Raw genomic sequence first — 105976 nt, 5'->3', positions numbered from 1 at the left:
GCTTGCTTTGCTTTTCTATGTTGTCTCGTAAATACCTTTTACCCAGGATAAAAGCAAAGGGAAGGAGCTCATACAGCACTAAATGTGTTCCCTTCAGCTCTCAGGCAACACCAGGCTCTTGCCTACAGTCCCTTACACACCATGGGGTCTCTGCAGGAAAACCAAGCAGCTTTAACACTGGGAGGATGGCTTTGCAGTCAGGAGACAGCCCAACACTCATAAAAAAACCCAGTCACCACCACTACTCCTCAGAGGAGAAAGAGTCCTGGATAAAAAACAAAATATGTATAATAACAAGCTGGTTATGCATGGTATGCAGTGCCAATTACTTAAGCAAACGGGATCACAGGAGCTGGCACAGCCTGCGGCCAAGACACAGCAGCATCTGGAGGGAGCAAGAGCCACAGGGTAGGCATGCTTGCCAAACCACCACACTGACCTGTGCCCCAAAAGGCACCTCTTTGCAGCCTCAAACCCAAAATATAATAGGGCAACATGGAGAAGGGGATGAAGGAGGATCAAAGGTCTGGAGGAGCTTCCCTGCAAGCAAGGACTTGTGCACGCCAGGACTCCTCAGTCTGGAAAAGACATGACTGAAGAAGTTACGGTAGAGGACTACGAAATCGTTCATGGCCCAAAGAAGGCTGATAGAGATCAGCTTTGCTGTGTCTTCCCAGTGCAAAAACTGGGGCTGATTTCAAACCATGCAGGTTCTCGTGCCGTCGGGGACAGACCTGGGGAACTCCTTGCCCAAGGATGCTCATGGCTGTGAGCATTTACATGTGTTCAAGACAAGACTGGACAAGTCGGTGGGGGGAAAAAAGTAATCTGAATTAATATATACAGATACATGCTGTTTAGGAAGCATGTGGGGCTGTGCTCTTGACCTGTGTTGGTAGAGAATGGTGAGGGAACATACAGGACACACTGCCCAGATGGACCTCACTCTTGGAGAAGATGACAAGGAGGGGAATTGAGGGGGTGCTAAGCAATATGCCCTTGGGAGCTCCTACTGCTTCCTGAAGGCTCCCTAGGACACTCAGCGATTCAGACCCTTGGTCTGACCTAGTACAGGAGGTTCTCCTTACTCATGGCTAAGCAGCCATGTGGATCCCAGTCTTGTCCCATTAGGTCTCCCAGAATCAGAGCTGTCCTACAGCTTATCACCAGGAAAGCCTGCCAGTGAGTGATTTCTCCCTGTAGCACGTGTCCTCAGCCGCTAGCCTACATCAAAGAAACCAAGCCGCAGCTTCAACTGACTTATTGCTAAAGGGTGATTTGTTATACTCAGCAGAAACAGAGGTCCTTCTGCTGAAGAATCCCACCAAGTGTACAGGGGATCATCCATCTCTAACAGGGTTGAAGCTCCATCTCCAAGCTCACGCAACCCTATTCAGCCCGTGGCCGTGTTTCTCCACCACCGAAAGCACACTGCTTACGTTAGACAGCATAAAGCCACCCACCTCCCTCCTCCAACCCACTTGTCAGATGGGAACACACTCTCACCAGCACCGGCTCCCAGCTGGGAAGAGGAAACCTTTGCCAGCCCCCATGCCAGCCCCCGGGGCAGTGGGTCCCCCTGCCAACTTCATGTGTGCTGAACCACATGTAATATTTGCTAGCTCAGGCAACCGCAGAGCTTTAATGTTTAATGAAGTGAAGCCTGCACAGGCGTGGGGGCAGGAGACGGCAGGCTGAAGCTCAAGATGCCCATGTGCTCCTTGTTGTCCCTCCCGTATGATGTCTTCCTTGACTGTCCCTCTGACCTTCTGTTTCTCTGGATACACACAATGAGGGATGTGATGGCAAGCCAGACACTGCGGTCTGGCTTTTACGGCCTCATGGGATCACCAACCCCAACATGAGGTGCCAGGCACCAGCCAAACCCATGTTTGGCCTATATGTCTTGTGCTTATTGGGAACCATCTCATCTTGGCCAAAAGAAGGACCATGCAACCTCACAGAGAGGTCTTTTCAAGTTCTCATGAAGCTGAGAAATGCAAACGCCTCTGCCTGGCTTACATTTCACTAGCCAGTGATCACCTCAGGGACCCCAGCCCCAAAGCACGGCGCTGTAGAAGCCGTGATAAACCCCTATGCCACCACGACATCCCAGGAAGGCAACGGCAGAGGAAAGTGTTATTTAAACTGGGGCTGCTGCACTTGCAGTGCAGGATAAAAATCTCGCTTAAGCCAAATGTTAATGAGATGGCACAGGCTCTGGGCAGGCTTTGTACTTTTTTTTCCTCCTGGATTAAGCAGCGGCATGTGAGGAGCGGGGAGCTGAAGGGCTGACAGCTGAAGGTTAACATCAGGTCAACAAGCCCTTTTTCTCTGCCTTTCAGCCCTGAGACCCTGAGGCGGGGGGGTTACCTAGAGCAAACATTTTTATAAAGGCAGTTCTCCTTTCTTCCTGGCCTCTTTTCCTTTCTCGCAGAGGAGTTGCCTTGGGTTTGAAAGCCAGCTTGGACGCTGCTTTGCCCTGAGCCGGCAGGACGTGGGAGCAATGGCAAGCTATGGCTCTTCTCCCATCTAAAGTCCACTGGTCTCTTTCCCAGGATGAGCTCACTCCTACGCACCTGCAAGTGTCTGCAAGCACCTGAGCCCTGCGCAGAAAAGCAGGCTTCAGCTCCTGACTCTGCAGCTGATTTCTTGGGTGATGCCAGGCGGGTTGTTCACAGACTGACTCAGCCACCCTCAGCTTTCCTTGTATTGCAGAAGCGTAACTGAGGTCCGGGCTCTGGCTTCTCTCCTCCAAAGCAAAGGTCATCACCCCTCCCCTTGTCACCCTCGTGGTGTGTGCCGGGACAGTGACATCCCCGGTGGAGCAGTGGTTTCTGTTTGATCATCTGGGTGGTACCACAACTCAAACACAATAAGTGGATTGTTTCCCTGGGTCCTGCTGTGCAGAGGGCTGGGGACTGCCCTGGCCTGCACCCAAAACCACCCAGTCTCATCAACGGCATTAAGGACAGTAGAGCAAAACATAGTACCTTAAAGATCTTTTTTGCAATGCAGGTTTTGATGAATACAATTACTATGCACCTTTTGAAGCAGTGACCCAGCAGCTGTACCGGATGGGGGGCTCCGGGGGAGCTTCCCCTGCACAGAAAAGTGACTTGTGGGAGCTGTTTCCTGAAGGGATCCAGCTGGGCAGTGGGGGAACTTCAGAGGGAACGATGGCTGTCCAAGCTAAACCCAGTTGAGTGTGCTATGGGGACAAGAAGAGGTTCCCCAACCCTTCCCACTGTCTCTGCTATGGGTGCATCAATCCCAAGCAATCAGAGAGTATTGAGCGGGTTGGAGAGGAGGGAGAGGGCGGGGATGGGAGGAAAAAACAGATCATAAACCACTACAGATACTTCTGCCATCACCTTCTGGCCACTGCTTCAAGCCTTGTTAGCACTCAGAAGTTGCATTGATTTAAAGCTGTTGGAGTAATTAAAGTGGAACAACTTTCCGAGTAATTTTTTTGCACAAGTATATGTGCATATATATCCCCCTGTAAAATTAAAGCAGCATCCTTTACATTGGCATAGCTTATACTTGCCTGGGAAGGAGGTACTGATACAAGATGCTTAAAAGATGTGTTTATATCAAGTGTTGCACCCCTTAAAATACAAAAATATTTCACTTTCAAAACACCTGCCACATGTCTGACTAGTATGTATACCAATAAGATGTCATGTGCGCTCTTGGAAAATGAATCCAGAATAATTATAAATGCAAATTTAGATTAGCGGAACCGCATTAAGTCTTTTTGTATACACTCTCCTTTGAAATAAACACTCTTAATTCAGGTTAATATATAATTCATTGAAAATATCCTTAATTAAACTGAAGGGACCATTAGTCCATTATGTTCCAAATGAGACTGTCAATACAGCTCTTGGCTGATTTTATATTGCCTGTCATAATTACACCAGAACAGAAACACCTGGGAGATTCGCTGGGCAGCCAAGAAACCCTCAGGGTCCGTGAGGGGGGACTTGGGGACAGTGATAACACATCCAAGCCTTTCTTTCAGCCCCAGCACTGCGAACAGAAGCATGACTGCTTAAGCAGAGAAATGGCCCTTTTGGGCTCTTGACCCTCCACTTTCAACATCTTCCCACCTCCCTGGTGCCTGTTGTCCTCTGATGGGGTTTAGGAAGGGAATCACTCACTTCCTAAGGGTGCGCAGGGAGGGAGCCGACCCTGCATCCCCGCGGGGACGCGGAGCCACAGGGATCAGTCATCAAAGCTTGTTCAGAAATGCGTAGGTGCATATTAAGGTTTTGCATGTGCCCAGTGCTGTAGTTTATCCTGCACACAGCAGATATGGACCCCAAAATTGTACCTAGCCGAGTGCCAGCCAGTCGCCCATCATCACTCATATGGCAATAAGGCTTATTCCCTGAAGCCAGCATCAGTTTTGGGTATTTGGGCACTCCAGCCCAGCAAGAAACAGGAATGAGGCAATCGGCATCCATGTCCCACAGTGCCGGAGAGGAGGAAGCACGGCTCTGCTCCAGCCCATCGCCCCACAGCAGAGGTGAACACAAGAGCAGTGAGCACCAGCCCCAGCTCCTTGCGCGAGCCTTTGGGCAGGCTGAGGGCAGGGGACAGCCAGGAGAAGGGCTGAGCCCCGCCTGGGCCACACATGGGGCTGCAGGGACTTGTGAACCACCCCTCTGCCCATAAACCTGCATTAATAGCCTCCTTCTCTTCTATTATTTTTCTTCTGGTGCCAGACCAAAGTCCCAGCTGAGAGTCAGGGTCTTTCTGCCAGCCCTCCTCTGAAGGTATTTTAATGAGAGCTCGTTTAGGCTTCTCAGCCTAAATTGCTTTTCACTGGGCTTCCTTCTAAAACTGTTTTGTAAAGCAGGTCTGCTCCATGTAAGAAACTCTGAAGAGGCTGACAACTAGGGCTGAGCACCTGGAAACCATACCAAGATGAAATGTGCTGGCTTTTCCCCAAAGAGCCAGCCTCTGGGGCCGGAGGGGGAGACAAGGGTTATTGATAATCAACGGTGATGGCTGGCATCTGGCAAGAGGTCCCACATAGAGACTGGGGGACAAATCCAGAGGGACAGCCAGAGAGAGGATAGCCTTCATCTTAACTCTTCCCCTGGGATACACTTATTTTTGAGATCATGCACCAGTTTTGCCTGGCAGGGAGGTGCTTGTGTTGCAGCGAAGTGCACGGGAGACTGCAGGAAGATGCAATCTACAGCAGATCTCCTTATTACCATGCACCATTGACAAGGCCAGTCAGACTGAGCACAACACGCTGGGCGTCTCTCCAATGCAACCAAGACCATACAGTGAAACATTGGATGGAGAGCAGCCCCCATTGCTCACGTCTTCTGCCTGGTTCTTGCTTTTGCTGTGGCAAGTGGAGCAAGTGTAAACTATCTCCTGCCATCACTAACTGGGATTTGTCCAGGGTGAGCTGTGTCAAACTCATCCAGCCACCTCCTATGGTGGAGCCACCGGCTTTGCAGAGAGGGAAAAAGGAGGAGACAACATATTTTGATGTTACTAAGACTTCAGGCATTGTTATGGATAAAACATTCTCATAGGTAAGCCTGGGGAATGATTGCAGAGGTGAAAAACACTATACAAGGAGTGTGCAGAGCGTATTTACTGGTTGCTCAGGTCAAAACAGAGAAGGCCCAAAATTGTTAATCCATTCAGGTATTCAGTTTGGAGACAACAGCAAATGGGAAGAATTGCCAGCATACCTGAAAAAGGGATTACAATTCAAAATGGCCTTGAGCAATTGGAGAAAGAATCTGGAACATCCCCGCCGAACATAGTTCAACAGAAGTGAGGGTGAGGCGAGATGGACAGTTGGACAAATGGAGAATGGAGAGAGATGTTCTTGCTGGGATAATCAGTTGGACAAATATAGGATGGAGAGGAAGGATTCCTACAGAAAAGGTGCTTTTGATCATAACCCATGATATGGGTTAATCATGCCATGTTGGATAGTGTAGGTAAAGGAACTGGGATCATTTTGTCTAGGAAAGAGAAGGCTGAGGAGATGTTTCAAATACAGAAAGGGCTGTGATGGAGACCCAGGTTTGTGCAGGCAGAACGAAAAGCAATGGTCTGCAGTGGGGGCAAGGATGGTCTGGGCTAGATGGGGGGAAACACCTCTATTCCAGCTGTCAGGATAACAAAAACCAGTACCAGTGCTGCACTGGTGGGATCTGGCAAGGAAAAAGTGCCGGGAGAGCCAGGGCAGGGCTGGGCAGCAGGGTGTCATCTCCCCATGCCCCTTCCACTTGCCCCCTTCCTCCCAGCCCACTAAAAACTCATGTTTCCTTTGACTCAGGCAATGAAAAAACACTGGGGAAGAGCTGCCTGGTATTGCGACGTGGCAGGTGAGAGCAAGTACCAACGAGGTTGTAGGGAGCTTATCATGGACTTCTCTTCATGTCCAGAGCTCATTGACACCAGTCAGTTTGCAGGCATTGACCATGGCAATTTGTAGCATGCACCCTGCAAAAATGAGTGAACAAGTAACAGTGATGGTACCCAGGTCCGAGTATTTCCATTTATATCAGCGTCCCTCAGCCTTGCACGGTGTTGTTAGCTGTTAAAGTGATGGAGGCTTTTCCTAGAGCTACCAGCGCGGAGATGAGACTACAAAATTATTCCATTCCTGCATGCCAAAGGCACAGACGATTACAATTTCTCTTCTGACTCCTACTCATCCGCCTCGTAGAGATCAGATTAATCGTAGCACATGATCAAAGAGACTGAAGCAAAGAAACCAATAACCAAATGGCTGCAGTTACCCTGCTGCAAAACTTGGATGGAGATAAGGACTGTAATTTTGCTGCGAATTAGCCTGGGCTCGGAGAGGTGAGGGATATGGTGCTAACCCCATGTGGTTTTATCCTAACAAATACTCCAGCTGCTCTGTTTTGATGAGGACTCTGCTGTTATATTGCTAGCTTCAAGAAAAAAATTTCACCGCCTTTTGGGAGAGTAAAAGCAAAGTGCAAGACCCATGAAAATGAGCAGAGTCGCAAAGAGACTTTACTGTATGGCAAACACGCACGGCGGCTCAGAGCACTTGGGGGCTGAAGCTCCTGGACACGAAGCCCAGCTTGTCCCCAGGTCACTGTGTACGGGCCAGCTGCAGCCCCTATAGCACCTTCCCCTCCACCTGAGCACCAGCAACACACCGTAAACGGGCCCCTAAACCCACCATCCCTCTTATGGGACAGAGCAGTTGCTTTAATGAAGGGTTAGCACCCTCCAAGAGAAACTCGGCAGTGCAGGGCACGTGTATCCCACCTGCTCCTCCTCCTCCTCCTCGTCGCCTGCTCCCAGCATACCACCCACAGACCCCACTGGCCGCCCTCTGCAGCTCCTCAGAGAGCTCCACCAAAGCAAAGCCAGATGGAGCTGCCAGCTCGCCCGTACGAGATGGCACAGGCTTTTCAAGCCGCCTCTTCCCACTGCCTACTCCCGCGTGGGAGGTGTAAGCAAGGCACGTGTTGCTTCCCCCGGCAAGTGGTCCTCCAGCGTGTCCCAGTCCCACCAGCACCGGCACTGAAGCCTGTGCTTGGTGGTCCCACAGAGCTGCCAAGCATCAAAGCCACCTCAGATAAGCACCATGTGACCTCTTCCAAATGCCCTTTGGGTGAAGAGTAATTCAAGGCAGAGCATCGCGGCTGCTGACCCAGAAGTAGAGGGATGTGATTTTCATGGTCACCCTGCTGTGTGAAAAGCCTCTGCATGCACAAAAGACCTGGTCGCGGACCCTGACCTTGCCCACCGCTGCATTGAAGTGGTGCCAGCAGCAGCATTCCCACCCTGGGAAGTGAAATTCCTGGGAAGACCCTCTTCCTTGCACACTCCCACTTTTTATTCCCAGTTACAACTTTGGGACGGCCACGAGAAAGAGCATCCGTGCCTATCCCTTAGAGAGACCTGCCCCAGGCATCCCGTGGGATTTGCTGCCTGCAAGGACAGGCTGGCTAGTGGCAGGGGAAGGTGTCACCTGCTGTGGTATACATCTCCATGTGGAGACAAGGTATTTGTGCAGGGTGAGGAAAGCCCAGACCACTGTGGGTCTGGCAAATCCCATCCTTAAGTAAAATCCTGTCTTTAATCCCCAGCATTTTGCTATCTCAGTAAAGCCAAGCTTTACTTGGAGGAAGAGGAAGAACAGGCAGCCTGCCTGCACCCCAGCTTGCCAAAAATGAATTCAGGTGCTGCCCATGCCGCAGACACTTGCCTCAGGTTGCCACGGGGCTTCGTTGCCATCCCGAGCCCGCTGCAACCAGTGGTGCTGGGAATGCCGCCTTTGGAAGATGGGAAGCAGCTAGTACAGGACCGTACAGGAGCAGGCAGGCAGGCAGGCGTCAGATTTGCACTGCTTGGGAAGTGGAGCGCAGCCTTTCGTGGGCTGGATGAGCCGTTGCAAAGCAGAGACTCGCACGTCTCGCTACCATCACCACGGATCAGGCTGTCTTGACACATTTCTGAGAAGCTTCATCTGTGCTGGAGACGCACTTCTGGCCTCGGCAGCTTCGCTGACCGGGGAGAGACTGGGATGCTAGGAGACGCAGCGCTTCCCTTCAGGGGGGAGCAGGCAGAAACACCTCATCCTGCCATATTTTCATGCTGGGCTTTCAGCAATCAGATAAACTGTAGGTAAAAATCTCTTTTAAAGGGAGAAAAAAACCCTTTCACACCCAAAGCAGGAGGGCTGGGTGCTACTCTGGACTCCAAGGATGTTGAGCAGGGGGCTATCACCTCTTGGGAGCCTGCCAGGGTGGGATGTGTTGTGGTGCAGCGCCGAGGGTGGCACGGAGTGCCCCGAGGGGCTATGGACTGTGTGTGTGTGTGTCAACACAGCTGGAGCAGCATCTAATGCAGGACAGTGAAGAGGACCTCCAGGCCAAGGGCAGCCTCCTTGTTCTTCCCTTATCTCTTTAGCAAAGGCCTCTCCAGGGTCGGCCCAGGTCCGCACAAGATGCAACCTTTAATTACATGAGTCCAGTTTTGCAACTACCATTGCTCACCACTGAAAAGCTGTGTTTGGCCCTCTCAGCTCTGCTCTGCTCTCCATCTCTGCACCATTTTTAGCACAGTTGGTTGCAGCCTGCAGTGTTGGGCTGCTACAAAAGCAACTGAACCAAAGAAGTGTTTTTTAATGTAATTGCTTTTGCACTGACACTGTTGCACGGGAGGAGGGACAACACTGCATTCACCTGAGGGATATGGACTTGGTCCACCAGCTGTGATGGTGGCATCTGCCACACCGGGTCTAAGGCCACCGCCTCTTCCAGTGAGAGGGCTTAGGAGGTACTGTCCGTTGTGAGCAAGGGTGGTGGTTGTCACCTGCAGCAGACCCCACGAGTGACCCTGGATACATGACAATAAAACAAATATACAAGAAAAACCCTTTCACCCCCTCTCTGCTGGCCTTCACCCGGGATGGGGGGCGCGCCCCTTTGCTGGCTCAGCTTTCTCCATGGTAACAGATGGATGTCGCTGTCCCATCCCCCTTGGTGATGCTGGGGCGGGCGGGCAGGAGACAGATGGCGACGGAGGGGAAAAGGGTCCAGATCCTCCCGAGTGGCAGAAATTGCAGGAATCCCTGATTGCCGGAGCCAAGACGCTGACCCGGAGCCGTGGGAGGGAGGGAAGGCGGAGGCGCGTCGCTCTGCTGAGCCCGGAATAGCAGAGCAGCTGTTAAGTTATTGCTTGTAATTATTACAGCATATGGGAGGGAAAGAATAGCTCTCAAGGGGAGAAAAACAAATAAGGAAAAGGCGGGCTGCTGCAGGGCTGAGCCGTGGGGAAGAGCGGGACTCAGCACCGTGGCAGTTCCCCACCGGGTGGCAAGGGCATCAGGGGACACGACCGGGACAGCTCTTCCCCTCAGCAGCCCCAGCGGGAATTTGGGTGCAAGTATTTGCACCTGCAGCACCAGGTGCTCGCACATCTCACACGGTGCCCGCTGCTCGCTCAGGGACATGGGCACGCCAGGGAGAGAGGATGACACTGGCTGGGACGTTACAGAGGGACAGAGCCTGGTGTGCTCCCCCCGGTTGCTTCTCCCATGCATGATTCTGCTGCTCGTTCTGCAATTTGGCAGGAGCTGTCAGCTTCCGCACATGAGCGAGGCAGCGGGGCTGTGGGCAGCAGGTGGTAACGCTGGAGCACCAGGTGCCTGCACGCCACAGTTTGGCGGGAGAGCACTCAAATTTCTCACCTAGGGATGCTGGCAGCCTGTGTCCGGTGCTGCACGGGGAGACAGGACTGGCAGCACGAAGCATCACTGCTCACACTGGCCCCTGCAAGACAAGGCAGGAGACTGCCGAGCTGGAGCAAACACCTGCCCTCAGCTTCAGGATGCACCAATGAGCCCCAGCAAACCAAAGCAGAGCTGAAAGGGAAAGCCCCAGGGACGGGTCCTGCATGGGACAGCCTGCTCTGGGGAAGCCGCGGAGGAGGGGAGAGGTGATGCACGGCAGCACAGGCAAGAGCAGAGAAATTCAGACGTGATTAACAGTCTGTGAACGAGGAGCAATGACAGCCTCTCTTAATTTCTGTGCTGCTTGGAAAACAAACATTGTATCCCCTCATGGCTGTTATTATTCTGGGCTTTCGTTATTAAAAAAAAAAAAAAAAAAAAAAAAAAAAAAAGAGACAACAAGTCTTTGGAAATGTGGAGCCATTGGCAGTCGCACCAACTGCATCCCACCTTCAGGCTGCGGCGTGGGGACAAGGAGCAGCGAAGGGATACTCCCCCCAGAAGCCTGGGAGACTTAACGGAGAAAAATCTAACCATATCATCTGCTGTGTATTAAATGCAAAGATTTAAATTCACTGATTAAATTCACAGCCACTGAGCTACAGATTGCTGGAGGCTGGGAGAGCCTTTTGGGCCCATTTTGATGTTTGCTTGTCCTGTGCAAAAGGCATGTGGCTGCAGAGACGGGGCAAGACGAGCAGGAAACATATTACTTGTCCTGTTCCTATGCTCTGATGGCTTTTCCCTGGGCATCTGCTACTGGCTACAATTGGAGATGATGCAGGACCAGGGGTGAGGGGTTAGGATTTTCTCTGCAGAGATATTCTTATGCTCCCTTATATTCACCTCTCTCTTACTTCTGAGCTGTATGTATTTTCTGTGTGCTGCTGCCTCCTCCCCAGCAGCATCATGAATATCTTCAGAGCAGGTGATTCGGCACCTGCCTGCTCACCTAGATCAACACCAGCATGTCCCTGGGTCTCTCATCCCAAGCCAACCTGATCCCATCACAGAAAGCCAGTGGCTCTGGCAAAAAGCGCCAACTTCTGCCTGAGCAGGAGATGGGGAACCCTGGACCCTCTGGGTTGACGTGCCAGGACCAAAGCATGCAAGCTTTGAGCAATGCCTCCCGGAGATGGGCAGGACACGGATGTAGATGGGTGCTGAGCACCTGCTGGTCCCATGGGAGCCCTTCAGCTCTGGTACCCCACTTGGACATGCAGCACGGGCAGCTGCTGAACAGCAACGATGCTGCAAATAAAGCCACGGCAGAAGCACTGGAAATAGGAAAGACAGTTCAAGCTCCATGATACAGAACAGGAATAAATCACATGTGGCAGGCAACAGCCCCAGCACTCATTAAATAAACCAGTCAAACCCTGCCAGCATCCCAGGATCCTTGCCGAGACAGGCGTGGTGCTTGGAGAGTGAAGGACCAGCTCTGCAGCTAGCAAGTATAAGCTGGCCTGGGTTAAAATCAGGGAGGCAACACCAGTTTGCACCAGCTGGGAATCTGGCCCGATGCTTTGTAAACCACTGGCCCTGCCAGAAGGGCTGACCCCCAGCCCCATGCGCCCTGGGGTACTGCTCAAGGGTTTGTCTGGATAGCACACGTCCATGGGCAGGAGAAAAGGACTTCTGCTGCCTTTCTGCGAGGCTGAAACGCTGTTTGACTGCTGATGGTATGGGGGTGACCCGACAACACAACTGAACCTGGAGGTGCTCCCCACTGCACGGACACCTCAGAAGAGAGGGAAGCAGCGAGGCTGAGATTTGCAGAGCCACTCGGTCCTCGTCTCTTCCATCTGTGGTGACCCAGGGGCAGGGAAGGGCTGCAGCAGGGAAGATGGGGGCTGTGCCCTGGGGTAGGACACAGCTTGGTGTGTCTTGAATGAAAGGATGGAGATTCTCACAGCCTTTCTGCCCGAGCCTCCCTGGGGGACTATGCTGGCTCAAGCATCCAGCGGAAGACAGAAATCCTGCCAAGAGCTGCAAGTAGAGGAGAAGGAGCTCTTTGCTATTTCCACATTGGCCCTGGATTGGCAGTGGCTGAGTCAGAGCGATCAGGGTCTTGCTGGCTAAGCCCTCCTGCAGCCTGAACCCCCCCTGCAGCATGAGCCCCTCTGCAGGCTGAACCCCCCGCCCCGCCGCAGCCCTGGCTCAACCTCCCATGTCCTCCACTCTTGGTTCAGGGCAGGGTGGCAGTGATGCCAGAACTGTCCTCATCAGGGCTCAGCACCTGGCAGGGAGCAGACACACACAGGCACACACTCACGCACACACACACAAAGTCCCCATCTTGCATTTTTGGCCACCTTCCCAAATGCCAGCGTGACACTGCAGCTCCTTTCCACCCCTGCCCATCTGTGTCAGCAGCGCAGACCCCCTCCCAGTCGGGGCTGGCAGCATACCCATGCAGGTGTCCCACGCATCCCATGCTCCAGAGCCTGGACACGTGGACGCATCACCCTAGGAGGGGGCACTGCCCAGCACAGCCTGACACAGTGTGTAGTGCTCCTGGAGCATCGGTCACCAGCGCCTGAGAGCTGAGATGGGCAGGCTGGCTGCTGAGCTGGGGATTCAACAGAGACCTGCTCCTGCTGCAGCCACAGGAGCACCCAGGTGTTGTGTGGATAACTCCCTTCCCCTCCCCAAACCACCTCAATGCAATTGAGCATGGCAAGAGACAGGATGGGGATACAGCCAGTTCTGTTATGCAATGAGACCTTTGGTCTGCTGAAGAGGGAAGCACTGAGAGCTACCCACTGCCAGAAATGTGACCTTGCAAACACACCTTGAACCCAAGTGGGTTGCCTGGGAAGGTTGTGGAATCTTCATCCTTAGAGGTATTCAAAAGCCATCTGGACATGGTCGTGGACAACTCACTCTAGGTGGCCCTGCTTGAGCAGGAGTATTGGACCAGATGACCTCCAGAGGTTCCCTCCAACCTCAACCAGCCCGTGATTCCATGAAGGCGTCGTGCTGCTTGCAGGAGAGCTTCAAGGTAGGAGCAGAAGCATCAGAGACCTGAGAGAAAAGGGGCAGGACTACAAGGGGAGCAAGTAGCTGAGGGCAGAGGAGAGGGCAGGGTATCCAGGGCCCAAGATGAGGTATTCAGCCTCCACATCACGCTCTGGCAGGTGGGCCAGCACGCCACATTGGGGAAAATTGCCAAGGAGATCTATTGGTCTCAGCTCAAATATCACCCGTCTCTGCTACGAACCTATCTCCTAGCCCCTTGCATGCCACCAGGCAGAAGAGGTGAAGACGACACCAAGGGAAAGGCTGGGGCAGGGTCCTGTTGGGCACTTAACAGTGATCCCGACTCTTACGACCTCCCTGCTCCCCTGCCTGGGCTTGTATCCTGCAGACAGGGTGCTGTTTCTCCCTAGCACCATCACCAATGCCCAAGCCTTTTGCTGGGGACAGACAGGGGAGAAGGCCTTGACCCAAAACCTCAGCCACCCTCGAGACACTGGGGATTTCTGGAAGCTGGCCCCAGACTGGAGGCCAGCAGCTTGGCTCTCTGCCAGTGCAGGCAGGGTGCAGGCAGGCCTTCATCCAGCTGAATTACACCTTTGGGGTCTTCATCTACGCGGCTGCGTGCTTGAGGTGCGGTGCACAGCAATGGCGATGCCTTCTGAAGAGGTGGTTATAAAATCCAATGTGAATTAGCTGCAGCTGATCCCAAAGCTGATCCCTCCTTCTGCTCACCTTCCCCTGTAAATCACTCACAAAGTTGCTTGATCTTAAGGTAAAGTTACCACTTTTTCTGCAGCAGCAAGGACCTCTCCTTTGTTTTTCCATGCCACTAGTCTAATCCAAAGGTTTGTGTTTGGATTCCTGCTTACCCTGGACTGTTCATAATCCAAAAAATCGGGATTGGGCAATAGCAGTTGAAAGGGGAAGGTAACACCTCTCTTTTTCTTCTTCAAAACTACCAGAACTGACACTAGATAAAATAAAAGGGATAGGACAAATCAGGGAAAAGAGAGTTTTTTATCTTAGATTCTTTTCTTCCCCATTTAAAAATTAATTTGTTAGTGATCATCCAGGGGAAAAAGATATTTGTTGCTTTGACCCCACAAGACCTATGAATATTTTTAATTCCTGGCGATCCCTGTGAAGCCCCACTTGGGGAGGCAGCAGGAGATATCCCCTGGAGGGTCCCAGCAGCTCTTGGGACTGAGCTTCTGAATTGGGGGAGATTTGGTGACTAATCCAGGAAATCCTCTTCTCCTGGAGAAGACGACCCTGTCCTGATCCTGCCTGTTGTTTCTGGTGTGCAGCATTTTTCTCATAAGGGCTGACAGGTCTGTACCCCGACCCTGGAAGATGCTTATCTCGGCAAGACTGCGCAACATTAGCAGAGTCATTCAGGTGGTCTGGAAACACCACACTCTGTTCTAACCCCTCAGCTCTTGAGGGGGCTGTTGCTTCGGAGGAGGATCTGTCACCCCTGCCTTGTTACTAGCTTCACGTCTGATCTAGCAGCATGTGCTGCTTCTCCTGCAGCAGGATGGTGTGGTGCTCCCAACCTGCTGCTGCTGGCATGTCCATCTCCCCCAGTGCTGCCCACTGCAGCGTGCTTCTTCCTCTTCTCACTGAGCGCTTTCCTCATGGGGTAGATCTCCTAAAGTTTTCCATCTCTTGCTCCCACGGCAGTTTTGCCTTTGCTTTCTCTCTCCCTGAACCTGCCAGCGATGTAGCTCCTTTACATGGCAGATGGTGCAGCCACGATTGCTTGTACCCTAGGTTAGTGCATGCCCCGGCACAGCCCTGGTCCATGTGGGCTTGATCAGTCCAGGGCATGACCAGGAGACAGCACATGCTCAGCACCGTCCCACAGGCAGCATGGCTGGGGCCGATGTGTTTTGGCTGGTGGGGAGAGAGCAGGTACTGTGGTACTCACCTTCAGGCCCCTGTCATGGCTCTAGATGTCCCCTGGGGGGGTGGATCATAGAATCATAGAATCATTTAGGTTGGAAAAGACCTTTAAGATCATCAAGTCCAACCATTAACCCAGCACTGCCAAGTCCACCACTAAACCATGGCCCTAAGCACCACATCTATCCGGCTTTGATGCTGGTGACAGGAGCCTGCAGCAGCAAGGTGGCCCAGGGATGAAGAATGGACTGGGTTGGTGCTCACTGTTGGGAAGAAGGGTCTGATCCTGCCCGCAGAGCAGCAGCAAGAATTTGGGCGTTGATTTTGCCAGGCTCCATGCAGGGAAAGGACTGGGACAGAAGTGACATAGGCCGGGTGGTGGCAGATGTTGAGCCCTTGGGACCAGCCCTCGTGGCCACCGCTGTGAAGCCCCTCACAACTCACCCAGCACCGTCCTGCCATCAGGATGAGGGCCGAGATCCCTGCGGGGGGAAAGCCATATAAGAGAGAAGAGCAGCAACAAATGCAAACCCTGCTCAGCTTGCACTGCTCTTCCAGAGAGGTCCTGCCTGGAAGGTATCAGGATGCCAGCAACTGCTCGCAGGTGGTGGGCTGAGTTGGGTGAAAACCAGGAGCAGGGGAAGAAGGATGGAAGAGATGAGGATGGGGATAAAGGAGGGAGAAGTGGCAGAGTAGCTTTAACACAGCTGGGCTGGGAGAGGACTGGTTTCAGACTGGTAGACCTGGCAGCAGGGATTTGCCCAGCGGCACTGGGGGGCACAGCCCCCAGGAAGCTCTGCCTGCTCTGCTGGGCTCCAGAGAGGAGAACTCCCTGGTCAACAAAGGAGGAGAAGATGGAACTCCAGTCATGCATGGTCTAGAGCCTGTTTGCAGCTTGCAGCTATGGCCTGTGACAAAGATCATTTCTTTAAGACATGCTGGGGTTGCACATAGCATCATCAGATGCCCTAGAGCACCACTGACGCCCTACAGCACCGCGGCTTTCCACTGCCAAGGCAGGTGTTGGGGATGTTCTCCGTTACATTTTGTGGGCATTGCAGGTTTCCTAAGGAAATATTTCCAAATAAATCGAAGTCGTATGTGACAGAGCAAGCCCTTACCAGCATAGTGCATTTAGGGGCATCACACGAGGCCAGCATACTGGGTGCTGGAGAACGTAAAAATGTTGAGCCCACTGTGTGCTGAATGCCTCCCAAACGCTCTGGAGCTGCTTGGGTTTGGTTTCTGAGTCTTTTTACTTTTAAAAGTTACACTTGTGAGACTCTCTTCTTCCCTCTAGCGTCCGTTTCAAGATGTTCCTCTTGCTCTTCAAATTCAGCTAAAGCGTCAGCTTGCCTGCTTGCATGTGCAGTCACTCTCTTCCTCAGGCGCAGGTTTTACATTTATAAATGATACTGCAAGTCTCCATCCAGGCATATGACACTTTATTTTGCTGGTCGTTGCAAGGCCGTCATCCCCTGGAATGCTTAAAAAATTATCTCAATTACTCTCTTAATTTTAGCACGATCATGCTGAGCTCCAGCTGGGGATGCACAGGCACAGCAAGGTTTTTGATGGCAATGAGGAGAGGACATGCCCGTGACGGATGCCTTGTTTGAGGGATGGGTCAGAACAAGGCCCTGCTCTTGTTGCCTGTGTAAACCACACTACACGTCCTCTAAGATCGCATGATTTCTCCTTGGGCTGTAGGAAAGTAGTGCAGAGCTGAAAAATTACTCCACTGCCCGTAAGCCTTGATCAAGGCTGTAACCACAAGGTTGTCTTTCTTCTAGTGACAGCAAGAGACCTCCCAGGCAGGATCTCCACTACCTGGGTCACCTCCCAGCTAGCTGGACTGGTTTCTAAAAGTCCAGCCAGCATTTCCCCTCTTTTGGGGACTGGGCAGCACACCTGCCCTCCCAGATGCATCTGCAGTGGGCCAGCTCTCCACCCGCAGCACCAGCTCACAGTCTGCGATGGCACCTTGAATTCAGTCCAGGACAAGCCCTCCTTGCTGCCCTGCAGCCGCCCTGCCCTGCCTGCCCCCCTGCCCACGCCTCCCTGGAAGGTCCAAAAGCTTCACAGACCTGCTCAAGGAGCCACGTACACTGACACGAGGCGCACTGTCCCCAGCGGTCACATGCTCCCATGCCATCTCCACTCTTCAAGGCTGGTCCTTTGCCTCAGCCAGGAGAGGAAAGACGTTTAACTTCACATTTCCAGTATTCCCCAGGGGAACTTCAGAGAAGCAAGATGCTGCCAACAACAAAAACATGGCCAGGATACGCTGGCATACCGAGAAAGCTATCGCAGGGCAGGATTAACCTCACCTGGCACTGGATGGTACCAAGTAGACGTCTAAGCCATCTCAAATCCTGTTTTATCAACGGAGAGACTGGCACTACTGGAGCATGAACCATCTCACTAATCATACCCCAGAAGTGTCCGTGTCCTACCACAGGTGCAGACACTGCCCATGGCAATGAGCCCAAGCACATCGGGCTCTGAACACAGTGGCAAGCCAAGAAACCATGTAGGAAATGATCCTGAGCTGACCTGTTGTTTGTATGTATTTGAAGAGCAGGTGTGTGTGAGACTTTCCCTCCTGAACGTCTCCTGGACTTTGTCCTCCTTGGCAGCCAAAGAAAGTATCTCCTTTTCATCTAGCAATGAAGATGAATTTGTTCCAAGTGCAAAGCAACCCCAAGCCTTCAACATGAGTAAGTAACGGCCTCGGTAGCAAGCACGACAGCCATGAGCTCTGTGCAGGAGGTGGGCTGCGCAGGCAGCTGCGATGGGCCTGTCCCCAAATGGGATGCTAAGGTCCCTGCAACACGCCGGGCTCTGCAGAGCTGGGAGGTGCAGAACGCAATCCAAGTCTGAGCAGGAGCCGCCTTCACTTGTCAGGGCCCATTTGTTTGGGTGGGATGCTGTCCTGGACATGTTCCCTTCAGGAGAAAGAAGGATTTCTAGACACTGAAATAACTGGATGGCAGGCATGCAGCTCCCCACTTCTTTCTCCGATTATTTTTTAAAGCTCCGGCTGAGCAGAGCCTTTCAGTATGCAGGGCAGCACCAGCCACTCCAGCAGAGCTGCTTGCAGGACACCAGCTAAGTGATGCTGAGAGGCCTCCTGGATGGACCGTGCTTCTGCTAACGCTGAGGGCCAGATCCCTTTGCTCCAAGCCCTACTCCCTGCAGGGCAGCTGCCCCCAGCTAACCACTCCCTCCCTTAGCAGCATGCACTGATGAGACTTAGCTACTGGCAGAAAACTCTTCCCCGCGGCGCTGATTTATTAATAGGTGAGGGGGGAGCAGTTCTCGCCCCTCTCTCCTGCTTACACGCTAGAAATCAATTTGGCAGCTGGCAGCAAATCCCATTAAGGCAGCAAGATACTTGAAGGCATCGGCAGCTCCTGGCCCATTACAAGAACAAGGGGACGGACCCTGGTAATGTACATCTGAAACCAGTTGCATCCAACTGGAAGCAAGGATCCTACCAAGATAAATATTAATAGAGCCTGCAAAGGCAGGGATGGGAATAAGCTCATTCATTAAAGGACTTTGTCCATACTCAAGGGACCAATGCAGGATTTTAACAGAGGAAACAGTGACAAGAAAGCCCACAGTGAAACTCCCCATATATTTCCCTTTTCGGCCAAAAGAATCGAATTCATGGGTAGCCCATCATGCCTGACATTTTCTAATTAGCCTATTAAAGCCCTGGCTGGCTTTTACATTTTCTAGATGAAAAAAATGGGAAGTGGATGAGCAGAGGCTAAAACCAGAGCAATAATTTCCTCTGCAGATCTGTTAGAGCTGTGCAGATCTGATCTGCAACAGCCCTGTTTATTTTGCTTGTCCTGGAAACTGTGACAGAGAATAGCATGGCAGCTCTGGGAAACCTTGAGGTGCATCCGCTACTGGCAGAGAGGAGACTACTAGCCCTTCTTCCTTGTTTGGTTGGACTGTGATCACAAGCCTTCTCTCTTAACAAGCCTCCCTGCTACTCCATGCATGACAGCCTGTCACTGGGTCTCATTACACATTTAGCTTCAGAGCACATACTCTTGCACATACCACTAGGCGGGTCAGATTGCCCAGAAAGGACGCAACGAAGGTGGCATGCAAAAAACTCATGCCTCTGACAGAGCTGTCCACCAATGCTTAGCTCTGCTACCTGCTAAGTTTTCATGTGTTGAGAACTAATTAGTCTTCCTCCACCCTCTCTGCCAAAACCATATTAACAAGATGCGTGCATGATGGAGGGAAGTCAGATTCCTACTGGTGCCACTCCTCTGCTGCCAAGTAGCTTCACCTTCCTCTCTGTGTGCCTGAAACCAGTCTCTGACCTGCTGGGTGACACAGCTGGAGGTCCACCTTGGGAAAGCAACGGCCAAGAGCTAAGCGTTGTTGCTTTGCTGAGCATGGGAGCATCCTCCTCTGGCCTCCTGCCCTGTGCTCGGGGCATGCGGTCAGCAGTGCAGCTCAAGACCGAGCACGCCTCCCAGGTAAGCATGGGGCATCCTGCCCGCAAGGTCCGAGAGCAGAGCTTTTGTTTTCCTGCACATAACTCAGAGGTTCAAATGAGGAGAGAGGCATCAAGATGCTGCCCTGCAAGTGCCCCAGGGTCCTCAGCTCCCAGCATTGCCACTTTCTGCTGCAGGACAGTGCCACTAAAGCCACAGTGCTCACGCCAACTGCTTCACTCCTCAGGCCTTCAAGTCAGCTCTGGACACTAAATCCTCATGGTGACACTGCCAGGACACAAGAGCACATGGTTTCAAGCCCGTCTTACATACCCATCCCTACTGATATGCACCTGAGAAGGTGCTGGGTCACCAGCCGATGCAGTGATCAATAGGTTGAGTGGACACCTTCCCCTGTCTCTGTACACACATGCCATGCCACTACACGGCATGCGACTGCCTTGGTTAGGCCATCAGGGGGGCAGAGTTGGTTAGTACGGGGTGGGGTGGCTGTTCTGAAGGTCACACACTGCCTGTACCCCTGAGAGTTATCACTGGGATACCTGAAGGGAAGTCAAAAGAGGAGACCCTGAGTTAAATGGTTTTGATTAAGCCCTCAGTGACTCTTACTTCTCACACATGAGGGCAGAGCTTTTTTTCATTTCTCCAAGCCCCCTCTACCACCACAGAGAAGCTCCTGGCCCCATGCACGTATAGATCCAAGTTGTGCTTGCCGTGAGATGAGCTCACAGGTACTTTTGAGAGTACTTTCCAGATCCATACCCAGTCTTGCATCTGCAGATACACACATGCAGACCCGTCTAGCTCCCCAGTTTCTACACACAAAAACTCACTTATGCTTTTTTTTACCCTTTGTCCCTTTGAAATCAAAGATGCAAATTGAGAAGGAGGCTCTGAATATTTGGAGAAGACAGTCCTACCCATCACCCACTGATATGACCCTGGCTATAGAGAAGGGCCTGATGATTGTCAACAGTGCTGACTGCCAGCAAGGGCTGCAGACTTCGAGCAGGTGGGGAGGGTGCAGAGCATTTCTGAAAACTATGCTGCCACTTTCTTCTTTCTATTACAAGGTAGGATTTTTTTTTGGTGATGGTCATGGTCAGCGACACTGGCAAAAAGTCAATTTTAGGAGCCTGTTTAAGGACACAGGCACTGTTGTTGGGCGACTTCTGATGGGAAATCCTGCCTGCATCCATAGTATTGCACAGAACCACAGGCCACATAGTTTTTAATGATTTTTGATGGATGATTTCCTCTAGGACTCACCAAAACTAGACAACTAGCTTCAAGCTCCAGACTATTTTGTAGGAGAAAGTGGTGTAAGCATCACCATGATGAGCCGAAGTTTTGGGGCTTTCTCTATTAATCTGCTCCTCTACGTTATGCTGACCCAGTAGAAAGAAGACATAAACCAATTCATTAACTCATAATGTAATTACTGCTTTATCAATTTATTTAAAAATATCTATCTATCTAACGTAGTAACTTAAACTGGAACACAATGTCATGATGCTTGGTTTCAGACTGCAACATCAATAAAGTTGTAAGGCACAGTCATTTGGATCAGCATCTCACAGTCTGCAGTCACTAAAAGAGATGTTTTGAATCTCACCTGAATATAAATCAAATGCCCTGTTGAAAAAACAAGAAATTATTCCCTTACTTCCCTGTCTTGTCTTTGCTGCAGCATTACTTAAAATTATTCAGTCATATGAAATTGGAAAGTCTATTTGATCTAAAAAAACTAGAGGTGGGATGCCTGACCCTAAAGGCACACACAGGGGATGCTCTGACACCTGCTTACAGAGGTCAGCTCTGCTAATAAAATTCCAGTATGCAATGTCTATCCATAGGAAGTGAGAGAAATCCTTCCAGGTAGCTATGGAGCAAACAAACATGTTAATATTGGGATGAGCCACTTGGTCAGCATTCACTCCTATAGTGATGCAGGCAACAAGAACCTCAGATGCCTGTGAATGGGGTGAACTCCTGTGGGGCCATCAGCTGTGAAACCACCCAGCCTTCCTGGGCTCTTCCTCGGGCAACACACGCCTCCCTTACAACCCACTCTGGTCAACACTTTTTCTCAAGGCCTTGGCTTTGTCTCTTGCATGTTAAAGATCCAGGATTGCAACAGATAGATAGATACACTGTGGGGCTGCTGCTAGGTCAGGTGGCTGAGCATGAGAGGGAATGCCCTGTGTCCCTCACCTCCTCCAGCCCGCTCTGCACACTGCAGGCTCCATGCTCTGCTTGGTTCAGTGTCCCTGCCTGACTCACAGAGCAGGGCATGGTGCAGATGAGAGGAAATATGTTAGGACTTGTTCTGTTTTAGTGCATGAAGCCTGCAAAAATAACCACACTTTTCTGTAATAAGAGGTTGATTAGCTCTTCTGTTGATCAGCGGGTGCTCTTTAAAGAAAGCATTTCTGGACCAGCTGTAGCCTTAATTGAGGCAAATCATGTCATTTGTTTGAACTGCTCTACTTGCACAGTTCTGTGTTTAGCTTGCAGAAGAAGCTGAAAGATGATAGCATCAGTCCTTCAAGACTGTGCCGTGTACATGGCTCCGACATACGCTGCCACCTGGGTGTCTTCTAGGACTGGGGACTTTTGTTCTGAGATGTTGTTGAGGCAGCGGGTCTGTCTGGCAATGACTGCAGCATGGCCCTGGCAGTCAGGGGCCAAGCGGCGCTCATCAGCCCAAACCTCTCCAAGGCTTTTGTGGATGAACAGACAGCTGGCTGGTGATGGTTGATCTCTCCAGGAGGGCTCTCATCCATGATGGGCCTGAGGAAAAGAGAGAAACACTGGTGAAACTGCACTCTGGATCTGAGTATCTGCATTCTCCCCACCAGCTCTGCCATCTCCTGCTCTGAAAACTGAACCAAAAGCTGCCAGGTCTGGAGCAGCACAAGGCGCATCAGCTTCCCACACAAGGCATGCGTTCTCTGCCTATACTGCTCTATAATGACCACATTAACTTCAAAATCAAGGTGTCATGTCACAGCTCCTCAGTTTCATTTCTTCAAAGCAGCAACATGATGCTAATCTTACAGTAAGCAGGTTCAGAAATAACCATGTTTTGGTGCATGTGACACTTATTTAATGCCTACTTTATTTTCCAAAGCTCTTTCTAAAATGAATTAATGTAAGTTTCAAGGGAAAAAAAATGAAGTGGGATGTCAGGAACTTGTCCTCGGGTTTACCCAGGGAGAGTCTTGAACAAGCACCACTACAAGAACTCTGCAACAGACATGGGCATTGGCCCTGCATGGGGAACATGGGAATGGAGCAGTAAGAACACAGGAAAATTCTGGGCTATTATTCAAGAAAATACAAAATTTCCAACGCTCGAGCTATAAGGAACATGAGAAAATGTTTCATTTAGTGTCAGACATCAAAAGTAAATGTCAGCACAACTAAAAGGAGGTTTTTTTACTCCTTTTAGGAGTAAAAGGCAGGAGACTCCAGAGACAACAGTTTGCTTTTTCCTGCTGTGAAGTCCCTCCTGTTTTCCCCAGACACACTGCAGGTGTGCTGCTGGCAGCACACATACCTGATGCTTGTTGATCCAACAGCTGCTGGTCCTGAAATAGGCCTTTGCTGGCCGGTGGTCCCAGCAGGCTGGCGCTGCCCTCGGGATCCGGAGGCAGCCGGCACACTGTGCTGGCTCAGGAGAGCAAGTTCCTTGCCTAGAGGCTGGGCTGAAGTTTCTTGATGAGACCCTGACTGGCATCGCTGTGTCCACTGCCTGTCTTCCTCTTGTCTGGGTATTTTTAGGCGTCTTACCCTATGGTTGCTTGTTTTCCAGGGTCTTGCTGCAACACCCGTTACAGATGCAGGTGAAGGGCTTTTTGGAGGGGACGGAATTAGACAATGTTTCTGGTTGGAGAACACTGCACCTTCCTGAGCCTGTGACGAACCTGAAACAGGGGGGGAATTGCAGTGATTTACCAGTTCATCTTACTCCTAAATGCCCAACCCAGTAAGCAAAAGGTTTTGGAGAATGCTGTGTGATGCAGATGGGTGGGCAGATGTGTCCCAGCGCACACAGTGATGCTGGCCTTGCTGAATTGCTTCCTCTGATAGTCGGGGGTTTGGGTTGCTCAGCAGCCTCCCTGCCAGTACTGCTGGTGATGTGCCAAGCACTGGAAATGCTCATGAGCCATGCACAGCTCAAGAGGGACAGACCAGCTCACCCATCCTCCTGTTCTCAGGCAGGATCATACCTGCATCATTCCTGACCAGTGTTTGCACTGACTTGTTTTAAATACCTGAGGAACCCATCCAGCAACCTGAAATTCAAGGCACAGGGATAATCACAGATGAGTGGATCGACTTTTTTTTAATCAGAGGCAGAGGTGTAAGAATAAGATCTTGAGATTAGCCTTCAAATTACGGAAAGTGCCTGACTGCTAGGGAAAATATTGCACTACATGCAGGACTACTATCTGGCTGTTCATATTTTAGCCCATGTAATCCTCAGGTAGAACATACAGAGAAGAAGAATCTTGTTGCTGACTTATGGGTATAATGTGGATGCATATATGCTTAAAACCATTCCATATATAGCAGGGATCCAATTGCGCTTGTCTATTAAAAGAAGCAACTGTATCTAAGCACCTGATGTGCAAGGTCCAGGGCAGGAACACAATCTAAAGAATGTGCTACCAAAACCCAGGCCCAGGAACTTCAGCTTTATAGCTCCTAATTGATGGGGATGTATTTTACTGTTGACGTAACCACATAAAGCTGATATAAAATTGTCACTGAACAGTTTCCATCATACTATATGTTTAAAAAATGTCTAAATTTCATAGGGTTTTTATATGTTTTTAAGTAAAGACACTCTGAAAGACTGGTATGCCTGACTCAAGAGCCCGAAATAACACTCAACAACTTCCAAAGAGTGCAGATTATATGGATCTGATGCTGCAAACACTTTTACATAAGAGTGGTTTTGCTCAGATGACTTGTCCTTTCCTGGTCAGAAAGATTGCTTCCACCAACAAGTTCTTCTGTGAGAAAATCACATTGGGTAGGACACACTTCTGAAATTATGTGTTGAGGCATTTAAATGCCTCTCCAATCTTGACACAGTCTCAAGTCACAGAGGTCAAGTGTATTTTTAACTGCCTTGCTGAATAAAATCTATCAGTTGCTAAAGTTTTATCAGGTATTTGCTCTGCGAAACACATATGTCTATTAATGACAGTGGGCAAAGGCCACTTTAGGACAGTGGGCAAAGGCAGAGTGTTTGTGATTATTTGAATCTTGGCTATTATGGACAGCTGCTTGTGAATTGGGATCTGGGTCATCTGCCCCCCACCTTAGGTAACGCTAGATTTCAAACCACTCCATTGATTTTGTAACCAAATCCTAGCAGATTTGGTTACAAGATGGGCAGATCTATGCCCAGCCACTCACTTTTATAGTCCTATAGGGCATGACACTGGTACACCATGAGATGTTTGGGGCATTGTCTACTCAATCTAAAAAGATGATGAGATCATAATAAATCATAGTCAGTCTAAAGAAATCATATTAAATCTAAAGAAGACCAGATTAAATCTAAAGAGACCATGAGATCATAATTTAAGACTTCTGTGGTCACTGGACAATAGGCCATTCCTTTAGATTTTTCCAAACAGCTTCTGTTCCTGTTAAGGAGATATTGTTTATATTACTGTTAATACGCAGAGGCTTTGAACAGTTTAATGATACTTCTGTTTTTTCCAAAATATATTATATTTTTCCAAATTTTAATAGATCCATTTTTGCCCTTGAAAGAAATGTAAAATGAAAACTCACATGCTAATATTGAGGCAAAAAAAAAGTGATTATTAACAATAGAAACAGATTAAAGTTGTACTTTTGTAAGCTCCTCTACTTGATATGTATTTGGAATAACAATTATTAATATTTTTAATATTCTCAAATACGGTAGTCAACAAGTAGTGAAGAGTGGGAATTCTGCTTTCATTCATGTAAATGTAATCCCAGAGAGGTCTTTGGCTTTGTTCCTGAGTAGAAGAGCATGTTTCATTTTTAAACTCTTTACTGAATGCATCCCTTTGATTGCATATCTTTCCAGAATTCCCAGTTGCCCAGTTAAACCTTCATCATTAGCTCAGCCATTATTTCCATCAGTGCCAACTGGGGTAAAATATAGCTCAGTTGGAACAACAGTATTTTAGACTCACCTGGCCCTGCCATAAATTAATGACACAAGGTAAGAGACAAGAGGCACACCCTTCCTCTAGACCTGATGCTAAGTTGGTGTAAGATCAGCTTTGTTCCTCTTAACTCTACAGATCCATGCTGAAATATATCAACTGATGGTCAACACAGGCCACCATGTCCTGCTTTCTTTCCAAATTGCTGCTCTAGAGCACAGAAGCCAGATCTCATAAAACACTGCAGTTACTAATACACCTATCTACAAACTGTTAGTAACACGTTTCACTACCCAATGCTAACCCTTCCCCAGAGGTTTAGGTCCAGTACCTGAGGAAGACTGGGAGAGACAGGAGTGGCAAGAAGAGCCAAGAGAAATCCTTTCAATGAGGTCCTCATCACAGATCTCCCTCAACTCATCTTCACAGCTGTCAGTCAGGCTGCAGTCTTCACCCTCTTCCCCATCGCTAAGAGTTACCTTCAGTACTTGGGCGGCTTTTTCTTGCTGATCTGTTTGCAGGCACCTGGACAACATCAAGTATCACACTTTCAGTTGGCCTTTGAGCTGTGAATATGCAGCCAGCCAAGTGCAGCTTGCCATGGCCACACAGGGAAACACCCAGACAATGGATTTAGTCACCCACTGTGATTTCCCACTTCCCTGGAGATAAGGAAAATAATTCTAAATGGATCAGCCATCTAAGCTGCCTGTGTCTGATTATCTGAAAGTGTCCTAAAGTTGATCAAGTGAAATGGGGCACATTTAAAATACTACACAGTGAAGTAAGCTTGGAGAAATAAAGCCAGTTTTACTTCCAAAACAAACATTATCTGTCTATGGGGGAATCTCAGCATGGCGTTATGTTCCTTTCAGCCTTTCATATGGTTAGGCCAATGTGATGCTTGCAGAAAACCTCATCCACTTTCACTTCTTTCACTGTCTGAAGGTAGACACTGTCAGGGCCAAGAATGTTTTACCAGTTAGTTATGAAAAGTCATTTCCTTGCTCTCGCTAAGCAAGCAAGCCCACCCTGCCCATGCTGGTCTTCAGCCTGCTCTAGAGAGAGGTCAGAGCTTCCCCCAGATTTCTTCTCCCTTGCCCACCACACAGATGCCCCAGCAGGGAGGACTGATAGAAGGATTGCCACCTCAGGGACAGGAAGGCAGGAGGCCAAAACTATGTCCTGAAACCACCACCAGGTGGCCAAAGAGTTTATTTTATTATTACAACAGAAAACGAATGCCTGTTTTACTGCATGACAAGATTTCTCCCGCGGTCTCACCGCTTGTGCTGCTCTCTCCATACTCTCAGTTCAGAGGACACATCTTCCTGGTGCAGATCTCCTCCTACTCCAGAGCCATAAAGGTTTTCCGTCCTCATACCACAGAGTTTCAAAGGGCTCACTGCAGGTGGCTGCAAAAATGACAGAAGTTATCTCGATAACCTCAGGAGCTCTCCCCAGCTCGGTTTCTAGATTGAGGATTTTAGAAGGCATCAAGTCCTCTGTTACTCCTGAGTTTTCAGATCACCCCTCACCATTTTCTTGCTCTTCAGTTTTAAGAAGCCCCACGCCCCAGTCACGTGCACTGTTACAGCTTAAGGAACCCAGAGTGGCAGTAACAAAAATGTTGATTTATATCTTGCTGGTGTATAAGCCTGTAGCATCTATGCCAATAAGCATATTAAGACCAGTACCACAGAAACTGCATCGTTCAGCATATGACTGTAGACCCCTTCCACATCCTAGTTTATAACACACAGTAATTCACTCAAATGTTCAAAATTGGTTTCAGAAAAGCTTCCAGTGCTTGGGCAGTGGCAGCAGAGAGACAAGTGAGGGACACATTTTTTCCAGTGGCTCTTTAACATCTGGTGTCAGCATTAAGTGAGGCTGCCGCCAGTGCAGCGATGCAGGTGTCCTGTGCATGCTGTTCCCCTGATTTAGCACAACCTGTTTAAATGTATGCACGTGCATCCATGCCGTGTTGAACCTCAGGGCCCACGAAAGCTAACCATGATGAGCCAGACTGCATCCCCTTATGCACACGGGTATCCTCTCACTAAGTTACTGCCAAAATGAGCAGGCTGACCCACAGGGCTGGGGTACCACCCCACTGCCAAGAGGAACAAACTTTGGCTTTGTGTTTGTTTAGTCAACAGGAATGACCCTGCAGCATTAGTGATCTGACTATTTACACCAACATCAAAGAAACACTGCTGAAAAAAACCTTTTGCTTAATAGGTGTTGTAGAAATACCAACAAATTTTGCAATCCTGCCTTGTGCTTTGCTCAGCCAGGTCGATAGGAAATGCGCTGCCAGCAGCCGATACGTGATTTTCATGTGTTCCTTTACAGCTGATGGTTAATTCCTGCTAGCACATGGGCACCTTTGTAACATCAGGGCAAGAAACTCTCCATCCTCCTCAAGGCCAATTGCATGTTGGGGGGCTTTTGGGCTACAGAAGACAGTGAACCACCACAAGCCACAGTGGGAGTTCAGTTTATCCCAGGATTTATGGGGGTCACTAGGCAGGAATATGAAGTATACAAGAAAAACATACACCTAGCTTTTGCCTCCTTGCACGAAGGGCCTTGGTGGGGTTCCCACATATAACTTGACTGAGTCCTAAGAAAAAAGGAAAAAAGAAAACATTTTACTCCAGTGTTTAACAAATGGTGCTGTCTTTGAAATCAGTCAACATCATTTCCCATAGACAGGAGGATATAATATTTCATGGTGTAGGTTCACAGTGTCAGCTGGCATGGCCTGACACTGCTGCTTAAGAGGCAGTTTCTCTGTTTCTACCAGAATCTGTCTCCTTCTGCTCCTGCCCTGCCTCCTCCACTGTGCTGGTGCAAACATTTGTGTGGCCACATGGTGAATCAGATCAGGGAACAGATCCAGATTAAAACTAAATATGCTTTTTCAGGTTTTGTTTGTTTGTTTGTTTTGCTGTGTTATTTTTCAGCTGGATCTTGATCAGAATCAGGTTACCCATGTGGCTATGCAGATACTTTTGCCACAACAAGAGACAAAGCAGCAAAGGGGCAGGAAGAAGCAGTGAACATTGGGTGAAACTGTCTCTATCAGGAGTGCTAGCTACCTAAAGTGCATGTGAAATTATGGTCTCATTCCCTGGCAATATTTGGTATCCACATACTTTTCTGAATGCACACTCAGCTGTTGACACTGCATTGCTTCATCTAGTTCATCATCCTGAGTCCTACCTACAGCAAGGAACCGATGCAGGACTGGCATCTGAGAGAAGCAGCCCACAACGCTGGAAAAGCAAACATCATCTTCCTATCTAATCTGCACTCTACAGGCAGGTGGAGTTGCACCGTCAAGGTCTTTCCAGGAGCCTGGGAAGGATGTCTTGGGAAGTGCCAAATATTGTACCAGAAGTGAACTCCCTTTCCATCCAGCTGTCCCCAGGAGTTGCTAACTTGGCAGTACTTCCAGGTGTCCAGGGCGCGAAGGGCAGTGGTACGCCTGTAGACCAGGTATGTGAAGCCAAGGAACTGGCTCTTCTTGCTGAGGCACCCACCTCTGGAAACCCAAAAGAAAGTGCTCCTAGACAGCAGCGATGCTGCTGCAGTATGAGACTGCAGTACACACCGTTTGAGCACATGATCCAATGGGGACTGAATGTGCATCACCAAGTGAGCCCCAGCTAGGCTGACGTGTAATTTAAAGGACTGAGCAGGACAGCTCTTTTCACAGGTGTGAAAGGCAACTCCAGCAAGGGAGCACCATTGCAGTATGGGGTTGTCAAGAGGGACAGCAGCACATAATGCAGAGGTGAGGGGCTGAGAAGGGGGAAGCCCAGACGACTTGCACCTTCTGCTGCAGGGGGAAATAAAGGAAAGCCCACGCTAGAGCAGGTGAGTCCCATGGACAAAAACATATGCTGAACCTGATGTAACAGCAGCATGGGTGGGTGGTATTCAAAGCACCCAGGCTTTCATCAGCAATAATAACATTCAGAAGGAGGTGGAGGTGTGGAAAAGAACAGGATTAAAAAATGTACATTACCATGTGTCAGATCACTGGAGTCGTCTTCTGGGAACAGCTCATCAGAAACAGTGGCATCTGGAGGAGGACAGCCACTGTACAACAGGCGGGCATTGCTAGATCTCCTTGCGTTAGCAGACCACTGCGCGGTTCCAGGTCTGGAAGCTGTCTGGGGTCTTGGGCTCCATCCAGACTGCCTTGCTACTGCCCCAAGATACGGATCTAAGAGAGAGGCTAATGTAAGCAGTCGTGCAAGGCTGCAAACCACACCATCACTGCCAATATGGTGACTGCTGCTGCACACTTGGAGCTGTAGGGGACAGAAAAATCTGTCATTGCAGCTGCAAGAAACATGCTGGAATTGATCAAGCCTGCAGACAGTGGGCTTCCTGGTGCTGCATGCAGTCCCCCATAGCTGTTCTCTGCAGACAGCAGAACCTGGGGACCCTCAACTAAACCAAAGTCTCTTCCCACCCTCCTCCTGCTCCTGGGCACCAGGGACAGGCTGCTGGCTAAGGATGGGGTCAGGAACTGCTCCGTGCTTGCCATCTGCCTCCAATTGCCCCACAGGTGAGCCTGGATGTGGCCAGGCCTCTGCTACGTCCCCTGCCTGCATGCCTAGGGTAAGAGTAAGCTGCCTCTCATTTGCTGCCCACCTGCCTGTGGGGGAACCACTGCAGGCTTGCCACAGGCACAGTCCAAGTCCCCAGTCTTAAAATATATTGCTTAAATACCCAGACACAACACAGATGGTGACGGCCACCTTACCAGAGGTGTCAGTCAATCAGGGCAAACCATGTACCAGGAGTTATGGAAAAAGAAAGGTGAAAACTGAGTTTTCGTAATGCTACAGGGCAGGGTGGATGATACAAAAGCTAGTGAAGGTAGACAGAGCCTTGTCCTCTTACCTGCCCAACCGCCGGCTGTCCTGGGAGCACAGCACAGCTGTAAGAGCAGCACGTGCAGCCAATAACCCACAGGAGAGCGAATTGCATTTCAGTGCCTAGATGAATAGCGTGCTTTGTAAAGTGTTGAGCATCTACCAGCTCCACAGTGGAGCAATCAGCTCTGCAATAATATGGCCATTTCTTTAAGAGCTGAGTGTTAGGGACCTTTAAAATATCTTGGTCATAGTTGTTAATACAAACCCATGAAATACACAGTGCATGTAAAGTACCAGAGTCAACATTGCTATAGGAAAGAAAAAAATATGGGGATGTCTGAACCTGACCATATGAGCTCATCCGTTCAGAGCTGAAGGCAAGAATGTAAGTCTGGTTACACGAGGAAACAATACGAATTCACAATTTTGTGCTCCGTCCCTACTGTTTCTGTCAGCCCACATTGTTAACTCGTTTTCTGAACCATAGCTGTGTTGCCAAAGCAGGATCACTGAGGGATCAGATTTTAATGGATTTTTCCCCACCATAACTACTATTACAACTAATGATTTGGACCCACAGGGATTAAATAAATGACAAACATATGTACTTATTCCAAAACAAACTAAATTTTTAATGGAGTACAGTTGGCAGGCAAACCACAACTAGGGGGGCTGGGAAGACAACTGCATTGCCCACACTAATGGGAAGCAACGGGAGCAGTTATAGGAAATACTTTGTAATATTTAATGGTACGTGGTAAAGTGCATGCAGCACAATACATAAAAGCATGGACATCTGAACTATAACCAAGGCTACAGGCAAGGGGACAACAGATTTATTTTCAAACCATTTACTCTCTACTAATGAATGTAATGGACTTAATCACAGAGGCAAAGAAAATGGAACAGATCTATTAAGAGACCACGCAATCTCAGTTGCTAGGATGTTGCTACCATTGAGGGGTGGTGACAAAATTGCCTTTCCTATTATGAAATTGGAGTAGGAAATCCTGCTACATCCACGCTACATGGGATTGACTGCTACCATGGAAAGGGCTGTGAACAGCTGTTGTTGAAACATTCCTTTCCAAGCTTTGCTTCTTACAATCATGCAGAATGAATGCTAAGTACAGACTCCCAGCGACTGCTGGATTTGCTTGATGCTCTAGAAGTCGTCTGCATTTTTCTGGTCTTGATGCCCAGCTTAGGACAGCTTTCATTTAAATCTGCACTGTGCTGAATTCCACCTTCCTCATTTCCCAAGTGAAGATGACAACATCTTTTGTCCCTTCGCTATAATTAAACGTTGGCTTTGAAGAGGCCACCTTGCTCTTCATCTTTCTTTTTCACACATCATAACCTGAAAAAATGAACCCTGGTAGGAAACCTGACATACCTAACCATGAAATGCCTCCAGCTAAACCACCTTCCTTGACGGATTCCTTGATGATTAGCCAATCCTCATGCATCTTCTTGGAAGGAAGGAGAGCAGTCTGGCTTGCTGGTATTTCATCCAAATACTCCAAGTGGGGAATGAGTTTTTTTACTTCAGCTCTGTAATTATAATCTGGTTCCTGGAGAAATTGAGAAAGTGGTCACTTGAACAGTTTATTCAACAGACTGTGGACTTCCACCAGCAGCACAGCAGTATTCAGTTTGTACGACTGCCATATAACTTGAAACGCCTTCTATGAGGCAAACCTATTCATCTCATTCAACAGAAATAAATACAGCCAGGAGTTTCATTTCACTGTGTTTTCTCCTCACATAATTTCTACTCAAATTGTTCATGAACACGTCTTGAGCAGTGCAAACAGATGGCCCCTGCCCAAAGGCTCCTTTGTTGTTTACCCACTGATGACTTTGACATTTGTCTTTGTTATATCATGTATAATGTACAAAAGTGTAAAAGGCCACTGATGCCCATGGAAAGCCTGGGCACCCTCAGCATTCAGCCAGCCTCTCCCCCGGCTTTTGTGATTCTCTGGTTGCTGCATCAATACTCAGGTAACAGGAAGACTTGAAAATATGTTATGAGTGTTGCTACACCTGCTGATGGAAAGAGTATTTCCATGGATGGTGTTTTTAGGCACACCCATAAACCAGCTACAGTGAATGAACTGCACTGATTTTCTGAAGCAGTCTTCAGGGGCTTGGTGTGTGATTTTATACACTGTTAGAAGCGATGGCTTACTTCAAAGTACGCTTTCTTCTGCAAGAGGTTGCATGCCAACAGCAGGTGCACAGAAGGCTAAAATGGACTTTGCTTTCTTTTCTGTGTGCTGGAAAAACAACGTGATTGCTCCCAATGCACATGGACTCAATGTGACAGCCATGGGGGAAAGCGTGGGTGCAGCCCCCTTCTGCATGCGTGGGTGGAGCTGATGTATTATAAAATGATTCATGAGCACATGCTAATGTCTGGGGACCTCTGAGCAGCAAAGCCAATCCAGAACAGTTACAACTGTGCTCAGAGCACGCTCTGAATTAGGCTGTTTTGGTGGATTTCAGTGGTAGAAAAACACCTTTACGTAGCACATTTGTCTTTGGGAAAACATAGCAATACCTCAGGGCTGACTGGGTCATGCTGTTTTGCCATGGGAATATTTTTGGTTAGAATAGTCTCAGATTACAAATGGCAGCAAATGGTGATGGCGATCTCTTCTACTTAAAGCAAGAGTGCACTGGTAGTGGCAGAATATGAATGGACACGTACCTACAAATCAATTGCTTCATCCAGATAAATGTTACACTTTTCAAGACATTGCATGCAATATTAGAAAACACCACAAAGCCACATCCTCATTCAACACGGAGTTGTCACAAACAGAAATCTTTCTGTGGGACCTGGCTGGCTGTGTGCTCCCTCCCTCCACACGATGCAGCACCGAGGCTGGCAGAGGGAACTCACCAAATAAAGTGTGTGTTTGTGTTGTTAAGAGGCAGCCGCTATATTTCTCTAACTAAGCCTTTAACCTTAATTTAGAAAATGAGTCAATCAATCGCCATGCTACCCCGTACCACATGTATTCTGAACAGTGCCTGGGCTACAGCCAATTTCCAGCCATGTCCTGTTGGAGAGAAGCATCGTGTTACACTCATGTTACATTACTGCAACAGAGGCTGTCGAATTTATCATCAGGTTGCTGCTCTTGGTTTAGATAACAGGGGAAGATGAGCTCATCTGAAAATCAAATTACAGAGAGCAAACAGGCCATCTGAAGAAAAAGCAGTAAATTTAGCTGGACCATTCTGTAGATTAAAAGTAAATAAATAGGAGAGCTTTTACAGAGCTGTAGCAAGCGCCTGGCTACAAGAAGGAGCTTGAGGAATTAGAGCTGGCCATCTAAGGCACACCAAAGTAAGCCCACAACTATTCTTTTCTATATTTCAGGTGACTTTTCTATACCCTGAAGAAATGCAAACAACATCAGTTGAAACCCAGAAAGTGACAAAGCCCGTGGAGAAGCTCTCAGCAGCCAAGGGCAGGGACAGCTTTATAACCAGCCTAGGGCTGAGCAGCTTCCCAACACGGAGACCGGGTGGGAGACTACAGTGAACTTACAGTCTGCCTCTGTTACAGCTCCGTGTCAAAAACACTGTCGTGCAGACTCCCTCACCAAATTCTGGCCAGCGTTTGAATGCAACTACTTGCACAGGGGTAGAGACAGCCATTCAGCGTGGAAAAGAGCAGTGGGGCGCACTACCACATACCTCTGTGAACTCTCCTCTTTGAACTCCCATTACACGACGACGTGCAGCACCATCGCAAGGACTAATTTCCTCAGCTAAACAAACCAAGGGCAATCTGACACTTCTCCATTACAAGTACATTTAAGGACTGAAGATGCCAAGTGAAAACTACATCTTCCAAAAATACCACTTTTGTTGAGCAGGAATGACAAGGGAGTAGAAACAGACTTTCTATGCTGTTAGGATATACCGCACCATTTTCGTGGTAGGAAGCTATGATAAGAAAGTGTCAGAAGTTGTATTTGTCTCTGTGGGAGTAAAAGAGTAAGTAGGCGTGCTTTGTCCATCAGAAGCAGGCAGTGCTTCCTTACTGTAGGAATGTGTTTTTTCCTCTCATGATTGCATCTTCCATAAGGGAGAAATGTTGATGGAGAAACCATTTTGGTTATAAATAGTTACAAGTGTGGTCTCTGAAGTATACTTCTACCAGTTCAAAACAGAAAGGCAAGCATATAATATTTTCTTTTGGATTCCACAGAGAAAAATTATGATAGCTAAAACACTACCTTCTGTGGCTCCTTTTACTGAGGGATATGATCAAGCCAACAATTACATCTGAAAAATGCTAATAACTCATGTATCTAAAAAGTGCGAAGATTAAAAATATGCACATCTCTACTACACGATTGAGTTTTACTGATAGCACCTCATTTTCAAGTCTAAATCCAGGACAAATATCAAACCCAAACTTTTATGCAACTTAACAGCATGGGCACGATCACTCTGAAAGACACAGCGAAGCTATGGAACGTGGCACAGTGGAGTCACAGCGCCAGCTCCTGCTCTGCTTTCTAACCCCTTTTTACAGTGCCATTGGGGATCGCGCCATCCTTAGTGAGTGCTGTGTATTGCGTACCTATATGTGTGTGCATAGGCCTGTGACCTTCCAAAAGACCTGGATGACAACATATCATATGTGGGCCATAAACTGTCATCTGATGATATGTATTAGACATTATGTGACCAAAATGAGGAACAGTCTTACTTGACCAAGTTTTTTAAACTCTGATTTTCCACCAGTTACCTTTTCAGTACATGCCAAGATGCTTGTTTTTATATCCCGACAATGCTTTGTTTTGAAGCAGAGGAAAGTGAGAGAGAGTAATACAGCTCTGAAACTGTTCATGTAGAATTAGATGTCCCTTACTTTTCTTGTTGAGTGCCCTGGAACCCAAAGCAGATCATGTATTACTGTGTTTTCATCTTTGTGACGCAGAGGATCTTATGCCCTCAACAAAATACCTCCGCAGAAATGATTTTATCATTTCAGCACATAAGAGGTGAGTCACTGTATTTTGTATCTTCAGCTTTTGCTGAAGGTCTTTTTGGTCATTTCATTTTAACCTTTCAGGGGAAAGGACAAGCAGCAGTTCCTACAATATAGCTCTTCCTAGTTATCTCAAGCATCGTTTTTCTGAGGGTTCAACTTTTGAGCATGGTGGTCCTGGACCACTTGCTGTTGGACCGGAGAGCCTCCAAAAGAAATGCAAAAGCCCAGAGACAGATATCTAATTGAGACATTGCAACTGGCACATCTTGTAAGAAAAGTATTGGCTACTTTCTAACCTGCTGCAAGATCCCTACAGGATCCATACAGCTGGGGTCCATGCTCTCCTTGGCCTTCCTTTAAGATGCCTGTTTGCACTGCAAGCTGGGAGAAGACAGAACATCTGTATGGGTCAGAACAGCTGATTTCTAGTTTAATCCCATTCTCACAGGTAAGAAGGAACCCACTGCCAGGAAACAGGCCTGAGTCTTTACTAGCACTCCTTGTATTTCATTGGTGCTCATCCTGGAGACAATACCCATGAGAGGATAAAATCAACAGAAGTGAAAGATGGGAAATGCATCCTATGATGCACTGATGACTCAGAATGATACAATAGGCAGATGCAGAAACGTTTCTCATTTCCACCTCAAACTAAAAAAGCACTGACAAAAATTAACACAATATGTGCAAACCAAGTCCTCACCTCTGCAGATTCTGCATTTGGCTTCAGACAAATAAGGTTGCCCTCCACTGTCAGGCGGCTCAGCTTGCAACAAAGTCCCAGGTACTGCATCTGGTTGATGTCCTCAATATTGTTCCCTTCCAGGTCCAAAACCTCAAGGTGTTCCAACCAGGTCAGCTGGCTCAGGTCAGAGATATTGTTATAGGATATGTAGAGTTCCTCAGCAGAAGTAAACAGAATAAATATGTATACCACAGGCTTGCACAAACACTCAAGATTCACAAAATATTTTCTAATATTTGAAATATTACATGGCACAGCATGAAATCAGCACAGAAGTGAACATTTTTCAAGTGTGGCTCTTGCTGCCTTAAATAACTAGGGCTAATATGGCAACGAATCCTATGCTGCATTAGGCATCTTCAGGATTAGGCCTGAATGTTACACCTCATTTAAAAAAAAAAAATACTATAGCGTCTTTTAAACTAACAAACACATGCAATTCAAGGCATCCAACCAAAGTCCTTTAGAAAAACAGAGGGTGAGAAGAGAACAAAGACTATAAGAAAGAGAAGAGTATCAACTGAAGATAGTTTTGAGATCGTCATTTGGCGGGAGACATCTATACTTACTTTTAGAGAGCTGCAGGAAGAGATCCCATCTAAATCTGAGAGCCGACAGCGAGCCATCCACAGGACGTGGAGATGGGACAATGTGGTTCCAAGATCCCTTATAAAAGAAACAATTCAAGCTCTATTTGAATGGATGAAGGAACTCAAGGCTTGCTTTCTTTTTCCTAAGACTAGGCCACTGCTACTTCCTTGAAATCTCACATTGTTTACAAGAAATGTCATTAAAATGTTCACCTTCAAAGGTGGAGAATAACAATTATACCACTCTCTCTCTCTCTCTCTCTCACAGGCATCTTTGTTCTTGTATGGCAACATGCCACCCCAGTTCAGTTTGATTAAGATTCTTCCAAGAGCTACATCATGGTAGTTCTGTCATAAATCACAGGTAATTGCTAAGAATTAAGTGAGGTTTGCTTATGCTGGCATCATTTGCTCTACACACATAACCCCAAATTAACATATCTGAGCTGATTGCACAGTCATCTCACTCTGTCCTCTTATGGAGTTACCTTTCTTCTGATTTTGTGATTGAAAGGAATAGCACTCTTGCCAAATAACATTTTTTGAATCAGCAGAAAATTATAATCCTTTCCATCCTATTTTCCTACACTTTAGGTCTAGCAAAATATAAATAAGGGATCATTTGTATGAATTCCAAACTTTATGGTCCTAACCCAGAAAAGCACATACTGACCTGCTTAACTCCATGCATGTGTAATGTCCCACTGACATTGCAACAGTGCATAATACAAAGGTAATGCAAAATGTCAAAATGGTGGCAAATCAAATTAGGGGCTTAACCACCTTCCATCTTTGGTAACATTAAGTTGCATAAAGCCACTACTCAAACATAAACAAAACACAACACTTTATCAAATCCCAAATCAAACAAAAGCTCAGAATTCTCTACTGTAGCCATAATATCAGACTATCTCAATAATAAAGAACTAAACAGAGGGGAACTAAATACAAGGACAATTTGTCAATCAGAGGAGGTAGAGACTAGCATGGAGTTCACAGAATCACAGCAATGGTTGAAGTTGGAAGGGATCCCTGGAGGTCATCTTGTCCAACCCCCACGCTCAGGCAGGGCCAGTTGCCCAGGACCACATCCAAACAGCTAAAATAGTTCTTAAATAGAAATTCTTGGATTTAAAAATTGTGGATTAGCTATCTTTTACAACATCCATTTTTATAATATACATTATAATAAATAATATATAATTTAATGCACTGTCTAAGGAACATTGCAGAAAATAAAAGAATATGGTCATGGGGTTCCTTCTGATACTGGCATAAACGTAACAGTTCCCTTACTCATGTCTTCTCTTTATGGACCATGGGGAAAAAGAGCAGCTTTGCATTGCCCTCTGAGAACCTCCTGCAGCTTTGATCCAGCTTTGCAGCAAAAAACCTTTCAGGGGTACTGCAGAGCCAGCCAGTCGAAGAGGTCAGGAAGGAGTGCTTCTACAAGTGGGGATAGGCATATTCTTGTCTGTGTTTTCTGTTGTTTCTCTACCATCTGAACACCTGGGAAGGGCCACATCAGGAGAAAGGAGACGGCAGAAGGCTGAATAAAGGATGGATACACGGAAATATATCCCCAGATGTCTCTCTACTGCCATTTGCCAAATACAGGGTCGAACAGAAGTTTCTAGGGTGAAATTGGGGATTTTCACGCGCCTGCCTTCTGGGGCATGGTTTGTCCACAGGCATCATTCAGACCTATCTCACTTCATCCATCCTCTACCACTGCAGGGGCCCCAGGCATTGGGTGCCTCTGATCATCTCTTCCCTGGATGCTGCAGATTTAAGTAAGCTCGTGATGGATGCACCATACAATGTGTTTACTTAACATTTTATAGCCTTTGAATTGCAAACAGTGCAGCTGATCTAATGGCCAGAATAAAGCAAACAAGAAAAATCTCAGTCACACGGCACATCTCTTTCCGTGTAAGGCCACTCCTCCTTACAGGAGAAAACCCTCAACTGGCATAAACCACAACTCCTCTGCTGAATTTTGTGCATCTAGGCAGCTTGCCCATGCTGACACAGGACGTTGCTGTCTAGTACACAGACACAAGGATAAAGAAAGCCACGCAAACACAGAAACTCCCTTCATGTTTATACAATACGGTTCCTTCTGTGAACTTGCTGCAAACTTACTTTACCTCGTCCCTTAGCTATCAGGGCAATGGGGAACACTTGCCATTGTGTCACTGTACCTGCAACCAGATAAGCCTCTAAAAAGATGGAAGTTTGTCACATTTCTTTCCAAGTACTTATTCATATTTGCCTGAAGGATGGCAATGTCCCTGTATGTCATCATGTCCTCAGCCTTACAGAAGATCTTCCAGGGACTATTTACATGGTGCATATTTTATTAAAAAAACAAACACCGGTTCTAAGGCTTCCTTAAGGAACAGATGCCTCCCAAAGTAATATTTACAGAAATTTATTATTAGATTTGCAAGCTGCGTGCCTATAATAAGACAGAAATTAAATTAAATTACAAAAGCAGAACCTACTATCAACCAAGGCCAACACATCCATAAAAACAAATATGGCATTAGGAGTAACGTGAAGGAATTACATTGCTCATTTCACTTCAAGCACGGGTGAGTTTTTCAAATTTCAGGCTAATTTTGGTGCAGAATTTTCTTTTCTGTAAACCACTGAACAGAGGTAAAGGAAAGCAGTCACTCTCATTTTTGTATCGTTGAAACAAGTGTTTCTGATAGACGCTCTGTTTATTAGGCCAGCAAAACTGAAGACAATCTTAACCTGATTACTTTACATATGGTATGGTAAGGTATGATTAATGAATTTTATTTTTATTTTTTCTTTGTCTTGTACTTCCTAACTGAAGGTCTTTTGCCACAGAAGGAGCTTTTGGTAATACGCTTGTTCCTAACATTTCTCTGTCAATATAAAGGATGCTAAAAGAAAGCAATGGATTAATTCCCAAGACGTTTTTACACAAGGCCCTGAGAAGAAACAGCTCTATCCCCTGTACTGCTAAGACCTTGATCACTTCGTGCATTTTGAAGAAGCAGTCCCCTGCTCCTACTCAGAAGTCAAAGGGTCCCAGAGTTAAATCATATTTCCCTCTGTGTGTTACAGTTTTCAGTTCCAGTGCTGGCTATGGCTAAACCCAGCGTACACGAATGGGGTCAGTTCCTGCTCACACCGTCTGCTAAGTCACGCACAGCACGTATTCACTATGAATTATTAGCTAACGAGTTTTCAAGCATTCTGCTGCTGCAGACACCATCAGCAGAAGGCACTAATTTAAATGACTTCTAAAACCTACTTACCTTACTCTTCACAATTTACATTGCCAAGCGTGTAGTCTCAAATCCATTCCGATTTCATTCATGGGTTGCAGCTCTGACTCTCCTACAGCTAACTTCGGTGCAGGTCAGGAGTAGCATGTTTAAGGTTAATACTAATCAAAGTTGATTAGTATTAGTATTCCAGACAATGGGATTAGGTTGTCTTGGGTTGTCTTGTCCCATGTCTTGGGTACTTGCAAAAAGCAGAACTGCTGTGTGCTTGCAATGCAACCCAGTGTTTGATAACAGGGCCTCATTATTAAAAAATGCTTATACAGAGACTTCAGAAAAGAAAAGAACATGGAAGCTAATGGGAACTGGTTTCTTACAAGGCTAAAGTTGGCTGTCCCAAGCTCACCTTTAACCCATGAAACAAGATACTAAGAAAGCACGAACTTTGTTGCACTAAGTGTTTGGTATCACTTGGCTCACTTTTGCTCTCTATGCTCTTATTTCAGGAAAGGGAGCTAGCAAGCCAAGGTATCTTCACCCCCTGCCCCCCAAGAAGAGCACTCCAGCTCTTATGGAGAGCAAGTGACTGCTGTCCCTCCTTCCCTGCTACTGTAGACAGGCAGCAGTGAGAAGAGGAGGCAAAAGGACTTTTTCCACTGCCCGGCCCCGACTGCAGAACTTCACTGCAAGTTAAAGCCAGGAGTAAAGTTCCCTTTGCTGACTCTGGGGTCGTGCTAGCTGCTGGAGGAGACTAAAATTCTGGGTCGTGCAGTGACTTTTTGGCCCTGCAGATCTCGACTCCTGCATCGTAACAAGTCATCTCCAGTCAGAGATATTAGCACAGCTAAGTACATCTGCAAATATTTTGTTCGGTAACTAACAAACTAATCTTTTGGAAGCTGCGTGAATCATGCTGCAGCATCAGAGAAAACTCCCTCATTAATTAGTACACAGATAATTGTCCCTGAGAGCACAGCTGCCGTAAGGTGAAACAGCAATGTAACTCAAAGCAAGCTGCTCCCAACAACTGCATGCACCTGCATTTCTGAAAATACTTCTGAAATATTCTGGCTGGTGAGAAGAGAACTTAAGAGCTTGCAAGAGATGGGAGTGCCTCCAGCTCTACTGCATCTGGCATGTCCACCTTAGAGGGGGTCAGAGCAAAGTGAGGAGTTGTGTGAGCACGCATGACCGCCGTATGCGTGCAAGCGTACACATGGGTATGTTTTCATTTATGTTAGGTGCAGAGGATCAGATCAGCCCAAACTGGGGAGATACATCCTGTGACTTTTTAACAAGAAATGGAATTAATGGGAATTTGCACTCTGATAATTATTTATCAGGGCAAATTATTTTAATATAATGATAAACTCTTAATAACAACTTACCAGGGTAGTAGGAGAGAAAATCCACTATAATTGTATATGTAGTGTATCAAAACACCCTCCTCCCCCCAATAATCATTGACTGAGACTAAAATTAATGAGACACATGTCTAATACAGAATCCTCCTGTATTAGCCATGATATAAACATATAGAAAATGACAGCATCTATTGCAAAAATAGGGTAGAGAATATGATTAAGAAGTTTGACAGCTGAAATAGGAAAAATATGAGAGATTGTACAAAGCTGGTGGCAGCTGGTCGTATGACACAGCACAGGAGTGCCCCAGTGATGTCCAAACAACAAAGAGCATACAGAAGGAACCAGAGGACACTGTAGAGGAAATGTACGTCCCATTAATATACACAATGGATAATTAAATTCCAGTGGACAAGTGTCCTGTCCCGAGTGACGTGGAAGCTGGGAACTTTACAGAAAGGGCAAGAAATTAATAGGCAAAGCGATTATATATCCTGCTCACTTCTGCTACGGTTCATGCAGGTCAGGTTTCAAGCAGAGAGACAGAGCATGGGGTGGGAATGCGTACGTCGTATCTTTGGTTGTGATAAACAGAGGATTACAGCCTCTGAGGTTGCCAAACCAGTGTCCTCCAGGGTAATTACTCCACACACACCCCTACGCACTTGCCTGCAGAACACGCACTGAATACCGAATCATGTTTTTAGTGTCCAAAAGTGCCAAGAAACCAACATAGACTCCCCTAGTTTCACCTTGAACCCCCAAACTTGCATTTATAATTGATTAAAACAAATAGTATTAATAATCTGAAGGGTTTGAAACCTGGGTTCCAACTATCTCCAGATACTGCTGCAGGGATGGGAACTCATCAAACAGCCCTGTGTTTCTGTGAGGGTCTTGGCAACACCCTCCCCACTTGTGCGCGATCATTTAGGATTTTTTCCCATGAAATTTGATGCTTCCATTTTGTCATCACTCCCCCAGACTGGGGGGACAGCACAGGGGCAAGGAACAGTTTGGCTTACAACACCTAATAACAAGTTTGAGAAATAATAATCTGTTCTTCCATTAATCCAACATCCTAGTTCTTCAGGGATTGATTTGCTCCAGCCAAAATTTTACTGGATGGAGACCAAACCTAGAGAGCCAAATCTTGCTCTTGGTTTCACCACAATAAATCTTGAATAGCTCCACTGAGCTCAAGCTACCCAGTAAACACTTAGAACAGCACAACCCTGAACACATCCATCAGCTTGAAAACCATCGTTTCTTTTGGAAGCTGGTTTCGAATCATTCACCTAGAAATAAAACACTAAATCCACTGAACTTGCAAACAGTATCTCAAAGCACACATGCATCTGTTGAATAAATCTTCAGTAGCAATACATCTAAAATAGCTATTGACATGGGTATTATTTATTTTTAAAGGTTGCTCTGAAAATGAATGCACTGGTAATCAGAGAGATTTAGATTTTAAAAGAGTGACCAAACTAGTCTTACAAAATAAAGGAAAAAAAAAAAAATCTCTTCTCTGATCTACAGAAATCAAGTTGAATTTATCAAGCCACACTGTGATAACAATGATCTGGTCCATATGTCAGCACACAATGGTTTGGTTGTACAGATAATTCTGACATCAGAAGCAAAAACTTTTAAAGCCTGAATGTTATTTAAATCAGTAACATATGTTCTAACAGGAAGCTTACATAATAGTTTCATTGTACTCTCAAATAGCTGTAAAGTATTCAAAATTGTAAAACTGATTGTATGCATGTGTTGCTCGTACTTGATCAAATGCATGACACAGCCCCCAACTCTGCAAGCAGTGCTGAGGCCATGTCTTTACGTCCCTGCAATAACCTTTCGCAGTCAAACAAATGTCATATGAATGTGAAGACCTGACTTGCTTTGCAGTATTGCAGTCTTGGTTGGTTTTGTACTTACTCTTCCAAATTCAAGTAGCAATATGCTGAAAACCGTTGGCTTGGGTCTCCTCTGTCTTCCACCCCACACAGCCACGGCACACAGGCTGCCTTTACCATCTTATGCTCCTTTGCACAAGTGTGAACCACTGCCCAAGGATCATGGTAACAAGGACAGGTAAGGTAATAAGGATCACGTCCCATCTTTTGCTACCAGAAACCTGCTTTTAGGCTGAAATGCTATGGAAATGTAGTACCTAATATTCTGGCCTGATTCTTCCTTCTGAACTGTGCAGCTTTTTCATGGTAAGGATTCCTAACCCTGTTGAGACACGTTGTTGGAGACTTCAAAAACTAAGCAAAAAGAGACTTTGCTAGGCAATTCTCAACTCATAAGCTTAAACACATCAGAGGAAGGCAAGCGTGTTTTAGGCTGAACAGAAAGCATGCATCTACCAAAGGTCTTTTTAAATAACAACCGTGTCTATGAAATTCTGTTTTCATAACTCCCTTTTACATGCAAATGAAGAATTTCTGTGTGAACAAAAAGTTATTGTTGCCAAAGGTCTTTGCAGTAGGGTGTCTCTGTTGTCCCATCTTTTCCAGGCAACCTTTGCATGAATAAGAAGCTGTTTTCCAAATGGGCTGCAGTGCAGATGCCACTGGCAATATTTCTCCCAACAAAAGCATTTCACTATTTTATTCCACAGTTATTTTTTGGTTGGTTGGTTGCTTTTGTTTTAAATTTCAAATTTGGAAAGAGGCAAAGATCTGGCATATTGTTTTTTTTACCTGTGCATCTCTGCCACACACTTCACTGACAGCAAAATGGATCTCTGGGGAGGAAATGCAGCTCCCCCAGTGCTGCACAAGGGGTAAATCAGGGAGAGCATTCAGGGTTTCACACTTTGTCCAGCCCATGACTCTGCCTTCTCAGCTTCATTATGCCAAAGTGAGAGCCAGCTGCCACAGCTTTCATGAGCTTGCTAAAGCAAATTATGATTATCAAGGAGTCACATGTTCTTGGCCAGCACTTTCTCTAAAGCGAAAGCCTGAAAACAAGAACAGGAGACTACTTAGCTACAGCAGTCAAAACCACAAACCCTTCAAGGCAGTTTGGTTGTTTTCCAGGGCTGGAGCCAGAGACCACGCTGGTGGTCCTAATAGAGTACTTGAGCTCCGCCATGGACATGTCTGTGACCAATGCTTCAACCAGAGACACTGCATAAAAATCCTTGTTCCACTAACACCAGTGCCAAATCTTCCCCTGCCCTCAGTGCAGCTGAGATCCCCACCTCCGGTGCCTGCAGGTGAGGATGGCATCTGGAGATGGGAGAAGACAACAGAGGAAGAACCCAACCCTAACAGGATACATCTCTGGGCCATTCCTGACTTACAACATTTTCACTCGTCATTGTTGCTTCTCATTGCCTCACTGAACTCACTGTAGCAACTGCAATATTGCCCTAAGCGCTATGCTACTTGCAAGCACTTTATTTTCCATGTCAAATTATATCTCATTTAAACAAAAAATGCATGCTGAGACCAAGAGGAGAGAGGTACTTGTAAATGAAATTGAGTGCTGATACACACACTTCTGTAACTAGTCATAATCGTGCTTAAGTTAACAAAAGTAAATGTCTGGGTTAAAGTTAATACACACGAAATGTAGCTTTAGTTTCAAGTGCTCTCATTTTTAGCTGCTGTCAAGAAACCTTGAGCAGAATAATGGGCTTGATCGATGTTGATGTACTCGGAGTCAGGAACAGCAATTCCCTAACACACGAATATACAGCGTGTGTGGGAAGGATAACATAATTTTGTATTAATTTCCTTTTGATCATTAAAACTGCTTGTCAGCTTAGTTACTGGTAGTGTTTTAACAATGAAAGATCAGTTACTTTAACTCAGCTCCCACAATCTGAAAGGAGTAGGGATTGCCAAAGTGTGGTTCTGTGGGCCAAGACCTGCCCTTGATCTTTTTTTCACCCTACCCTTGCCTCCCACCCTTGGCAGGAAGCTGCACCCCAGAGATGCTGTAGAAACCCAACACACCATGCTGCATGTCACTGGGTGCACTACGTCTTCCACAAGAGCAAGTGAATTTTCAAATAGGATAAAGTTGAGACACACGGTAAACAAAACTCTCACGCCCACATATCCATTGCCCCTCAATTTAGCCCCAGAGCTACTCAGAGTTCCTATAGCTTTGGCAATCGTTCATTCTCATTGTTGAAAGTTTACATGTAAAAAAATTAAGGATAATGAAACTGTGGCTACAGAATGAGTTATTTACATTGAAGGAATGAATCCCACAGCACTTTAAAATTTCCTGCATGAATAACTTTTCAGTCTCCCACATGTTATGTGCCTGTTTCACCGTATGTTCCAGGTCTGAGCTTTGGCAGAGTAAGACAGATATATTGCAACTTTAACATAGATCTCATCCTTCAAAATCAACTCTTGAAACTTCTAATGCTGCAGGGTAAGCAGAAGGAATATTCTGTAAAAGATCCAAATCAGCTGACAGATTCAGTGGTGTTAAGACGCACACCACAAAAAAAGCCCCCCAAAACACTTTTTCCAGAAAAACTGGAATTCTAGACTCATTGACCAGACAGAACTAAAGAATTGGATCAGCTGTGAGTTCCTAGTCAACTTTTGTCACAGAAAGGGCTATAGAGTTTCCTCTGGAAAAAAAGTGCTTGAGATACTGCAGAAATAGGTTGATCCTAGAACCTAGAGAGAAAAAGTAATCTAAAGTGATTTAGTCTGAATGTACAGTGGCAGGAATGCAGGTTCTCGAGATTCTTTAGATCTGGCACATTTGTATGACACTAATGATTTTCTCCTGTGGCTGATGGTCATTTCTTCTTTGTACCTTTTCTTTCCTTTCTTTTTTTATCTGTGCATACATTCAATAAGAAAACAAAAAATACAGAAGCTTGCAAGGAACAGATACAGGTACAACCTGGGCCTGTGAATGGCTGGCAAACGCCAGTTGATTTCCTCCAAATTTCTTTTCTCTCTCAACCTCTAATGTGCACCTCAGATTTGGCATGATAGACTTGTCTCTATATGTCCCGAGTCAAGACTTTTTCCTTAAACGATAGCCTCAAGGGAGACTGTCTCTGCTTGTACTGGCCTCCAGATGTTCTTTTACAACAAGCAAACAAGATGCAGAAGAGAAGCTTGGGGGATCTCAGAACCCATCAACCTGACTACTGAGGCAGACAAGACCTTACAGATTTTCTTACTGAGGGTGTTACTACAAAACAGAACCTCAGCATTTATTTCACAGCACACAAACAGACATCCCAAATCTGGTGCAGTGTGCTAACTGGATGTATAGCAAATTCCACACCCCATCCTTGACTTCTTTCAAACAAATTCCCACCCCAAGGGGATCTAGCAGTAGATGCTGTAATGTGTCCTCAGTCATGAAGATAAGCCTTATGGCAGAAGTGCAAACCCTCGCAAGGGCTCTCAGCTGCCAGAAGTGCCACTGATCAGCTCCACTAATCAATGGAGAGACTTCATCACATGTGAGCAGACTAATTGTTCTAGCTCCCCAGTGCGCTCGTGCCAACACAAGTCTCAAAAGGCCTGCATAAACAATTTCAGAGGAGCTCACACAAAATTCTCAAACCCATCTTGACCTAGCTTTGGAGGCAACAGTAGTTGCCACCCACAAGTAACAGTTCCTTTACAGACTAATTTGCAATGGTTCCTTTGCAGGAATAACTAATTGCAGTGGTTCCTTTACAAACTACCAACAGTCTCACCAAAATGGTCCATAGCCTTTGTGCAAGAGAAATACATGCCATGTAGACTTCCAACTAGTTCATGTGTTGGGATAAAACCCTTCATTGGCTATGATCTATATTGATGTTGAGAAGAGCAATTCTATTAACTTGAGCTGGCTGGCTTTTGGCTGTGAAGTAAGGAAAATATTGCCCAAAACAGCTGCAGAAGTCGTGTAACCCACTACCTGCCACATTATTCAAAAGTGGACACTCACACCATGAATTACAGTGGCTCCCTGTATCTCTCCAGTGAACACAAAGGTTTCCAAATTGACATACCTATCAATCAGTGAACATAAGCTAACTCAAATACATTGCACAAACAACCTGGTATCACTGTTAAGTACAGACAGTAGGAAATGAAATAACTGTATTTCACAAGACCCAAATATATAGATACACAGTTTTCTTTCAAACTGTGTTGAGACTAATGTTTCTTCTGCACCATTAAGTTAGCTTAGGAATGCAAAAAGGAAAAAAACCTCAGTGAAGATGGCTATGAGTGGTATTTAATATTAATGAGTGCATAGGGTAGAGAGAGATGACTCCCCCTAATTATAATGCTTTGTGAGTTTAAAAGTAAATACCAGTTAACCTAAACTATTTAATAAAAAATGAGATTCTTGAAAACAAAAAACCCCAATCCACTCAGAAAAAAACTGAACTTTTACCTTAAAGTAGTGGGAAGAATCATTGCATATTGCAGATTAGAGCAAATACTCAAAATATATAGAATATGCTTATTCACATGGATGAGCTTTACAGAAGGCCCTTTTGACAATGGTGGCTGTATTGTTTAAACACATAAGAGTGACAAAATAACACTCATTATACAAATAAGCACATTTTCAAATATTTTTAAAATCCTGCACTATGATTCAGCAACCATATTTTAATGTGTTTATTTTACAAAGGATAAAATTCATGTTACTGATTCTTACCATTTTTAGAGTCAAAATTTAACATGTGGCAATAAAACTTTTTTTTTTCTTTAATTTAAGAAGTTCTTATGGAAAAAATGTTACGTTTTAAAACTGGGTTTACCTTGGGATGCCGAGAGCAAGAACTTTAAAAAAAAAAAGGCTGTGTAACCTTAACAGGGATAATTATTATAATTATAAATAAGGGCAAGAGAAACTAAACAACAATAAGCAGAGTAAACCAAACCTCTGAGTGAGGTGAAGCAGTAGAAAGTGGAGCGGTAGGACTGTGAGGCTGATGAAGTTCAAACCAGGAGATGCCACAAATGGTCTTTCAAACACACAATCCTTCCTAAAACTTCTGTTACCAAAAGTGGGTGGTAGGTTTCATTATCAGACCTTTGTGTTCAGGTTCTCACCTCCACAAGAAGAACATACAGTGCAGCTTAAGGCAAAGCGTGAAGAATGTGCATGCATTATACCTGATGATGGCCTTGCAAACTTCTCCTAAAACATGAAGGCATTTCTGTATTTCTTTTTGCAGATATTGATCCATTCCTGAGAGACCTGATGCACCCTGTAAAGATCTCAGGACAGAAGGATAAAGCTTTGCCAAACAGCAAATCTGAAATAAATCTAAAGAAAAAGAAGTGTGCATGTATTTTAGGGGAAAAATAGCAACAGGTTCTTTGTGTGCAGTAATATGTCCACAGAAAATAGGAAAAATTAAATCAACTCCTGCATGGAGAACATTTTATAGAAATCAGATTATAAAAACTGATCATACACTGAAATTCTATTTATTTCTTCATTGCTTATTCATATTGCTTGGCAGTTACCGACTGACGAATACAATGACATAGCTTAATTTTCCCCCCAACCTGACTCCCTCCCTTTTTTAAAATCAGCACTTACCTTGCATTCCAAGAACATAATTTCCCATGAATATAATTATTTTCAATACAAAAAACAAGCAAGCTGCAGACAAGCAGCTCTCTCATAGGAGAGAATCAAAACAACCTAGCATTATACTAACGCTAAGTTTATTTTCCTACCTATGCCCATGAAGACAACCCTTCCACAGCTGGATAGCTCCACTGGCAATGGGCTAATTAATACTGTTTCCCAACCCAGTTCTTACGGTTTTCTCAGATGACAATGATAACCATTTTTTCTCACCACTGTCTAAAATGAACATTTAGGTGTAAATTTTCATAAGTGATCCCTGACATTTACAGGTGAAACAGAGCAGCTGCAAACCCTAATAGCCAGGCATGTAAGTACTTACTTGCTGGCAGAAATCAGCTAGTTATTACCAATGTTTTTATTTATCATATTATAGTAGCCATCCAGAGCATGTGAGATCATGATCCCATTAGGCAAAGCCTTGTACATAACTCATTCCAAAGACTGTGTCTGCCCCAGAGTAAACATAAAGTAAACAACCGAGATATTGAAAATACTGCAAATTTCTACAGCTAACCCAGGACACTGTAGAAACAACTGCTAACCCAGGAACTGAGTCGTATTTTTGAAATTCTGGTCCAGCGACTCAGCCACAAAGCCTTGTCTTGCCACAGCCTAGCCTAGCCAAAGCCTAGTCAGCTACAAAGCCGCTAGTCATTGCCATTGCTATCTCCAGTTGGTTCAAAGAGTAAAGCTGCCCCTGTAATCCCAGAGACTGGAATCAGGTGAGCTTGTGGACCCTGACAAGGTTCCTCATTCACTAAAAGCAGTTGGTGTATCTTAAGTAATTACTACTTGTAAGCAAACAGTATTTGTAAGACCAAAACACTGATTAATATAGAATTTCAGAAGTTCCCTTTGGAAATGACAAAAGCTTTTATCTGTGTGTTTTCTTGATGAAGAAAAGGAAAGGAGAAATGGTGTGCAGAGGATGAGAGCCGGAGATGTGGCTTTTGCAGGTGTGGATGCATACACTTGTTTCTGCTCACTGACCTCAAAAGAATAAGGGCTGGATTCTTCTCATGGGACCAAAGGGTCTACCCTCAAATGCCCGAGAAGGAAGGCAGGACACCTCTATCCTCAGATCTTCTCACAAGAAGGGAAAAGCTGAGAAGTGTCCACCATCTCCCCTCTAGTCCCCTGACCCCCTGGAGCACACTGTACTGTCAGCACATTCGCAGCTCAGGGAGTGCTCACTTTGAGATGAGCTGCATCTCCTGGCTGGACAGCACCAAGTGAAGCTGGACCCCAGAGAAAATCATATGTGGAAAAGTTTTTAGGCCTTCATCTCAACAAGCCCAGGCTCCAGCAGTGGTATTTACTGCTCAAATATTCAACAGAGCTATGTTAGCAAAGTAGTGGCTGAGGCAGCAGTAAAGAAAAGCTGAACTCTCATCTCAGATGGGTGTGTGGCACGAGACAACATCCTGAAAGGAAAGGCCACATTTTACCAAAGATACTCAAAGTGGTGTGTCTACTCAGATGGTGGGCTGGGAAGGGGCACAATTATTTATTAAATGATGGGCTTACCTTACCTTGCAGGTGTTTATTGGCAGATTTGCTGCATGCATTATCTATTATTTATTTACTTTGCTATTTCACTAGCCATGTTCACGCTGCAAAACGTGTTGTGGTCTCTGATGATCCTCTTATGGTTTTCATGCCCTGTATTGTACCACAGCTTGGATCACAAAATAGAAACATGATAGCAGTGCCCCTGGGGGAAGAAACCTACCTCTGTGGAACTGCTCAGGTGACAATGAGAGCAGATTCTCTCTGCTCTGTCTAAGATGAGATGAATGCTCTAGATCCTCCCCACTGACCCTGTCATGACCAGGAGACAGGGAGTTGGAGCTGCAATGGTAGGACCTGCCTCATAACCCTGTTCCTTACAGGTACGGTCTGTACCTGACAGCCTGAAATAGGTGGCAGGAGAGCTTCAGCTAGGGAAGGCTGCATAAAACATAGTGCTGAAGGCAAGAACCATGGAAAGATGCTGCAAGGCCACAAACTTGTCTTGATGTCATCCATGCTTGCTGCAGAATGGAGCCTGAGCTCCAGAACCACAATGGTGCATTTGTACAGAAAACAAGTTTATCTTCCCTTGCTGGTGAATCAGCCTGTCAGACTCCCTGATATCTAAAGTCATAAAGACATTCACACTCTCTGCTTCGGGCACCTGACCTGGTGAAATTAAACCAAGAAAAGGCAGAAGCATTACGTTACGTTCCTAGTCAAGGGAGAGCTAGGCCTCTCGGAAAGGTCTACCCAGAACTGATAAATGGTCAAAGCAATCAGATTTCCCTAGGGCCTAATGCACACAGGCTGATTGTGCTTTACTGAAAATAATCCACTGTATTTCTTTCCCCAAATCACTACTTTTTATCAATAATATGAATGTCCTTAAAACTGTCAATGCTAAATAAAACCTAAGGTCACAGCAATTTTGCCAAGGTTTGTAATACTCCCAGGGATCTGCAGGCATTAATACAGAGAAGATTCATTAATACAGAGATTAAGATTCAACTCAAATGCTTTCCTAGCTCCTGGCAAGCACCCAAAGTCCTCAAAGAACATGTTCTTAAGATAGACTTCATTGCAACCTTAACTGCTGAAGGACTTTCAGGCTGGCTACACAAAACAACCAACAGAAACACTTCCTAAAGAAACTAGCTTGCATTTGAAATTAAATGCTTTCCCCATCCAGAAAAGCAAATGTCAAAGCAAACAGTGATGCTCTGGGCACTGAAATATGGACGTGAAGAGATTCACCACAACCAAATCAGAGCAGTGGTTCTCTGACTGCATGTGTAAGTACAACCTAGAGCAAGAGCACCCTGATCCCTCATTAAACAGTCAGCACCTCCTGTAATACAAATAAATCATCTGTTGATAAACATTTGCATCTTTCATGCAAACTATGTAACTGAATTGATTTTAGAAAATATTTTGGGATTTTATCAATCATAAAAGCAATGGAGATCCTTGTTGCACAAAACTCGTTGCATTTATGTGTAGTACCTATGTTACATGCATCAGACGTAGTAATCCAGTAATTGCAAAAAATTAGAAATGACAGGCAGAAGAAAAAGAAAACTGGAGAAAAAAAAGAGTAAAAGTAAAAATGACAAGGAAAAAAACAAATTTAGGGGAATGATGCTCCTAAATCTTCTGTTTGAGACAAAATGATCCAGCAAATAGTGGGTGCCTAGACACACGCTATCAGCAACACATCAAATTTTGGACTGATCAGTGTCACAGCTGAGTCTTATACAAGATAGCGTAACTTGGTCCAGATCCAGCAAAGCACTTGGACTAATGTTCAATTTTCAGCTTGCGAGCAGTTCCACTGAAGTCAAACTTCTTGTGACTTTAAGAGGTGAGCATTTGCTTAAACGCTTTGTTGAATAAGTACCAAGGAGTAATATTGCTAAATTCAAATTCCTAAATATCCTGATTCAGGTCTCAAAAATATTTTTAAACATTGGTTTAAAGCCCTTGCCCTCAATTAAGAAAGAATTAATTTGGCTCTGGTTTCTTAAAGTCATGGAATGATCAGAAAAATCCTTACTCAAATCACTTGGCTCACATTTTCAGTTATTTTTTTACAGTCAGGAGGACTTGAAACTTTTCAAAAAGTGAATACAGAGATTCCTGTGTAGCCAGTCTTGTCCCCAGGAGCTGGTGTTTAAAAAAAAAAAAAAAAATCCATCCTAAGACTCATAAAGCATGAGAATTATTGAATTTAAATGTACTATGCACCTTGCTCATTTGAACCTTCAGGACAGCTGTCTCATTTCCACTCTCCCATGATGACTTTACTGACCCAAATGGACAAGGATTGCTGTTCTCTTGTTCTGGGAGACTCTTCTGCAATAGGGCAAGAGCAATTTGAGAACTGCATGCAATGCAGACTGCAGCAAAGAAATGTTAACTCTACCTGGATGAATAAAATCCGGTTTCCTGTCCCTATATCCCTCATACTTACTTTTGTATCCACATTCTGCAGTCTCTGCATTTCATCTCTCTGTTACAAGCAGTTGCTTAAGTAGCCCTGGGAGCAGACCAGTCTTCTGCTGGCTACAAAGCATAGAGCTGAATGGGAGGAAATTAACTTCAGCTGGTGCAACAGCTTCTGCTATAAACTTATGGGAACCAGTTCCTGAGATTCCCCTATCTGATTTAAAAGCCCTTTCATAAAGATATCTATCTAACATTTTTAAACAGATCTTTTCATTCATCCCTGAATTGAGAATAAAAGCAATCTATCTGATAAAAAATACATAGGCTACATGCCAAAGCAGAAGTAGTAATTCATTGGCCCTGAAATATAGTTCTTTTACTGGAAACATTACAAAGACGAGGTCCGTGTATCATCACAAAAAAAAAAAAAAAAAAAAAAAAGGCAGTATTTAACAGGCATTCTTCAGAATAGGCTCCACATTTCATCCTCAATTATCAGTTCATAAATCTAGAATTTCTTAGCTGCTAGCAGATGGGTGAAGGTCACCAAACAAGGACCTCATAAAATTAGTGCGATTTAGAAAATTAACAACAATCTGAACTAATTTCTTTCCACAGTATGCTGGATGTTCCAGAGCTGTTCCCCTTTAGCAAAGGGCCAGTAGAAAACTAAAACCAGAAACAGCCAAAAAAGAAACTCCCTTTCAACCGCCAAGACGGATTATCTGCAAATAAACTTGAATATATTTTCCTTATGGATTAAATTAAATAGCTGATAATGATATCCTGCACGTACATATAGTCTTTCAAAGTTTCAAGTATTCAAAAGTAACACAAGCTTTAGGAGGGTTGGGGAGGGACCATGAATTTACAACTAAAGTAGCTCAACCACATTCCCCATCAAAGGAATCAGAACTCCTTCAGGAACTACCAGGAAAAGCCAATATCCAAACTCACAGACCTAGCAAGCCCTGCTCTCCCATAGAAAACCGTAATACACGAGTACCTTGATTCCTCACTGCCAGAACATCCCTCCTTTGAGTTCTATCGAATGGCAATGCACACCTCAGCATCCTCACAACTTACGTTCCTATGTGAGTTTGACAAGAGTAAACGTTTCAAAAAAAAATCAGTAACTAAAGTCAGGATCATAAATCCTTATTTTGACATCTCCCTATGCAGTTTACTATCAAGAGAACTCTTCCCCCATTTTCAAACTGAAAAAAGATGTTTTAACTCCATTTCATCATAAAATAATTAGGAAATTCTACTCTTTGAGACAGAATGAAACAAAAATAAAGTGACAAAAATCAAGTTTCCCATCTTATTACCCACTCACACATACACACTGACAGTCTCTTGTTCATAATGATTCACCATAATACATTTTTTCACATAATATAGCATGAAAATAATGTCTGCTTTTAACTTCCCAAGTATATATGAAACACCCTCTATCTTTTGCCTGCTTTTCTGTCCTTACCTTCTTTTCAGCAAACAAACCAATCTTCCAATCTGTCCTTACGAGACATTTCCTGTTATCTGCTGCCCATTTTCAAATTACAACCACAATGATTCTGACCTTATGGCTGAGAAAGTCTGTGGGAATTACATTTAGTGAGAAGGAAGAACATTTTTTCTATCATCCTCAAAAACCTCAGTTGCAAGGGTTTGGTCAAAAAAACAATCACTTTTTGGACAGAATTCAAACATCAGCAAGTTTAATTCAGAAATAAGATTGCTAAACATTTTTGAGTAAATGGCAACAGCCTGCTAGAATGGAAGCAGCTATGTTACATTAGCTATAGCAGACATCACTACTGCTGTGACAGCAATGTTGCTTTAATGGGCATTAAACTGACATGAAGCAGACATCCAAAAATAAAGTTCACGTACCCAGGCTGTGCTTGCATGGGCTGTGCCCTTAAGTGATCTGTGTTTATCAATGACAGATTTTCAAAGATGGGAATTAATAAAGGAAAGCTACTGCTGTACTATACTGACCGAGTTCTGGTCTGGGAGAGCTAACAGAGTCGTCTTGGTCCTTTACCTGTTCCCTCACAATTGCATTTAACTGGCACACAGAAAGCATGCTTATTTAAAGGAGGAGCGGGTAGCTTCTCCTGGGCTTTGTGTGCCTGGGAAGCGTCACAATATTAGACTTGATATCCAAGCCAAAACATGTTTACGTTATAGTTGATCAAATCAAAACTCCACTTGAGACTAAACGTTACCTGCATCAAAGACCACAAGGATGTCAGGTCACAGAAAATGGTTTGCCAATACCTTTCATGACAGAAGTCAGAGTCTCAGAATACAAAGGGATGTGCAAGATCCTGCTAAAGCTGCAAGTCAAATAAACTAAACAGTTTAGTTTTCCTGAACTGCATCTTGTATTCAATACCAACAGAACTGGTCAAAACATTTTCCATTGACACATATTAAGAGAAGATGGATTTTTGACCAAACAAAAAAAACTATTTGACATTGTTTTGTAATAAAATGTCTTTTGATATTGTCAAAAATATAATTTTTTTCACCCACTACTTACTGCTCCATTGCAGTAATGGAGCAATTTCATGCTTATGACAGTGGTTGGTTGCCATTAAAATAATTGCAGCAATGTAGAATCACCACTTTTCCATGTTATGGAGTAGAAGGTGGAAAAAAACATTTAGACTACAAATCCTTCATCTCATCACCAGAACAAGGGAAAATAAGATAAAAGTGTGACAACTGAAGTTCATTAACTTCAGTGATGATGCATGCAATTTATTGCTGTTTTCCATCAGGGAATATGTTCTCTTTAACAAGAATTAGCAAAATCACTATTTTTTCCCCACAAATTTAGCAGGTAGCCATACAAAGCCAGAGAGGAGTCCTGTTTAACATAAAGATGGCCTTTACACAGCCCTTTACTGATATGAACTGTACTTTTCCATTATGCGTCATCAATTACCAAGGGTAATACAGATATCAGCACAGGAGAGAGAAGACAGCTCTGCCTCCTCATTGCGATGATTTTCACTTCTACCTTCCCAACCTGCCAACTCTCCAGTTCTCTAGGAGAAAACATGTCATGCTTTCACGGAGCTCAGCAAGCCAGGGACATGCAGTCTTCATAGCAGCTCTCATAAACCCAACTTCATTGACTTCAATAAAGCCAAAGTGATTTTCATCAGCTGAGGAACTGGTCTGACCTGTATAGAACAGGCTACTGCGCACAACAAAAGCCCAAAGGATGAAACACTCTGAAATCCAAGTGCCTAGACATAGATAAGAGGCGAATTTCTAGCTCCTTTCAAATTTGCAACAAATGTCCATGGATTTCAGCATGGCAGGAACTTCCCTGGTGGCAGACTGTGGCTACTTCATTGGCATCACTGCAGCTACACTGATTTATTCCAGCTCAGGTCCTGTCCTTAAACTTATGCGGTTGCAGAGCATATATCCATGACCTAATCTATTATCACGGCATGGGGAAATGGAAGAAATGAAAGGAGCACAAATGAAGATTTTATCACTTAAATACAATTGAGGGCTGTTATTCTTTATGTTTATTTCAGTGATCATTCATTTCTTACCTCACAGACACAAGTAAGCTATTGTTCAACTTCAGTTCTCTCAGATTAGGTAGATAGGCACCTATGGGAACAGAATAAAGAATCACTTTGCAGACCTGGGAGTAGGGTAAAGGAAACTTCTGACAATTACAAGTTGAAGCATCTAATTTTACATGCATTCCTTACCTATTTCTGCCAGATCTGTGCTGGGCTTCTTCTAAGAAAATTAATGAGATTATTTCACTCAAAAAATATTTCACCCTTTGCATTTTTGCAACATACACGTATTGTCTGCATGACTACCCAATCATAATTTTTTGGGACCCCTCTCTGACAATTCTGATAGAGCACCTTTCCAGACAGACAACAACAGAAACTGGCTTGATGGGTGACTGTTTTCTTTGGTCTGATTCCCAACCCTTATTGACTATTAACTGAGTGATACTCTGAAGAGGTAAGGGATGCTTTAGAGTATGGCATTCCATGACCTCTGATTTCTACATAATGCTCTTGCTCCTCTCTCCAAAAATCTTTTTCTACCTATTTAATGGCAAGTAGCGATGGACTTATTGGATACACAGCTAAGTAACATTTCTTCAAAAAGTAATTTTGAGTCAGACAACAAAAGTATCATTTCCCATGTCACAACATCATCTTTTATAGTTCAGAAGTCCCCAAAATGCTACTTATGTTTTGCTAAGTATTGCCTTCTCCTTTTAATTTTCTGGATGTGATCTGTTGTTTACTATTCAATTGTACAAGTTTCATATCTATGAAAACCTCAGTATTCTGTTGTTATTACTTTGATTAATGCTTTTTTCTATCCCCAAGCTTTTTTGGTTGCTTCTACAGGTATCTCTGAACCAAAACCATAGACCAAATCCCTCCAAGCTACAGAATAATTTGGATATAAGCTCAAGTCCCAGTAAACATTTGCTATTGACAACAGCAAACTTTTACCCATTCCCACTAGCAGAGTTTACCCATGGCTGGCGAGCATCCTCCAGTATAACATGCAACCATGTAGAGGTAATACCAATTTTAGACAAACTGGATCATTGCTAAAACATTAAAATCTGTTCTCAGCAAATATTTTTATGAGTCCTCTGAGTAATCTCTCTCTGGCAAGGGTGATTTAGCAGTGTCCAGAAGCACATCATTACAGTTCTTTGCAGAGGATCAAAAGAAAAAACAACAACAAAAAGAATTTAAAAAAAACCCAAAAAAACAAAAAACAAAAAACAAAAGGAGAGTGGGATCTCAAAAGCAAACAAAGGAGGTCATGTTGTTCATCCCATTTCCCCAAACAGAACAAGAGCATTTATGGCAAAAACATTTTAATAAATCATGTTTTAGTAGAAGCATTATCTATATCTAATGCTATTTGGGAGTGATGATAATCCACATATCGATCTTCATGCTATACTGCAAATATTTAACCTCATGTCTTTGCAAAGCTCTTTAGAAAATATCAAAAATTCAAAACACACTGTGAATTTTTTAGCCTTATTTTTTAATCATTTTCCATAATCCATAAAAATTGTAGTACAAATTATAACACAGCATCCTCATCCTGCAGGGCATACTTTCTCACATCAAACAAGTTTTATAAAGTATGGCAACAAAATAATTTGGAGTCCTGACAGAGGAGATACTAGGATCTCTGTTAATTATTCACAGCAGTCATACTAGCTACTAAGCAAAGACTTCCTCAGATATAATCCATGCACTAAGAAACCCCCAACAGAAAAAAATCAAAATCTAGATTAAAAAAAATTGCTATCATGTTTCCAATAAGAAACCCGAAGGACAGAGAGATAAAATTACTTCCCCCAAAGTGTTAAAGGAAAAAACAAGAAGGATATAGTAGCCTCTCCAGTCCCAGCACAGCAGCAGGTAATAGCCTTGCCACGGATTCAACCAGACAGGTTAAAGGGTTACCAAGCAAAGCCTATTGCAAAGCATTACAAAGCAAATGGGTTTTAAAAACCAGTATTAAGCAGAACATTTGAATCAGGAGTCAAGACGACTAGCTCAAGAGAAATGGAGAAACTTGCTCAAGAAAAAGCTTTCCACTGAACGCATTTAGGGTTGGTTCAGGAAAAAAACAACTATTAAAGCATTCAAAGAGGCAGAGTGACAGGCTGATGATACAATTTTCACATCTGGTTATTTCATTATTGTAACCCGATCCTCCGTTTCAGACTTTTTATTGTATTTTGGCACAACCAATCCCTGGGAACTTGCAGAGTGTTAAGCTCTAGAGTGCTGTTTACTAGACTGAAATAAAAGTATACTATGTGCAGTGGTGCAAAATTCTGCCAGCAAGACTTTTGCAATATATTTCTCCAATTCTGCAGGTTCTTCCCTCCTTTAAGTTTTATATTTGATATGTAATTGTTCTTTGGTGCTAAGAATTCATTGTCCATTGGATTTTGCTGATTTTTATAGTCCCAATTCCTTATATATAGATTAGAGACTGGAAGATTAAGTTAAGAAGAGAAAATTGTAAAATGAAGATGACAAAAGAAGAGATCTATCCAAATGTAACCGCACACTTCTAATTTTCTTAATTTTAACCCTCATGGCATCTTTCCTGAGAGCAAGGACGCAATTTACTCTTATATTAACATAAAAATACTCCAAAATATCAACAATATTAACTTCTAATATTAATTTAAAAAGTACAAACAATATATTCCTCATCCTGAAACTGCCTTCATACTGTATAATTTTGATTTTTAAAAACGCGAATGGTCCAGAAAAATGCTGATGACTGCAGTAGAAGGCTGAGAATTCAGAATGGTGAGCAATGTTATCTCATCTGTCTACGATTCCCTTTCATTAAATATCCTTTTTTTATATGGCTCTGAAATTACTAACCACCAACAATGTACTAGTGTTAAACTAGTCTACTGTAGTATCCCAGTGGAACAAAACTAAATGAAGAGCAGAAAGAAATCAAGTGTAAGGTAGGTGAATAAAAGTGATACATGCACACTCAGCAACATTGCCTTAAGTGCTGCACCTCACAAGCAGGGTAGCAATGCAGATGTTTTTCTCAGCTGCCTTGGTACAGCAGGTGACATTTAGATAACTGACTAGGAGTAAGGAGAAAACAGGCAAGATGCTGGTTTTATTATATTCTACAAGCTACAAGATTTATAACACTTGTTGTTTACATTACGATGTATTCTTTAGGTAGATCATATATCTTGTTTTTCTATTGTTAACAAAAAATCATCGTGGCTTGACTTCTTACACCTTCTGGAATATGGACTACTGAAAAACATACACAAAAGAAATTACTGACAAATACTTGTGTTGGCATCAGGCAACGTATGTGTTCTGTTGATCCTACGGTACAAAACAAGCATGTGAACACAGGCTGCACTCTTCTAGCAAGAGCAATCTGATATGTAAATTAAACAGGCTATTTAATTTACTTAAGCTGTTTGATCAAGTAAGATACATCACCTTGATGTTATTTCCATGCATGTTCTAAATGTGCATTTTTTGCACATTTCTGGGGTGATCTGGTCGACACAACCGGAGATAAGACCGCGGCACTTGCAGGCAAACCCAAGCCAGCTGCAGTCTAGCTACCTGAGATGAGAATCTCACAAAAAACCACATCAGTGCAGGGTTTAACATGAGCTCGCTGCCCCAGTATGTACTTGTGACTCCTGGAGAACCTGCCCAAGCCCTGCTGCAGCGGGTGCTGTGGCACCTTCTCAGCAAGGCTTGTCAGCACCAGCTAAACCAAGACCAGTCTGGGCAGGGACGCACACACAAGACTCACACCTCCAGCCTCTGCACTGGCTTCCTGACCATGCAGGCACCTGCCGCTGCAATGCTGGCTGCCAACAAACATCTCCTGGCTTTGCATGAGGAATACCGACCAACAGAGCAAGAGGAGAGACGATGACCCTGCATGAAAAATAATGCATGCCTACTTCTGAACCTTTAGCAGAGCTTTTCCTTGATAAAACGTGTGCAAAGGAAGTGGCAGTCTCCAGACACGTAATCAACTTAGCCTGGCCACCAGCAGGCAACAATTCAATAAGTACCAGCGAACAGCACTGTGGGTAACTTGATTTGTAGCTATTAGAATCACTTAAAAATAAGAGAACTATGTAGTGTCTTAAATGACTCTATCCCACCATTACTTTCAACAGGAATTTCTATGAGCCGGTCATGAATGCAGTCCCAGATCTGTCAGCAATCAAAAGCAAAGGGATAAGCTAATTGAAAAGGAAATAGTCCATCTGTTTGAGTATGAACTGAAGCCTACATGCAGCTGAAGAGCACAGAAGTCAAGTCCAAGATCTGCAAAACTGGATACAAGACTTGCCAGGGCTGTTCAGTGTTTCGCCTGTCACTCAGCAAGGTGCACTGAAAACAGCTAGAGGTTTCAACAATTACCCCGAGCCCCGCTAAGACTCAGATTCAAGCTCTGGCATGAAGCCTTTCCTTAATTTTAAAACTGATCACATGAAAGTATTTTAATATTGGTCTTTTCGTGTTTTAGCCCACACCTCTCCCTAAGAAAGGTAGCTGTTCCTCCCCACCGTGTCACGCCATTGTGTAGAGGCTGACCTGACAAACCGGGAAAGGTTAGCAGGGTGGCGCTTTAAAGTTTAGCATAGCCCAAAGTGGAATGCTTATAAGAAAAACTCAAGCAACATGTTTTAAATCACTCTGGAAATCTTGCTAAAGGAGATGTAAGCCCTCCGTGCTTGTGTTACAGTCTGTGTATGGCTGCGAACATTGAAATGTGGAAATTGTGGTGTAAATTTGGGATTCGAGTGCTGCAAGGTTCCAGGTGACCCAGAGTTATGTGCAGTCTAGTAACCTGCAACTCCTTTACCTGGCCATTTAAGAGCTTGCACAGCCTCTTTTATCTTTACACATAAAAACAGTTAAAACAATATTGTTTACTGAGTGCAAACTGATCATCCAAACAAATAATTCCTTGATGATAAAGATGCTCTTACTCACCTTCTGCAACCGAGGAATACAGTGAGAGCTAGGTTAAGTGATTTAATATGGCTATAAAGAAAGCTAAAAGCAGCCAGGTTTGGAATGCAAACAGAAACACTAAACTGCAGAGCGGTCCAGGCTGGAGGGGACAGCTGGAGGCCTCGAGCCCAGCCTTCTGCTCAGAGCCAGGTCTTCTGTGATATCAGACCAGGGTGCTCAGGGCTTCACCCAGCTGGGTCTTGAAAACCTCCAAGGATGGAGACTCCAAACCTCTCTGGATACCCCTATTGCTCGACTGTCCTAATGGTGGAAAAGCTTTTCCTTCTGTTGCACTGGGACTTCTGTCATTGCAGCTGGTCTGGTTCTTACCCTATTCCTTACCTCAGGCTATTTATCCAGACCCCTATGACTACAGACCATGTCAGCAGTGCACAGTTTCAGGGGCAGGCAGCCAGCGAGGAGCATGCAACGAGCCCGACACCTTCAACAGCAGCCTTGCTTACACCATTCACATTGAAGGTGCAAACTGCCCTCTGATACCCCTAAAAATTTAGGCCTTACTCCATGTGCCTAAAAATCAGCTGTCATGTGAAAAAGAACTGCAAGGAACTGATGATCATTGGAAGCATTAAGTGGCAAACTTTCTGCCCTAGCCACCTGCTGACATTTGCAAAGAGATTTTCACAGGGAGGAAATTCAGAAATGCACTTTAAAAAAAAAGACAGAAGGAAATTCAGGATGGTCTTGATGTTCTGTTATTCTCAAAAGCAGTGGGGACCTGCAGCTGCTGTTTTTTATAGCCCTCAAGGGCCAACTCTTGGTGCAAATGATGGGACATAAACAAGATGGAAATTGTTTGCAACATGGGAATAGTGCTCCGTATTCTGTGAAAGTTGCAAAAGCTTAACCACGGGGAGCAGAAAGGGATTTATTCCGGTAATGGAAAGGAAAGGGAAGTACAGAGTGAAAAAGTTGGAACATTTTGCTAGCTTGTCACAGCTAATGTAAAACGGCATAGGAATGGGAGCACCACTTTCAAGCATTGTAGAAATGGCATAATGAGATTTTCTTATCAACTGGAGGAAACATGACTGAATAGATTCTGATCTCCGAAAGAAATGGATGTAATGTACCTTAAATTATCAAGTCCCTATCAGAAAGAGACCTATTTATGAAATAAACAGAATAACCCACACAAAGCAGCTATATAATTCAAGACAAAAGCCCCCTTCACTGTACTTGCTTAACCATTCTTGACAAACCGACATCAAAAGACCCACTAAAGCTAATCGGCTGTTACATTATAGTCACTTGCACATGAAAATGAACTGCTTGGCTGAAAATACCAGCACCCACTTTTGGGGAGGTGACTCCTTTTGGCACAGAAAATATTTGCAGTAGTTATTCAGCTTCGACGTAGCAGAAAATGGACTTGATTGTGATGGGAATCCACATGACAGAAAATGACTGCCAGTACTGGAAAAAAGGAAGGTTTCATATTCTCAGTGTTAACTCTGCTGTAGAGGGAATTCCTTTTGTACTTCCTTACTTTCCCCAGTGCAGTGATGATGACACAGAAATGAGTCACAAGCATTAGGGCTGTTTGGGGCTCATCAAAATGACGCATCTATAGGACCTTCCTCAAGCACATCATCCAGCACATCTCAATGAGGCAGTACCGGATGCAAAGACAGGCTGCTGGCAGCATGAGCAGCCTGATACCACTAGTGATTTCTCAGCCACAGAGGAATCTTGCAGTGGAGAGAAACTGAACTTTGGCTACTGTTTCGCTAGAGTAGTGCCAAGTACTCTAGAGAGCAAGGTAATCAGTAAATGCTCATTTAGAGCCTAGAGGCATGTCAGTTAAGAGCAATTTGTTCAAACTAACTGGCTTTAGACAGAAGTGGTGTCACTCATCCCATTGCCATAGTTTTCAGTCCTATTTAGAGCCTCACAGAAGAAAACGGAGATCAAGGAGTGAGAGGTACCAGAGGTACCTGGTTTCAGGTTTCAAGAGCTCTTGAACAGGACAGTACCGTACACTGGCTGTTGGTTTCCAAGACCCCAGTCCTGCTTCAAGACACAATAAAGGAGAATTTGAGATGGTGAGCACAAGATAAAGTGTTTTCTTACCAAAGTTTCCCAAGCTGTTCTCTCTTGTATCTACTCGCATCTCTAGGGCCTTCACTCGCTGCAGATCATCTACCCCTGCCAAAACTTTCTGTAAAGATAAGCAGAGATATATGTGTACTCTCATGCAATAAACCAGATGACACAGGAGCAAAAAGGTGTAGAAAGGCTTTCAATCTGTGGTTTGTCAACATATACTCCAGGTCAAAATGGCTAGATGTGCAATCATATTGAAATAAATTTAGTATTCAAAGATCTTTCTTTCTCATAGCTCTGAACTATTCTAGTCTCACATAACTTCTACATTGCTTAAAGTCAAGGCTGAGGATTACATTCAAGCTGCAAATCAACAACAGACCCACATGCCAATTAACTTCATTTAAACAGTATGTCCATGCTTTAAGATTTGCATAAGTCTTGTACTAATCCTCAGCAGATAGGAAGTGTCACACTTAAGTGTCACCTGTAATCAAAAAGGCACTAGGTAGTAAAACTCAACAAAACACAGTTTAGCCTTTTAACCCAAAACTATGAAAAGGAAACATGATTTTAGCTGAAGCAGCTCACTTTTCTGAAAGAAGGCAACACTAATTACAAGAATTACAAATTCCTTTGAAAAGATCTAGGCAATGCAAATAGAAGCCTCCAAGATCTTTCATTGTTTTTGCAACATCTTAGTAATAGGATCAACCACTGCATTAAGCAAGGGGGTGTGTGTGAATGCAGGATCTTTCCTAACATCCTAAAGTCTGTGTCGATACGTACATGTAGATTTTGCCTTGGCAGAGGTAAGCAGGAGGACAGAAACAAGCGGAAGCTATATGCAGAGGAGAGAGGGAAGCTCTAGGACAGTTAGAGAAAACTACAGCAAGGCTGTGAAGTCCTAAGCCACCAGGCTGCAGTTCTACAAGCAGCTGAAACAATCTCGGTTACCACTGCTCTCATCCCCTGTTCCTTCTTGCTATGACCCAGCTCCTGTCTCCCCAGCTTCCCTCATCCAGGCTACACGTCCCACCACCTCCTTTCCATCAGCTTTGGGTGCTTAGTGGATCCTTCCATGCATGAATTCAACAAAACAGACCAGGAGGGAACTGTATCCTTTCTTCCTGATGGGTTAGGTGTTCACGGAGGGGTCTGAAACACCCCTTCAGAGATGAGAAACAAGGCTTTTGTGTCACAATAACTGACTGAAAAAGTTGATGCTATGCATAGTGATACAACTGCTAAATTTTCACCTTTCTGTGTCAAAAGAGTTAGGACATGGGGCTAAAAAAGTCCACTTCAAAGAAATGGCTGACCCTGGCATCAGTGTCTCCTCCTCCATGATGCAATCAATAGCACGGGGTGAAAGTATTGTCACCTGCCTTTTGCCCCTCTATTTAAGATGAAGGCAGGAAGTCAGTCAACAACCTCCATGTACAGGAGACAAGTCTTCTTACTATTACAAAGCTACAACATTCTTTAGTTTGTTTAATAAGGGGGGAATTATTCATTAGAGGGGAATGTGTAGGACCACCTCTGTTCATGAGTTTTGGGAAGAAAAGATAACCACAAGAACATCCAGTTCATTTTGCAGGGCAAAATGGTGGTTGCGACGTCCCTGCTTGTCAAGTAAAATTTGTATTGCAAATAGTTGTACTGCAACTTCATTCACTTTGATGGTTCCACATCCTCTTACAAAGGACCAAACGTAATCCGAGTGTGACTGAGATGACACTTTAAAAGGGTATGGTTTCCTGAAAAGGCTGAGCATCCCTCCTTGAAAAACTGGCTCCCTTTGTAAGGTCTTGACTTGAACTCCTAAGAAACAAAATTATCCAAAATCTTCAACTACTTCTGAAATGTCTTTAAAACATTGCGTTTAAAATTATTTTTAATCTTATTTTTTTAAACTGTTATTTTAAGCAGGCTGAGCCTAAGAAAGCTTCTAGACTTTCTTGCCTCCCTGCTAGAGTATGAGAAACAAAGGTCTAAGGTGAAAACATGGGAGTCCCCAATGGCATCCAGAAATTTACTTTCTATCCCCAGATGCAGCCACCAGAAAAATGGTTTTGCTCCTGCAATAAAGGCAAGCTTACCAACTACAGACTGCTTTCTCCCCGCAAGTAAACACAAGATCCCTCACTGCAAGACACATTTTGCAGTAATCCGTTTCAGCAGATGACACTGTCTGTCATATAGCACAAGAGTACGTGAGAAACGAGAGCTAGCTGATGTCCTGGCACACAACCACGCACTTGCATTGCTGGACTTGGACACAAGCTTATTGTCATTAAAGGAAGCTTGTTCTGAAAAATACCTCCCTCCTCCCCATCAAAATAGTCTTAAGAGCCTACATCATTACAAGACAGAATTGAAAGAAGTCTCAGAACAAGTAATAAGCTTAGGATCATACACCTTGTCAGTAGAGTAGCAGAAGGTCCTGGCACCACAAGCAGCCTTTGCCTTTCTGCTTTGCTGTCTGCAAGTTCCCTGCACGCTGTCCTTCCCCCTGCTGTATTCTAGACAGCCTCCTTTCACAATTCTGCTCCTCGTTCTCCTTTTTCAAAATCCAAGCATAAAAGCTGCAGAGAGTTATAGTCTCTCCTCTTCTAGGGTTCCCTATTCCTTTTCCTCATACCAGGGATTACCAGTGTGCTTCTTTGCCCTCCTATTCCTCTTCCAGATCCATCATTTGTACCTTTTCCCCTGTCTGAGAGATGAGCTGCTTAGCGCATCCATATTTTGTACTGCAACAGGCTGAGCTGTGGCTCTAGTGCTGGAAAGGGTTATTGGCTGCCATTACCAGCTCTTTGAACTATAGTTAGCTGCCTTGAAGCATGTGCTAACCAGATGCGACAGACTCCATGTGTTCTCAGTCCCCACTTCCCTGTTCTGCTTTTCGAAGAGTCTCTGTGAAAATTGCTGTCCTTCCATCTGCTGATGCTGAGGAGATGCTTGGAGAGTTTGGAACCGATGGGCCGTGGGATGCAAAAGCAATTGTACTACATGAAGGAAACGAGAAATGCTCTCAGGTTGAGGATATGAGCTCATTTAAAGGCACTAGAAGCACAGAGACCCCAGGTGTTGACTGCAAGCTAGTTAGCAAGCAAAAGGCAAGGGCGGCAGTTCAAGATAAGGTTACGTGGTGAACGGTTCCTGTGGAAGATAGTTAGGACACTCCTACTCCCCAGACACCTTTCTTGGCATACTGGTGCAGTTGGAAATGTGATATGTCTCATGTGTCACAGCTAAAAATTCTGGCACCAGGAATGGGGGAGATTTAGGGAAGGACGTGGAAACATTTAAAATAAAGATGACACATATTTAGCAGGATCTCCCTTTTATGTTGTTTTTTAATTTCAAAACACAGGAACCTTCATCAAAATTTGAAAGGAGGGATATTTAGGAAGAATTTTGCTGCTACTGGATAGCAAAACAAACAAACAAAAAATCACGGCCAAACACACTGAAGGGATCATCAGCTTGGACAGACAGATGTCTGGCACCATGCAGGTAGAAGTGACGCTAAGGTGCTCTGCATCTCTTCGTTCCTAGGGCCATGCCAGGTCTAGGACAGGCTCCTGCCCTAATTCAGAGGTGTCCCACTGTGGCTTCAGGTAATGAATGCCTGCCCACAGCTCAAAGGGCTGTCTCTCTGCCTGTGCCCCAGGAATGCTTACAGACATGAAGGTGCTGTGCCATCTAGAGATTTCTTTGGCTGTTTACAGCTGCTCAGCCTCAACTTAGAGCAGACAAAAATGGACCAAGGATCTGTTCTAGGCAAAGAGTTGGATATACTCAAAGTTATTTTACATCAAAAAGATACCTTGAAAAAACTAACTATAATTCCAGGCTGATTGTTGGTGTCCAGAGAGGATTCTGCTTGCCACCCATCTACTGCCCAGCGAGGCAGGTATCAGTTAGATAGAGAAGGAGGATGTTTTCTGAAGAATCAAACATCAAAATCTTTCTGGCACATGATGTTCAAGAAGGTGGCCTGACAGCTTGATCCTGGGCAGCAAGTTTTGTACTCCAGCCTAATTTTTTTTATTTGAAAGGATAAATTTCCATGGTAACGCACTGCACAACTCTTTGAACATGAGTAAAAGACAAGTAAAACGGAGATGGATAAAGTTCGCTTTACATTTTTGCACCTCCTTCAAAACAGGAGTAAAACTATTTTCCATGAGATCATGCAGAAGCTATTGGTAAATAATTTAGCCAGTATTTTAAGAGGCAACTTCATGATGGCTCACAAACCATTCCCATCATGCAAAATGTCTGGCCAATATCTAACTGGAGAGTGTGCACTAGTTTGGAAAGCTTTTCCTCTGACTGACAAGAAGAGCCAATAAGTATTCTGTAAAAAATTGCAAGTGAAAAATACTTCAGTGCTTGCAGAGCTTCCCAACTGGCAGAACAGTCACCTGGGGATGCTGGGAAATCCAGTTCAAGTCCCACTTGCAGCTCTCTGTAAATTCCTTAATTGGCAAATAATATCTGTTCAATTAAAGCTGGTGTATACAACTGATTTCTCTTCCCCAGATTTTTCACATACTCTAAGAAAAGTAGATACGTTGCTGAAGAGCATGTTGCGTGCAGCTGTCAGAGAAGCATTTCCAGCTGTGCATTTATTTTGCTGATCCTGGTTAATTTGGCTAAGACAGAAATTCCTGAGTGGTGAGCTTATTTTCTTTTAATACTACACCTGTATGCAAATACTAGATTCATGTCCATTCATGTGTTCATTGCTTTTTGCAGGGACTTTATTTCAAATTCCCAACTCAAGTATCATCTCTCCCTGCACAAAAAAAAATAATGTTGCTAGAAGTATGACAAAATATTTCTTCTAAGAAGAAAATTACTACAACATTAACAAGGTTTTGAGTGATTCTAAATCAAGGGATTTTCAATGAGGGGGAACAGAACTTCGTTGTGGTCCCATCTGCAATCTTCCTTTCAAAATGGCTACGTGCTGCAGATGCCCATAATTACAATATTTAGCTGTATTTCACTACTTTCTCCATATAATATAAATACATTCTTCTCTCAGCTCAGATAAAGAGATCAGCTAGGTGTTCAATCTGTGATAAAGAGAGATCTTCTTGGCTTGTATGAAAAGTGTAGATGAGGGCAATAATTATGAAATTTAAGTGGTGGTGGATGCATTAGTCAAAATGTCCTTATTCTCGTGCCAAAGCCTCCAAGTCACACCAACGGATCTACACAGATAGGCCCCTGCCTAGTCTTGCCATCTCCAGTTCAGCTCCCCCTGACCTGTGCTGGGGAGTCACAGTACTGACATCTTCTCTTTTTAAACCCGTATTAAGGGTCTGATGCTGCAAGCTGCTGGGAGATCTCCTAACTATCGCAAACTTCAAAGGGCACATGGGGCACCAGAAACTATATGGGAGGTTTGCTGATCTCCCAGAAATAGCCTGTATCATTTTTGTAGGAGGAAACAAGCTCAGTTTTAACTATGCACTGAATTAACCAGAAGGTCAGGAGTGGACAGGATAGTAGATATTCTTACATCAATTTTTGCTTTAAAATTTGTTTTAAGGATTTACTTTCCCTCACATAGATATAAAAAAAGTCATTAATTCTTTTTCCTATCTAGCAATTAGGTGCATAATAAGTAGCTACAATCATTTCTTAATGCTGTGTCACTGAACATGCAAAACTCAAGACTGCAATCTGCCATTTTATGTTAGTTAAGCAGCTGTGACTGTATGCAAATGAAAATCTGTTTTTTTCATATAAAGGCATGCATATGTGCATGTATGCATATAAATACAAAGATTCCTGATGTGACAATTTGAATGTAAAACATCAGATGCCTAAGCAGCAAGATGAGCACTGATATAACACCTACAAGCCTTCACTGTAGTAAAGGCATTAGTGTTAGGATAAGAACACATAAAAGGAAAGCTCTGAAACTAAATGAGGCTTTGTAATTTTTTTCCTGTTCACAGTATTATGTTTACTACTATCTGTTACCTTGAGCAATCTGATCTAACTTTGAAACTAGCTGTGCTTTGAGCACAAGATAGAACTGGAAGACCTCCAGAGGTCCCTTCAAACTTTTTTTTAATTATTATTTTTTAAATGATTATAGAATTCTAATGAAGGATTCAGCAGATCCAAATTCAGTCAGTTACTTCCATCTCCTTGAGTACACCCAATTTATCAAGATTTTGCACTTGCTTCCTTGATCTCCATTTTTTTTTCTCAAATCCCTTTAGCTTACAACTGAGAGAAAAACTTTCCGCCAAGGAAAAAAGGAAACGATTGAGTCATTTCAGCAAGAATCCAATCTGTTGTTCCAGGACCCTCCAGGATTTTCTTCTCCCCATGAGGATGAGTGCATACCATATGAAATACACCCTAACCTCCTGAGCAACAAAACTAAACACCACTTCCGAACACGTGTTCCTAAGTTTAGAAAACATGATTAATTGGAGCAGGATCAATAAATAGCAAAATAAGAAAAATACTTCCTTTCTTCTCTGAAGATCACGCACAAATGTTATTAGTTTTGATAATGTGACAATATCTGGAAGACATTTGACCTTGTAAAATGAATTTATTCTGAGGAGCGGAATGCTTTTTGTGGAGGTCAGGAAAAGACCCTTTGCAAACGATGGGGAAGGAATGGGGGTTAATAGAACAAAATAAAAATCTTATTCAAGACAGGTGGAGCGCTTAATTTCAGTTCCTCCACACTTAATGAGAAATCTGTGCCACAGCCCTAATAAAGTTAAAAATTAATTGCAATGTATTGCCCATTAACAGCCAGTTTTCAGAATAAAGGGAGAATGGGGAATTTGCTCACTCTGGTATTTTACAACATCCAACAACAACACGTAACTACAACACAAGTACAGGCAGAGCAGGGAGCTGGAAATATTAATAGGACAGGTACAAATAGAAAAGCAAGAATGTCTATTCATATAGATGAAGATTAAACAGTACAACAGAAAATTGACATTGATACTAGCAGAAAGAATAAAAAGAACATCTAATAATACCAACCCTTGCATTAAAAGCTTTTGACCTGTAGCTTAGATGAAGAGTATTCAAATATAAAAGGGCATTAGATGATATCGCAACAAGTGAGATGGAAGCAAGCACAAACTACAGAAGATGTGATTAACATAATGGGGATATGGAATCACACAGGATTTTAAAGGGAACGTTATGCTGAAACGAGGCCACAGAAGACCACAAACCCTGTAGTGAGTGAGCATAAGATTTAAGTGAGTTGAGGTGAGAATCCACTATGGACAGGAAGAGAACGGGCAAGGGACCAACGGTTTTGTAGAAGTTGTCTTATGTGCTATGGGGTCTAAGAAGGCAAAAAGGAAAGAAAAAAAAAAAAAAAAAAAGAAAAGGTGAACCCGTTTAAGCCAAACTTCTCTCTCTTTGGAGGAAAGCAACCCGGCAACTGGAAAAAAAGTGAAGGAATACAAGTATCACACCTTTTAGAGAGTCCTTAATAATGAGGACTGCTAATGTTTTCACTACTAAATAGACTGCTATCCCCCTGTAAAAAGGACAAAATGAGTAAAATGTGCAGGTAGAGACAAGGCCGCAGGCTGCAATCCAAGGCACCAAATCTTCACAGATTCTGCACAGCTAGACCCTCCAGCCTTCCCAAGCTCAAATTGAACTGGTGCAAGACAGAACATTGCAAGGGCAAGGAGTAAAGCTGAGTATATATCTCAGAACAAAAACCTTCCTCAGGAACCTCCATCAGGTGTCCAGAAATCTGCCTACACAACACTGCAGAACTGGGACCTATGTCGTTATTTGAATGTAAAATAATTTTACTTTAATGAGTATGTATTTTAAAAATCTATTAGTATCCTTCTCAGAGCACTTCAGCAAATACAATCAATAACTCCTAAAATATTCACAACTAAAAGACAATCAAGAAGATATTGCAAGTGTATTGATTTAGGCAAAACAACCTTTCAAACCATTTGGTTATCAATGGCATGTGATTCCTTAAAAAAAATGCATGTGAAAACTTGTTTTGGATTAAGTGCTTGAACAGTGTCTCTATTTTTACATTTGCAAATCCAGAGGAAGTAAATTTATGGAAGCAGCGGTTTCCATTTGATCAACATAAAGGTCAAAGAATAGATAGATTGGATATGTTATTAAAACAAGCTATAAACATTGTTAATGTTTCCTTGACAATGTCATATAATTTTTCCTCTGAGCAGGAAGTATCCCAGCTATGCCAACACAAATGTCGGGTTCCAGGGCCAGGAAATAACTGTGTCCAGAAAAATTAGTAGGACAGTATGCATCCATTTAAAAGAGTCTTTGAAATAGAATTCCTTACAAATGTTAATACACCTAATCTTAAAGAGGCAAGACTTGATTAAGTTCAAGAGAGTACATATGAATAATAAAGAGGTTTTTCCCATTTTTAAAAATAGCCTAGAATTGTGGGAGAATTTAACTTCTGATCTGTATTTAAAAATATATTACAAAATAATGAACTGCAACTTAATGGAATGTGGGTAACATTGCCTTACATACACTTTTCTGCTTACAATTTGCTGTGAACTAAAAGCAGCAGAGCTTCAGAAAGAGAAGAATTTCATGCTAACAAAATAACTTCCTAAGGGTTTCATTCAGAGTTTACTGAAGTCAGAGTTTTGGTTACTCTAATGGGCTTTGGTTCATGCCCTAAGAAAACAGACTAATCTGAGAGCTTCCCATTGGATTTATGCAGGGTATTGTAGGCCACAAACACATTAGACTGGTCAAACTCTATGCCAGATTTTAAAAAAAGACCAAGAAGTTGTCAGAGGTTCACATGAGCCAAAGGAAAGTGAATGGCATAGATCATAAGATCATATATCAATTTTTCTCCAGAAAGCCTAAAATATACACTCTGCAGAAAGTGATTTTTGCATCTCCAAACATTTTATAAACATTAAAAGACTTAGCTCCTAAGAGAAGGGTAGTTCTGAGAACAACTTGCTGTCTAATCTACAGTGCACGGTCAAAATTGTGACAGGTATATAGTAAGGGAGTGCTGTAAACCTGCAGCTGGAATATGGCCCCTGCAGAAGCTAGTGTCTCTCCACCAGTGCAGTGGATGCACAGAGGATTATGGACACCGCGATCACCACCCTGCCCACTGGGAGCATTCAAACCACAGCCTTGGCCCCATCTGTCTTTCACTAATTTCTATCCAGCTCTGCAACACTGAAAGCTGCAGCTTCTCCCCTTCTGCTCTCAGCTCTCCCTTCCTTTAGCAGGGGTAAGTGAGGTTATTTTCTCAGCTCCTACATGTCCCAAAGGATTTCACCCTTAATTAGTCCTGAGCAAATACAGCACAAATCAATATGCAACCAATTGTTCCTTCATTTCAGCATGTTACTCTCTTTCAACAGGCTGCACGCCAAAATCATTTCCCCTGGTCAAAAAGGAACATTGCTTTCAAATGTGCTTTGAAATTTCACACACTTTGATATATATAGAAAGTACTTATAGCACTTGCAGAGTATTTTAATTGGCTTCTTAGCAGGACAGAGGATTTCACTAATTCAGAAAAATGTTGTGCTTTTAAAGTTACATTTCCAATCTCTAGAACAAGGCTAATGTAAAAAGTTTTTTCTAATGCTAAGATTCAAGGTACTTCAGATGGCATTAATGAGATCTGTTTAAATTATAATTATACTACCCGTACTTTTCTTCATGCTGCTTCAGGAAAGCTGGCAATAAAGACAGCAGCATTCATGCTGGGAATATTTTTGATACGAACAAGGTGAGAGGAGGACAAAAATTTGATAAATATCCGTAAGACAGAATCTACTTTTATGCATAAGTCTAACTGTCAGATATGCAACAATCTGCAATCATCACAAGAGCAGCTGGAAGGTTAAGTTAATACAGCTCTCTGTATATGCCAGTTTGCCTCTTCTACTTCAATTAAAAAGTTGGATGTCTACTCACCAGTTTCCTGGGGGAAAGGTATTCATCCATAAGCAGCTCTCCGTCATCTTTAATCAGCGGACTGGGATTTAGGTTGCCTTGCCAACTCAAATCAGTCACCCGGACTGCAGCTGAGGCTGGACGAGAAACTCTGCCAGGATTCCACCTCAGGTCCATCTCAATATGCTTTGAACAAAAGGATAACAAGTGGTCTGATTTTTTTCCCTGTATTTATTATTTTCCCTTTAGCACAATCTGTTTTGAGTCCCATTGCAAGTCAGCAAGTGCCTATGCAGATACAGGTTCCTCTAATCAGAAAGAACCCAAAGCGATGCATCACGTAACATATATTCTTCCTTTTCTTCAACCTCAATAGCTATCCTAGTCCCACATCTCATTCGGCTTTGAGTGTAAACTTCCATAGCAAATTATCATTTACAGTTAAACAAAAAGCCAGGCATACCTATGGCTCTGTAGAAAGAAGGTAGTCAAGAACAAACAACTCAGAACACTAGTCCTTTCTAGTCTTCTCACTATTCCACTCATCCTTCTCCGACAGCAGTGAACTTCCCATCCACATGGGCCACCTACCTACCCATCTGTCATGGTTTAACCCCAGCCAGCAACTAAGCACCACGCAGAAGCTCGCTCACTCCCCACCAGTGGGATGGGGGAGAGAATTGGAAGGGTAAAAGGGAGAAAACTGGTGGGTTGAGATAAGAACAGTTTAATAATTGAAGTGAAATAAATTAGACCAGTTAAATAGGCAAAGCAAAAACCGTGCACGCAAACAAAGCAAAACAAGGAATTCATTCACTACTTCCCATGGGCAGGCAGGTGTTCAGCCATCTCCAGGAAAGCAGGGCTCCATCGTGCCTAACAGTTACTTGGGAAGGCAAACGCCATCACGCCCAATGTCCCCCCTTCCTTCTTCTTCCCCCAGCTTATATATGAGCATGACGTCATATGGTATGGAATAACCCTTTGGCCAGCCTGGGTCAGCACCCCCTCGGCTTTGCCCCCTCCCAGCTTCTTGTGCACCCGGCAGAGCAGGGGAAGCTGAAAAGTCCTTGACCAGTGTGAGCCCCACTTAGCACCTATTTAGCAACAGCTTAGCACTACTTAGCAAGAACCAAAGCATCAGTGTATCATCGACATTGTTCTCATCCTAAACCCAAAACACAGCCCCATACCGGCTACCAAGACAAAAATTAACTCTATCCCAGCTGAAACCAGGACAGTATCCACCTCTTACTCCATACCATTTACATCATGCTCAGGTCCCACATTATCCAATACATCCTCTTTAACCACCACTCCTGTTGTCCCAAAAATGTCCATTGAGCTCATTTAGTCCATGACTTTGGGCTCCATCTGTGATAGTGGTCACTCAGGACAGGAGAGGTGGTGTGTTGCGTGGAGTTATTGGGCACCAAAGCCAGCTCAGGTCAGGTCACTGCTGCACTTGCACTGCTTCTTGTAAGGCTTCTCCTCCGTTGGTTCAGGTGGTTCCTGCTATGGTAATTCCTATAACATGCAACTCAGATCATGGGTTACAACAATTTAAAGGTATTTCCATCACACCATCCCCTCTTGAGAAATGCTAACAGCACTCAACAAAACTCTGCTGGGCTCCGGGCTGCAAATGCCAGCACCAAGACATGTCACCACTTCTCTCCAGTGTTCTGAGCTCTGCCTGTAGGTAGCATGGACAGCAGCACTCTGTATTTGCTATCCTGAATTAAATCTACCTGCACTGTTACTGACTGCCCTCTGGGTCAGGCAGGCCATGGCTACTGACTTCTAGTTCTGAAGAGAGTCTTGGAGAAAATAAAATTAAAATACCATTTAAACAAAACTCTGTATGCTTCAAGTGAGGAACGAAATCCAAAGTTTGAAGATGAAGAGTTTCAAAAGTGTTCATTCTTCAATTTCCAAAGCTATTCCTTTTCCAGAAATATTAACAATTAACTTTGAAATATGAGAACAAGCGTATGTACATTCGTTAGAGTCAAAAAGCAATCAGCTGTACCCAAATGGTACAAGCATTACTATGATTTATACAGCTATTTACTACTACTTGGCAGCAAGGAAATATCACAGCTGGAAACATAGCTGTAACAACAAAAGGTTAGACTAGAGAAAAGCCTTCTCGCTCTGCTGAAGGGACACCTGCAGTTTTCCTCTGTTCTCCACTGTGAAGCAATAGTTATTCTTAATGCTGGAAAGGTAATTAAATAATCAAGCTAAATAAGCTTGATTAATAAATAAGCTAATCATAACTGGCTGACAAGGCTTCAGTGGTGGCCAAGAACTGAGAATTACCACCTTTCTTCCCCCTCATACAAATAAACAGTTAAACACAGGAGTGATTTCTGTTAAGAAAAATAGAAGTTCTGACTGCTCAGCTAGCCATCTCTACTCGACAGGACTGACCGGTTAGTAGGTGAGAGAGGTTTACACTAGAGACTTCTTGCTCTGACTACTCATGCCCAGTCAAAAGTCTTCATCTCTGCACTAGCAAAGGAAATTCAAAAGACTCAGTATTGTCAGAAAAAATAGCAGCCCTTATCTGAAGAACAACAAATTAACGATCCACCAAACCTCTCCCTGCAGGATCTCCTAACATTAGGAAGAGAGGAACCAACACCTCACACTTCTAAGTGCTCCTTCCATACACTTATCAGGGGAGAGACAACCCACAGAAAGCAAAAACTATTTTTCCCAGATCACTGCATGTACCTGGCAAGCATTCCTAGAGAAGAAGCTGACTTCTCAACTGTGCTACATCTGAGCCACAACAATGTTCAATGCTTAAAAAACATATTCAAGAACAAATTCTTCAGAGACACATTACTCCTTTCAATCTTTCTTAATGGCTTATAAACACCATAAAGTGAATTGAGCAGTGACATTTGCAGCTTCTAAAACCTCAGCATGCCCATCGTAGCATAAGGACAACTTTCATACTTCTGCCCATTAAGAGGGAAAGTGACCTCAAAAACACTATGTGTCTGAGTTTTTGGAAGAAAAACCTACAAATTCCTATTATTTGTTTCTTTTTCCAAAGAATTCTAGAATTTCTCAGATTTTTTTCCTCTGCTTTCTTTAGAGCAGGTCAGTATGATTTAGACAGTACACTGAGTTGCAACAGTCATCAGTTGTCCAAGGAAATTCAAGAATCTTATGTGACATGAAGGTCTTCTGGTGTTGTCTTTATTTGCCTAAGAAATAATTATTTTGGTCAATAACTGACTTGGATTAGAATATCTGCCATATAAATGCTGGAATACTTTGACAGTTGCACAAGACTTGTGTTGGATAGTGTGCAAATTCTGGTGGTTCCTTCTAATTCAAGCAAGGATCGTTATTATCCAGAGATAATCCCGTATGCTATCGGAGCCAAGTGGAGCAATAGTCAGAAATCACTGACACAACGTGCGAGTGCAAAACGTGAAATAACAGCGGGATTGTGTAGATTCAGGCTGTAAAGAGTTAATACACTTGCATAAAACAAATTATTGTTGTCCTTTCTTCAGTCCATCACTATTACATTTCAGAACGTCCTCCAATCTTTAAAATATGTGGTGATACAGCACTTACTTACTTCAGGTTTGACAGGGAGATCAATTTGTGGCTTAATATCTGAAGTAACACTTCCAATTCTATACTTCCCGCTATTGATCTGCTGCTTGTAATTATTGTAACATTGGATTAGCAAGAAAAAAAGTATTTTCATTACAAATTGTCTGGGATCAAATTGAGTTATTGTTAGCAAACAAAACTAATATTTTTTTTATGTGCTTCCATCACTTCAAAACTTTCTCCAGAAAAGAAAGAATCTTCTCCTGAACATGGATCAAAATAACATCCTCAAAATGAGGAATATAGAAAAGCTAAGAGTGCAGGAATCCTAGTGGTGAGGTACCAATCTTACATAAAAATCCATAAGCCTCTGAAATCTCCAGCACTGTATAGGAGCAAGAAGGGGGCCTGGCAAAACACTTGTCCTCCTACAGATACAGAAGTCAGATCACTCATTTTCATCAGGTCCACCTAACTTTCTGAGACAGATAAAATCATTCCAGTAAAGCCACCTCACTCACTCATTTAAAATGCTAAAAAGAAAATAAGAAATCTATAGCTCTGTCAAATGCACAGGACAAACAACCACTGACCCAAACTAGTGTTAGCCTCAGTGGGACAGTTGACAGGGACTGGAAAGACTTCACTGTCATTAAAGAGGTCTGAGAAGTCACGAACCTGAAGATTACTCCACAGAGAAGATGGTCGCATTGGATATATGTTGAATCTATATGCTAAACAGTAATGCGAATCATTCCTGCAAGACTTTGTGGGACCAACAAGGATGGAAGCTCACTGCACCTAACACAAACCTTCAATGAATTCAATGGGAGAGCAAGGCAACCCCAGGAAGTAGATGAGAGTGTCAGGGAAAGAGAAAATGGCTGGAAAAAAAAGGGGGTTTGTTCTGCATGTGAACATTGAGAAGAATGAAAAAATTGAGAAGAATGAAAAGAATGAAAGAAATCAGTTAACTAGTTTTTTCAGGATTTGCATCACAGGTCTTGACTTGGCAGGCTCTTACACGTGTGGATAACTAGAAGCAGATAATCAGTGAGTGCAGGAGAAATCAATGACCAGAGCAGTGAGATGGATGATCTTGAATTCTATGAACAGTTAATCTGCCAACTTTCCCCACTGCTGCCACTCTCCTTCCCAAAGCAAGCGTGATGATGATAAGCTATTCAATTCACAGACATGTTGTGAAAGTTCATTAAAAACTGCATAACATTTTCAACATATATAGAGTAATACAGCTAATAAAGATCATTATTAAAATTAAATGATCCTTGGAACAACATGTTATTTGAAATCCCTGCAGAATACTTTAATTTGCTAGAAAGAAATTGGCAGAGAATAGTTATTTGATGTTCTCAGGGTCCAACAAACTGGTAAAACTCCAAGATTTGATTTTCCTGCTACAAGATTTATTGAAGAGTCAATGATAGGATCGTGTATTCTTCATTAAATATATATTAATATGCATTTTAAATACAGAAATGGCCAGAAATGTTTGACTCCATATTAATTATGGCTTCTTAAGTCTGGGAAAAACCCTTTGAATTGTGTGACTAGGCATGATAATTTCTAATGCAGTCTTCAAGACATTACTTAAAGAGCTTGTCCAAGCAATTAGGCTGCCATTTAAAAACAAAAAAAACCCAAACAACAGTAATCAATCCAGATTTACTCTAGGAAAGACATATACCTCTACATATTAACATCCCATACACAAATGAATCTCTACGCCCTTTCTCAACCAGCATGCTCTCCGGCTCTGTGGCTACCCATGCCTTCAAAAAGCTCCACCAGACAAGGAGGAGTGTCATTTTAGGTAGGGTACTGCAACCTGTACGCCCTTATCTTTATGTCACCAGCCTAAAAATTCTTTAGAAAAAAACATTTGAGAACCATTGTGTTATCTATCCCTTCATGACAGGAAGCTTGCACTGCAGACTTCCATTTCTCTTGCCCTGCATAATGTAATTTTTATTTGTTTAATCCAGAATCACAAATTACAGTAGTGCCCATACTGTTACCACTGCCACAGAATGAAAACAAAGAATTCTGTGTTTACTAAGGATTCGACAAAAGGTTTGGTTTAGAAGTCCCAAGGGAACTATGAGTGCCCATTTAAGTGTAATTTTGCGCAAGTGCACTACAGATAACCTCTTCTGGAAAATAACTGTTCGGGCAGCTGGAATTTACTATGAAGTCATCAGGAAACTACTGTTACAATAATCCACCCCTAATGGCAAAAACAGTTCCTGCTACATTTATGCAATATAAAGCATCCTGCAACACACTATTTTAGCAGGTGCAACTTCTAAAAAGTTGAAAAATAAACCATCTGACCTGATATTAATGGGAATCTTTCTTTTCTGTATATGACTAAACAATCTTGTTTTAATCTTCTGTTTTTGTTAAGTAGAAGGAAGTAACAACTACTTCAGTAATGCTACTTTAATATCAAGGGATCATGTAAACACTATAAAGAGCATTCTTAAATATTCCACTTGTGTGCCCCACTAAAGAAAAAAGCTTCTATGAGAATGCTGAAATATCAAGATATCAATATCCCATTTAACATAATTAAAAATTCACTGACTTCAACGACATTGAATGACTTGAATGCTTACAATGATGGTTTTGTTTAACCATTCAGCCAACTTGAGGCCTTGGTTCAAGCACCCAAATATGCACATAAAGCAAGTGTACTGATTTGCCTCATTGTTTACCTTCCTTATATTTATAGTTGTACAAGCTGTAAGAGTGCCTGATGGTCCTTTGGTATTACATGTAAATCCTGCTCTACAGTTGCCATGATCATGGTATGTAGGCCTCAGGATCTATGTCCCACGCAGTCCTTGGGGAAAGTTCTTGGGAATTTGATGGGCTTTGTATTACCCCCATGCACAGAGTTGAGTTCAAACTGTGCCGTCATCCAAAACAGCAGCAATCCCAGAGAAGAAAATGCATGCTACAAACCCAGACTAGGTTTGAGCCAACATCCTTGAGATAAAAGGTGTTTCATATTCTTAAAAAACGTAGCAGTAATAAATAAAAAGGCAATGCATTTAAATGCCACCCATTTCTCCTTTATATGTCTACAAATTGCATGTATAAAAAAGCAGGATATATAATACTTTCCCAGATCCTGCTGAGGAGGTTGTAAGGTGATGAGAAATTTTTTATCGTGTGCTGGAAATGCCTCTAAATTAAATCATTCTGGAGCTAGCTTGTCAAATGTTGTCCTGATACCAGAATAAAAAGCAGATCGCTCTCTATTATATGTGCTATTACGTGTCAAAGAAACAATAAACCGAAGTCCAATCAATTGTTTTTGGTTTTGAGAGTCCTGTGGTGGGAGTGGATCGGTGGCAATTTCTGTCCGGCTACAAACATTCATTGATACTCTCTGCAGTGCAAGTCTACAGACAGTGACTATGAATGAGCATGGATTATCTAAATCCTTAACTGAAACTGAAAGAGGCTACAGATTGAGATTTTTTTTTCTTATATAGGTGAACTTCCTGCTGCAAGAAAATATCTCAAGAGGCTCTTCTGCTGTCTGTCCCCGCTTCTCCCCACAATCAGCCTAAGAAAAGCACAGCAGCGGGTAGGATGTGGGGGTAGCTGGTGAAGAACAGGGGTTATGGAAAAAAAGAGCTCCAAGGTGCCTATGCCTTCACTGCCAGAAGGTTGCCAAATGATCTTATGATCATTTCAGTTACTGGAGGAGATAAGAGTAAGTCCCACACCACTTTAACTTTAGCAAGGTAGCCAGGGATCAGGAAGCTGCATTTGGCTCTGCATGGCCACCTGTTTTTATCCAACAGCGTCCATATGTTAAATAAGGGAGAAATAAGGCTGCTCTATTTAAAACCCTCCTGTCCTTATGTAGGAGTCCTGTCATGAATAGCTAATGCCAAGGTACATACACAGGAATCAAGATGTCTGTGCTTGTCACACACACAGATCCTGCCTTAAATGTAGATGTCACTGGAGCAGAAGTTTGGGGAAAATAATGAGTTTAGGCAATTCTAACATTACAGTTTCAGATTTGTTAAAATAAAAAGTATTCAACTATAATGTTATTCTTTTCAACTATTCCCAAGGTACAGATATTAATTTAAACCACAGGACTAGCTTAATTAAGTCTTTTGTCAGGAAATGCTTAATATCCTTCTTTTTGAGCCTTACCTCCAACATCCTAGACAGAATTTCAGAAGACAGAATGTACAGGTAAGTGCATCCTGCCAGACTGAATTAAGATTTGATCTCATGTTTAATACTCCACAGGCTATTTTAATATCTATTGGATATTCTGTTAACCTTCAAAGGACAATAACCCAAACAATTATTTTTTCTAAAGCCAGGTCACTCATGTACCCTCCTTGCATTCAAAAGGCCTAATTCAGCAATTACTTAAATTGCATATGCTAGGCATGTTACTGGACATATCAAGGAAGGACATAAACAAGGCAAGGTTTTGCAGAGTCAGTATCGTTTTAAGATCAACAGATATAGTTAGGAAAACAAGACAAGTTTTAGGGCATGCAAACCCCTCTTCATGTCATGGGTGCTTATCCATACTCTCCAAGCTCAAAGAGGAAATGTAACTCAGCGCCATAGTTTCAGGTCCCAATCCTGAAAAGACTCATTCATGTGAACAACTTCATATTCACGTGAACAACTTTGTATAGAGCGAGTAGGGGGATGACCCAAGTACAAAGTTCATCTCCTGGCTAACCCAAGATAAAAGCATCTGCCGGTATAATTTAAAATATTAACAAAAGCATTCCCATCAGCATCCCCCAAAACATGTATTCTTTCCTCACAACACCTCTGCAAGAGGTGGTCTACAACCAGGCTGAACATCTCTCCGCTCTTCATCAGCCACATTACATAAAGTCCCATAGGTCAAGGCTCACATTGAAGTAAAAGTTGCCTAAGTTGTTTCTTCTTTACCTTCCAATTTGACAGAGAAGGCTTAAAAATATGAATCCCAGCATACCATTTCAGAGCTGCTGGAGCCGGGCTGAAGAAAGGCAGCCAGACGGCTCGAGTACCCAAGACCAGCACTTGCACATCCTACAAGCGCTCTGTATGCAAGTCTGAGTGAATTAAAAGAAAAGTTACCCTCAGGAAGCTCTCCGTTTATAATGTATATTTAACATCTGGAAAAAGAAGCAATACTGTCTCAGCACATAGCCTGCAATATATGTATTTTAAAAGTAAGAAGCAGCATGATGAAATCATATTTTAGGGGGGGATAAAAAAAATAATCAGGATGTGAGTGACTCAGGGCTAATTCATCACCCAAGCAATAATCTCCCTGAGTTAGTGCCAGCGGGTGAGGCCTTTGGACACATTCTCTTATCAGTGTAAAGGTACTTTCTTACTGAATAAAGCTTTTGTAAGTGAATAAACTAATCTGTTCAACTGATTTGCATAGATTATACCGTATTCCACCGGTCACACTGCACAAAAAGTTTGAGATTAATCTTCCATAAGTGATTAGAGCCAAAGAATAAGTAAATATGTCCCATGTAGACTCAAAATTTCACCCACTTTTAAAAATATTATATACAAGGTGGCGTCAATTGTTGCAAAGAGGGGACAATACAAAATAAGTTCCCTCTCTCACTGCAAACTTAGTTTTGCTTTAGTGTTGCTCTAATTATTCTTTCCTGTCACATGTAAAACCTTCTCACCCTGCACAAATACTGCTTTTAGCCTAGCCTTGCTGTCTTTATCTGGAGCTTAAGGCAAGAGCTTTTCACATCAGTTGACACTACCTTGTTATGAAGAAGCTGGGTAAGTCACCTGAATACTGGTCTCTCTCCAGCACCTTCCCCAATTTCTCCTGCATGCCCAAAGATCTTGCAGGCTCTCTCCATTCATTAGGATAATAATATCGCAGTGCAGCTCAGTTTTCCGAGACACAAAAAGACGCAGTGTCTCCCTGAATAGGTGAGCACAGTCTCAGATCAAGCTTACAACAGCACTGCTCATTCACAGGCTATTCTAACCCATGGACTCAGGACTAAGTGACACTCCAATGCTGCAGAGAAGAAAAACTCTATGTTTTTTGTCTTCAAAGCATTTTTAGTATCCACCATTTAGAAGCATTTCCAGATTCCAGCTAAGAAAAAGACAATAAAAGCAGACTTTTTTTCCACCTGCTCTTGCATCACATTTATGAGCCCTTTGAAATCCAAACTTCTGTGCAGGATGAAAATGCATCATATATGGCATTTCTGAGTTTCAAAGTGCTCTGTTGTCCCCAAACAATTTTCAGTCCATTTTATTAGATAATTAAGCTGATTGAAGCAAGAGATTCCATGGCCCACAAAGCCATTTGAAGAGTCATTTTCAACGCTAGGATGTTTCTGATTTCCAATGTGTTGCTCACATGGGATACATTGTATAGAAAGAGATGAATTCTAGCTGAACTTGTAGGAAAATACTAAACGTGGAAGATGGTGCAGGAGCTTATTTAGTAACAAACACTCCCAAAATGTTAGTGAGGACAGAAAACTACCAGTGAAAAGGACTTTGCAAAATCAATTTAGGCTACTAATGAGGTTGCACTATAACTGTCCTGCTGGGTCAAGGCAGACGCCCAGCTAGCTACTGTAGTCAGGAACACATGCTTAAAAAACAGTATCAGAAGCAGAGGTAGTCCAAAGCAATCCTTCCCCTGACATACTGTTTTAATTTCTGGCAATCAATCAGCTGCTCAGTAACTTCCCAAGCCAAAAGGTGTGTTGTGTTCGACAGCTAGGGAGATACATAGGGAAGCAATTATTTGTCATGTCTCAAGATGTGACAAGTGGTCATCCAGCAACTAGAGAAACTACAGGAATTTTATCACAAAGCAGTTTTTAAAAAGCAGAAAGTGCATTTTTGCATTGTATTTGTTTAAATTGTGGAAGACATTGGCATAGGTTGTTGCGGAGGCTAAAATTATAAATGAGGTGAAAGCAGTTAGGTAGAACTATGGAGGATTCATCCCTCTGTCCATACCATTCATTAATTTATAGCTTTCTCTTAGATCACCTCCTTTTTCATCTCCTGTTCTAGCTGAAAAGTCTCATTTATTTTGTCTGTTTTCCATTTCTCATCTTTGTTCTATTTCATGGAAACAATTTCAGTTCTGCCACTTACCCTCCAGGATGATCAGAACCGCACATAAGATTCAAGATATGGCCACAGAGACAGTACATGAATTTACACTGTTTTCAATTCCTCTTCTTAGAAGTTTTAACACTGTTTGTCCTTTTCACTAGCTACAAGATGATATTTTCAGAGAACTACAACAGTAGCTTAATGCTCTTTCGCAAGTAGCAATAATTTACTTAAAGCCCTTCATTCTATATATATTCCTTTCCCCTATGTTCATCACCTTGAACTTGGGTGGATACTCTATTAACATAAAACAAAAACATACCTATGCTCTACTTATGCTAGTAACATTAAAAAAAAAAAAGAAACCAAAGTAGTATTAGAACTCAACTCTAAAAAATTAAATTAAAACTCAAGATGCAAAAAATTTAAGATAAACAGATACTGTTATGCTATACTTCAAATACTGCTTCCTGATGTAAGACACTACAATCAAAGGAATGAATGCTTTCTGAACTTTTTTTTTTTAATTTAAAAATCAGATAACGCTCCTCTGAACTGGCCAGGGTCAACAATCTTTTCCTTTTAATGCAGACACATTGGCCTTTATTACATCTGCCATGGCAAATCTGGTTTTCTGATTTGTACTATAGCAAGTACTTGAGACCCTACTGATATAAAATAGGTTTTGCTCCCAACTGTTTTTTGAGCCAATATATGAATCTACAGAAGGTATAAAAGCACTAACCATTTTACTAGTAAATTAAAATTATGCAGATGTACCCAAATTAATTTCTGTGAAAAGCTCATGAATTTTCTGATTTAAAAAATAACCTCCTCATAATTCCTCCCAAATAAATATTAAGCCATTCATATTAGTGACAAATATAGCAATCCCAAATTTATGGTATATTACATAATGTTACTATTTTGCAGCACTGAATTTTATACTACTTCAAACTTAGAGAATAAAGGCAGTTTCTTTGACTATGTCCCCTAAGGAGCTTAGATAAGCACATGCATCACCATCATCATAAATAGTAATATCGCTCCAGTCCAGTGTTAAACTCACATCTGGTCTCACATTGAATCTGAATCCTGCTTTTATACAGGATCAGGTCCCTTGAGTTTTGTAACAACAGGCTGATGGCCTCCCAGGCCACAGGCAGAGCCTGTTCTCTCTTCTGCTGACAGTAGCATACAATTAAACTAACGAACTGAACTGCCCATACGTGGATGTATCAACATATCAATCTCTTGAGACGTCAAACCTACAGGAATGTAGTAATTCTCAGTGTTAAAGCCAAGAGAGAGAACACAAAGGCCAGAAAAAAAAAAAACCAACACCACCACCCCCCCCCAACAAAACCTGTTAATGGTGACAGCAACTCTGAGATCTGAGCTGCCTGAATGTTGCATTTTTAATCCAAGTTCTTTCAGGCAAATTCAAATCAGACAAAATAACACAAAGCAGAGAAATAAAATGAAATGGGAGAGTATTTAAAGAAAAGTTCTGAAACATTTTCAGTCTTTTGTACATTTGAAATTATTTTACCTTTTCTTCCAATGCTGTTCTGCGCCTTTCGTTTCCCATTCCTCTCCTACAGAGATTTTCATTTACTAGTCACAGCCATTCATCTCCATTTATCTTGAATGACGCGGATGCTCGTAGGGCAATTTCTTGTTTGATTGCTCCATATCCCGTCAAAACAACAGTAAGAACACAATCTTCAAGAGAAAAAAAACAAACAAACCCAGAGACTATGAGCATTCCACAATTAATAATAAAAGAGTACCTTTATCAGCTGTAGCAGCAGAAGTTCATGCTCAATAGGTCTTAAAAGTGTAACAGGACATGAAGCAGTACAGCTAGAAGAGCTTAATGAAAGTGTAACTGAAAACACTTTCCCAAGGAGATCATGAGAAGGTGAAGGATTTGGTACAGAAGAATCTAAATATTTGCAAAAAAAGTTATTTACTGAAGAATTATTTACTCAACAGTCATTTCCTAGGCTGTAGGAGTAAGTTGAATCTGTGTTAGAGAAAACATCACCATCAGGCTAGCACGGGGTAAAAGGCTAAAGTCAACATTTAATACATTTTCACTGTATCACTCATCAGAAAATTTTGCCTCGTAAAAGCTGTCAGAATGGAAAATAATAGGTGAGCAGGAACATTTATATCAGGAAACAATGACTATAGAAGATGGGTGTAAAGCCAGGATAGCACAGGCCTCACAGACAGGCCAAAGAAAGAGCTTAAGATATCCAATCAACTAATTACTGTCTGCTAAAAACTATGGGCATGTATCGTGAGTCTCTTGCTGATAGTAGGTCCATCCCCAAACGATTCTCCATACCACAAAGGGGCCATAAATAGGAGAGGGAACATACTTGAGCCCTTTCTGCAAGAAGCTGAACAAAGCTTAAAGTCTATAAACCCGGCACTGGCGAATCTCTTCAGTCATTCAAGAGAAGCTGAGGAGATGCTACGGAGGAGCCATGTTCTCTCAATGTGAAATACCCAGGGATGCTTCTACAACTTGCAAGTGCCCAGGACTATTTATTCATCAGCATTTTTCTCCTCAGAGCTCCACCAAAGCATAAAATTTAAACACACTGTTAAGCCTACCAGATTCATTATCAACACCAACATAAACAGAGACCTTCAGGTGCTTCCACCTCCAGGTAGGTCTTGCTACAGCAAGGCACACTCTTGAGGTCTTCAAGTCCTGGTATGCATTAGATGTGTACCACACCAGTCAACGTGGTCACCACAAAGGCCTTTTTTACAGGCCCTTAAATATTTACGTGTGCAAATATTGGATAACGAAGGGGAAATCACCCCTTACGCCAGTTCCCACGCCCGCCACGCACACAAAGCCACCTACAGGCTGCCAGCCCCACTACCCCCTCCCTCCCACGGACGAGAGGCACGACCCCTCCCCACGGGCCTGACTGCCGGCGGCGGGGGGACGCCGGCGGCGGGGGGACGCCGGATCCTACCTGTAGGCCGGGCTGGCCCGGCGGCGCTGGGCCGCGCGGAGCCTGCCCGTCGCCCGGCAACCGGCTCCGCCCCCGGCCCCCGCGGCTCCGCCCCCGGCCCCCGCGGCTCCGCCCCCGGCCCCCGCGGCTCCGCCCCCGGCCCCCTTCCCGCGCCCGCCCATCCGGCCTCCCCATCTCCAGCGGGGCCGCCTGCGAGCTGCGGTCGCGATAGCAGCCCGAGCAGCGACAGCGACCTACCGCAGGGTACTGCGGACACCGAGAAGAGACACAGCCTCCCCGCTGCCTGGGCGAGGAGGAGGAATAGAGCTTGGGGATCCTTCCGAGGCAGGAAGGGCTCCCGGCTGGGAAGAGCAGAGGAGGATGCTTGCAGGGGGAAGAGTGGAAATGTCAACAGCAGGAGCGAAGTGGGGAGAGCATGGGTGGGCACGGCATTAAGGACAGGAACAGGACGGGAAATACAGGAAGACCCTGCGTGGGATTTGGGTGGCAGGTGACCACATAGCTGAAGGAGTCGGGGTGCTGGTAGGAGGAGGGTTGGGGGCATCTCTGTTCCCAACAGCATCTGAAACCTTCTTTGCAGGCTGACAGATAACTAATAAGAGCGTCATGCATGAAGGTGATTGTCCACACCTGCGGTTAGCTCGTATACAGGGAACAGCTTCCCTCAGGCAATTGCTCTATTAGCTCAAGTGGCTGTGTTGTGGACCAAAACCTACAATTTCTAATGCATAACAAGGCAGGTTTCACCAAATCATTTTGCATTTAAAAAAAAAAAAAAAAAGAAGCAAACAGATTAAAAGACTAAATTTCCAGACCAGCATGATCAAAAGATTAGACATGGCAGAATGAAGTTTGTCATAATCTGGATCCAACAGATGCGGTTCAACTTTTGTTGGTGATATAATCAAACATCTCTGTTGGTGCAAGAGCGCAGCTCCATGAGCAGCAATGTGCTATTCTTTCCCCATTCACCATCTCCTGGTTGGAGATTGCCATGGCATCATCATATTCCTTTCTCCCTATTCAACCCTGATACAAATAAAGAATGCTCGCGGATTCCTGAGGGGGATTTTCTGGGACATCAGAGAATCACAGTGCCATCAGTGCCAAGTGCGCACCCAGGGCCGAGACAGGCTGGCGTATGGGATTGTCTTCCTGTGCCTTAACGAGTTACTGTGCATCTGCAGAGCCATCTTAACTGACCACGTTAATAGCCCTTCCACTCTCTAAACCAAATGTGTTTGCTTTCCCTTAATACGATTTGTTTAAAAAAGCAACGGACTGAAGCTCAATGCAGTCAGTTTTCACAGCTCCACTGAGAGGCAGTAATTCATTAAACCAGGTTAATTCAATCATCCAGACTCATCTGTCCATAAATTAAATTTGCCTGTTCGAACACACACATTACCTGATCTTTTAGACTCATCACAATATATTTATTCAGAATATTGCTCTTACCATTCTCACTCACACTTAGGAGGAATCCACATTTCCACACTTTAGGATTCATAAATGAGGCACCTGAGAAAATGCGATCACGCCCTCAATGGTCCCACATGAAAAGCCTGCTTTTTCAGGGGCTTACTTTCAGGATGGTACCCAGTGTTTTCCTGGGAGCAGCCCTTAGCAGTGTTTCTCTTGGGGGCAGGAAGGTAGGAGGTCTGGAGGAAAGATGCAGAGTCCTGCCTGCCATTTAGAAGAGTCTGGCGTTTTGAATACCCTACTTGCATGCACTCACCCCCTCACACCTCCAGTATATACGGTACCTTTGCGAGGCTGTTGGAGGGCAGCAGCTGCTGGTGGATTGCATCAGCATTTCCTCTGCAACAACATTAAATTTACTCTGGGGTTTGGAAAATACTATCTTAGACCATAGGTCAGGAAATGTGTTGATTCCCCTCTTGCAGGGTCTGATGGTCAATTAACGTCAGAGAAAATCACCAGGGGCCTGATTTTCCAAGGTGATGAGCGCACTCAGCTCCACCTGGTGTCATTGCAGTCCAGCTGCCCATCTTCACAGGAAGGAAGGCAATGGGCCTTGACGTGCTCCAGGAAGGTAGAGTAATTCAATGAATTCACTGAATCAAGCATCTGCCCCTTGAATTTTACTCCCAACTCTGCTGTTTATCTTCCAGGTAACTAGCTCAAGTCATCTTGACTCAGTTTCCCCCCATACCTCTTCTTGGGACGTACTTCCCGAAGGTTATGGAGTAAGCGTATTGTGTATGCACACATCTGCATGGCAGTTTACTTCTTTTCCTTCTTTTGCTGGAAATAATCTTGTTATGGCCAACCCAGCCTGAACTATTTGAAACCAATCAAAGAAGAAATGCATCTTTCCATCATTAAGCAAGAGAAAAATCTGGCACAATTTCAGGGTAAATACAGGAGCTTTATGTCTGCCGTGTTCAGAATTACTGTAATTGTGCTGGCACCATTCCCAGAGCTGAGCTAAGGTCAGTGAGAAGCCTGTAAATTAATAACTGTGGAGCTGATGTGATCTCTATCCAGGAATCACGTTGTACATTTGTGAAGCTTTATAGGAGAGAAAAGTTATGTTTCAGTTTTGCCAAGAAATGTTTAAAATTTTAAAATATTAATATTGACAATTAGCATACCCTGGACCTATTTGGAGATGTTGGACCTGATTCTGATCTCACCATCACAGGAACTCCACAAAACAGGTTAGTCTGGATTAATTATATTGGTGCTACCCAGATGAACAGGAATCAGGTGGAACTTTCTCTGAAAACCAAGCCTAGATGGACACACTTTTCCTTCGGGGTCTTATCTTACAATGAAGAGATTCATCTGTCCTCCTGTTTTTATCCAGTCACAAGCAACATCCAGTCATCTCAGTCACTAATTAATGTTATTGATTAACAGCTAATTGCTGTTGCCACTTGCATTATTAACATTTAGGAATTCCATTGTACTACAACAAAGGGCTTTCTGGTCAGAGGAACCAGTTTTCTGCTATTGCAGGTAACCACATCAGAGTCATTTAGATACCTGTCAGTCTCTTCCTCCTTCTTCTGAAAGATTGGTCCAAAGCCTCCTTCTGAAGATTACAGACCTCCTAATTTATAGGCTAAAATTATTTATTGCCAAGTTATACCTACTTGTTCTTTTGCCAAATTATTTTTCAGCTTAAAATAACTCTTCCCCTCTGACGTTTGCATTCCTGATATATTTATAGGGCCCACTGTCATCTCCTCTCGACATTTATTTTGCTAAGTCATACAAGCCAAGCTCAAAATCTCCTGTCATTAAAGACAAGCTCACAATTCTTTTTATCATCCTCATTCTTCTTGTCCAGCTTTTTTTTCTTGAAGATGGGCGACCAGAATGGTATAATTTACTCCAGATGTTTTGTGCAGTAGGATAAATACTCTCCTTTCTGTACTGTAAATGTCTGGTATATCCTGGGGTCATGTTATCAAGATGAGATCAAATTGGTCGCTCATAATCATTGACTATTAAGATGGGGTTCCTCTCTTTCTTTGTCCTCCCCGGTTGCAAAGGCAAGTGGAATGGAAGTCCCCACTGTAGTAAAAGGTTTTGTAAGTACGTGACCCTGCACTGCGTACCACTACATTTTATTCTGTTCCTATTACCCCATCCTCTTCTTCCCATTTTCCTCTGATGATACCCTTTAATCATTAGCAAATGTCATTAGCATGCTTCTGTCTTTTCCAAATGGCACTAACAGAAATTAAGATTAGTATTGTCCATAAGAACCTCCACTACAAACTGTCTTTCAGCCTGATAGTCCCCCTTGCAGCATGATCTCTTCTCCCCGTTAGCCAGCCCTGTAATCACCTTTTTGTCTTGTGAGAATCCCTTTTCCAGCAGAACTACCAATTTCTTTTGGGACACAGTCCTAAAGTCCCGAACTAGTAGTATTTTTTTCATCTAGAAGATTAGTCCTCTTGCCAGAGGTAGATATAATCCGCTTTTGGTAAACTCTTGCCACATTTTTCCATGTCTTTACTTATGCTCGCAGTCAAAATTTGTTCTAAAATGTTACATACTGTTAGGGGTCAGACTGACGGGTGTGCGTTAGCCTACATCTCCTCTTTCTTGGCTCTCAGCTTCTTCAGAACTGGCATGCATTTGCAGTCCTCTATTTCTGTAGCATCATCCCAAATGTCACAATTTTGTTTAAGATGTTCTTTCAGTACAGCAAGACAGAAATTACTCAGCCCCCAAGTAAAGTGTATTAAACTCCTGAAATTTTGCCTTCCCCCTGGATAACTTCCATTTCTGTGCAGTTTTCATTAGCCATCCTACCACCACCACACTGTTATACATCTCTGTTGAAAGTAGAGGAACAGGAATTACTTTAGCTGTAAGTCCACACCTAGATGATCTTCAGGCTTGCCCCATTTGGGTTTGATTTTCAACTATTCTTAATCTTTACACAAAAAGGTGTCAATACAGCTAAAGCTACCAGATGAATACCATGCATGGTAAAAGATGTGCCTCCAGAAGCTTATTATTGCAAGTAGATAATACAGAGCAAGAATATTCATCCCCATTCTATGCAACAAGACAAAAATCAAAACTAACCCGAGACTAAAAGTGAGGAATTCGTACTATGGTACCGTCAGCCCCATCCAGAACGCTGCTCTCCTGGAAAACTCTCCCATCTTCTTATATTGCATGATAAGCAGAACACTGACTACCTTTGTTAATTCCTCTATCGGTTAAGAACTAGCAACTACCATGGCATTTTCAAAAAATCAGCTCAGGTCTGCAGGAAGAGCTTTGGTTGAAGTCTTGACTATGGCATTAACTTCGTGATTTCAGGTGCTTGAAGTCACTGCATTAAGAAGATGGTGTAAGAACAGTTTTGATCACGGCAGGTGTTTAGGACTTCATCCTCAGAAGTGATGAATGAGGCTGGGAGGGAGTAAGAACTGATCCAAAGATCCGGAGGATGACAGAAGTCTGTGAATTGAATTTATTTTGCTGTCACTGCACCTGGCATGAAAAGAAAGGGCAATGAGAGGATCCAGTTAAAAAAACGTCTTTTCTGACTCACTAAATCCGGGCATTTGTTTTTGCTCCTTTTCACAGGCTTATCTGAATTCATAAACTGCAATCTGAAAGGAAAGCTTCGTCAGGCAACATATGGCATTTTCTACAAAGCTGTATCTTTTCAAGCTGAACTAGATCTAGAAAAACGTTCACTAACAATTTTTATAGAGTATTTTAACTCACACTGAAAGATGGGCTATCACAGTTTTTCTTTGTCCTTGCTTCTGTGAACAAGTAAACCAAACTACTGATGTCACCAAAGTCATACAGAAACTGTGCATGGCGTCTGAAGGTGACTGCGCACTCCAGACATCCTGAGCTAGGTCCTGAGTGACAGAGCCTGTCTCCTCTCACTGCTGCATGCTTGCTCAAGGAAAACAAACCCCCTCCTTGGCTTGTTAGAGTTTTGGGGTACATTTTGGGTGTACTAGAAGGCAACAAAAACATCAAATGGCACATTCTCATGGTGAAGGTCTCTTAGAGAAAAGGTAAGCTTAAGACAGGCTTTAAATGTGTTGGGATATCTCATTAGCTTAAGCCCTGATCAGATGCAGCTCTGCTGGGAGGGAAGAACTCTGGTGGAATCGCACTTATTTTCAAGCAATACCCAGTGCAGATGCCACACCAGAGGGCTCTTTCCTTCCTTTGTGCTATTGCTTTAGAAAGGCGGGTTTTGGCTCACGACAAAGTGATCCTACCCAGAAGCAGTTGCATTACAGTGCAGTCAAGATGATTGATCAGGATGAAAGACATGAGGTAGCAAAGGTGAAATAGGGCGCTGTATTAATATTTGAGCCACTGAGCCAGGATCTCCTAATACCAGAAGGGCTTATCTCCTAATTCTGCCTTAATTTTAATGAAGAGTTCTAAATAAATGAATAAATAAAAAAATAAATAAAGGTAAGAGCTCTCTTCCTTCCCATTTTTACAGAAAAAAGGCAACAAAAGCTTTCTTAGCTAAAAAAATATTGAGAGCCAGAAAAGCATGCTTGCACTCCCTTGTTTATATCATTCCTGACTCAAGATGAATCAATGGTAACTTGAAATGCCTGTGTATAAAATAAGGATTATTGTTTTGTGCCTCTCTTCAAGGCCATCTACCGTTCTCAGTTTCTTTTGGATCAAACTGTTTCCTATCTTTGGAAAGCTCAAGGATGCTATCTGCATGCATCTGCTCTTCCAGGGTAGGGCACCCTGTCCCACTGTATGGGAGAAGTCTAAAGCTGCCCTACAGCTGCCAGATGGTCGTTTTTACTAAAGAACTGGTAGGTACAAAACCCAGCATTGTTACAACTGTCGTACTGCTATAGGGGTCTCATTCAGTTTAGGGGCATCACAGTTCTTGGTGTGGTAGAAATCCTCAGCAAGAGAAGGCCTTGCTGAGAGGGCTTAAAAATGGCAGGCTTAAAAGAAAATCATAAAAGGAATAGTGTTGGCTGCAGGTTAATGCTTCTTGCTGATGCTATTTACAATTCACACCTAGTCCACATTTTTGGTGGTCCTTGCATTTCTTCTGGGATTAATTCCATGGTCAATGATTGAGTTACAACTTTGATTTCAACATTAAACTAAGAGAAAAATGAATTAATGTTGGAAAGGAGTCAAGGTCAATGACTCTTTCACCATAGTTTTTCAGGAGCATCGCTTGTTCTTTGCAGTGTAAAGAAACCTGTGGCCTCACTGCACTTTTAGGTCTATTTTGCCAAGCAGGTGTTAGCTGTGAAATTCATCTATCTGTCTTCAGGCAGGGGAACCAGCAGCTTTGCAATGTGTACTTGCTTTTCATGCCAATACAAAGCCACCACAAAATGCTACCAAATCAAAAACGTGTTGATTTATATTCACTTCCCATCAGTGTAAGTGACAAGGTACAGTGTGAAGCAGTGGAGAAATTGGGGCTTTTAAAAAAACTAATCAGGGCAAAGGACCAGTTTGCATGCCATCACACCACTAGTTTGCATGCACTTTGCACAGTTCTAAGCTTACTCTGAATGCAACTCATGTACATGAAGGTTTTCAGCCGTCACTGCAACAGCACTGCTGTGAGCCATGCTATTGACAACAGCTCTGGCAAAAGTCCTTCTCAAATCCCTGTCCTACAGGGGAGGAAATAAGGGTGGCTGGGGCAGAATCCGCAGTAGTGGAGGGAGGAGGTGAGAAGGTAGATAAGGGGTCAGGCAGTTCTGCAGACTGGAACAAATGCTGTATACCCCGTGCACACCTATGCAATCCTAGGGCCAGCATCTATAGCCTAGAAGACATGGCTCTCTGTCCTAACATGCAAAGAGCCAAAGTGCTTCTTTTGCCTAAAGTACCTTCCCCACTCCTGGTGCTCCCAGGGGTGTTTTAGCTCCATGGTCTACAAGGTGATTTGTGCTTGCTTCTGGCTCAGCATCAGTGAATGAGCTGAGCAAAGGCAAAAATGGTCCTATCTGCTCTGGCAAAGGAACCCTTGACCCTACACATCTGCTTCTGCTGCACGCAGCCTGGATTTGAGGCCAGCAAATACTACACAGGAATGAAAAGTGATGCAACACACCACCATCCTTGTACTGGGATTTTCTCCAGAATTTAAGGGGCTCAGGTTGCCTTTTCCATGGATAGGCTCTTTGGAAAGCCTTGGGATTCATCTGTATTTGGGTCATTGTTACATATAGCTTCCTCTAGACTACTAGAAGGAATCCTGTCCTCATAGAGAGGGAAGGATGTTTCCCTGTCCTCAAAGCGACAGGAGGGACCTGATTTCCAAATACTTTCCTTACAGCTCTGGCTCTGATTTTACATAATGCGTGCTTAGAAAAACAACTATGTATTTTGTTATTCCAGCAGCTAAGTTAGATTAGTGATGAAAGAATTGGTATTATTGGTATGCTTCTGTACTTTTTATGCACTGTCTAAAAGTTTCAGTAAAATTCAGCTCTGTTACCTAACTCAGCATGCTGGGTAAGACCAAGACAGATTCTCAGGTAGTATTTCAGAGTATTGAAACCATAAATCACATCCCAGTCCACACAAATCTCACACCTACCTCAAATGCCTTGCTTGACAATTTGTTTTCAAGGCCCCACTGGCCGGTGACAGCGTGTGGCAGTGAACATGGCATGTTGTCTGCTACAAGGGACTCCAGCTGTGCTTGTAGGCCAGCTCTTTGGCCATGAAAACCTGCTCTTTATCACTGCATGCTTGTGCTTCTGGCTAAGCACTCCGTCCCAGTATCCTCTTTTCTTGAAGCACCTTAGAAGAGACCCTGGGGTAAACCCTTATAATGATTTAATAGAAATTCTTAGTGCCTGAGCTGAGTAGTGTGCATTTGGCTGAGCAAACCCCTTCAGCAGAAGACAGAAGTACAGAATGGGAATCCTCTCGTGACCACAAACTAGTGTTATCTGTAGGAGTCATGATGCTCCTATAGTACCGTGACTCATCTCCATTCACTTCCTACGGTCTGAGCAAAGACCTTGCATTTCCAGACTTGCCCACCATTACTAGCAATGGAGATGGACCTTTGACAATCTCTGTTTCAATTTGGATCTGAACTTTTGGAAAACATAAAGGGGGCAAAACCAGTGCTGGATTTGCACCTGGCCTTTTCTAATATGATGGGATACGGAGACTTGATTCATTTAAAAGTATTGCCATAATGAGATGAGCAGAAGTTCATGCATTGCATTAGCATTACACTAACACAACTCTGTCCAGTGTTTGGCTCTTGCTATTTTGGAATGGAAGCCAATGTAGACAGATGTCTAAAATACTACCAAGCAGCATGGTGAAATGTGTGTCCCCCCAACAACTCCCAACATATCACCACTGCCAGAACCTCTGTGCAACCCTGGAGTGCACACAAGCCTCCCCTCTCCTCTCCTATGCTGGTCACTCCCTATGCCATGCTGTGGATGTGCTAACACAGGGACATTCATTAACAGACTATTTGCAGTAATCTTGTGTATCAAACACTGGCAGCTGGATAATTTCTAAGTTATCAGTTGATTACTCCCTGCAGTAGCAGATCAGGGTACAGTGTTAAACTAGTGTTAAAAATACATTTCCTTCTCATTCTCCTTAAAAAAGTCAGTTGAAACACAAATGTGCAGCACTCAACTATGTATTCAGTGTTTACTGGCTAGCTCCTGGTTTGTGGTAGGCAGATTTTCCAGGTACAGTTCACAATTTTCTTTTCTAGACAACTGAGCAGCTGGATGTATGCCTACATGTTTGCACAAGATACTTCTTTCTCCTTTGAGATACTTGCCTCACAACACGTCCAGCCCTTGGTAACCTGGAGAGTGAAATATAAAGACTGGGGGGAAATAAATAAATAAATAAATAAATAACCAAACCATAGGTGTGATCCCAAACCTACTGAAGTTAAAGGAAGTGATTTCAGACCACATCTACCATCTAGCCTACAAAGAGGTGCCAAACTAATGTTAAGCTATTGGGCTTTCCAAAACTACTACCTCCACAAAGACCATATTTATAAAATGTTGTTGTGTTGACTGACAACTGCTGTAATAACTCCGGGTCAGTGATCATTAAAATCAAACCATTCTTCCAGCAGCATGCCTGGATGTAGCAAGTTCACTGAAACTGTTGCCTGTTGCATGCAATGAGTACAGGATCTTAAAACATGAAGAACCCTGTTTGTCACAGAGTCAACATGCCAGCAAAGACAGATCCCATACCACACCACACACCTTCTTGTTTGTGATCACACGCTTGCATTGCTTCCTCATCATTTATTCAGCAGCTATCTAGGAAATGTGTTCAGGGAGTATCCTAGTACGTGCAAGCACAACTTCCTGATGTGCCCGTTTTTCAACCAAGATGTTAGGCAAACATCTTAACTGCTGAAAAACAGAGGTCCCTGGGACCACCCTATCCTGCTGATAAGTCTTGAAGCTGTCGTGCTGTGTGGCATGGTGCGTGGCCAAGTCCCAGATACATGGGAACAAGGGCTTGCTTGTTCTGGAGGTGCACTCCCCATCAATGCAATGGGCAGGACCAGAGAGCAGAAGGGATTTGGTGCTTGGAGGCTTGGATAGCTGATCAAGATAGCCAGGGACTAGGGCTAATGACAAAGCTCTGTCTGGATGCAGAGACAAAGGAGAGAAAATAAATAAAAAGCAGGAATTAATCTGGGGAATATTTCAACTATAGTCCCTGAAATGCCACAGGTAAGGAAAGATCTTAGTCTGGGAAACATCTCCAACTTGGACACAGCAACTTCTGAGTACCTTTCATACAGCAAATTTGTAACACTGTTTATGCAGGAACTTTATATAACTTCCCTGCTGCAGCATAATATCTGCTTAAGCTTGACATTTTAAAATACCTCAGCCACATGGAGACGGGCAGGTGACTCAGTGCAAACACGCAGACCTCAGCTTGGCCCTTTGATAGGTGCCGTCATAATGCAGTACAGCTCATGAAATCAACAGCTACAATATGCTTCTGGAAAAAAGCATGCCAGTCAAAGGGTAGATGTGCTTGCATAGTCACTGCACCTGGCATTACAGCTTCTGTTACTATGTAGACTACCTACGGGTATCAACCCATCTACAGATGGAGCTGCTCAAGGGTCTGGGACAGCCCTGAGGAACCGTGGCCTCGGGATGGGGCGTACTGCTCGCCTCTGTACCAAAACCAGCTGAATGACATCTCAGAACGAGGAGCAATTTTTGTGTCAACAATGGGATCATTAATATGAGCATCAGCAGGCTTCAGATCAAATCCCTTTCCTGCAGCGATGCAGAGGGAGTAAGGAGGTATTTTCTGTTGAGCCTAAAGTTGAGCTCCCCTGCTCTGGACTGCAGCATACAGACGGTGGGAAGTGCGTGCGGACAGAAAGATCTCTGCTCTCTAAGCCTGCCTGGCTCCTTGCCCGAGCTTCAAATGCAGCCTGCGAGGGTTTGACTCGAGACAATTTGATGGATACTGTGTGGGTGCTGGAGGCAAGAGAAGCCAAGAAAATGAGGGATCTGTCTGTCAGCTGATCTATTTCCTCAGATTTTTAATGCAAATCCTTCATTTCTGTAAATATACTCTGCAGGCTACTATAGATAGGGTATGGTTGTAAGTGTGGTACTGTGAGCAAAGGGTGCAATACATGAACCAAAACTGAAGAGTTTTTCATCTACGGACCACATTCCTTATATGTGGTAATAACATCCATGTGATAAATTCATTTCTTTCTGCAAACAGGTCATAAATTACATGTCAGCATAGTGATCCCCATTTATCTCATTCTTTGACCTCCCCTGCAATATGCCTATTGAGTCTTCTCTAGTTGCACTGCTTTTAACTTTAGCAAGTGCCTTAAGCCCTCTGAATTTTGATCATCGATTGCCAACAACTGCAGTGATTAAACTGAAGCCTGAACCATCCCCATTAATAAAAACTCACCACTTGCCTTTTCTGCAAATCAGATTTCAACAGCACTCCTCTCCTCTTCCCTCTTGTCTGGCTCTGACTGAAAAAAATAGGCAGGACCATTTGCCAGGGTTAATTTTTAATAGTGTCCTCACTGCCGCAGTGAATGAAGTCATTTATTATCCAGCAGGCAGCATGCTAACACGCTAGGCAATAACAAATGCTAAAGGAGGTGACTCAGGCATAAGCAATCAGGTGGAGTTTTACATTCCCACCTGCTGGATGGCTCAGCACAAAGGGCCGAGCATGGCATTTTGGTTTACCCTATGCTTGCGTCCTCATCCGAGGGACACCTGGATTCAAGCCACCCGGCCAGCAAGGTTTATTTGCTTCGTAGTGCGAAGCATGTATGTAAATGGAGTCTGTGTGGCCAGCCCTCCCCTCTGCCTGGGCACTCTTTTCCTCTAATGAAGGAGGTTAATATTCCTCTTAGGCAGTCATCCCTGCTGCGGGAATGTGTCAGCCCAGGCAGTTTGGCCCTAAATAACGCTTTGTGATCTCAGGCGGACTGCAGCTCAGCCTACCCACCTGTAAAACAGGTTTAATGGTAATCGGCTTTTTTCTAGAAAAGCTGGGAGGATTACTTCATGTCTGAGATCTCTAGATGAGAACTGCTCAGTGGCAGAGAGCATTTTAAAAGAGCAGCTGGAAATTAGGGCCAGAGCAGGCTGGCAGCCCTGTAAGCAGGTAGAGATGACCACAGAAGCTGCACTGTTCTCATCTCATTACCCAAGATCCTCAGAAAGGCTGGGATGCAGATGATTCACAAACCAGAACATGCTTTTGAATTACTTACCAAGTAGGATTCACGTTGGTTTTACTGCTCTGGGACACACAGGGTTGGGCTGCAGAATCTCTTTTGCCATCTCTTCAGAGTGAAATGTAGTAGTAATGTAGAGTCCTCTCACCCATGTATCTATCGCTGTTGCATTTTTGACTCCATGGAGTAGTCCAAAGGCCACTGAAGAAGTCCATGAATCTTCCCCATATCTGCAGTAAGCTTTGGATCAGACCTCAGTAAGCCAGTGAGAACGTGCTGCTGAACATGCTACAACAAGTTCACTGGCATGTGCTGATCACTGCAGGAGAGCCGGTATAAGTGCGCTCCCAAAAACCGAGGAAGATCTTGACTAAAGAGGCAGCAGCTTCCTGCTTCGTCCTCGCTGGAGCACACCAGTGCTGCTTAAATGGGAGAACAGAGCCGCTCTGAACCCATTCCCTCCCCTGTGCGCTATCCCAGAGAAGCTGGGGGGAGGGTATTGTATTACTCTTAATTCACTTTGTGATAGTGTAAGTAAGTCTCCCAAATCCCACTGCCAGTAAGCTCCGATGATTAAACAGCTTACTGAAAGAAAACTATAGCTAACACCTTCTACCCTTATCAAAGCGTATTGCTAATGAGGACTGGGGAATCACTCAGTGTTAATACAACATCTGTAGATTAACATTAGCTTACTCATGTTTTCATAGTCAATGGCTGAAATTCCATCAATCACTTGGATTCACGTAACATTTCTGATCAGTGTTTTGGTACGTTAGCCTCAGTATTTCCCCAACTGAAGTCCGCTGACTGGTAGTGGAAAAGGCAAACTCAAGAGTCTGAGGCCAGAGAAGAAATTTGCAGCATGTTGATTTGGGCATCTCAGCTTAGGAATCCTGTAGGAGGTCTGACTTCAGAAATGTTTAGCATTGGCCCCCTGAAAGCCATCAGATGGTATCTGACTGATTGGCGCGCACACACACACACACATCACTGCTGAGCTCATGAACACCTGCCTGAAAAGCTACCTAGAAACATGCAAAGGCCCTGCACCAGTCCTGCAAGATGCAAGTGACTGCAGGTCCTCTTCTGCATTTCACCTTCCCCAATGGAGAAGGAGCAGAAGAAAGGGGATGACTGAACTGCAGACAAAAAATGACGCTGGTGGTCCACTTTATGACTTCAGTGTGGGAAAGATCTTTAATAAGAAGGGAACTGCCAGCAAAAAGAGAATCTGTGTGAAATAGGTGTAGAAGTAACCTGGAGAGATCAACTGTGCCACATCTCTGACTGAAGGGATGATTTCTACCCCTGTGGTGCTCTTGAAGGCGTTTGCATGGGAGGACTATGCCCTCACTATTACTAGGGGTCTCTCAGAACAGCCTAGACAGGATAGTGACACAAGAGCATAGCCTGAATGTTAAGGAGATCTTCCAATATCTAGCCTGAATCTCACTTGACGGGGGAATACCGCTACCACCATAAGCTCACAGGGAACTGTATAACTCAGGATCTGTAGCTCTGATGGCAAGTGGCTGCACTGCAGGAGAGTCTACCTTTGTTATAAATAACATGAAGGCTGAGGTCACCAATGGACTTTGTTACTACAGCAGTGCAGATTTTAGGTAATCACTGAAAAGGATGATGGAGGAGCTGGAAATGCTCCACAGGAGCATCAGGAAGAGGCTGCCACAGAGGAAAACAGCTGCCTGTAATGGAAAGGGACAAGATAATCAAGCTTTATTAAGGTTGGGTACAGGAGCAGAGCATACACTGGAGACTAAAGAGCACCAAGAAGCAGAGAGATGGTGGGAAGGCTGGATTCCATCCTCCTATCCAGTCTACAGGGTAGCTACATTTTATGTGAGTACTGCTTTGCATCAGCTTTACTTGCTCACAAAGGTGGGAACCAAGGCTCAGGGCAGCTCCTTACAGAAGAAGGAAAACCAGAATTTAGTGAAGGACTTGACAGAAGAGAAGGGTCAGCAGCTTGAGTTTGATGATGAGAAGGAGGGCTGCGTGGCAGGGATAGAGACAATGTGCAGCCAGTACATTAAAAAGCAATTAAAGGAAAAGAAACCAATAGTTTAACTGGATAAACACAAATGTCTTTAATTCTATCTAGTTCTACCATGTGTGCATGCCTGAATCATGCTGTGCAACACTGCTTTGAAATTTCTGCAAGAAACAGATGTAGTTAGCAATTGTTCCTCGATGCTGAGGGGAACAAAACCAGCATTAGCTGATGAAGAAGTAATAAGATTCTTTTAAAAAGAATAAGAATAATCTTAGTGTCTCCTCCAGGAGAACACGTGGGATGGTCTGAGATTTCAGTACAAACTCATCTGGTACAGAGAGGCCTTGAACTACACAGATAAATCTGTTGCACATCAGTGAATGCAGAAATGACACAGAGCACAAGACATCCCTTAGCAACTCATCCGGTTTCCACTTCTGGAAATCTGGCTCCTGCCAGCAAAAGTGACACGGATGACCCAGAACACGCTAAGTGATCCAAACTGTCCCATAAAAAAACTGGTAGCATGCACGCTGCAAAGTGTTCAAACTTTTCTGTAGAGTTTGAAAATGAAAATCACACGGGGCCTAAATATCATGAGGGCTTGTTAACAAAAAATAAGGCTTTCAAATTCCAAAGACCTGAGTTACTGCTGTATGAAGTCAAAGGCAAAAACCTCCTTCAGAGTGCAGTGATCTGAGGATCAGGCTCCAAGGGAATGATTGACATTCGATTCAAGCTGACAGCTAACAAAAGCTCCTGTACATATGCCAGCAAACCACTGCCAGGAAAATCAGTGTGGCTCCCAACTTGCAGATTTCTGCACTACCAGACCTGCTACCCTATGTGACCCTTGCTGATCTACACTGGCAGGCTCAGCAGAGAGTGGAAGGAGACACAGGACCTTACCAACCCTGGCCACTCTTGGTCAGGTGGGGGCATTTCATGAAGGAATCAGTGTCATTTCTAAGTAACTCAGGCGCTAGACTCACCACGTGATCAGCTATTGCTCCCGGGAAAAAGCACGAAAAGTCAAAAAAAACATTTGTTGGGGACTTAAGCAAGCACCCACAGGAACAAACCGGACACTTTCTGTAGAGGGCAGTGTGCTTCAGATCAGACTGGAACTGCAGGCGGTTGTAGAAAGCGACACTGCTTGTAAATACAGTCTGGGAGATCTAACCTGTACCTCATCTCTCCCCCCACTAGCACAATCTGAAGTCCAAACATCCCACCATCCACTCAGGTGAGCGCTTCACGTTACTAACTACTGCATATCATGTATAGGGAGGTGATGTTCATTCCTACAGTGTCTCTACAAGGAGGCTGACTCAGTGGAAATGACCAGTCTTTGAATTATATTAGTTTTTTGTTTGTGTTTGGGTTGGTGTTTTTTTAATAGAAAAAAGAAATCAGCAGTTGTCTGTATTTTTAAGCTGGGGAACACAGACCTCCTTCCACTTCCAAGCTCTCATTACAAAGCCTTTCCCTTCTGCGATTCCGGAGCATCTCGTCTCTGCAAGTTTCTGTTTTCAGTTCATAACTGATCAAATCCAACTGGTAGCAGAATTCACTTCAGTCAACAGGAATCTTTCCTCTCTCTAGGTTTGGTGGAGCTTGGGCCAGGCACCTGGCAAGGCACTGCCTGGTTTCCTTGCTTATTTCAAAAAGAAAATCCATGATGAGAAAGATCCTGTCCTGGATCAGACAACCCTCCAGGACTGATGATTTTGCTCTGCCCACCCACAATCTTCTGCAATGCTTCAAATGGTTTGGCTCAAAGAGGCCTGAGCACTCTATTTGCTAGAATTTAACCCAATCTTAACGCCATTATTTCAGGGATTAAAAACAAAGTGGTCCCACTCACTGGTTGGGTCCACTCACTGGTTGGGTCATCTGAAGCAATGTGGTGTTTTTGAGATGATATAGAGGAAGATTTTGTTGATTGATTGAGGGTTGATTAATTAATTCAGGGTTTTGTTATGTTAACTGATTACTGCAGGAGACCTCTCCAGTTCAGTGTCCGTCTTAAAAAACCCTTTGAGACCAGGACTGACCGGTCTTCTTTTTCCCTCTGTGTGGTCTCTCAGTTGGACTTCTGCTTCCAAGTCTTAGGTATCTCTGAGAGTCCCAGGCCCTTGGGATGATGGTACATGCCTGCAGAATTTCACAGTTGTGATGTCTCTTGTGGCTATGTCTCTCTTGGTGCGATCTGCAGCAAGAATTAGCCCATGGACTTTTTCCAGTCTCTAGGAGACTGAATTAAATTATAGTGTTGCATAGTTTTAGCATGGTTTCTTTGAGATTTCTTTGATTTTCTTTCATTTATCTCATGGTTTCTTTGTGCTGCAGAAGACTCAGATTTTCCCCATAGTCTTTTTATAGCCAGTCACTTACAGTATAACAATTCATTGTTGGGAGTAAACTCTAACCTTGCATCTCCACATAGATTTATCTGATACATCAAGAGCTTCTCTCAAAGGCTGCTTTCCAAGTCATGCTATTGTTTGGGCTTGTGATCTAGCAGTATTTTCTCTACAGCCTCACCAGGAAGCTAGAAGAGGATTGTCTATGAGTCACAATAATTTTACCTGTAAATTCAGCTAAGCCCCCAGGCAGCTCAGAAGGCTGGCCACTGTTTCTCAAGCCTGACACTACTACATCAACAGCCTAAACTTTAACTGGGAGAGAGTGTTTTTAAAATAGAAAGGGGGAGCATACACTTCATTCTATCACACGGTTGGAGCCGTGTTACTTGTAGCTCATATCAATAGTCTAGGGATTAAGAAACTTTCAGTTTTTCCTTCACTTTTCAAGACTATCCTGCAGAAGGCCTCCTTTGCAGCTCAGGAGTAAGGCAAACATTTTGTATACACCCTAGACCCGCTCCAGATTTACAAATGAGCCTATCTTAAGGACAGGGTAGTTCCAATGGCTTCTGAGACTACTTGCACATGTAACAGTTTTCAAAATTGTCCTCCTCTGAGCTAACAAAGCTCAGTTTTGATTTCCTCCCACAGCGATAATTATGAGGGTTTCCCCTCTCTGCCCTTAGCCAATTCCCTTTGCCATTTCTAAATTCTCTCACTAACACAAGTAAGCTACGTAACAATGAGTCTGCCCTTCCCAGAAGGATCCCTGTAAAGAGAATGGGAAGATACACTCTGTGAGCTCATTCCATCCTCTGACCCAGGTAACTCCAAAATACTCCCAGATCTGCAGAGATTTATTCCACAAAAAAAAAAAAACAAAAAAAACAAAAAAAAAAAAAAAAAAAAAGAAAGGGAGTGACAAAGAATGGAGACTGTCAGAGAATGGAAGCCAAATTAATTTCGGAAGAAATTGGTTTGTCCCTTACTGGCATCTGCAGAGTTGCATCAGCTTGCTGCGAAAATGGTTTTGGCCTTGTATTTCTGAGAATACAGCCTTGTTTCAATTCTTCTGAACACTTCTTTCTTTCCTTCTGACTACATTTCAGTTTTGATTCAAGTATCAGATAGGCCCACGAGGCAGCTGACTTGCACTGAATCTAATAAACTTCTGCTGACAGGTTCTGCTACCTAGATGATGCATGGCCCACCAGTGAACAAAAAGGATAAGGTCTCAGCTTCTTCCTTGCTATAGCAACAAGGCACCTTGTGATGATAAATTTTTTTCTGTTTCATAAGCTGGTTGCCATGGCAAGTTACTTGTGTTGCATTGTCAGATACTAAAAGGAAACAATTTGCGTTCTCTAGAAAACTCAAAATTTTAAAAGTCGATTGCGTATCGGTTTGCTTTCTGCCATGACACTACTCTAAGCTCAGGGAGAGATGAGCAAGAAAAACATCCCAGTATGGGAAAAGTACTTGCAGGTTTCTTGAGTCTGGTGTATCTGCAGGAGGAATAAATTAAAAAATCATGAAGAATATGGTGCTGTGGGGAAGCAAAACTTAGGGGGTTTTCTCAGTACACTCTCAGAGACAATGTTAAAGAGAGCACGGTGATACAGTCTTCCTTCCAAACACTTCAAGAAAGTTTCAGTTACACAGAAAAAGTATGCACCCAGGTAAATGGACTAGCTGAGTGCAGAGAGATCTCAAAAGCCATGGAAAGA

The 105976-nt window shown here is 43.8% G+C and overlaps 1 protein-coding gene across 1 annotated transcript; it reads right to left on the bottom strand.

Annotated features, from left to right (window-relative positions):
* Nucleotides 1-22244: 22244 nt before the first annotated feature.
* LRRC56 (leucine rich repeat containing 56) lies at nucleotides 22245-86228 on the bottom strand (the record flags this gene model as incomplete). Its single annotated transcript, XM_082316643.1, has 13 exons — nucleotides 86179-86228; nucleotides 73929-74093; nucleotides 63972-64059; nucleotides 56877-56937; nucleotides 37065-37161; nucleotides 36454-36651; nucleotides 32124-32301; nucleotides 29866-30066; nucleotides 28391-28455; nucleotides 27111-27241; nucleotides 26158-26351; nucleotides 23207-23573; nucleotides 22245-22437 (listed from the first exon to the last, which is right to left on the bottom strand). The coding sequence occupies exons 1-13, from the start codon at nucleotides 86215-86217 to the stop codon at nucleotides 22245-22247; spliced, it is 1977 nt and encodes a 658-aa protein (XP_082172769.1). The 5' UTR covers nucleotides 86218-86228.
* Between the last annotated feature and the right edge of the window lie 19748 nt (nucleotides 86229-105976).

Source organism: Platalea leucorodia (genome assembly GCF_965183815.1).
Source record: "Platalea leucorodia genome assembly, chromosome: 7".
In the NCBI taxonomy this organism is placed as follows: Eukaryota; Metazoa; Chordata; class Aves; order Pelecaniformes; family Threskiornithidae; genus Platalea; species Platalea leucorodia.
This window is presented reverse-complemented; position numbering and strand designations above follow the sequence as displayed.